Below are 129349 nucleotides of genomic sequence, written 5' to 3'. Positions count from 1 at the left end.
GTGCATCTGCACCCACGTGGGTGTGTGTAGCTACACTGCAGATAACAGGTGCTCCTAAATCGGAGGAAACCGGAGAAGATAGCCTTTTAGCAGGTACTTGAGTGGAATTGATGCAGACAGTTGGGGGTGGACTTTTCTACAAAGGCACAGAGTCCTGGGGTGTGTATGGTATGTAGGGAAGAGGTGAAGCTGCTTGATTCTGTTGGAGGAAAAAAAAAAATTCCAGAAATGGAGAATGGTAAGAAAGGAGTCAGGAGAAGTAGAACAGCTCATTAAGGGCCTTTTATGCCATATTTGATAGTAGACTCCAGGTTTCTCTGAGGTGTGATCCGTGGACCACCTGTATCAGCTATTTGGGAGCGGTCAGGACTTCTTAAAATGCATTCCAGGGACTAACCTTAGAAAAACAAGCACCTCTGGGGGTGAGCCTAGAAATCTGCATTTTATACCTCCCCCCCCCCACACACACACACACCTTTATTCTAAACGGAAATGTCACGAAGTTTCTTCTGTAGGTGCTGGAGGCCGTTAACAATTCTGAGCAGGAGAGAGACATGATTCACTCTTTCATGACTTCCCTCTCATCCCTCTGGCCATTCGTCTTTCCTTTGTCGGTTCCTTGCCATTTTCCCAACCCCTGGAGTTTCCCGCACTGATACATCTAAGCGCCATCTCAGCCTGCAAGCCAGTGTGGCTGAAGCAGAGTGAGCAAGGTGGGGAACTGGAGGAGATAAAACTCGTGTGGGGAAAGATTATGGGGAGCCTCCTGGTCCACTGTAAGGGCTTTGGCTCTCCGGGGAAGGTGGGCAGGTGGGAAGACTTGAGGCAGAGGCCTGAGGGGACCCCTGGGGAGCTTTGAGCAGGGGAGTGGCAAGATCAGGACTGTGTTTGAGGACAGTCATTGTATTGGGCACAAGGTAATGAGGGGCGCTGGTGGCAGCCCCGGAGAAGCTGCCGAGCTGCCCGTCACCCTTTACTCCATCCTCCGCTGTGCTTAAGCATTCATCAAGCTGCGCGCCTTCAGCTCCTGCTCTGCTCTTGAAAATGCCCAAAAGGCTCAGGTGACCTTCAGGCCGCATATCACCTTCCGACGTGCTCTGCCTCCTGGGATCCTGCAGTGGCCTCTCCTGCCCCGTCTGTGTACCTCCAGCCTCAGCACCTGCGGCCCCCTAGCGACAGTTTACACACCAGATGTGCTGGCCGTCCCGGGATGTGGTTTAGCTCCTCACTGCCCTCAGTGTACTGTGCTCACGAGGCCCGCGGCCTGGGCCTGGCTCTTGCTCACCTCTCCAACCTCGCTTCCCACTCTTCTTGCCTTTTAACTCCTTGCCCTGGAACATCTCTAAATGCTTGAAACCGGAAATTGCTGTGGGCCTTAAACGCACTGTGTCCCCTGCCTGTGGCCTGCCCCTTGTCCCCCACTCCCCTGCCCCTAGCCCCTGCCCTTGCTTACTTGTCTGCTGCCTCCTTTATCCTTGCTTCCCAGCACTTTGACTATAAGGTACTTGGATGTAATATTCTTTGTGTTCATCCTTCTTGAAGTTTGCTGGGCTTCTCAGATCTGTGGTTTGATGTTCTAAATCAAAATTTTGGAAGGTTTTTTTTAGCCATTAATTTTTCAAAAAAAGATTTTTTTTGTCATGTTTCTTTTTTCTGGGACTCCAAGATACATGTATGTTAGATTGCTTAGTACTGTCCACAGTTCATTGATGCTCTGCTTTTTTTTTTTCTCCCCATGCTCCAGAATAGATAATTCTTATCAACCTATCTTCAAGCTCACTGAGACTTTGTTTTCTAGGGTTCAATTTATTATGAAACTACTCATCCAATAAATTTTGATTCTAGATTCTTCAGTTCTAAAATGTCCATTTTTAGGAGTTTCTGTTTTTCTCCTAAAATTCCTTGCAACGGGCAGCCCCGGTGGCTCAGCGGTTTAGCACCACCTTCAGCTGGGGGTGTGATCCTGGAGACTCGGAATCGAGTCCCATGTCGGGCTTCCTGCATGGAGCCTGCTTCTCCCTCTGCCTGTGTCTCTGCCTCTCTCTCTCTCTCTCTCTCTCTCTCTGCCTCTCGTGAATAAATAAATAAAATCTTAAAAAAATTAAATTTCTTGCACCTATCTCCCATCTTTCCCTGTGTGTCTATGTACACACACACACACACACACACACACATATATATATATATATTTTTTTTTTTAAGAGAGAGAGAGAGAGAGGAGGGAGGGGTAGAGGGAGAGGGGGAGGAAATCTCAACCAGGTTTCATGCCCAGCACAGAGCCCCATGCCTGGCTTGATCTCACAATCCTAAGATCATGACCTGAGCTGAAATCAAAGAGTCAGATGCTTAACCAACTGAGGCGCCCCTCCCTGTATATTTTTAAAAACAAATTTATAATTGTTACTTTCAACTTTTTAAAAAGATTTTATTTATTTATTCATGAGACACACACACACACAGAGACAGAGACACAGGCAGAGGGAGAAGCAGGCTCCCTGTGGGAAGCCTGATGTGGGACTCGATCCTGGGACCCCAGGATCACGACCTGAGCCAAAGGCAGACGCTAACCCCTGAGCCACCCAGGCACCCCTGTTACTTTCAAATTCTTATCTAATGATTCCAGTATCTGGTTCACCTATATGTCTGCTTCTTTTAGGTTTGACTATGGGTTCTTTTTCCTCTGTTTTGGGATGTCACATATTTTTAATTTTTATTCTGGACCTTGTGAGAAAAAAAAAAAGGAACAGTGGAAATTAAGTGAAGAACTGAGCCTTCAGATACTTCACACATTGAGTTGAACTGGTGCTGGGCTCTAGTTTTAATCAGACTGCATTCCCTTGCAGTTAGCCCAACTCCTGACCTCCTGTGAAGAGTGGAACTCTTTGATCTTGTCAGTGTCTGAGTTGGAGGGGAATGGTCTATGGTGTCAGAACATTTTGGTTCACCTTTGTGTTCAACTTCAGCAAGGCCTAGGACTCTAAACCCATGAGAATGTGCAAGACTTTTAGTGTTCCCTTTACTTACCAGACGTATTTCCTTCTACTGCTGCTATCTTAACAATCTTAGGGAGTGGGATGGAGGCCCAAGTGAATTTTTTTTTTGGGGGGGGGTTGGGGTCCTTCCAGGCCCAAGTCTGTCCCACCAGCTTATACTGTTGGCAAAAAATCTCAGCTGGTTTCTTCTTGACTCTGCAGAGTCCCTCAGAGTGTCACAGGCTTGTTCCTCCCCTACCCATAGCTAGACCAGAGCTCCCTGAGCAGGGTAATGTGACAGCGCTCTACACACTTCCATCCCCCTAGACCCAGACTTCTCTGTAGAATTTAGTTCACTAAGGTCTTATTCCACCCACTGCTTTCTAACAACCCATGGAAAAATATGATTTTTATTTTATCTGGTCACTTTTTATTAGCACAGATGTGACAGGCTTTCTCCCATCTTTCCATCTCCTAAATGGTAGCAGAAACTTTATCATCCTCTCCCAGGAGAAGCGTTCCCTGATCCACCAATGCTGGACTCAGTGTACCTCTGAATATATGCTTGCACAGCGTCTTCTGTGTTATGTTATCGTGGCACATTCTAGACTCACTTGTTCATCTGAATGCCCTACTAGACCATTGATTCAGGGCAGGGGTTGTGACCTAAAGAAAATCTTTAAGTATCTGTCAAGTGATTCTTGGGCCTAATGCCCCTGTGCTTCCACCTTACTTGATCTTCCATGGATCTTTGATTTAGGCCAGCACCCTTATTCTGCGTAAACCCATTGAACCAGTTTACCTTGAGCAGAGGAGAACCAACCCCGACCGTGCCTTCCTGGTTACATGGGTTATATGTAAGCAGCAGGCAAGGACAGCTATAGTCTAGAATCACAGAGACATGAGCCTGCTCTCAGTTGCCCAATTGACAATTTTTTTTTTTTCCAGAGCAGTTTGCTTTCTTAAAACAAAACACCAAAGACTGGATGTGATTTCTGGTTAACAGAAAGAAGAGTGGCAGCTTTTCTCTGCCTCCCGGGATCCCTGGCGATTTCTGTTCATGAGTCACCCATGGCTCCTGACAGCAGTGCCGTTCACAGCTTAGTGACTGGATTGCCAGGGTGACCAGAAACAACCGGTGGCTACAAGTCCCAGCCAGCTAGTGGGAATCTTCTGCCGCGTACCCCTTCCTCTGGGTTTCCAGCGGAGATGGATTACATTCCATGTGCTATGGTGCATTTTGGAGGCAAAACAAGTAGATTGGAATGAATACTGGTTCCAAAGGGCAGAGACTAAATGTACCACCCACATGTATCTATTCAATAAAAAAACCTTGAGGATGTTTCGACAGTGAACTTTGTTATCATAGCAGATTGCTAGAAAATAATTTAATTTTATCGTAAGTTCTTAGGTAGGCAAAACCATGAGAACAGGGTGCCAGTTTTTCTTCTGCATCTCTTCTTGCTTGGTTCAGGATGAGCAGTTAGAGGGGTGCAGTGTTCCTTTGGATGAGCGGGAAAGTGAAGTCCAATGTCCCCTATTCCCCCCTCTGCTCCCATCACTTATGTATCTTACAGATTGTGAACTGGGACTTGGTTAAGCGAATTGGATTGTAGGCTTATATCCTCTACGTGGGACGCTGGATTGCCTCTGGAAAGCTACCTTAAGAGGGGTCCCCGTCCCCAGGAAGACAGCTTATAGCCTAGTGAGGATCCTGCTTCCTTTGATGAGTCTTGGAGGGGGGTGCTCTCACCGGTGGTTTGTACCCACCAGTTTTAATTTATGGGAGTAACTAAGTGATGACAGAGTGATGCTACATTTCCCCAGAGAAGGGCACAGCACGCCACGTGGCCATAGTGGAAAGAGCAGAGCTGGGGAAGGAGGCAGACAGAGAGGCGGGAGCTGGATGAAGGCAGAGGCGAGTCTTTACTGGTGTGTCAGTGGGAAAGGCAGGGCAGGGGAAGCAGTTTGAAGTCTTCCGCTGAGCTCCGAGACATCTGCGCTGTCCCTCGCTGTGTGTACCCGGCTCTGGGTAGGTACAGGACAGGAATACTGCTGGACATAACGAGTTAGATGAGGAGGTTGTTGGGACTAATGGGCTCCAGATTGCTTGGTTTGTGTATGAAACAATGTACTTCCAAGGCAGTTAGTTTACTCTTCTTAGGAATTAGGTAGTTACGGGAGATTGGTGTCTGCAAGGCCACAAATGCCAGAGCTGCAAGAATACAGGAAAAAAAAATGTATATTATACATTAATATAATTGGTCCTGTGATGAATGGCTGCTAAAAAGATAAATACAGAATCTAAGAAAACAGAACACTCACCTTTCAGTATGTGGATTTTAGGTAATAGTTTCAGCAAGGCACCTCACTTCTGAGTCTGGAGTCTCATTCAATTTCTGAAGAAGTGATCAGAGGGGAAGGAACCTTGCTGAAACTATTACCCCCTGGCTCTGCAAGCCAGGGGAGGGTATTTGGACAGGGATGTGTGTAATTACTACCCCTCCACACTCTCAAACCTCCTGCTCAGCAACCCCTGAAGCACTTCACCCCCCCCCCTTCAGAGGAACTGATGCTCCAAGAATTCCAAGTGTCTTAACTTTCCTACTTTTGAAGAGGAAGCCACTCCTCTTCCTTCAGTCCTTACAACACTCTTGCTTTCATTACTCATTAATTCCTAGCACATGCTACTGTTATCTTTTTCATGACCATGTGACATCGCCAACCACTGCAATTTCGTTGAGATCAGAGGCCAGTTTCCCTTTCCTTACACTGCCTTGTGTAATCTAAGAGCTATGCACGTTGGTTAACATTTGCTGTTTAAGAGTTTATTAAAAAAATGAAATATTTATCAGAAAACTTAAAGCAAACAGCCTAAGAGGGAAAAATGTTACCCAGTCTCTCTTTTTAGATGTAACTGTTAACAATTTCTATATTGTCAAGGTATCTTACTTTGAATTCACCGAGTCAGTTTTTCCCTCATCGGTGGGGTATAAATGAGTAGGCCTCAATCATGAATCTTTGCTTAGCTTTGTACACGTTTTATGGCACTCTGTTCTCTTCATAGAATAACCCTCTCCATTTATTTAAAAAAAAAAAAAAGAAAAGAAGCAGGGGATGATGCCACTATCAGCTGCTTCTAATTAACCTCCTCTGGCTCTTTTAGTAAATGACTCAGCACCTGGACTTCTTAAAGCGGTCAGGTTATTTTGAATCATAACCACATAAAATCACTTAACACTACTCTGGAAGTTCAACATCAACATTTCTTCCTGTAGCCTTGTTTCTAGAGTCCAAAATGACCATGTTAGAACCTTTGCTATTATTCCTTAAAAAATGACTGGGCCAGAAGGTATGAGCCAGTCAGTCTAGGAAAGTAAGTGATTCACAATATTTTCCAGTATAATAAGCCCTTTTTAATAGAAAAAAATTTTGAGGAACCCCAGATAATTGTGGCTGGATATTTGGTATTCACTGAGTGAATATATACGTATTGTTGAGGATTTAAAATAGGAATATTTGAATTGAACTATATTGGGAAATCCATCTTAAAATCTCATATATTCATTCAAAATAGTAGTTTGCTTCCCTTTATTTTCCAGGTTAGGTTCTGTTAGTTTTCCTATAATATGCCCTACCTTAGAAAGTCTTTTATATACCTCGTAGACTGGAATTGTTATTCTGGCTTTCATTTGAACTCCAGGGCCAAACCTGGAGGTCACATAATATCAAGATGATGGACACAACACCTTGATATATCTGAGACCTTCTTAACTCTCTCAAGATTTCTGAATGAGGGCAGCCCCGGTGGCTCAGTGGTTTAGTGCCACCTTCAGCCCAGGGTGTAATCCTAGAGACCCGGGATCGATTCCCATGTCAGGCTCCCTTCATGGAGCCTGCTTCTCCCTCTGCCTGTGTCTCTGCCTCTTTCTCTCTGTGTCTCTCATGAATAAATAAATAAAATTAAAAAAAAAAAGATTTCTGAATGAGGTCTTCAAAGACACTTGTTGAATTGGAGAGAAGCGTTCACTGGCAGGCTCATTCCTCCTACAGCCTGTGCACGGTATTTTGGGGGGAGGAAGAGACCATTGGCAAAACACATGAAATCAACATCTGCTAGAATTGTGTGGGAAAGTTTGATTTTTTGGGGCTGTTTATATCATCTCAAGACCCCAAGAGGTCATGGCTTCCAAGGTAAAAGAGGATTTTGGGTAGTGGTGATTATGAATACAATATTGAGAAACCCTTGCAATAATTCCATACTCTTCCATTTGCCATCAACACGTTGGGAAGCAACAACCCAGGGTTTTGAAAAGATCATATACACCTGTGAACATAGCTTAGTAATTGCGGCAGGTGGGTGGAATGATGGGAAAAAGACTAGGTCAAAAATACTGACAGAATCTAGAATTACTCCATGGGCTTTGGGGCCTAATGTATTTGTCGGGTAAGTCAAGGATGGGGCAAGAATTCTGAGCAATTATATATATATATATATATATATATATATATATATATATATATTATATATGACTGGGTCCTGTACTTGCTCAAAATAAGTGCCAAGGAAATCTTACTAGAGTCCTATACTTTTCAGGTGGGGGATACTCCCACAGATTTCTCCTTGGAACAGGCAATTGGGAGAGAAATGCCATATTAGCTGTTCACAACAGCTTGAGGCCCTAGTGTCCAACTCTCATGAGAATTAGCCCGACATATCATTTGGCAAAGTATTTTAAATTCCAAAGTCTAAACTTAATGAAAACAAAACAAAACAACAACAAAAAAACACATTTTTTTTTTTTGTGGTCTGAAAACCAAAGTGAGCTATTCTACAATAATTACTATAAAATATACCTGAGTTATTTTACCTGTAATAAACACCTAGATTTCATTAGTACTAGTGGAAGGAGGAACTAGCAACTGACCAAAGACACATTTACTAAGAAAAGATGGTAGAAAGTAGTTCTTTAAAAAATAACCTCTACTGGTCTGGCTTAGACTAATGTCAACTAACAAAGTCATTTCTTACAGTTTCATAGGTCTAAGTGATAATGAACCAAAATGAATTAATTTGTTTAGTCAGCCTCCAATTCTTTATCACTGTGGCATAATTTATAACTAGTTGCCTCTGGCATACTTAGAGGTTAGTTTTCTGGGGCTTATTTCCTTTATACACTGTCTCAAAAATAGAGATTTCCTAAAACAGCATTAGAAAGCTCTTGAGATGGTTGCAGAGATTAACTGTGATTTTGGCCAGAGTCTAATCTTGTCTGAATTTGGCTCAGTAATAGGACAACAGCTGTGTTTATAAGAAAGATCAAAGTTTTGTGTTTAACCACCATTAGGAGCAAAGATACCAGCAGCATTTATTGTCTTTTACTGTAAAGAAAGGAAACAGGGAGCCAACTCATTCTAGCATCGAAAGTGCAATTGGTAGAAATGCTTATTTTATACATCCTTGTATCTATGGGGTTACTCAAATTGTTTGCAAAGGCTGAGAAACCTGGTGGCCTCTCCTTCTACTTACCATTGTTCATATGGATTTTAGAAGCTTACATAAGTGTTACAAGTCCCAAGGTAAGAGTATTCTGTTAAAAATTAGTTGAGAAGGCAAATAGCAATATAACAAACACAGAAGTTAAACAGAAATAGGCCTATCCAAAGAAATTTCCAGGCAAATGTAACTTGATCCTAAATACAAGCAACAATTGTTTTTTTTTTTAAAGATTTTATTTATTTATTCATGAAAGACACACATACACACACACACACAGGCAGAGACACATGCAAGGAGCCTAATGGGGGACTCGATCCCAGGACTCCAGGATTACACCCTGGGCCGAAGGCAGGAGCTAACCCACTGAGCCACCCAGAGTCCCATAACAATTGTTTTTACTAAGGTAGTTCAAAGAACAGCTGAAAAGGTCAGAAAGGAAATTCAGTGCTTTTGATTTCCCATGAAGTCTGTGTCCATGCATGCGAAAGAAATTGGTTATGTCGAATCTGAGTAATGGATATGTCGTCAAATGTGTGTTTGTTTTTCCTTTTGTGAAATTAGATCTTCAAAGCCGATATCCTAATCATTTTGTTGTGTTACTGTACTTAGTTGACACATGGTTGCTATAAATTAAGGTCATGTTAATACCAACAACAAAAGAAAACTTCTACCTATGGTTTACAAGGCATATTTCTTTAAATTTATAATTAGAAACAAATGTTAGATGTTTTGAAATTCTTTCCCAATGCCTGTTAAAATAAATGTTTTTGAATCAGCAAGGTGTTAGATTAAAGAAACAGAGTGTTCTCTCCTGTCCCTGTTACTGAGCACACCGACAGCTTGATAAAGATCTATTGGAACAGAATGTTGCTTCTGAGGACTAGACTATGCTCTCATGAGGAATATGTGGAAATGGACCGTCATAATGGTGATTTTTACTTTGTACATTTTATTTGGGCTCAAAACTAAGGCTATTACGGGTTTCATATAAAGTTGGGTTGAGTTTAACTTTTAGAGCTACAGGAAAACATGGGGAATAATCTGGAGCAAATACTTGTTCTCTCCTCAGAAATCAGTCTTGGGCACAATACTGTCTCATATCTTCCCAATCAGCATTTCTGGGATAATGTCAGATTTTGGACAATTACAAAAAACCAGACACAAATGTGCAAACCAGATTTCAATTTCTTCTTCACTGACATGAGATTTAAAACAGCAACAGGAACATTTCTAGGTCAGTGTCAATATGTAGTCACAAATTACCAAAGAAACAAATTGGAGTGCATGGGTGTGTGATTTTGTGTTTTGGCATGGGAGAGACATTGAAATATTCATGGTGTACAAGCCAAATCATAAAAATAAAATAGGACTTATGATCCCATCATTTTGAAAGAGTGGGATTTAGTTCTGACATTTTGCAGATTTGTGATATCCCGACTTTTGCTTCAATAATCCTAAATAATATGAGTTTTACAACATAACTTTTTTCTTTCCACAATGTTTGTAAGTGAAGCAATCCTCAGGAAAACTTATTTTCAACAGAAGTCTTCTTAGATATACAGAAACATGGAAAAACTAAAAATGTGTATGGGATACATACACATACACATACACAAAATCAGAACTCATGTTATTTATCAAGAATTAGAAGTTATGCCCAATAAAAATTTTTCATTAAATACTGCCTCCTGTGTTAGTCTAATTTAAACATAGTTTACCAAGAACAAAGTTTTCTAAGGAAAAAGAATGCCATTACATCATTTAAAGTAACTGGACACGGTAAAATTTAACAAATGCTTATTCAGGATAACCTGAATACTGTTCTTCAAGCTAAGAGGTAAATATATCCCTCTCATTTCTTGAGACTTTAGTGTCACCAGTCATCATATTAATTTACAAATGAAACAACCATTTTCTCATTTTAAGGGTAACACTTCCCACCTCGTTAGCATAAATCCACAAATTTGGTCCTTATAGGACCCCTGTGGGCTATCTTTTCCCAGGACAGCTTCCCTTAAAACATAGTAGTCTTACTGGGTTACTTCTTCAGACAAATTATTTTTGGGTAAGCTTTCATTCCCATTTCTTAAACAACCAAAATACAAGGCCAACGTACCTTTTCAATCTCCATTATAATCACAACCCATTCAATTACTAAGTCAACTTTCCTGAGGTTAAAACAATTTTCAAATACACTGGCTCAATCTGTCATCTCAATATGTACCCCTTATTTTGGGGACACATCCTGAAATGACAAATTTTTACAAATTCTTTTGCCTATCCTAATGCTATTGAGGGTTCTCTGTTCCATCACAGAGACTGTTAAAAGGAAGTATATAAAAATTCCCTGCTCTTTGTCTTAAGTTCCAATCTGCTTATGATAGGGTAAACTATTCCTACTATTTGGTAATATTTTATTGTATCAAATAACTGACTTGGAAATTGTTATGCTATGCACTTTTCTCATCTGTACTTTAAGCAGTAACAGTTTATACCAAACATCTACATAATTACAAAATTTATTGCATTAAAATTATCTGCAACATTTGTCTCTTAAAGCTAATTTTCTTGATTCCATAAGATATGTATTATAAGACATCTTATGAATAATAAAACACTTGAGTAAAAAAAATTCATTGGCATTATTAATATAACACCTAAATTCCTCAAAAATAAGAACTGTACATCTCTGAAATAAATTAATAATACCTACAAATCCCTGAACCATGAGGTAGACCATCAGAGGTGTTTTTATTCATGTTAACTTAACCCTCACAATAACTCCACGAGACAGTGACTCCTAGTTCCATTTTACAAGAGGAAATGCAGCTGTAGAGGGTATTAACTCACACAGCCACAGAGTTTGTAGGAATCAATTTTTCTCTATACTTGACTGATAAACAGAACTATAATCTTATACTCTTCAGATTACAACATGATGTGTCACAGAAACATGATATGGCTGCCTTGCATAATGATAATTTCAAGGATTTTGAGACGGTGAAGAGTTCTACTGACACTACGTATCATCTCGAAATCATTTCGGTTTCTGGGGTAAAAATGGTGAAGATTCATAAAAGGCAGAGGCTGTCAAGATAGTAAATTATAATCCATTTTTCAAGGTAAGCTTTATTCTATACACCAGATAGAACTTCTAAGAATATTGAGATGTCTAGTCAAAAGATATCTGCATATAGTAAACAGGGTTGAGTAAATTGGTCACATTTTTAAAAAATGGAAATCATTCTTTATATTAAATTGAATAATAATCTTTTATAATTACTGAGGAAATTGTAAGAGCCTTACACATACAGACTGCTAACAAAAATGCATACACCCACACATATACATGGAACCATTTCCAGAGTAACACTGAAATGAAAGACCTTTACCTTTTCTAAATGTTTGTGTCTCTGAGAATTAGGAAAACAGTATACATTTCAAGTATAGAGGACAGGATATACTTTGGATAATCCTCTGAAAAATGACAAATACATATGCTTCCTTAGTCATCTCTTTTCCAGAGCTGCTGAGTCAATTATAGTCTTAAAAGATGATTTAAAAAAATGTACGCGTGTTATGTGTACATATGTTTATATGTGTGTGTATATATGTATATACATATATACACACACATGCACGCACAGAAACACATACAGAACAGAGAAGGAAAATGATTTTTCAAACCATTATTTTATTTAACAGAAGCAACAACTGGGGCATTTCTAGAGTGTACAGTATATTTGATATAAAAATAAGAAATTCTTCAAAATATGTATTAAAAATACAGAGTTTATGTATCTAAGGTACAGAGAAAATTTGTTCTACATTTCAGTTACCCAAAACAACAACTTGTGGTCTCCTCCAATTGCACACAGTGGGAGAGTTCTATGCCAGGAAAGACCAGATCCGACGGCTACAGAACCAATGAGGACAGGCTACAAAATACATGAAGAATTGAACTTAATAAATCACCAAAGTTGATAAGTAAAACTACCCTTCAAAAACAAGAAATGCATGGATAAATTGTTTTTGGTTAACATAGTGGAAATAGAATTAAAAATTTGCTTCCTCATAGGTGAAACACACACATTATTTGTTTGCAGCTGGCTAGAATGAAGGATACAAATAATCTATGAAAACTGTTGTAGCTTAGACTCAAACATTTTTGTAGCCTAAACCAAGCAAGCAAAATTATTATATTTCAATGAAAAAAGAAATAAAATGCTTCTTACATGAATAATGGCAACAAGTCTGTTACCACCAGCAATTTAAACATCAAAAAATGCTTTCTTTTTCCAATGTAAGCAGATAAGACATTCATAAATGTGTTTAGTTACACATTACAAATTTGGGGCTATGAGTAAAAAAGTAAAAAACACACATTTAAAAACACATGCCACAAAACAACTCCTAAATTACCTGAGGGTGTCCTAAATGATGAATTTGAAATTGGCTTGCAATTTTGCCAGGATAACCAGTGGTTGCAAACAAGTTCTCATTAATTGTGGACCACCTAAGGAAAGACAAAAATATGCATAGTATCTTAGAGATAACTACAAGCTTTTCTAAACAAGTTATTCCTTTTTGCACAAAACCGATAGTTTTATAAGTCTAAATTTGTTAATACAGCTTTACAATTGGACTGGAAATTTCAGGGAAGTTAGCTATAAATATTTTCTCATTCTGTGAATATTTATTAAACGCTTATTACCACGTGCCACTTTGTTAAGTTCCAAAGTTACACAAAGTTAGCAGTTCTTATAACCAAAGGGCTAGCAGTGTGGTAGGAGATATAAACAAGGCATCAGACAAATATAAAATATTTCACAGTGCAATACATTAAAAAAAATTTAACATTCTCATCGACATTCGTTATAAAATTAGTGATAAATTCATGCATTTAAACTCCTTGGGATGAATACAAACAACTAGAATATTTGGATATTTGAATATTTAAGTTTCAAAATTCCCAGACATTGAAACACAGTGAATTAATGAATCAAAAAGCATTAATATAGCTTCAGTGACATGCCTAGTACTGTAATAAGTGCAAAAGGGAAGATAATAAGAAAAAACAAAGGATTTTTTTGACTAAAAAAGAAAAAAAAACAAAAAAGAAGAAAAAGAGAAAAGGCTAAAGTCTAGTTAATATTTTTATATGGGCAGACATTAGTTGTTGTCCAATAGCCTTTCTGACATTTTCTCAAGCTAACTGAACCCCAACTACATTCTGACAGTGTGTTCAACCCCAAGGGATGACACGCAATGAGAACAATTCCTAATAAGAGAAGAGTGCTCCTTCCTCTCCTCGTACTTTGGACAAGCTTGTACAAGGCTATGATGCCTGGTACTCTGGTAGTCATCTCATGACAGTGAAGCAACAAGCCCGAAGCCAGGCCGTGGTGGATGGATGGAGAGGGAGGGGGCTGAACTCTTGGCAGTGATGACCTACTAAAGCCAATCCTCAAGACTGCCTCCTTCAGAAGCCTTTACATCTCTGTGATGTGCTCACATTTCTGAAATCAGAGTGCACCTTACAATCTATGGCATTCTTACATTTTCTTGAATATATTTTTTTATAAGGTATACAAAAAATGATGGTGTCCTCAAGTCCTATAATTTTATTGGAGTTGTAAGAAATGTACTACTGGTTTTAGTCTCCGTTAGTAGTTTTCATGTTATTTGAAGTTAAAAGCACCCTAATGACTACTTTATGCAATGGAATATTATGCAAAAATCAATGAGAAAGATTAAGATGTATATATTAAAGTAGAAAAAAAGTCACAGATACAAAATGTACTGTTTTCTCATTTAAAGCATAATAATGAAGTTTACATGATTTTAAGTGCATAAACACAGGCCCGTGCATAAACACGGGCCCACCTACACTTTACATCTTTATCAGAACAAACTATAAGGAAGTATATAACCCAAATTGTTGGAGTGGTATTAGTGGAATGGCCATGTGTTTTGTATTTTATAAAATTCTTCAAAGAAGGAAAAAAATTCTTCAAAGAAAATATTGGAAAACAAACCACTCCCTCACCCAGACCAAAAGACCAAAGCAAAGATGTAGTTAAGAAAGCAAAATAATCATCTATTAAAAAAAATCAGAAAAGGAACACAAAAACAAACACACCCCCAATACCTCAATGCAAAGGAGAAGATTGGGAAAGTATTTGAGATGGTGGCACAACATGTAACAAAATAAAAAAATCAAATATAACTCCAACAAACATGGTACATTACCTGAATAAACAGGCTTGATCCATGTGGACAGGTCTCTTATCTTGAGGATAACTAAAAGATAACATTTTTGTATTTTATGAATTTATGTGCTGGTCTCAAGTAGAGGAACTTAAATTAAGGTTTAAACGGTATTTTTTCTTTAAAGGACAATGCCCAATGTACTTAAACTGTGACAAAATTCCAAATAAGCATTGGATTAACACAAATGAAATATGGCAGAGACATAGATCTGATTTAGAACCGTGATAGAACACCATTGTTCAATAGTCAATGGTTTTCTTCTTCTTTTAACATAAACATTGCTCAAAGATTTCTTCCTTTGCATTGTTCTTCCTTGGTTACTCTCCATAAACCTGCAAAGCCTGGGCATATATCTCTGTTATGTAAGAACCAACAGCTCTGATCTTTCTGCAGGAGACTTGTTTCTGCTCTACAGTGAGGCTCAGGGAGACAAGAATGGCTCTGTGGACCATTTAGCAACAGCCACTGACTTTTTGTGTAAGCAACAGATAAATATACTAAGAAAGTACCTGGATCGAGTAATATCCCAAATTAACCAATCATTTCCTGCAACAGCTCCAACTTTGAAGGTATTTTTTAAACACCAGTGGGCTGACATTAATGGCATCTGTTCTGATTCAAGAGATAAAATAGCCTGTTGAGTCAAAAGATCATAAAACCGGATTGTTCCATTCTTCTCTGCAACCATCAGCTGTAAGACAGAAAAAAAAAAAAAAAAAAACTCAATTCACTAGCCAAATCTGAGGCAGAAATTCACAATTATATAGTAATATGCAAATATTTGCGTATATTACAAATGGGACATCAAATGTAAATGAAATAGGAGAGGCCTACATAAAAAAAATTTCTGTCAAATATTTAAAAACTTACAGAAAATTGGTGAAAGACTCAGGAAAATTTGGTACAATTTTAAATGATGATGTATGGTTACCAGGAAAAAAAATAAACCCAAAGAATTATTCTGGGAAAAGCTATAGCTTCAAGTTAAGTAGTCTAGAAAGGATAGAGGCTAAGTGTGTATTTCTCAACAGAGATATATTATGTTTACACATCCTTATGAGATGTGAATTTGTTCCCAGAATGGAAGGCAGCAGTGTGAGGAACATGGCTGCTTCCTCCACTTAAAAGCTAAGTGACTGGCCAAATTACAAATCTTTGATTGGCAGCTTTCTCCTTTCTAAAATGGGTATGTGAGGATAAGAATAGCTACAGCATTTTTGTGCTAATTAAATGAGCAATACATGGGAGCGCCTGGCTGGCTCAGTACATAGAGCATGTGACTCTTGATCTTGGGGTTGAGAGTTTGAGTTCCAGATGTTGGCTGTAGAGATCACTTAAAAAAAAAAATAAAAGTAATATATGTAAAGCACCCAGTACAATGCTTGACAAATGTTAGCCACTCACTCAGTAAATAGTAGTTACTCTTATTTCAGTTTCTCCTTTATTCTAAAATACTACTGATTTAAGATGTTGAACTTGCTTGCTTCCTTCCTTCCCCTCTCCCTCTCCTTCCCTCCCTTCGTATCTAAGAAATATTTTATCAATGCAAAAATGATTATAAGATAAATTTCAATCTTACAAAATATTAAGATGTTAAAAAATTTATTTCTCAGACTCAAAGAAGCAAGGCATTAGGATACTCACTTAAGGCAGTTAAGGTAAAGAGATCACTATGAATGGGTAAGTAAGTGTTGCCCAAATAAAATAACAAAATGCTATTCAAGTTTAATGGGTAAGTAAGTGTTGCCCAAATAAAATAACAAAATGCTTTGTTTTCTGTAAAGTTCTAACTTTACAGAATGGTCTTGTAATTCTGATTATATAAAGGTGAAAACATTCCTGAAGGTGTGAAGTACCAGTGGCAGCCTGGAAAGAATGAGACTGAATATCAATAATCATGGGTGCTACTAATCTGTTAAGTGACCCGGAGTTTGCTTTTTTCCTATCTGTGAAATGTTAGATAATTACATCAGACTCAAAATGTTTCCATCTGGCTATAAGTAATATTATATATCACAGTACTTTTCTAAACCCTTAAAAGTATTGTTACTACTTCTAATAAGATATCATGTCTGGCTCAGAACCACTGGCAATCATTCTATTATTCATCATCTAGGAGACCCTCACCAAGCATCTACCTCTACCTTCCCCCACTGTCTACACAGACTTGAGTCTTATTATTCAGGGTAGGTAGAGTCTATTAAGTTGCTGCAAACAAGGAATTAGTGAATATTGAACACTGATCCTAGAGGAAATAAAGGGTTGGGTTCTTGTGAGTCTCTGGGCATAGTATTTTTTTGTCAGCTGACTAATATATAATCTTGTCTTATGTATGTTTAAAAATACCATATTTCATATTTATCGATTAACAGAACTCACAGCTGGGGTGCCTGGGTGGTGCAGTCGATCAAGTGGCTGACCCTTGGTTTTGGCTCAGGTCTGATCTCAGATTCTTGAGATCAAGCCCCTCATTAGGCTCCACACTCAGCACAGACTCTGCTTGAGGTATTCTCTTCATCTTTCTCTGCCCTTCTCCTTCTCCTCACTACTCAAATAAAATAAATCTTAAAACAAAACAAAACAAAAAAAACCAACAAACTTCACAGCTATCAGCACTCTAGCTCAGGCTTGAAAAAGCTTATCTAACACAATGTATTTTCTCCATAAAGCACATCACAGCCTTCTGGCACTTGGGAATTCTAGACCGTATTTTAGCACTTATGCTTGGGGGGCCATTTTACACGGTGAAATCACCAACAAAAAGCACAAAAATGTAGTCCTAAATAGACCACAAATAGGACACTTTTTTTAGAGTATGAGGACTAAAACAAGAAGGTAAGAGCACTGGCCTCATTCAGCCTTAGCTGGAAATGTGCACATTGGCCAACTCAAATTTCTTGTTACTTTGAGCATGTCTGTGACTGTGAAATGCCATGAGTACTGATATTGGGGTTATAAATAAGTTCCAGTGAGTAGACAAACTTGCAGATATGGAATCTGTGAATAATGAAGATCAACTATATATATATATTATATATGTTTATGCAAATACAATGATAATTTCAACAGAAGTCAAAAGTAAGAGATGATCCTTGATATCAAGAAATTTCCCATTTCAGGGCACCTGGGTGGCTTAGTTGGTTAAGTATCTGCCTTTGGCTCAGGTCATGACCCCAGAGTCCTGGGATTGAGCCCCCACATGGGGCTCCTTGCTCAGTGGGGAGCCTGCTTCCCCCTCTGCTTGCTGTTCTGTCAAATAATAATAAAAAAGTTTTCCCATCTAGAGAAGAGAATTATGAAAAAAAAAAAAAAAAGGACCATAGACTATAAGTAGAATATTGGTAGTCTTTGCAATTACCGGATTCTTAATAGAAAAGAAAGAACTTAAAACTACTCTTATTAGGAAGGATGTTAAAATAATACTAATACTACTAACAATAACAACAGGTCAGTGACATATATGAGAAGATCAAATTCAACACTGAGCTTTTATATGCCCTGTCTTATTGAGCCTCCTAATCACTGTATGAAGAAATTATTATCATTAATCCCATTTTTCAGAGGAGGAGACTGAGGCAGAGCCTGCAACTGCATTCAGGTCCTGAACCAAGGTCTGACTACAGAGCACATGTATTTCTTATTGTAAGTTGGACTGTGAAGGTCGGTGAATGGTCTGGTGAGCTATATATAGCTGAGGGTGGGGAAGCAGTGGAAATGGGAAGAGACCAAGGGAGCCTTACCAGAATTTATTAAAATATTTGAGATTTCGAGCCTGACTCTAAAAATCTTAAGGATTTCAGGTATAAATTATGGATTGTGGACAGGCAAAGTTCATCTGGGCCAGGTCCTAAATTAGGAGAGGCAACCAAACAGGCGGTTTAGAAAAGACCTTGTTTGGGTGGGTCCTAGCTCTGCTGTATGATCTCAAGCAAATGACCTCACATCCTCATCAGTAAGAATGGAGCTAATAACAGTACCTATTTCATAGTGTGGTATGAGGATGGTATGATTTAATATATGTAAAGGACTCCGAACAGTCTTAGCACAGTACAGACACTCAAAAAACATTCACTATTATTATAGGTTGAAATCAGATTGAATACTCAGTTATTTATCCTTTTTTAAACTATGCTCAATTGTGATGATAGGTTATTTTTTAGGTTGAAAGCAGAGTAAAAAAGTTAAGTAAGTTTGGGAACTGCTGTAGCTAAGAAGTTTACAGAAGAATTTTTCCTTTAGGACTTTTCTCAGAACCATAAACAGAATACGCATTGAATTTTCAGAGGGGAAATATCTTTTATAGCACAGAACACTAGAACTTGAACTAGAGTGAGGTCAAATCTGTGACTGTGTGGCCTTGGGCTAATTACTTATTAGCCTTTTCATGCTTCAGTTTTATTTACCAAATGAATAGAAAAATGTTACCAACCTCAGTGTTTTGTGAAAATTACAAAAGAGAACACATGTAAAATACTCAGCACAGTTCCTGGCACTCAGAAAGCATTTAGCAAGTGTTGGTTGTTACACTTCATGTCATTTAGCAACAGTCTACTCTCTTAGAGTCAGAGATGAAGATGTCCTCAGTCCCAATTCTCTTGATTCCATGACATCCTAAACTTTTGGTTCTGTTACTACTACCTGGTAAAATCCTAGCTCCAATTGTGGTTAATTAGATTTAAGATATTAATTTCTTGAGATATTTTGATTTTTGTATCTTTTACTATTAAATGCTTGCACCTGCTTTCTGGTTTCCAGACTACATGCTCTTTTGTGTAGTTCACATCTCACATGATTTTCATAAAGAATTCTATGACACAGGTAATCATGGACCTACCTCTCTTCTCTGGCTGCCTCATTTCCATCCAGACTAAGCAAAACAGAACAAAAATTCTGGGCTTGATTGGATATATCAGACCAAAGAGAACCACTAGATCACTTTAGTAGTAGTAAGTGTCAATAATGCAAACAGCTAAAATCGATCTAGTGCTTATTATGTGACAGGTTCTCTTTTAAGGAATTTCTAAGAGTTCACTAATTTATGCTTCATGAGTTTCCATTTTACAAGAGGAAGAAGTAAAGGCAGTGACTGACAGCTTTTGTGACTTGCCTGAGATCACACAGCTAGTATGTGGTAGAACTGGGACTGGACTCCAGGCTTAATCACTTTTTTGTTGCTTTTCCATATTTTAGGTTTTTGAGTTTAGGGGTGACATGATGAAACTGGTATTTTAAGATTAGCTTAACTGAAGTGAGCAAGAAAGATCAAAGGGTGGAGAGCCAAAACTTTTGAAACAGCTAAGCCCTGGCGAGAGTTACTTGTGGGAACAGAAAGATGAAGGATGCACCTAATGACAGAGCAATGTATTCTACTAATGTGTTCCTAGGGAAGGAAAAATTAAAAACCTGGAAAAGGCTGCATATATGGAAGGAAGACATCAAAGGCGAGGTCAGGATTTTTTTTTTGAGTGTATGTGATCTACAGTAGGGACTTCCAAACATTCTGAAGGCATGGAAGCAATAAATGGAGGAGGTGGGGTTGGACGGAGTTTTAATGATATACAGAAGAAAAACAGAAATTAACTTAAAGCACATGGAGGAAAGGGGTCTGAATCACAAGCATTAAGATACAAGTTTTGGGATAGAAGTTGTAAAAAAAGTTCTCATTTGTCATCTAGGTCAAAAATTTTAAAAAGTATCCTACTTGGTGTGCTTGGGCAACTCAGTTGGGTTAGCATCCAACTCTTGATTTCGGCTCAGGTCATGATCTCATGATCTCAGGGTTAGTAGATTGAGCCCCATGTCAAGCTCTGTGCTGGATGTGGAGCCAGCTTAAGATTCTTTCCCTCTCTAACTGCCTTACCCCCTCGTGTACTCTCTCTAGAAAAAAAAAAAAGGTAGGCTACTGTATTCATACATGGTAATATTAATATTTAGGTAGACCCACTGCTATAGGGAAGAAATCTGGCAGGAAATAAAATATAGGGCCTGGTTTAAAAAATAATACTTATAGACAGAACAATCCCTATTTATGTAATATGAATAAATTGCAAAATTTTACTCATGCAAATATATAGGCTGTATATTAAACAAGCTTTCATGGCATCCCAAGGCTCAGAGAACATACTTATATAGTCTGGTATACAGTCTGGGACATCTCAGCTCAGGATTACCTCCTCAGTGAAGGCTAATGTGCAGATCTGATTAATGCTTTTTTATGTCATTGATCTATTCACTAAATCTTTTTATTCCAACACTTAAAATCTGTGTTGCTGTATTTACGTGTTTTTCTTCCTGATAAGCCATTCATTGTATAACTTAAGGGCAAGGGCTTTATTCATTCTTTTATCCCCTTTTACACATAGAATGCAGTATAGATGAGAACTACCCTTTCTAACAATTCACAAATACCTGGTGAAAGAAGAGTTGGCAGAGGAGAAAGAAAAAGGGAAGGTCCACCTATATGTGCTCAAGAGGACTAGAATAACGCAGCTTCAAAAAGCAAGTGAGCAAGGTTTCAAGACAGAAGTAACAGAAACGGTTTCCTTATCTGTTAAATGAGGATCGTCATAGTTGCTATCTCATAAGGTTGCCGTTAAAGATTAAGTGAGCTAACAAGAAATGCTGACAATGGGCCAAGTACATTTAGTACTATGTAAGGGTTTGCTATAATTAATCAAGCTCATCTTTTTGGGCAGTGTGAGGATGGAAGAGAGTCAATGGAGAAGCATGAAGACATTGGAGAGCTCTAAAAAAGATACTGAGGGAACTGGCATGAGATCTACACAGCTAAAGAAATAACTTTATCAAGATGGACTTAGTAACTTCTTAGATTCTAGGGAAAGACAAAACAGAGTGATGTCCAAGAGAAGATACTGGCCAACAAGAGAACTCTTTTGTTGAATGAATCCTGTCTTCTCAATGAAATAAGAAATTAAGTCAATTGATAATGTCATAGTATAGTTTTAGAATTTTAGAAAGCTGTACTCTGAATAGGAGCTGAATAGCACTGCAGCCAGCTCAAATTTGCCTTATGCCACTGATGCTTTCTTGTGAGTATAGATTTTAACTTTTTTTTTTGTTTTTAATGAATACTGCTACTAAATAGTCTGAGCATCTGTCTTTAGATTGCAATCTAACAAAGAGCAGGAAAAACGTACTCTGAAAAAATGTCATTTATGGATGATGGCAATAAAATAAAAAATTATAGAGCGTTTTTAAGTTACAGAATTCTGGACTAGTCCAAGTGCATTTATGGCAATTAGAGTTTCTGAGGTAGAAAAAGTAATTGATTTTTCTCCTCTATGTATGCATGTATTACACATGTATAGGTCTTTTCAGCTTGATAAAAGAAAGCTAAGTTATAAATAACAACCTTAAAAGTTTCCTCAGGATGCCAGCACACACTCATTCCAGGGGAATGAAGAACAAAATGAGCTGTCTGCATTCCTTCCAAGTTCCAAATCCTAATTAAAAAAAAAAATAGGCATACAATGTTAAATATATTTGCTATATCACTACTAAAAAAAGGAAACTTCCATGAATTTATTCAAAGCTATTAACTAGAGAGTATAAGGCAGACATTTATACCTAAAGTATATGTTAAAAAACACTTATAATTTTAGAAAATGTGAAAGTAGTATGAAGAATTTAACCTTTATCATAACCAATCATGGAAAAACAGTCACATACATTTCTGATCTAACACAGCAACACTGTAACACAGTAGCCAAATTAAATTATTCATATGTGCTTTTATTTTGTGGGCAGAATCTTCCAGTTTCCAGTTCACCAAACAGGCTACATTCCTACTCCAGTTGTCATTTCAGTAACAAGTAATTTCTGCCAGGGGTGCTTTTTTACACACGCGCGTGCACATGCACACACACACCCTTCTAATATTCCCATTTTTCAAAATACCATACAAAGAAGCTAGTTTGGGGTGATGTGATGTGAATTTGGGACGATAATTTCTGTACTTATCTATTTCTTCTGCTTTTGGTTTTTCATGCCAGAGGCTACTTCCTATCTTACACCCTTTCTGATCCCGCTCACTCCCCCAATTCTCCTTATCGAAGGTGGCCTTGATTGAAAGCTAACAGATTAAAGGTTGGCTGAAGGAACAGATACTCAGTTCCTCCTCTCTTCCTCTCCTCAGTACTTGGCGAATCCATAGTAACAAGGACCAAGTGGCTCACTGATGTGGCTTTCCTAACCTCATGGTGGAGGTCAAAACTTAGCCTGGGTGACTCAGGGGTTTAGCGCCGCCTTCGGCCCAGGGTGTGATTCTGGAGGCCCGGGATGGAGTCCCACGTCTGGCTCCCTGCATGGAGCCTGCTTCTCCCTCTGCCTGTCTCTGCCTCTCTCTCTCCTTTTGTCTCTCATGAATAAATAAATAAAATTAAAAAAAACACACAAAATTTAGAGATCTCAGTAATGGCACTCTGCTGGGAGAAGTGCGACTCCCTCACCAAGCCTGCGAGCTGCCCCACTCATCCTTCCTGCTCACCACTGTTACCCCTCACCGGCCCAGAGTGTGGCAGAGCCACATGGCAGGAAGCAGGAGGCAGGAGGCAGAAGTGTGAACGGTTGGCAAAGTATTCACACCACTCCGGTCTTTAAGAATTTTTTATTTATTTTTTTGTGTATTTTTTATTGGAGTTCGATTTGCCAACATATAGTATAACACCTGCAGTGCTCATCCCGTCAAGTGCCCCCCGTCAGTGGCCGTCACCCAGTCACCCTGTCCCACCGCCCACCTCTCCTTCCTCTACCCCTTATTCGTTTTCCAGAGTTAGGAGTCTCTCATGTTCTGTCACCTTCTCTGATATTTCCCACTCATTTTTAAGAACTAAGACAGCCCATTAGAATGGAGGTGGGCAGGGGAATGTGGTAACTGGGTTATGGGCAGAGGGGGGCACCTGACGGGATGAGCACTGGGTGTTATACTATGTGTTGGCAAATCGAACTCCAATAATAAAAATACATATTAAAAAAATAGAATGTCTTAGACCTTTTTTTTCCCCCTAGGGTTTATAGTTCATATCTCATTAGACACCATAAAATAATTTCAACAAACATTTAAAGTTTAGGGTAAGTTTTACTTCAAAAACAGTAGGCATATGGATTGGACAATACTGCTATTCTGTGCCAAACCACACAATTTCAAATATTTATTCTCCCTTGTAGAAATTATAGGGTCTCCAATTATGAAATGTTATAGTCATAAACTAATGTAAATGTTTTTCAAGATGATTACTTGATTAAATAATTTAGAAGTGCACTCTTTTCTCTTGCCAAATCAACACTTTTCATCTATATTTACTATATAAGAGAAACAATTACAATTTAATTGAAGAGGGGAATAACATTTACTAATGGTTTGTGCAATTGTTTCACCCCCCACAATGAATAAAATTATTAATTATGGCAACTGAATATTTCTTTCTTCTCTATTGCCTCTTGCATAATAAAGTGCTGGGCTAGCATATATTTTACCACTACTGAAATAGTAAGAATGTTTGGCAAACTCAGTTAAGTCTTATGAGAGAATCATTTGAAGGCTCCATTCTTTTGAACTTATTCTAATATGTATCTGATTTTTGTTTGCTATTTTATAAATTGAATACGTACCAGGATACTTTCATGATTTTTTCCTTTTAAATGAAGAAAACCAAAGAGGTAGAAATTATGAATAAAGATATTCAACAAAAACAGGTCAATTAATGAAATGTATTTTAATATGGTCCAAGGAACCAAATTTTAGTCTAATTTTTGAACAGTATTTTATCCTGACAGTAGAACGCTTAAAAACACCCAAAAACAAACTGACTTAAAAATGAGGAGGGTGATCCAGATTACTTTACCATACTAGGATACAGTGATTTATGGTTTATATTTACATGTTCATTAAGTAATTCTCAGTAGTTGCATAATCCAAGTACTAAGTATGCAAAATACAACAAATTGGGCTGAAATGAGTTATCAAAACTACATAGGATACAGATGGTACACTTTAAGTTGTTAAATCTTATTTCCCTTTTTGATAGATTCTGTAATTAAGCTCTTCTCCAATCCCTTTGTAGAGCTCAACTCATTTTTCTGTCCTTACATCATGGCTCATCTAGTTAATATTAGTTCCATCAGATAAAAATCACATTCTTTTATTTTTTGGATACAGTTTTTGCAGTTCGCTATACATAATAAAAAAACACAAATCTTAAGCATACCGCTCGGAAAGAACAGAACCCAAATTAAGAAACAGTATTTCCAGAACTCTGAAAGTTATCTCCTGCTTCCTTCTAGTCACCCTTCCTTGCTCTCTCACAAAAAAGCACCTACTATCCTGACTTCTAACAGTACCATGTACTTTAGCTTGGTTTGAACAGCATAAAAATGGAATCATAGAGTATGTATTTCCTTGGTCTGGCCTCTTTCACATATCATTAGATTTTGTGAGATTCATGAACATCGCTGCATGTTGTACATCGTTCACTCACACTGCTGTAGGTAGTACTCCAGTGAGTACACTGTGATGCATTTACCTATTGTACTGTTGACACTTAGGCTGTTTCCAGTTTTGGTCATTGTTAATAATGCGGCTATAAATTCTCTTGTATGTTTTTTAGTAAATACAGATACTCACACACCACTCCTCCACCCCACCCCCGAGTATATACCTGGGCATGGAATTGATGGATTATAGTTTACAAATAGTTTTCCAGACTGGTTGCACCTTTTCTTTTTTCCTCTCATATTTCTTTTAATTATCAATGGAAAAAATCTATACTTTGACAAATTTCCAACAAAAACAATCTTAAAACCATCATCTGTCTGACAGGCAAAATGTACAACTTTTCAGTTGGTCTTATTTGTAAGGCAGATTTTTGAAATCATCCCCCTTTTCTTATATTATTATTTTCACATAAGTATATATGGATTAACTTGCATCAATTTTAAAATATGGTGAATACAATGTATAGTCAAAGCTTTTAACTGACCTCCTTTGACAGACTCTTCCTTTTTCCCTATGTAGGATTGACAGGAACAAGAAAGCTGTTTTCTAGTAGGCCCACAACATGCAGTTTTTGTAGACTTAGAGGGAATATGAGTTTTTTGCTTATGAAGCCACCGTAAATGGTGGAAACCCATGGTTATTTATTAGTGTAATGACACAACTAATATAATACTATATGTAAGCTGACAGAATATCAATGTGAAAGAGCTGTTTCAATGAAACTAAGTTGGTGGAAACTAACTAAAGATAAATTTCTAACTTAAAAAAATACTCTTAAATTAGGAAGGTGTGTCAGTAACAAAATATTAAGCAATCAAAGTAAAAAATCTAGATATATCTAAATTAAGAATTAAGCAAATGTTTTCACTGTAGACACTGTTTTATGGGTGTGGTTCATGCAAAAAAAGATCCAGTGCTAATCAACAGACTCATAAATTACAGAAAAATAAAGGTCTTGGCCTAAAATTAAAAAATTGGCAATTAGCAAATTGGTAAATTTTCATAGATATGCTATATATTAAAAGAAGGTAGGTAGACAATTTCTTAAAATGATTTCCTAAGCTTACTCACACTTTTTAAGACTAGTTTAATTATCTAATTAAATTTCAATTCCAATGTAGTTAATATACAGTGTTATATTAGTTTCAGGTGTACAATATAGTAATTCAATAGTTCCAATATATTATTCAGTGCTCATCAAGATAAGTGTACTCTTGAATCCCTTTCACCTATTTCATCTATTCCCCCCACCCTCCCCTCTGGTAACCATCAGTTTGTTCTCTATAGTTAAGAAAGTCTGTTTCTTGGTTTATCTCTCATCCCTCCCCCTTTGTTTCTTAAATTCCATATATGAGTGAAATCATATGGTATTCATCTTTCTCTGACTTATTTCACTTGGCATTGTATTCTTTAGCTCCAAATATGGTGTGTATACACACACACACACACACACACACACACTCCACATCTTCTTTATCCAATTATCTATTGATGGACACTTGGCCTGCTTCCATAGTTTGGCTATCATAAATAATGCTTAATAAACATAGGGGTGCACATATCTTTTCAAATTAGTGTTTTTGTATTCTTTGGGTAAATACCCATTAGTATGATTCCATTATTGTAGGGTAGTTCTCTTTCTAATTTTTTGAGGAACCTCCATACTGTCTTCCACAGTGGCTGCACCAGTTTGAATTCCTACCCATAGTGCAAGGGGGTTCTGTTTCCCTCACATCCTTGCCAACACTTGTTGTTTCTTGAGGTTTTGATTTTAGCCATTCTTATAGGTGTGAGGTGCTATCTCATTGTGGTTTTGATTTGCAATTCCTTGATGAGTGTTGCTAACCATCTTTTTATGTGGCTATTGGCCACATGTATGTCTTCTTTGGAGAAATGTCTCTTCATTTTTTAATTGGATTATTTGTTTTTTTGGTGTTGAGTTGCATAAGTGCTTTATATATTTTGGTTACTAACTCTTCATCAGATATGTCATTTGCAAATATCTTCTCCCATTCAGTAGGTTGTCTTTTAGTTTACTAACTTTTTGATTATTTAACGAACTACAGGTTTAGACCATGTGAGATAAGAGAGTTTCTGTTGTAATAGGAAAAAAATTAATAAATTTGAAAATTCGTATTACTTTTTCCAAACTTACTGCTAATAAATTTGTTTATAATGAATAAAATTACTTAAAGTTAATTATAACCACAGAAGCATACCTTTCAGGGACATGGAACATCACAAAAAAAGAAAAGCTGTTAGAGTTCATAGCCTTCTTAATATGCATAATCAAACACATGGAAAGATAATAGACTATAAAGTATAAAAATATAATAGTATCAAGTTAAACTACCTTGACCAAAACTCAGGAGCTATATGAAATGCATTGTTTACCTATTTAAATGTTTGCAAGGGAAATTTCAAAGAAAAGCTTTTAAGGTAAAATTAATTTACTGACATATTAAGAAGTCATTACAGATTAAATCAAAGGACACTGGAGTACAGATAGCATCCCTCTTCAAGTAAAGGAAAATAAATGACAGTTTTGACCTAATTTGACTATCAAAAACCCCCTCCAACCCTGCCAACCCTGTGGTCCTTTCTAAGTTGAACTCTTAGATTTCAGCTGTAAAATGTACTGATGGAGAACTGTCCAGATCTATGATTATGAATTACACTTTACTTTTGGTAGTTTATTATTAAAATTATTGCCTCATTTCAGGCTGAGCATTTTTCAGTAGAATATTAAGTATCCCTACCATATGGTATTTAAATGTCATTGTCCCATTTAATTAATAAAAAGGTCCCGTAAGTTGAATGTTGGTGTATCGGAGATATCCTAGATATTCTCAAGGGTCTTTTAAATTGTCAATAGAGGGAGATGTTCCCTCCTAGAATATGAAAGGAAACTTCCTGGGTAATACTATGTTCTTTATTTGCTCTCCATTTTTGGCATCTCATTCTCTGTTAAGGAGTTCACTGTAGAAGGAAATTTCTGCTACTAAATATTTCTGACAACACAGACAAAAGAAGGAATGGATGACTTAAATGACACATCTGTAATTCATTTGACCCTCTCTAATCAGTAAAGCAAAAAATAACCATAATCTTTCTTTTTTTTTTTTTAAGATTTTATTTATTCATGAGAGACACAGAAAGAGAGAGAGAGATGCAGAGACACAGGCAGACACAATCACTAAGTTACTCATCACAGCATGGATAATTTAGAAAAAGGAAAAACAGTATATTTCCTTAGTAAGAGAACATAGAAATAGGAAGAAGTGAAACAAATTACAAAGTAATTTAGTGCTAAAATGTCTGGTTTTAGGTGCAAAATCTAGGGATTAGATGGGCAAATCTTGATAGTGGGAATGGTAAATTAGTGTGGTGACAGTAGGGGCAACAAAAATGGCATGGTAGTATAAAATAAGAATTTTGTATAGGGTATATACTTTTAGTATGTGTCAGTATTTCAAATATATTGAGGACTAAGATTAGACTAGTTTTGCTTTTTATTTTAAATGCTAGATACTACTAAGTAGTATTAATGTACCAGTAAATATTAATGATAAAAGAAACAGACTACCAGAAATTTTATTCACTTGAGTGTAAGAAAAATTATAAAAATGAAAATGGTAATTGCATTTGCTTATTATTTGATCCTTCAATAAAAAAGATAATGAGTCAAAATAGAGTCAATAATCAAAGGCTGTGTGTATTTTGAAGGAGAGACAAAGGTGGCCTGTTTCAAACACAATACTAATAAACCAAGTAGTATACATAAAATAATCTACTATTGTAAATCTTCACAAAGCCTTGGAAGAGTTAAAAAATCTTATAAGCTCACATGTTATTGCTTCATTTTGTTTTCTTGAAATTATAAACAAATTCGGCAGAAACTACAAGCTTATCATCACATAGGTGAGAAACCAGCTGGGCTGCCCCAGGGGAAAATTAACATCTTAATTTATGTAGAGAGATAGATTTTTGAAGGATAGGAATGAGAGAAATTTTGTCACATTTAAAAATAAACCTTAAAATTAAACTCTCAACCGCAAAGAAATACCATATGGTAGTTTTCAAACAGATCATATATAATGATTTCATCTTCAAGGAATTCAGAGTAAAAGGACTTTTCCTTTAACATAAACACCAGTAATACTATCCAGGAAATATTAGAATTTCATTATTTCCAAGAAAAATTTTGATATATGTTACAACCTAAAATTTGACTATTATGTTGTAAATGAGGAAAAGTAGTCCACATTAGTGACATAAATGGGCTTTCAAAATAAACCTGAAAAACATTTATGGATCTGATTCTCATTTATACAATTCACTTACTGCAACCACACGAGGGCCACATAAAACAAGCTTAAATTACTGCAGTCACTGATATGGTAATACACCTTATGAAATAGTGGTTTTGTATTTCATCTACAAGGCACATGAGAGAGAACAAAGAATTGAATATTAGAGAGGGGTATGACCAGTACACAATCATATAAAAGTTTAGTAAAGTCTTGCATCACTTTATAACTTTTACTCAGTTATAACCTTGCATTAACATACTATTTTACTGCATCGAATTAAAAAAGGTCTGCAAATATGATCAACAGATTTTAGTATATCTTTTGGATAGTTCTTATAACGACACAGAATCCTTACGTTCTATTCATTGGAGGAAAACTATTACCAAACCCAACACAAACTTTATTTATCCCATTTTTTTTTAAATTTTTATTTATTTATGATAGTCACACAGATAGAGAGAGAAGCAGAGACACAGGCAGAGGGAGAAGCAGGCTCCATGCACCGGGAGCCCGACGTGGGATTCGATCCTGGGACTCCAGGATCACGCCCTGGGCCAAAGGCAGGCGCCAAACCGCTGCGCCACCCAGGGATCCCTATTTATCCCATTCTTAAAGCTCTTGTTATAACTGTGCAATAATTATCTTCATTCAAAATGTTACAAAAAATTACATGGACTTTTAGAAGCAGAGAACTTTATTTCTGCAATTATTTAACCATATATTAATAATAAATAATATAAATTCTGCTGATTTCACTTTGTACCTGGAATTATTTGGCACAGTTTACTTGCTCCTGATTAAGGGATTAACCTTTCCAAGGAATGCTTTACTGAAGGCTCCTTGTCCCCTTCTTTCTGTTTTCCTGTGAGGACTATTTTTAACTAGATCACATATTTTAAAATCCCAGTTGGAGCAGGGGTGGGGTAGGAACACTCCATCTTACCTATGGATTTTGAAGACTCTCAAATGTACATAACAATGGTAATATGGAAAGAACTTGACTAGCCTGAGGTACATGGAAGACATTTGATAAACATTCTTTTTCTTCTTGTACAATGTTTCAAAAAACAATACAACTGGCTTAGTGAACATCTTAGGTAATTTAGTATTCCCCTATCCAATGGTATGGTTCTATTCCTAAAAAAAAAAAAAAAAAAAAAAAGCAATCTTATTTTTTATATGCTACCCCTCTCCCATTCTTTTTAAAAATGATAACAGCTAGAACATGACAGCTACTAATATCCCATGTTTTATAGACGAGATGAATAGCACATTACGTTTCTATTATTTTAGTCTTAAACAAGAATTCTTAGTTTCTATTTTTTTTTTTTAATTCTTAGTTTCTAGAAGCCAATTTTTCTTCACCATAAATTTTATCTAATATTTAAAAAGACTATTGGGGAGGTGGAGGAGGAAAGGGATTTACTTCTGACATCCTTTGTAGTAACAGTGAGTACTGGGTCTTCTATTTCTTTTGTATCCCCCAAAGTACTAAATGTTGGCTATACTAAATGCGTTTAATAAATAATTGTTGATCTGACTTGTTCTTACAGAACGGTACTGTTTTTAATATACAAGAACATCTGTTATTTGGCACTGACTTGGGAATAAGATGTTCTGTATTAGTGAGTTTTTAAAATAATAAACTTAACCCATTAAATACTTAAACACCATTTTCACCTTCTTTTGGAGGTGTAGGATAATTAATCTTTCTAAACGAATATGCACTTATTTACTTCTCAAATATTATAATTTTAACCTCCTTTTGATAATGCTGGATCATAACAATGGACACCGGTCCTGACAATTCCCTGTGCATATGTATACACATGCATACATGCACATATGTGTATATACATATACATGTATATTTAATTATATGTGTATGTTTATGCACATGTATTTGAATATGGTGGAGATGATGAGGAACCATAAAGGAAATGGTATCAAACATGAGGGCGAATGGTTAATGCCATAATTTACCTGAGAATTTCTCTTAAACACAAAACACATCTGTCAGATGTTTTGGTGATGGCAAGATGCTGTGGTACGGATTGGTATTCATTACTTCCCCCACTCACTCATTGAGTACCTGCCACAAGGGCACCCTTGTAAAAGCTGTGATGACTCCAAGGTAGTAAAGCAGGGCTGACCCTGAAAAATACCTTATTAGTGCAAAGGCCAGAGCAGTCTCCTCTAGAGTAATTTTCCTTACCCCTACATAGGTCTGTTTCTCTTTACTCTTTTCCTCACCTATGAACTGGGCTAATAAAATATAAAGAGGGAACATGACATCATCATTTCAAGTACGGTATAGAATGTTTTAGCAAAGGCATCTTTCAAAAATTATTAATTCCTCATAAGTAGAAGGTAACACTTCTGTAGACATGACTCTACCATTCTATCAATTTTATTAAGCCCTACATAATGCTTGATTTTGATCAGAACACACAGGTAATCTGAATATCTGCTTTTTCAATAATATAAAAAGACTAAAACTTAAGGAGTGTTAAAGTAGAAGCAGCATAATGCAGTAAAGCTAGATGGCCTAGGATTCTCCTCTATAAAAAGGAATAAGAAGAAAACCTACCACATAAGGATCAAGGATTAAATGAATGGATTCATTAAATGAGAATGAAATTTACAAAATACCTCTAGAGGTGGGGGTATTTCAAGGTAGAATATACACTTTTTGCAATTTTTGTTAGCATTCCATCCCATGGCATAACAGTGAAGTACTGATATTATCCACATAAAAACTGATTTGCAAGAATATTATCTTTCCTTAGTTTTTCAACTTGACATCCTATAATTTGTCTTGTGTTATTTCTACTTTGAAAACATTATTTTCCTCTTTCACTTTCTATTACTTCTGATTTTGAGTTTTATTCTAATAACCATAGCTCTACTCAGGGATATGACGGTGCAGAACTCCAGATGGCACTATTTTACATTGTACTTTATGCAAAACATATCCTTCGAACTGTGCATTGGCATCCTTGCCTCTGCCTTACATTTTCCTGTCATCTTATTTTTCTGATATTCCAATTTATTCATTGTAAACATGGACAAAGACTACCTCATTGTCTTCTTATGTAGTCCTGAGTAATACATACTACACTGTTAGTCTGTAACAATTTTCTTTTTATAGAATCCTATAATACTATTAAGATACTAAAATTATTTTTTATGATTATGTATTTTGAGGTTCTAGCAGGGGAGCGCAGCTACTCATATACCCTTGACCGAAGAACGGTCCTCCTCTATCGGGGATGGTCGTCCTCTACGACCCCGCGCAGCTTCGGGAGGGACGCACATGGAACGGTGAGGGAGGAAGGGGACACCCGCCTAGCCAGCCAGATCAGCCAAATCAACCCTGGCAATCAATGGGGTGACAGATGTCGCAGCCAGATCACCCTCACATCCTGATTATATATTTTGATAGCTTATATTTCTCTGAGTTTCATTTAAGACTGTATAGCTGGCATTTTAAAATATTTTTTATTTTTTAAAAAAGATTTTATTTATTCATAAGAGACAGAGGTAGGGAGAGAGAGAGAGAGAGAGGCAGAGACAGTCAGAGGGAAAAGCAGGCTCCATGCCTGGAGCCCGATGCGGGACTCAATCCCGGGTCTCCAGGATCACGACCTGGGCCGAAGGCAGGCGCTAAACTGTGGAGTCACCCAGGGATCCCCAAAATATTTTAAAAGGGGGATACTGGGGCTGATAAAGAACTGCTAATTTAAATGAGAACTCAATTTTCTTATAAACTTGCATAGATCACAGAATACTAAAACTAGATGGAAGCTTAGATAAAATTTAAGCTACCCTCTTCTATAATAACATTTCCGACTATGAGTAGCACGTTGGTTCACAATTGAATTAATGAAGTTAGATTACAGAATATAGAGAGGACAGATCTAAAAATATTTTCAGATATGAATACCATCTTCTCAGGGTAAACATGAAAATTGTTACTCGGGCAGGTGAATGAGTTAAGAGTGCAGGTACTGGGGCCAGACTGCCTGATATCCCTGTTCCTCTACTTAACAGTTATGTCCCTTTCCACAATTACTTAGCCTCTCTATATCTTAGTATCCCCATCGTGTAAAGTGAGTATAAAATAGTACTTATCTCAGAATTGTTGTAAAAATTAATTAAATTTACCTAGGTAAAGTACTTAAGAGTGGTGGTTAACATACAGTAAAGCACTCAATAAAATATTTACTAACATTTTTGCTTATTAATACTGCAATTAATTTACACAAAATAAAATACCTTTGTCAGTCTTGGAGAAGCCTGAATGGTTTTGAAATGATTAGTCACAAGTATAAAAGTAAGTCTGTTTCTCCCTCCCCTTCCTCTCCTCTTTCCCTTACTGTCCCAACGCTCCAAAGAAAGAAAGAAAAAAAATAGGTCAGTGATGACTGAGTCTAGCACAGTGCCTGGTGCATAGTAGATGTCTGATATTTGCTAACTGAATGAACTAGTCTATGAGTCTATAGATTAGTTTATTCTCAATACATTTATTCTATATAACTAGAGATAAATAAATGATAACTTCTTAAACCATATACTGACATACTAGTTTAGTATAAGTAAGAACTATGTTCATTCTGTCTGATTCAGAATTTGGCAATTTCAATACAATAGATAAACCTTATGAACTTGTTCAGGGGATAGACTGTTTTGAAATGATGTTCCTATGGCCATAAATCTAGCTAATTATAATTCTGTGTCTCTCTTGGAAATGACAAAGTCAAACACTAGAAACCATGCATAGGTCAAAATATTTATTTTAAAAATTATTTTAAGTTGGCACTGAGTCAGAGAGAAATATTTTTTCTGCCCTTTATAGTATAAAATGTTAAGAATTCATATTGTAGTCCCGCTCCTGTTATATGGTCTTTTTGGTCATGGATGTAATGTGATATTCCTTTGTATTGACTATAGTATTTTACATAACATATCTTAGTATTTAAAATATTTATTGACTTAGTCACTTACTTTATTTTATGCACCATTTTAAAGTGCATGATTCACGGCCACTTAGTACATTTATATTGTTGTGGAACCATCACAACTCTCTAGTCCCAGAACATTTTGATTATCTCAAAAGGGAACACTATTCCTACTGAGCAGTCACTTCTATTTCCTCCCTCTCCCACTGTTCCTGGCAATCACTTATCTGCTTTCTGTTTCTATACATTTGCTTATTCTGGAGATTTTATATAAATGGAATCTGAGAATATTTTATGTCTACCTTCTTTCACTAAGCATAATGTTTTTGAGTTTTAACCATGTTGTAGCATGTATCCGTACTTCATTCCTTTTTTAGAGCTGAATTGTCTCTCAACATATGGATGTGCCACTTTTTGTTTATCTAGCCATTTGTTTATTTCCACCTTTTGGCTATTGTGAAGGGTATTGCTAGAAATATTCCTTTGTTAAATTTTTGTTTGAATACCTGTTTCAATTCTTTTGGATGTATACCTAGGAGTAGAATTGCTGGGTCACATGTTTAGCTATTTGAGAAAACCGCCACAATGTTTCCACAATATCTGCACCATTTTACATTCCCATCAGCAGAGTTTGAGAGTTCCAATTTCTTCACTTTTCCCAACACTTGTTACTTTCTGTTTTTGTTTTTAATGTATCCTTGTGAGTGTGAAGCAATATTTCATTGTGCTTTTGATTTGCATTTCCCTAATGACATTTGGCATCTTTTCATGTGCTTGTGGTTATATCTTTTTTTTTTTTTAAAAAGATTTTATTTATTTATCCATGAGACACACAGAGAGAGAGGCAGAGACATAGGCAGAGGGAGAAGCAGGCTCCCTGCAGGGAGCTCGATGTGGGACTCGATCCCAGGGCCCTGGGATCACAACCTGAGCCAAAGGCAGACGCTCAACCACTGAGCCACCCAGGCATCTCTATTTCACATTTCTTTTGAGAATTCAAGTGTATTGAAGTCCTTTGTCCATTTTTTAAAATTGGGTTGTCTTTATTTTATTGAAGTATAACTAGTATATAGTATTATAATAATTTTAGGTGTACAGTATGATGACCCAACAGTTCTATCTGGGTTGTCTTTTGTCTTTTTAATGTTGAATTTTAAGAGTTCTTCATGTATTTTGCATACCAGACCTTTATCAGTTATGATTTGCAAATATCTTCTTCCATTCTGTGAGTTGTCTTTTTACTCTTTGACAGTATCCTCTGATGTCCAAAGTTTTAAATTTTGATTAAGTCCAATTTATATTTATTTTGTTGTTGTTTGGTGTCATATTTAAGAACCCACTGCCAGATCCAAAGTCACATATATCTGCCCCTATGTTATCCACTAAGAGTTTTCCAGTTTTACACAGATATTGTTGAGGATTTTTTTTTTTAAGATTTTATTTATTTATTCATGAGAGACACAGAGAGAGGCAGAGACATAGAGGGAGAAGCAGGCTCCCTGCAGGGAGCCCAATGTGGGACTCAATCCCAGGACCCTGGGATCATGACCTGAGCCAAAGGCAGACGCTCAACCACTGAGCCACCCAGGCGTCCCACTGTTGATGATTTTTGCATCAATATTTGTAAGGGATATTAGTTTACAGTTCTCTCGTGATGCCTTTGGTATCAAGATAATGCTGGCATCATAAAATGACTTAGAGAATGTTCCTTCCTCTTCAATTCTCTAGAAGTATTTGAGAGATTGGTGTTGATTCTTCTTTAAATGTTTGGTAGAATTCACAAGTGAAGCATCTTGTCCTAGGCTTGCTTTTTTGGGAAGTTTTTGATTACTGATTCAATCTCCTTATTTTCTATAGGTCTATTCAGATATTCTCTTTTTCTTGAGTTTTGGGAATTTTGTGTTTCTGGGACTTTACCATTTCATCTAGGTAAATTTGTTGGTTTGTAACTGTTCATAATACTCTCTTAAAAATCTTTTTTATTTCTGTAAGGTCAGTAGTAATATCCCACTTTTTCTGATTTTACTAATTGGAATCGTCTGTCTTGCTGAAGGTTTGCAAATTTTGTTTTATCTTCTCCAAGAACCAACTTTTGGTGTCATCTATTCTCTATTATTTTCTATTTCTATTTTATCTCTGCTGTCATCTTTACTTTCCTCCTTCTGCTCCCTTTGGGTTTCCTTTGTTCTTTTTCCAGCTCTTTAAAGGTGTAAACTGATGTTACTGATACCAGTTATTTCTTCTTTTTTAATATAGGTGGTTATAGCCATAAATTTCCCTCTGAGCATGGTTTTGCTGCATCTTGTAAATTTTGTTGTGTATTCATTCGTACTCACCTCAGAGAAGTTTCTAAATTCTTATTTCTTTTTTGACTGTTTATATGTTGATATTTGTAGATTTTTCAATTTTACCTCTGTTACTGACTCCTGGTTTATTCTGTGGTCAAACAAGATACTCTGCATGACTTTGATCTGTTAAAATTTATTTAGACTTGTTTTTAGGCTTGACATAATGTTTATTCTGGAGGATGTTTCATGTATACTTGAGAAGAATGTGTATTCTGGTGATGCTGAAAGTGTTTGGAGTGTTTCGTATACGTCTGTTAGGTCTAGTTGTTTATAATGTTGTTCAAATCCTCTAGTTCCTTGTTGACCTTCAGGCTATTCTATTGAGTATGTATTTTTAAGCATGGTATCACCTGCACATAAAATTACTTCCAAGATGAAAGAGGATTTGCCTATGATTGGACAAGGATTTCATTTGTCCAAGTGAACGAATGAAACATGCAGACCCAAACTATGGTAGGCATTTCTTTAGTATAGAGATAGGGACGATTCCTAAGATATAAATAGCTATTTCCATTGCCCAAACCACAGCTGCCATTTGGATGGTGTCTTTATTCGTAACTTGGCAATTAATTCTATGCTTTGAATTAATGAAGATAGTCGTACTGAAATATTTTCCTCTTGTAGTCCTCTCGGAATCCCTTCTTCCATTTGTTATTATGAATGTATGATACTTATTATTCTTCCTTAAACTTCTTGATTTATGCTGTTTCTTTTATTTTTTTTTAAAGATATGTTTATTTATTCATGAGACACACACACACACACAGAGAGAGAGAGAGAGAGAGAGAGAGAGAGAGACAGACAGACAGACAGACATAGGCAGAGGGAGAAGCAAGCTTTTTGCAGGAGCCCAATGCGGGACTTGATCCCAGATCCCGGGACCACTGCCTGAGCGGCCCAACCTCTGAACCACCCAGGCATCCCTATGCTGTTTCTTTTAAAAGTCTCATATATATTGTTTTTGGCCCAAGAGGTTTGACTTTCTTTAATAGCCAATCAGACTGTCCTTTACTTCTGATAGGAGAACTAACCTGATGAATTCTAAGTTTAGCTCCCCAGCTTTGCTAAAATGATGTTATCAACCTCCAAATCTCAATGGCTTATAAAAATAAGCATAAATTTCTTGCTCACAAGTCTGCAGGAAGCTCTATTTCATAATACCAGATGGGTCCATATTTGTTCCATATGTTTCTCATTCTGGGACCAGTAGCTATCCAGACATGTTCATCTTATAGGAGACAGAGGACAGGTCAACACAAACCAGGTAAATCATTTCAATGTCTGCTTGCATCACAACTGCTAACATTGTGATGGCCTAAACAAGCTAAACCCAATGGTGTGGGAAAATCTCCTTCCATGTGAAGGGGGAGGGAGAGTAAGTATTTGTTGAACAATAACATCATCAACCACAGTCTAGCAAAATAAAGCAATTAGGGGCATCAGAGTAAGTTTTTCAAAAAGCTAAATTTATTTAAAGGACTTACTTTGAAGTTAAGCCTTTCTCCTTTTTAGAGTAACAATGTTCTTACTTTCATAAAATGATGGTAATAATAGAAGGCAGCAGACTTTTTAAAATTCTTATTACTTGACAAAAAGTTGGCAACCCTTTGTCAGTCCCTAAAATTTTAGGACAATTTTACTAGTCTAAAAAACCCCAAAATTCTACTATAAGAAAAAAAAAGTAATCACAGACCACTGAATGTAATCCCAGGTCTCTAGCTATTGTTCACTATTCAGAGGTTATTCCTTGGCTTGCAAAGTCACTTATTTTCCCCCTTCTCAAGTTTCATTATTCCAAATGCTTGTGATTAGGAAAGTCCATGAGTTACAGAACTAAAATGTCATTATTTATATCTGTGATCTATTCTAAATTTTACCTTAAAAATTATCCCATTTACTCTTCAGGTCTCTATACAAACTTGAGGTTTGTAACATTTGAGGCCCTAACACCTTAATGGCATGTAAATTTTTCTGTCCTTGACATGAACATTTTCCCAGGCAGTATATAAAGAATAATGACCTATGACTCTGTAACTTTAAAAAGATGAGCTATTATGATTAAAATCGAAAGAGTAGCTAATGGCTTTACTGCCAGTGTGAAAGGACACATATTTAAAGGTTTTATGTGTATACGGTATTCACAAATACTAATGATTTTGTTATAGCCTTATCAAATATTAAAACTATGTGAAATAGCAGAGCTGTGTTTTTTTTTCTCACAGTACTGTTAAAGCAAATGAAACTGGCACTCCTTTAGAATTCCCTCATCTCACTCCTGACTCCTCAGCTTATTTCCACCTCCTACTCTCGCTCTTCATCTTGTTCTTTATTTGTGAAATTCTCCACTGTTAGGCACTATTAAAAAATGTTATAGCTCTCATCCATTCCAAAATGGAGAATGGGATGGAAGAAAAGGATATTGAATGCACTATATCTACAGAAAACCTTATATAGAGACTTCAGATTTGTCAAAACAGGAAATTTCTCATGTCTTTTTTTTAGCAAAGAAGATTTACAATTCATTAAACATCAAGTTATCAGACAGGATCTGCAAAATAAATTCACAATATGGCAACTGCCTTTTATTGTCCTACTGATCTTACCCAATAGTGGAGAATTTGACCCAATATATATTTAAATTTCATAAATGCATATATATATATAAACTAAGAGGCAGAGAGGGAAGTTTTCATTATCTGGGATGAGAACTCACTAGTTTTGAAACTTATGTCTGTGCCATGCTTATAATTTAAATAAAGTGTGCACCTTTTACAACATTTTTATGGAGTATATATGAAAATTATATTTTCTGTAATTTTACAATGTAATTCTCATTAAAATAAGATGAAAATTGAAAAATGTGCTTTTAACGTAAGTAACATACCTGCAGGTATGATCATCACTCACACTTGCAATTTCTTGGCCTTCTTTGGGATCAAACACCAAGCCATTAATGAAATCTGAATGGCCCTCTAAAACCTGACATAAGGGGAAAAGGTAGTAAGAATACAGGAAAATAATCTACAATATTTCTAACTAATATTTTTACTTCACTGCCTTAAAAACTTTCACTGCATGCTTCCCTTTTCTATAAATATTTCTTAAGCAATCTGCTATTTTTAAAGCATGATTTATACACCCACTTTACTGGAAGGTTTATCTTGGAAAGAAGCTGATCACTCAACACACTGCTATTAGCTTGATCTTTTTTTTTCTAGTATGCATTTCTTATAAAAACACACACACACTTTTTTACTGTACCTGTCCTCATCTCACCTCCTCTCTCACTTATTATATAAAGCTTTAATAAAAATTAAAGCTAGAAGAACTTTCTAGGGGCACCGAGATAGAGCCTCCTGAACTTTTTAACTCATATCTACTGCTCAGCAAACTTACTGCCTAATAAACACATAGTAAGGATTTCACCTTCTGAGGTCTTTATTCACTTCCTCAATGTGCCTGCCAGCACTGGAGACAAGTATTAGAAGCCAATAACCATGACAACCTAGAAATTAATTTTTGTTTTGTGGTGAGAACATTTAATACTTATTCTCTTAGCAACTTTTAAGTATAAAACCCATTCTATTAACTATACTAATTGTGCTGTACATTAGGTTCCTAGAACTTACTTATCTTATTACTGGAAGTTTGGTACCCTTTGACCAACATCTACTCATTTCCCCCAGACCCCAGCAACCACCACTCTATTCTGTTTCTATGAGTTTGGGTTTTTAAAATTCCATATATAAGTGAGATCATACAGTACTCATCTTTCTCTTATTTTATAGGGTTATTTATTATACTAATAGAAAACATATACATAGGGTTCACTTGTACAAAGCATTGTTTTGTTTTATATGAATTAGCGCAGTCAATGCTCATAATCTTATGAGACAGATACTATGATTATCTCCATGTTAGAGATAAGGAACTGAGCACAAAGAAATTGAGAACTTGACCAGTCACACTGCTACTAACGCGGGAGAACTGGCTTCAAACCCTGGCAGTCTGGCTCCTGGGTCTGCGCTCCTAAGTGCTTTGTAATTCTACCTTGCCCTATATGCTGCACTAATCATTGGTTGTCTCGAAGTTGGACTCTCAACTCTATGCGTGTTCATGTCTATAATACTCCTACTATACCCAAATGTGAATTTCTAATTCTCTCTCATTTGTTGTGCCTACCTAATATTTTAATAAATATCAAATTTATAATCTGTAGTTCTTACTATAGCCTAAAATAGAGTAAATAAAATCCTAAACTGTATACTTTAAAGGTGACCATTATACGTCATTTTAAATTGAGATAAATCCAATTAAAAAGGCAAAATGATGTTTTCAAATAAAGTTATGAATTACAGTTGTCAATATACCTTATATTCATTTTTATCTTGAAGATCTGAAGTAAATAATCTTATTTTCATATCAGCAGCTGAAGTACAAAATCTGGAATTAAGAAAACAAAAACCAACACAAATCAATAACCAGAGTTACAAGCAGAGACAAGGATGAATCTCACATACATAAAGTCAAATGAACAAAGCAGGACAAAAAAATGATATTATTATTCCATCTGTATTAAAGTTCATTAAGTAGGAAAAAATAATATAATAACTATATTGTTTTAGGGATGCATACATAGCTGATAAAACTATTTTAAAAAGATAAGAAAATGACTGCCATAATAATCATGAGTTTAGGGATCCCTGGGTGGCGCAGCGGTTTGGCGCCTGCCTTTGGCCCAGGGCACGATCCTGGAGACCCGGGATCGAATCCCACGTCGGGCTCCCGGTGTATGGAGCCTGCTTCTCCCTCTGCCTATGTCTCTGCCTCTCTCTCTCTCACTGTGTGCCTATCATAAATAAATAAAACAAAAAAAAATTAAAAAAAAAAAAATAATCATGAGTTTAATTATCTTTACCAGGAAGGAAGAGGGTTGATTAGGGAGGGGCACCAGGGGTCCTTGGATGCTGGGAATGTTCTACTTCTTGACCTGGTGACCATTACATGGGTGTTTGTTTTATAATAATCCTGTTAAATTGCCCATGTACTTTTTGGGGCACTTTTTGGCATGTATGCTATATTTCATAACATACCAATAAAAGGTAAGAAAACGTAAAAAACAAAGCTTATCTATCTAGTTTTTCTCCTTTGAATTTATCCTACTATTGTTTTGGGTATTCATATTTTTCCACTCAGAGGAAACTCTAGAACAGATTTTTCTAACAACATTACTAATGTGAGGGTTTCCTAACATACATCTCCTCATACTTACGTCATAAGAAATCATTTAAAAATCATCTCTAATAAAATAGAAAAAGGCTACTTTAGAAGGTTTTTAAAAGAAATATTCCAAGCAAAAAGTTTACAAATAAAGTATTAGTAAAAGAGTAATAAGGCCATGTTCAGTAAAAACATCGAAAACAAAGGACTTACAGGAGTCAAAGATTATTTACTTAAAAAAAAATTAATGAAAGGATCTTATTAAAGGAACACACAAACACTCACCAAACTTTATGGCAAACCTTGTGTTGTTCCACCTTTCTCCAAACGTTGCTACTTGAGTTTATATGCGTTAAGTGTATTTACACCATCCTTTAATTAAACCATAAAGCCTCAGAGAACAGAAGTAAGGTGAAGAGTTGCTCTCCAGCAAGTGTGAAGAAAAGTAAGTAGGGATGAACAGAGAAAGACAGTTGAATGGAAGGCAACTAAACGCTAAATATAAAACTCTAGGAATGTGTTCTTTTTAACTATAAGTTAAAAGTTAATGATGACAAGACAGCCACCAAGTTTTACTTCAGTCATCTTGACAGGCAACTCTTTAGTTGTGATAAAAATAGTATTTACTTTGGAATTTATATATAAAAGTAAAATAAGAAGTATAAAAACTTACAAATAGAGTTTAATCACAATTGTGTACAATTATTTATGAAAAAATAGGGCATTGGGTATAGAGATGATTTTTGAAAATGTTTTTGTATATCCCAAATTTGATATAGTAAATATTATTTTGTAACAAAAATATATAATTTACTTAAAAACAAAATTGTGCTGTCAGCTTGCTCTAAAAATATTATCTTTAAAAGTGATGGTTAATGTTCTGAATTTATTATATATATTTGCAGAATTTCAAAAAAGAATTTGAGGCCACTTATCAAAAAGCAAAAACAAAAAATCAAACAATATAGCATATCCATTAAAAGGAGGATAGGAAAACAGGCACTTAGCAAAGCCATGGAAGAAGATACTTTGTATAAAGGAAGAAGACACTTTGTATAGCTTTTAAAGTCCCCTAGAGAATTCAGAGACTGAGGGACTCCTGGTTTAGCTCCAGAGTCTGTGAACATTTTCTTTTAACATAAAAGGAAATGAACAGCAAACTGGCTGTTGACAATGATATACATATGTTAACAAGCACTATTATGTGGATTATTTAAAATTCAGTTAGCTAACACCTGTATAGCTTATAGAAGGAACAAAACATCTTCACAATCTTGTAGGCAAATATTCTTTAGATAGGAAATAGGATGCATATGAAAAAGTGCTCAAAATTGTGAGTCATCAGGGAAATGTCACTTCAGTCCCAATGATAATGGCTAAAATTGAAGACTGACAACAATAAATGTTGAAGAGTTGGCAGAGCAAGTTGAACATCTTTAGATTATTGGTGGGAGTATAAAACAGAAGAGCCACTATGGAAACTGGTACTTTCTTAAAATGTTAAAAACCATACGTCTACCCTCTGATTCAGCAGTTCTATTCCTGAGAAAAATGAAACCATATTATGTATTAAAAGGTATATACAGAGGTGCTTACAGCAACTTTAGTCATAATAGCTAAAAACTGGAAACTGCCCCAGTGTCTATTTAGAGGAGAATGGATAAACAAATAGTGGTACTTATACAGTGTAATGGAGTATTCATCAAAAATAAAAGAATCACCAGTACTTGTAACATGAATAAATCTCAAAACCAACAAACTAGATTTAAAAAAATACATTCTATATGATTCCATTTATATGAACTTCTGGAATAGGCAAAATTAATTTCTGAAAATTACATCAACAGTTGCTTTGGCAAAGGATGGGGTACAAAGATTAACTGGGAAGAAAGAACCTTTTGAAGTGACAGAAATGTATTACCAGCACGGATTATGCAAGTGTATGCACATTAACACTGATCAAATGGTACCCTCAAAAGTTGAAAATTTCACATGTGAATTATCCGTTAATTAAGAAAATTAGATTAGCTCAGTAAGAGCTAACTTATGGTTGCTATACTGTTACTAAAAGAAGTCATACATTTTAGATTTGATACCTGTGGAAACAAGGCTAGTGTTTTGTAACAAACATTAAAAAACCTGACACATACTGCCTTGTGAAGAAGGCCTCAGCAGGTAATGTCAAGATTTTTCTCAAAAAGCAATTTTCCTTTTCAAATGCTTTCATAAAAACTGAAGCCCAAGGATTAGAATTGCAGTTTTACATTATATGGTCTCATTCATTTGGGGAATATACAAAATAGTGAAAGGGAATAAAGGGGAAAGGAGAAAAAATGAGTGGGAAATATCAGAAAGGGAGACAGAACATGAGAGACTCCTAACTCTGGGAAATGAACAAGGGGTGGTGGAAAGGGAGGTGGGCGGGGGGTGGAGGTGACAGGGTGACGGGCACTGAGGGTGGCACTTAATGGGATAAGCACTGGGTGTTATGCTATATGTTGGCAAATTGAACTCCAATTAAAAAAATATTTTTTAAAAAAGAAAGAACTGCAGTTTTATGTACTGTTTAAACATGAAAATGTGACATTGACCTATGTGTGTAGCAGGAAGGTTCATTAACGACTCAACCAAATTTACTTATTTCAACAGAGTTGTACTTTGAGTAGGTGGTGAATTCAGGAAGAATCTGTGAAGACTTCAAATGATTCAGATAAAATTCAAGAGCTTTGGAGTCAGGTCCCAACATATACTCAAGGCATCACTACCATGTTGCATATTTAAATTACAAATTCAGATAATAAGCCTAAATTATGATATAATGGCTGATGTTAAAATACCTAACATCTAAAATTGGGGAAAATGGAAATAGAGGGAAAAAAGTCCTCATGATCAAAGGCTTCAGATCACATGAAACAAAGGATATTAATACTGCATTTAAAAGTTTTAAACTTACTTGATTACTGGAGGCAATGAATCAAGTCTTGTTTCTGGGCTCCAAGCTATGCCATCAACTCTGACTCCATGCTGAAACGTTCGTAATGTTTTATATTGAATTCCTTCAACGTCTGCTTCTTCCTCCTAAGCATATACAGTCAATGTTTTAAGAAGTTATGAGAACAAATACTATAAATACCATAAACAAATACTCTGATTTCACTATAATGAAGAATTTATCAGGAGGCCATATATTCCTTTGAGAAGTTCAAAAACAGATTAGATATTGAAAATTAACTGGTTCATTGAACGACAGAGTTGGCAGAGCAAGCTAATGTCCCTAGAAGGATGGCCTGAGATGGAAGGAACAGTGAGTAAAAAAAATCAAAAGCAAACAGGTAGGTTAATCTAAACAAATATTAGTCATATAAAACACAACTTGTGGGTTAAAAAGAAAAGAAAAACAACAGAGAACTAAGATATGACAGTAAGTCTGGAGGGGTGGTAGTAGCTCAAGAGTCAAAGATCCTTATTTTGTTCACAAAGAAGTTAAAGATATTAATTTGACTTTGTGTAATTAAGTATGCATGTTAAAGTGTCTTTGGTAACCATTAAAAGAAGAGAAACAGCATGCCCGACCTCCAAATTATCAGGGAGGAAAACAATGAAAGGAGGTTAATAAAACACAAACAGTAGACATAAGAATATGCACATTGGCAAGTTTTCAAGAATGAAAAACTAAAAATAACCCAAATAGCCAACAGAAAAATAAAATATTAATTATAGTATATTTATATAATATACAATGAAAAAAAAAAGAATTTTGACATGGAAGACTCCATCAAATACAATGTTAATAGCAACATACTGCAGAAGAACATAATGCAGAATCATTTCAATTGATACAAAGTTTAAAACATGAAAAACAATATATTCCTTTGCAACACCTACATATATGGTAATTCTATAGAGAAAAAAAGGAATCACCAACACAAAATACAGACCTGGTTACCACTTGGGGGTGAGGAGGAAAGACAGTAAGGGAAGAATGCCCTGGGGTCTTCAAAGGAATGGCTAATGTTCCATTTCTCAAGCTGGGTAGTGGGCATCTGGGAATCTACTTTATTATTCTTTAAACCTTATAGATAACAGTTATTTTAAAATACTTTTTATAAGCTTAAACTATTATGATTTAAAAACAAGATAATTGTTTTGTTATTTAAATCAATACCCTAGGTCTAGAGACTACAGCAAATTTTTTTCATGACAAATTTTCCCAAGGAATCCTCTGTATTAAGTGACTATAATTTTAAGTTCATAGAATTATAAAATATCATCAGGGAAAAAATTTGGAGCAGGTGAAACTTGTTATTTAATGGAATATACATGTCTACATAAATAGGACTATTACCTGAAGGCCTGTTCTAAGAATTCCAGTTATCCTGAATCTAAATGCAAAGTTTTATAATGTGTACCTTAATTGAATCCTATTGGATGTGTTGGTTTTTCCAACATGGCCTTTGGGATCCTAGCAAAGCCATTTCACAAAAATATTACACATGGCTTTCTCTACAGAATTCAGATGCCCCTTGGAAAATAACTTTAAATTTCAGATGAACTTAGAGTTAACAGCAAAAAGTTTTTCTCCATAAAAGAAAAAAGGAAGTAGATATGTACCTATCAAGAAAAACACTATCAAATTTCATTACTTTATAATCTGCGTGTATAATAACTGTATAGCTAACAGCCAGATATACCAAGGTAGCAACCTTTAAGCAATTTAAAAAAAATAAGGTTAAGAGAGCCTAATCATAGCTTACTTCATAGTTTGGGTTACATCTATTTTTCCACACTGGACAAGTCAATCTTTTAAAAATGAAGTTCTTACCATCAAAATACACATTACTTTGCTACTGTAACAATAGTGTTGACACTTAGGTCCTGTAATTCGTTACCCAAAGTATATATGGAGTTATTGGGTGGCCATGGAGATAAGTCCCAGGGACTGTATAGCTTGAGCTTTATGTATTACTAGTGAAAACTTTTTTCCTGGCAGCAATGTCTGCCACAAAGCCAACTAAAAGGCCAGGGTGTGTGTGTGTGTGGGGGGGGGGGTATAGGCAGAGACAAATGCTATTTTGGGTTTAGTTTGGGGTGTAGGCAGTATTGTACAGGCAGGAAATTAAGACACTTTGGACAACTTGCTACAATACAAATCATTTACACAAGGCTCCGGTGTATTTGAGGTTGGGGCAAAGCCAGGTTGATGAAAGGGCTCTTCTAAGGGTTTGAAATTGGCAGGCCCTCCCACCATACCTATTTAAGGCTATATACTGAATTTTAGTCAGATGAGACTGTAAAGTTTACCTAGTCCATTTCTTTGACCTCACATTTGAATTTATATAACATCTGGAGAGAGTTTGCACAACCTTTCTCTGAACACTCTTAAGGACAGCAAACTAGCTATTTCTTGGGGGAGCTTATTCAACTCGGGTAGTTCTAATGAGAAGAGCTCTCTTTTACATTAAACCCAAATCTGTTTTCGTGTAAATTCTACTCACTGCTCCAAATTTTCCTCTCTGGCACCAACCATATGGATTAAGCCACAGCTGATCTTAAGTGAACACACCCAAATAAGCAGATTCCGTGACAGTCTTAAAGCACTATAAGCCACAGCTCCACTCAGACAGAGTTGACCAATAACACAAAATACATTTACCATTCTGAGTCTAATCCCTCTTTCACAACAGTTTTAAGCATTTTAATATCATTCTGAAATGTCTTTAAAAAAAAAAAGAAAGGGCTTCAAATACATTGACTCCTTTGCACATAATATACACTGCTGAGAAATGAAGTAAAGATTAAACAATCTTGGGCAGCCCGGGTGGCTCAGCGGTTTAGCGCCACCTTCAGCCCAGGGCATAATCCTAGAGATCCGGGATGGAGTCCCACATGGGGCTCCCTGCATGAAGCCTGCTTCTCCCTCTGCCTCTCTCTCTCTCTCTCTCTCTCTCATGAATAAATAAAATCTTAAAAAAAAAAAGATTAAACAATCTAATCAATTTAGAGGCAGATATAGAGCTATGCTGTCCAACATGGTAGCCACTAGCCACATGGGGTAACTAAGCACTTATATACAGCTAGTTGAAACTGTATACCTTGTAAAGTGCAAAATCCACACCACATTTCAGACTTAGTATAAAAAGCATATAAAATATCTTACTAATTTTTTATGTTGGTTACACATGAAATATTTTGGATACACTGGGCAAAATAATACATTATTAAAATTAATTTCATCTGGTTTTTACTTCTCATAATGTGGTTACTTTAACACTTAAATTTATATTTGTGGTTCACATTGTATTTCTATTGGACAGCATTGAATTAACTCTTTTTGGTAGTTTAATTGTACTGATTCATGGTGAACCTCCAGGTGACTAAAAACCGTAAGTAACCATTGTCCCTTCTAGCTCCAGCAGTCTATCATTTTAAGACTTTATTAAATTTTAGGTTGTTCAACTTGGCCCATTAATCCAATCTATTAATATTTGAGTTCGAATCACAGTGTCTGGCATACAATAAGTGCTCAATAAATACTTGTTAAATGTAGTTTATTATTCAAAGCATTAGGTATCCTTCTCAGCTTCATGTTCTATATAAATTCAATGTGCTTGCTTAAATTAAATGTTCTCATTCAAGTACCCTATTCACTATTGGTGATCCTTTGAATAGACTTAGAAACTTTCATGTTCCCTCTACCCTTTGCACATAGGACTTCTTACATCAGTTTTCTCACTGCATTGTTTTACATTTAAATATCTTAAGGTCAAGGTTCTTGCTGTTTTTAACATATGTATTACCAGTTCTCAGCTCCTGATTTGCATTTAATATTTGACAAATATATGACACCAGTTAATAGTACTATTATTCAGCTCAAATTTCCATCATATTCAAAAGAACACCATAAGATTCTGAAAAATAGTTTGTTGAAATTTAAATCTACTGTATTGACAATGTTTTCCTAAGAGTCTTAGAATGAGGATTGCCTTTCCAAAAGGAATGTGGAAAACTTTCAATTCAATTTACCTTTTCTTAGTTTTCTTTTTTTTTTTTTTTTACAGTGAGGAAAAGATAATCTCTTAATATATGGCGTTAGAACTGGAGAGACACAAGCAACAGAATGAAATTAGACCACTACCTACCACTACCATTATATACTCAATGTAAAATTAACTCAAACTGGGCTAAAGACCTGAATGCTAAGACCTGAAACCATGAAACTCCTAGAAGAAAACAAACGCTATCAGTTATTTGACATCCATGTTGGTGATGAATTTTTGGATCTGATTCCAAAGTCAAAAATAAGGAAAGCAAAAATAAATAAGCTGGACTGCATCAAACTAAAAACTCTCTGCATTGCAAAATAAACCATAAACAAAATGAAAGGGCTATGTACTGAATGGAAGAAGATATTTGAAAATCACTGTATGATAAGGGGCTAATATCCAAAATAAAGGAAGAATTCATACAACTCAATAACAATAAAATAAACAATCCAATTAAAAAATGGGTAGAGGATCTGTAGATATATTTCCGAAGGCAATATACAGATGGCCAACAGGCACATGAAAATATGCTCATTATCACTAATCACCAAGCAATGGAAATCAAAAGGGAAGCATGAAATTGGATGCTATGGAACCTGAAGAATCTAACATGAGAGAATAGAAATAAATGAACAAGGGGTAGTGGAAGGGGAGGTCGGCAGGGGACAGGTGACTGGGTGACAGGCAGCACTGATGGGGGCACTTGAAGGGATGAGCACTGGGTGTTATATGTTGGCAAATCGAACTCCAATAAACTGATATACAAAAAAACCCTAATGTTTAATAGTGTTTAATTAGTTTAAAAAATAACTTTAAAGGAAACCAATAATTTATTCTGAATCTCCAAAGGCAAATTATTGGGACTCTAATCTCCTCCAGAACTGTTTGAACTATGGCTTCAACCTTTTTGAATAGCAGCATGGAAGGAAAAGAACAGGTGTTTAGAAATGGAGTCTAGGGGTCCCTGGGTGGCTCGGCAATTTAGCGCCTGCCTTCGGCTCAGGGCGTGATCCTGGAGTTCCAGGATTGGGGCCTGTGTCGGGCTCCCTGCATGGAGCCTGCCTCTCTCTCTGGTGTGTCTCTCATGAATAAATAATTAAAATCTTTTTTTTTTTTTTTTAAAAAAGGATCTTATTTTTCATTACTAGTCATACAAATCCCTGAACTTCTTTGAAGTACAATGGAAACTCTATGAGGATGGGGACAGTTGCTTAATTTTATTGCCAGTACTTGGCACAGAATATTTGTGTTAGCTACTTGCCAAGTTAATAAATCCAAATTTTTTCTTTAGGTTATTTGGCTAGAAGACCTAGCTTGCCAATCTGATAGGTCTGAGGATCAACAAGGACAATGTGCAAGACATGACAGAGCAATACAAATGTTTTTTTGCTAGTTCCTTCTTCTAATTGTCTTTTTCTCTCTCTGCCACTCATTACCTCTGCCTTTCATTTTTCTAGATTTTTTCCTCCCTTCTTGACTTTCTTAGCTGAACATAAACTAGAGATAAAACAAATTTTTTCAGTATTTTTTAACACAATTCTGTATTCACAGTTATTAATTTTAGAAGTGATTAAGTAAAAAGTTAGTTTCACCTGTAGGAAGCTGCTTTATTCTTTTGTGGGTTAGTAGCCTGTACCAGAAAAATGTTTTTTTCCCCTCAGTCTTTTCCAAAAGTGTGTTATATTATTTCTCTTAATCATGTGGGCTTTTTATGATCCTAACGAAGTAGTCCAGCTAAAGTCAGGCTGTGGGTCATGGCTAGCAATTCCTACCCTAACCCTAAGAGAGACAATGCGGCACAATGTAAGAGCTTTTATATTACATTCAAACACCAAAAACCTGAAAGCTTGAATTCATACTTTCTCCTTAGGATAAATATGCATGCAGTCTAATTTTGGATAATTTTACTTATTATACTATAAAATGCTAAATTGCATTTATGATGTCAAAACACTATATTGAAATAAAATACTGAACTGCCTCCTGAGTAAAAGAGGAAATAATAATTATGTTTATAATAGTACCATTCTAGTGGTAAAGTTACTTTAAATCTTTGAAAACTGATCACTGCCATATTACCTCACCGATTAACCTTAATTTGAGAAATATTGTTTTATGAATAATATTCTGGTAAACAAAGGATTAGCCAAGATTTCTGAGGGTTGAACTCTGATTGTTTAGACTCTTTCACATGTGGAACTAGCCTTCCTGTGAGAAAACATGGTGTGTGCTCACCGCAAAGCATCCTGCTTTGGTGATTAACCATGGGCCTGTGCTAGAGGGAAACAATGCCAAATTAATAACAGTTAAAACATTATATATATATATGTGTGTGTGTGTATATATATATGTATATAATATGTATATATGAATTAAACATGCAGATGCCTTCCAGGAACTTCACATGATGTACTAACTACATTCTCATAAAATCCTATTAAGTATTATTTTCCTCATTTTTATATAAGAGAGATTAAGTACCTGCTCGAGGTCATATTGCTATTAAGAGGTAAAGCCAGACAGGGGTAAAAACCTAGGCATTCTGGCTCCAGAGTTCAATCTTAATGAATATGCCTAATTGCCTGTTCAATTAATAGGGTCTCATACTTTGTATACTCTGGATTATGCTTTAGATGAATAAAAAGCATGAGAGCATACTAATAGAAAAGCTGAATATCACGACAGCTGTAAAATCTCCTAGAGGATCATTCTTCTAGGCTTGATTTCCATGTCAAAGTGGAATGTAAAAAAAACTGGATTACTTAGATCTTATTTAATTGGTGTTTTCCCTGTACATACTAAATGTTCAGTTAGTCACAACCTTCAATTACCAGAATATTCCATTTCTAATTATGAGGCAAAAAACAGGCCTCATTGTCTTTTTTTTTCACTATTTAATGTTTGCACAAATCTCAGGCATGTATTACTAGAAATAAATTTCTCTGTAGTTCTTCATATTTTTTCTATTACATTCAAACTCAATATGCTTTCCAACTTTAATCAGTTTACCAAAGTCTGTTTTTTTAACCAGTAAAATAGCTTCATTGTCAGTCACTGAGTTTTGTACACTAACCTGAAAAGTACACATGCCAATGACCACATAATTACCGCCACCATATGCAATTAGGTTTCCTGAATCCCCACTGTCAAAGGGATTAAATTCTACCACATGCACATAATCTTCACAATCCACAGTGTAGGCAGCACTTCTTGTGGCATCTTGCTTCATGTTGTATGTCAATACTTGAGCAGTTGTAATAAAAGAGCCTTCTACTGGACAAGGTCACGAAACTGTGGATTACAGCAGAGACACAACACAGATAGAAAACGTCAAAGTATCAGTCACTTTCAGCAACTGAATCAAAATAAGGACATGGTATTTCAGATGCCACAGGCAGCTAAAAAAAAAATTCAAGTACTTGTTTAAATACTTTATAATACTTGCAGAATAAATCGTCATAATAACCTGTTTAACCAGAAGATACAGTGAGTACTTGAAGATGTAATCACTTTAGTTGTAAATATATTCATAAAAAATTAATAAGTTAACATTTACAGAGCACTATTTGCAGGTGCCATGTTAAGGATTTTACTAACATCATGACACCTAACTCTTGCAAACCTAAGAGGAGGGAAATGTCTGCCACTTTACAGAAGAATCTAGACTTTAGTAGGTTAGTTGCCATGCCCGTAAGAGGAGATAGCACTTGTAATACTTTACTATGCGTTGGACACTAATCTTAGGGAAGAAAAACAGCCCCTCTGCCTTCAAGATCACAATATCCAGTAACAGTTATGACTCAGTGTGAAAAGCGCCATAACATAAGCAGATCGAAAATATAAGATCTGGAGAAAGGTGTGTCAAAATGTGTGATATAAAAATAATACTCATAAAACCAGGCACAAAAGTTCAACTAACCTGCTATGGCCTGGTGTGCACTCTGAAAGCATTCCCAGATGAGACTCAGGAATGTAAGGAGGGTTTTTTTTTTTTTTTTCTCTCTTAATTGGACGCAGTTGTCCTGAGAACAGTTGGGCTCAGTAACGAACACATCAAGAACCTGAGAAGTATTTACGGAGAATGAGAGGAATCCCAACTCATGTAGCCTATAACCTAGTAAGCAAACGAGTGGGAATCCGGGACCTGACATGTGTTAAGGGTGACCAGCAGGTGGATGCCCTTAGAGGCACGGCGGTGTGGGGAGTGGAAAAGACTCCAGGTCAGGAAACTCGGTCCCCTTATTGCTCCTTAAACTAGTGCCCACTCTCACTGCATTTCAAGGTTTCCCTGCACACTGCGGGGGGGAGGGGGATCTGTCCTCTAAAACTGGAAAAGCAGAGGAGGGAAGGGATTGCGCTGCAAAGAGCCCCAACGCCTCTCCTAGACAGGCAAGTCCCGCGAGACCCCGCGACCACCTCCCAAAGCCTGAGGTCCGGGAGAAGACAGGGTGCGGCCCGGGAGACAAGTAACTCGCAAGGACACCACGGGAGCGCTGGGCAGCCAGTAGTAAAGCAGCAGGGACCCCCAGGGCTCCCGCGCGATACGCACCGGGGGCGTCGGGAAGTAGCCGGAGGAAAGGCGGTCTCCGCTGGGGGGACTGCCGCGGCGCGCGCAGACTCTGCTTCCGGGTCAGAGGGCGGAAGCGCCGATTGGCTCCCGAGCCTTCCCGCGAGATTTAAAAATATAACTCGGGACGAACTCTCACCGCATGGGGACCGCAGCCTGGCGGGACTGCTGTTACGTGGGGTCTGCACCTGCCGGCTGTTCCCGAGGCAGGTGAGTGTCATCTCTTGCCCGCCCGCCTGTCACACATTAATCTGTGACTCAGGCTGGGGCTGGTGACAGCCAAGTGACCGTCCAGAATGTGATTTGTTTAGTGGCTTTGCTCTGTAGCCTGCTTGGGTCTGGGGGTGTAGAAGAGTTCCCGGTTATCTGGTGAGGAGTATGGCTGGAAGGTCCTGAGGGACGCCTGAGGGACGCCTGGAGGGACCTCCGTAGGTTCCTTAGGGTGGCTCGAGTCCCAAGACGCGAGCAGACTCCAGTTTCACTACTTTCTCTCTGTTACCGTCTTCCAAAGAATATTTAGGATCTGCACCCTGACGGTGATGCCCCTTTTTTTTTCTTTTCTTTTCTTTTCTTTTCTTTTCTTTTCTTTTCTTTTCTTTTCTTTTCTAAGATTTTATTTATTTATTCATGAGAGACAGAGAGAGAGGCAGAGGGACAGGCAGAGGGAGAAGCAGGCTCCATGCCGGGAGCCCAACGCGGGACTTGATCCTGGGACCCCAGGATCACCCCCCAGGCCGAAGGCAGGCGGTAAACCGCTGAGCCACGTCCCTCTTTCTTTTTAACGGAGCACCTATTAAGTGCGTGACCCTAGGTGGAGGTTTCCTTGTGTTCTAGTTTTATGAGGTAAGCGATGTCTTAACTCCTTTATGCTTGAGGAAATTTATGTTCATCAGAGATTTTAAATACCGAAGGACGTACATTTCATACATCGAGGAACCAGGATGTGGGCCCTGGAATATCCGACGTAGATATTCTTTTACCATCTCTCACTATCACCCCAGTGATAATTTCCCGTGACACAGTTTTTGCTCCAGTGCAGTTTGGAAGCTAGTTTTTTCAGGATAGTGTTCATGATCACTGCCACCTGCCACTGTTGCTGTATAGTGCCAGGCAGCCTGAAATTCCGAGTGCTTGTGTAGTCATCGTCTCGGTGACTCCTCATAATTGGCTGGAAGGTATTATTCCTGTTTTATTTTTTTCATATATATAAATGTATATTTATATAATATAAATTATGTAATATAAATGTATAAATATTATATATATATTATTCCCGTTTTCTGCGTGATGACACCTCACCTGGGCAGTCAGGGGTAAAGTAAAGCTTGTTGCCCACCAGCTGTGGAAAGCATGGGGACTGGACCAGAGTTGGTAAACTCTTGGTCTACTTGTTTCTGTGCAGCCATTTTCGGTGCTAAGAATAGATTTTCCATGTTTGAATAGTTGAAACAAACAAACAAACAAACAAAAAGAATGATATTTTGTGACATGTGAAAATCATGTAAACGTTCATTTCAGTTTCCATAAAGTCTTGCTGAAGCAGAGTTATGCGCCTAGCCTACGTTTATGTATTGTCTGTGGCTGTTTTCCCACAGGCAAGGTCAAGTTGAATGGTTGTGACACAGACGGAGCGCCTTGCACCCCTTAAATATTTCTGATTTAGCCCTTTCCCACAAGTGTGCGGACCCCTCGATGAGACTCTGGGCTTTTCTATGGATCAGACACGCTGCTAAAAGCTCAACTTGTACTTCTATCCTTGACTTTTCACAAACTCCTGTGACATAGGAACTATTATATTTTCATTTTCAGGACAAGGAAGCTGAGGCGGGGGAGATGATGTAACTTGCTGTAGATCTCATGGCTAGTACATGGTGTGGCCAGGATTCAAAACGTTCTAATTCTGTACTAGTTTTCATTCTTAGTAATCTGAACTCATATTACTTTTTTTTTTTTGAAAATTTTATTTATTTATTTATTTATTATTTATTTATTTATTTATTTATTTATTTATTTAGAAAGAGAGAGATCGTGCTCACACATGAGCGTGGAAGAAGGACAGAGGGAAAGAGAGATCGCAAGCCAGACTATGCTTGGGAGCAGGGTGGGGCTCAATCTCCTGACTCTGGGATCATGACCTAAGCTGAAATAGTGGGTCCCTTAACTGACTGAGCCACCCACGCACTCCAGAACTCTTATTACTTTTAAATAGTACCCTAAATAATTTAGTACTAAAGATTTATTTCAGGTGAACCGATCATATCACTGAAGCATTACTTCTTTCCTTTTTTTTTCTCCTTTAAGAAAAAGGGTGATATTTAAAGAGAAATAAAACTTTTAGCTATTTACTAGCATTTGTGCATATGTAGATATTTTAATTTATTGGTTTTCGCTTGTATCTTTAAGTTGCATTATTGATGCAACTTTGAATTCTTGCTTTGTAAATGTTATATGCCCATTTTCACCATCATATAAACCCAAAATACATAGTAAATATTTGGGATTCTATTTATATCACATTAAAAAAAGAAAAAGATAATAGAAAGAGTTAATAAATGGGTTGTGTACAATAAAATATATCCAAAATAAGATAATGGCATATGAACATGTTGGAGACTAGCATACAAAGTAGGAAAAAAACCTTTTAGCAGCCATATCTGTAAACCCGTTAAGAAAGGAATTGCTTTCTTAGATGGACTTGAGTATGTAAAGTAGTGAAACTACATCTAATTATTTTGAAAGAGTTTTGTCTATTAGGAGAAATTATGTAATATAGTGATGTAAGAGCACAGCTTATAGAGTTTGGAGTTAAGTTTGTTTTGCGATTTGCTAGCTGAGTGACATGGGGTATCACATTCTCCAGATGTAAAATGGGGATAATAGTGGACCCTCTAATAGACTCTTTCAAAGATTGAAGGAAGTAATAAATATTAAGCTTTTGAAAAGTTTCTGGCATGAACATAGCTCCTAAATATTAGATATTATATTGGTAATCTGTTGTGTAACAAACCACCCCAAAACTTAATGGATTTAAAAGAGCAGCCATTTTATTTACTTATGATTCTGTGGACAGCAGTTTTGGCTGGACTCAACTTGGTGGTTCTGCTGGTCTTGCCTGGGATCACTAATGTGGCTGCAGTTCATCTGGTAGGTTGATTGGGGCAGGAAAGTCTAACACAGCTTCCCATGTCTTTACGTTGGAATTGGTTGTCAGCTAGAGTGCCTTGGTTCTCTTCTATATGGCCTCTCCAGCAGGTGAACTTGGACTTTTTCTTATGGTAGTCTAGAGTGGCAAGACAGTAAGGACTAAAGCTGCAAGCCTTGTATCAAGAGGCCCTAAAACCCACCCCAGGTTGGATTTTGCTAAGAAGGCTCAGAGGACTCAGTATATAGTTGTGCCCACACCTATAATTTATTACAACAAAAAGATGCTAAAGAAAATCAGCAAAGAGAGAATCTACATGGGGAGAAAGTGCATGGGATGAATTTCTGGGGAAATCAGGCATAAGTTTCCAAAAGTCCTCTCTTAGTGGAGTCGCGCAGGACATGCTTAAGTCCTCCAATAACAAATTGTGACAACCCATATGAAATGTTGTCTCCCAGGGAAGCTCTTTAGAGACTCAGTGTCTAGGGTTACTGATGTAGGCATTCTTGGTTTATGTTCCTAAGTTCCAGACTCAGAAGGAAAGCATGTGTTCAGCATAAACTATATTATTTGTATAAACAGTTGAGGCACAGTGAGCTACTCTTACTGGATATCCTCCTGAATTCTAAGTTACCAGGTGCAGCCAAGGGCCTACCTTGTAAGAAATCTTTTTAAAAGATAGACATCAGGCCTACTGCATTAACTTTTCTGCATGGGCCTTTCGAGCACTAGCATGGAACCCCCATGATGTCATTCTTGCCATACTCAATTGGTCAGGTTACTAGACTGACTCATACTTAAAGGGGTAGAAAAATAGACCACTTCTTTTTTTTAAGATTTTATTTATTTATTCATGAGAGACACAGAGAGAGGCAGAGACACAAGCAGAGGGAGAAGCAGGCTCCCCCATGGGGAACCCGATGTAGGACTTGATCCCAGGACTCCGGGATCATGACCTGAGCTGAAGGCAGATGCTCAACCACTGAGCCACCGAGGTGTCCCAATAGACCTCTTCTTTTGAGACAATATGGGGATGGGAGGAAATTGGCCTCCCCCCCCCCCCCCAAATCTACCATACATATTACCATTTATCTCAAAACAAATATTTTGAAAATACAGCTTTAATTAGCTGTGTCTATAAGTTTACAGAATTTGTGTATCTGTTTTGTATCAGTTTTCAGTTTGAAGGTTGGATTTTGTTATTTCAAAAGATTTGGCTTAAGAAAACTAAAGGAGAGGAAAATATGATTGGACAGAAAGTGTGTTGTTCTGTTTCCCTGAATTTAATGAAAAGCAATCTTAGTAAATATGAAATGACCTCTTGTTCACTACTTATTTTTCTCTAACTCTGCTTCCTTACACATGTTAAATATTAGTTTCCAATTAAAGTAAATCTTTTTAACATTGCATTCTGTCCTACTTTCAGAGAGGATGGCTGCGCTTAATCAGAAGTCTATCTTGGATATGATTAAAGAGTTCAGAAGGAATTGGCACACTCTTTGTAACTCTGAGAGAACTACTGTATGTGGTGCAGACTCCATGCTCCTGGCATTGCAGCTTTCCATGGCAGAGAACAACAAACAGGTTAGTAGACTATATTTAGGTTTACTTTTTTTTTAAAAGTGAATTTTGGTAGCTGCTTATTTTAATTATATTCATTTCTTTGGAATATATGCCCTATGACAATATCAACACAATTATCAAAAATATCTCTACATATCTGTCAAAATATTGCAATTGGATTTGAAATGATTTGCTTCAAAATTAAGGCCTTCATATGTGTAATATAACATAGGACATGCACATTCAATGTTTAATTTGAAGTCTTAAAGTAAATGTGCAACTGCTCTTATTGTGGTTAAAAATATTTTTATTTATGATTTCTTTAAAAAGTTTTAGAAGGCATACATAAATAATGTTGATTTTAATATTTTATCAAATTATTTTATAACTAATTTCAGACTCTGTGGTATAGATTGATTATTCCTAAGCCAGGTTATGAATCAGAATCACTTGGGTGAGTTTTTAGACAATAGTGGCTTCTGTGCTTTGGTCTTGGAAATTTTGATTCTTCTAATCTGTACTCACTGAGACTCTGGAAATTGTCTTTTTAAAATCTTTTCTTAATCTGATCCTTGTGTAGTTGGCTTGGACCAAACTAGTTTTTGGAATGAGCTGTACGTAAAGAGCTTGAGGTGTTTGGGTGATAGAAAGATAGACTGGAGTGGTAAGAAAATGACTTAAAATTTTTGGATTTCAGGTAATATACTTAAAGGAGGGGAAATCTTTGGATGGGAGGATTTTTTTTTTTTTTTAAATTTATGATAGTCACACAGAGAGAGAGAGAGAGAGAGAGAGAGAGGCAGAGACACAGGCAGAGGGAGAAGCAGGCTCCATGCACTGGGAGCCCGACGTGGGATTCGATCCCGGGTCTCCAGGATCTGCCCTGGGCCAAAGGCAGGCGCCAAACCGCTGCGCCACCCAGGGATCCCTGGATGGGAGGATTTTAAAGAAGGGATGAAGGAAGGAAAAAAAAATCACTTAAGAAGCATCCAGGGGGATCAAAGTCTTGATGTTTCGAAGATAATAAGGAGATGGTTTTGACCGGAGAGGATTTTTGAAGGGTGGAATAGTTTTAGTGGGTCTATTGGGCTAGATAGTGAAATGACATTCTGGTGAATTATTTTAATCCTATATGTCAGTAGTTCCCAGATTTTTAGATTTCATATGTCAATAAAATTTCCAAAAAAAAATATTAGACATTGACAGATTTGAACATTTCTCAAGTTGGCAAATAAGGCCATTGAGAAAAAAATAGAACCATCATTTTGGAAAAATAAATATATTAATGCCTAAAAATTAGAAATTGTATAATCTTAAAATGAGAGATAGTCTTTACTATACATGGTAGTTGGCAGTTTTGTGTGTTTAAAACAATAAATATTAAGATGAATTTTGAACATAGTAAGATTTTGACAAAATTCTCTTATATAGTCATTCTTTTAACAAGTATTTGAATTTTCATTATGTGCTAGACATTATTCTAAACATTCTGAAGGAAATCTGCTCTAATGGCATTAATCTTGTAGTGGAGAGAGACAGATAATACTCTAATAAGATATTTAGTATTTTAGGTCATAAATACTACAGAAAAAAATAAAACAGATACAGTTAAGGATTGTATAGAGTTTGGGGTGGAAGAGTTCTTGGCAGTTTGAAATAGGATGGTCAAAGAAGGCCTCATCTACAAGTTGCCATTTGAGCAAAGATTTGAAACTAGTCATGGGATTTTTTGTGGGAAGGGATTACAAGGCAAAGGGAACAGCCGATGCAACGACCCTGAGGTGGGATTATGTCTGGCATGTTCAAGGAACAGCAAAGAGGCCAATATAGCTGTTAATATAAATGTTAAATGTTAATTTCTTCCCTTTGGGAGGTGTTTTTTTTTTTTTTTTTTTTAGATCCTGTGTGGCAAGCATTGGGGTTAAAATGATAAGCAAAACCAGACATGGCTCCTGCCTACCTTTTCCTGGTAGACATGTAGAGAAAAATACAAATAAATTCTAAACTATAGCTGTGAGAAGAGATATATGATGCTATGAGACCAAGGAGTTGACTTGCTTGGAGAGATCAAGTTGAACTGTAAAGGAGGAAGAAGAGTTAACTAGGCAAAGACTCGGGGGCAAGATGATGAGGATGAGGGAGCAGCATATGCAGAAGCTCTGGGCAGGAGACCGCAGAGAGATTTGAGAAAATGGAAAAGAACCAGTGTAGCTGAAGGGTGATGGTGAAGGTTACACGTCCCATTTGTTTTTATCCACAGTCATTGTTAAAAATCAATTTTATGTAGGTATATTGAAGAAAAGAAATGGAAGTCGTACTTTTTGGATTCTGTGTTTAAAAAAAAAGTTAGAGACACCTGGGTGGCTCAGTGGTTAAGCGTTGCCTTCAGCTCAGGTCATGATCCTGGGGTCCTGGGATCGAGTCCTGTATTGGCTCCCCACAGGGAGCCTGTTTCTCCCTCTGTCTATATTTCTGCCTCGCTCTGTGTCTCTCATGAATAAAAAAAATACAGTCTTAAAAAAAATAAAGAATAAAAAATAAAAAAATAAAAAAGTGAAACTTCCAGAAAAGTTACAAGGATAGTACACTGAATTCCTTTATCCCCTTCGCTTAGATTCACCAATTAATATTTTGCCACTTTTGTATCATTACTATTTTAATATTTTTGTATGTGTGCATAACAAAAATATGTAAATAAACACAAGTATGTATTGTACACATGCATACACATTTATTCATATCACTCTGTATGAACCATTTGATGATAAGTAGTGGACATCCTGAGTCTTTGTTCGTAGAATGTACAACTCTTGCTATTGTACATTATGTGGGTTTTGACAGTTATATAAGACATATATGCACCTTTATAGTATTTATAGAATTGTTTCACTGCCCTAAAAATCCTCTCTGCTCCACCTACTTATCCTTCCCTTTCCCCAACCCCTGGCAACCACTGATCTTTTAATTGTCAGCATAGTTTTGCCTTTCTTAGAATGTCATGTAGTTGGAATCATGTAGTATATAGTCTTTTCAGATTGGCTTTACTTTGTTTCAGATGCATTTATGGTTCCTCCACATCTTTTCATGGCTTGATAGCTCATTTCTTTTCAGCAGGGAATAATATTCCACTGTGTGAATGTATCAGTTTATCCATTTACCTTTTACTTTTCTTCCAAACGATATTCAATAAGATATTCAATACTTAATAGCTTTTTAGTTTAATAATTATTGGATTTTCTGTTATCCTCTTTTTTTTTCAGATTTTACTTTTTAAAGTACTATCTAAGCCAATGTGGGTATTGAATTTACAACCCTGAGATTAAGAGTCACATGATCTTTTGACTAAGCCAGCCAGGCACCCCTGTTATCATCTATATTCTTTATTTCCAAGAGCTCTTTTGTTTTCTCTTTTTGAAATACATACTCATCTTGCTTCAAGCATGTATTTTTTGTTTGAAACTATTAATATTTCTTGAGGCTTTCTTCTTCTTACGTAATCTGTTTCCTCCTAGTTTCTTATTTTATTAGTCTTATTTGGGAAGAATTTCTATTCTTCTATCAGAAACTTTCTTCCTGATGATCCTTGACCATGCACTTTCATTTAAGTGAACACTAAAATGCTTCCTGGAAACTCTGCATGGAGGATTAAGGGTTGTCAGCCTGATCTGACTGGATTCTTTGGTTGGGGAACATTTGATACCCATGTTTAAGATATCCCTTTTACAACAGTTTCTTTAAAAAGGAGTCTTTACACAAATGGTGTAAAGTTGAGCTGCCAATGTGTTGGGGGCTTGAAAGAAGTGTCAACATTTAGAATATAAATGGTCATGTATTTCCTGTCATTTTCATTTGGGTACTCTTGTTTTCACTTGCACTCTTCAGTCCAGAGACTGTTTTACCCTCTGTAGGGAATAAACCCTCAATCTTCTGCCAAAGTAGGTTAACTATTCTCCCCTTTTTCAGCAAAAGTTAATAATTAGGCAAAAGTGTAAATGAAAATACACTAACAATGAGACAGAAGAAAGGGACATTAAGGAGTCAATCTCATTTAAAATTGCACCCAGAACCATAAGATACCTAAGAATAAGCCTAACCAAAGTGGTAAAGGATTTGTACTCAGAAAACTCCAGGGATCCCTGGGTGGCGCAGCGGTTTGGCGCCTGCCTTTGGCCCAGGGCACGATCCTGGAGACCCGGGATCGAGTCCCACGTCGGGCTCCCGGTGCATGGAGCCTGCTTCTCCCTTTGCCTATGTCTCTGCCTCTCTCTCTCTCTCCGTGACTACCATAAATAAATAAAAAAAATTATAAAAAAAAAAGAAAACTATAGAACACTCATGAAAGAAATTGAGCAAGACACAAAGAAATGGAAAAATGTTCCATGCTTATGGATTGGAAGAACAAATTATTAAAATATCTATTTTACCTAGAGCAATCTGTGTATTCAATGCAATCCCTATCATAATGCCATCAACTTTTTTCACAGAGCTGGAACAAATAATCCTAAAATTTGTATGGAGCCAGAAAAGACCCCAAATAGCCAAATGATCATTGAAAAGAAAATCAAAGCTGGTGGCATCACAATCCCAGACTTCAAGGTCTATAATAAAGCTGTAAGCATCAAGACTGCATGATACTGGCACAAAAACTGACACATAGATCAATGGAACATAGTAGAGAACCCAGAAATGTATCCTCAACTCTGTGGTCAGCTAATCTTCAGCAAAGCAGGAAGGAATACCCATGGAAAAAAGTCTCTTCAACAAATGGTATTGGGAAAATTGGACAGCCACATGCAGAAGAATGACACTGGGCCATTTTCTTACACTAACCACAAAAATAGTCAAAAGTGGATGAAAGATCTAAATGTGAGACAGGAATCCTTCAAAATCCTAGAGGAGGACACAGGCAGCAACTTCTGTGACCTCAGCCATAGCAACTTCTTGCTAGACATATCTCCACAAAGGCAAGGGAAACAAAGGCAAAAATGAACTCTTGGGACTTCATCAAGATAAAAAGCTTTTGCACAGCAAAGGAAAACAGTTGACAAAACCAAAGGACAATTGACAGATGGGAGAAGATATTTGCAAATTTCTTATCAGGTAAAGGGCTGGTATCCAACATCTATAAAGAACATATCAAGCTCAACACCCAAAAACAAATAATCCAGTCAAGAAATGTGCAGAAAACATGAACAGACATTTCTCCAAAGAAGACATACACAGATAATGGCCAACAGACTTGAATAAATGCTCTACGTCACTTGGCATCAGGGAAATACAAATCGAAACCACAATGAGATACCACCTCACACCAGTCAGAATGACTAAAATTAACAAGACAGGAATCAACAAATGTTGGCGAGGATGTAAAGAAAGGGGAACCCTCTTACAGTGTTGGTGGGAATGCAAGTTGGTGCAGCCACTCTGGAAAACAGTATGGAGGTTCCTCAGAAAGTTAAACATAGAACTACCCTACGATCTAGCCATTGCACTACTAGATATTTACCCCAAAGATACAAATGTAGTGATCTGAAGGGGCACCTGCACCCCAAAGTTTATAGCAGGAATGTCCACAATAGCCAAACTGTGGAAAGAGCCCAGATGTCTATCAACAGATGAATGGATAAGGAAGATGTGATACACACACACACACACACACACACACACACACACACATACACACTAGAATATTACTCAGCCATCAGAAAGGATGAAATCTTGACATTTCCAACAATATGGATGGAACTAGAGGATATTATCCTAAATGAAATAAGTCTGTCAGGGAAAGACAATGATCATATGATCTCACTCATGTGGAATTTAAGAAACAAAACAGAGGATCATAGGAGAAAGGAAGGAAAAATAAAACAAGATGGAATCAGAGAGGGAGACAAACCGTAAGAGACTCTTATTCACAGGAAATAGGGTTGCTGGAGGGGAATTGGGAGGGGAGATGGGGTAACTGGGTGATGGGCATTAAGGAGGGCTCATGATATAATAAGCACTGGGTGTTATATAAGACTGATGAATCACAACTCTACCTCTGAAACTTGCTGCATACATTTAATGCTAATTAATTGAATTCAAATTAAACAAAAAAAGAAATGAAAAATGTCTAAAAGATTATCCACAGAGGTAAGCATGATACTGAGGCTACTCCAGAAATCTCTTCACTGGCAAGTATCTTCATCATTACCTTCTGCTGTGCAGGTTTTTTTCTAGCGGGCATAGTAAGAGTATTGACCTTTAGAGGCTTTGACTTCCTTTGGCAGGGTGAGCAGGGTGATCTAACTTCCCATCTTTTTTATGCTGAGTTTTGTCTCCTAAACTTTGTGCTCAGAGTTCATAAAAACCAGTTTCCTTATTGCCAGAGAATGGTAGTTACTAGGAAAGTACAGGCGCCACCATTTGCTTACCTCTTTATATTTGGCACTTGCTCATTGTTTTTGACCTTTAGTAATTTCCCTTTTCTTATGGTCAATTCAGTCATGCTTAAAAAAAGTTTTCCTATTTTCTCTTGTAGCTTTAGGTATTTTATACCAGGAGGGGTCTCTGCATATCCAGTCAGGCAGATTGCCCTGTTAATGTGTATGTTTTAAAATTATAACAGATGGTATACATTCTTTCTGCATCTTGTTTTTATTATCCAGCATTGTTTTCAAGAACTCTTTAGGTGCTGATAGACAGAAAAGTTGATCTAATTTATTCATTTTAACAATCATCCTTTGTATGACTGATATATTTTACTCATTGATGGAACTTTGGGTTGTTTGAAGTTTGATATTTTTGGTATTTTTGGTATTATAAACAATTCTTCATTGAAATGAGATGTCTGTGCACAGAATGAGAGTTTCTCTAGGCCCCATACACAGGAGGTCATATGATAGATACATCTTTAATTTAACTTGATGCTATCACATTGCTCTTCAACTTGGTTATTAGAATTTACATTTATATCAACAGTATAGGAGAGTACCATTTTCTTATTTTTTGCTATATTAGATATTTCATTGGAAAAGAGAAAAATAATATTTCGTTTTAATTTTTCTGTTAACTAGAGCATTTAAACATCTTTTAAAATGGTTATTTGACTGTTTAGGTATCTTCTTTTTATTGTCTACTCATACATATCCTTTGCATATTTTACCATTGAGTTATTTTTTATCTCTTTCTTACTCTTTAAAACAGTTCTGCATGTACTTTAGATACTCTCTTTGTAACACACTTTGCTGATAGCTTCTGATATGCTCTATTTTACCTACCTTCGCTGGATATGTTCCCCTTACATTGTTTACCAGTATTTATATGCCAGACTTCTCTACTGAGTCCTCCTTGCTGTGACCAGGTAGTTACTGGACATTTTGCCTTGATGCCCCAGTAAGGTCTCTGCATCAGTTTTTAAAAGTAGACCACATTGTTTCCTCTCTCAGCTTACCATCTTGTTCATATTCTTAGTTGCCGTCTTATATACCATTGTTCACTCAGTCACTAGACTACCCAAGGGTCATTGTGAAGTCTCTTTCCTTTGCTCTCCATTGCAATTCATGTTGAAGTCTTTCCAATTTTACTGCCTGAGCATTAAAAAAATACTCTCCCTCTTTAGTAACCTGAAGAAATGGTACTAAGGTAATTAATAGATTCTGAGGATATTATATAAATGGAATAGAGTAGCTAAAGGTTAAACTTTGGTGGCCATTCACTGGAAAATGAGGAGAGAAATTGAGGCAATTATTAAGAATCATTATTGTATAGTAATGGCAGGCTATCATTTTGAAATTAAGCAGACCATGTTCAAATTACCTTCTGTTTATTTATGAATATTTTGAAACAAATATATCAAAAAGGTAAGTGAAATGTACCCTGAAGAAAACTTAGTTTTCGCTGCAAAAATTTTGATCTGTTGACGCACTCAGTTCAAGTGATTTTTTTCTTCAGGGCTTGTCTGTGGAATACTCACTCAGGATCTCTTTCTACTTAATTTTCTACTTGCTAATTCACTTAATTCACTGTGGAGGTTCAGACTCAGGGTGGGAAAGAAGAGGAGAGGTGAATTGCAACTGAACTTTTCTCACTTTGTGTATGTGTGTGCCTGTATGCAATGGAGATGGTGGGCTGCAATTCTGATTGACTCTAACTCTCAGATGGAGTTAGCTCAGGCAGCCCCAACTGCCTGACTCAGACTTCTAAGTCACTCAGCAAGATAAAGCAGCATGCACATATCCCTGCAAATGCGTTCAAAAGTAGTAGATAGTCATAAAAGTTGGAGTTGGTTGTATATATGCTTCACCTATATTTTTCACTCTGTGATTGAGCTCTATTTAGGTTTTTAATTCTCAAAAGTTTGAGGATGTGAGTCTCTAAAGTATGATTCTTCCAGCTGAATTTGACTACAATAAAACTTGAGAATACCTAGTGGAGTTGTTAGCCTGTCTATTGGCACGCTTGTTTTCTTAGCTGCTTTAATGGAGATAAAAGGTATATGAAAATAATCTTTGAATTTTAGGTTTTCTGAGGGCAAGTTTTTTTTTTTTTTAGCTTAAATCAGATGACCTCTAGGGTTTTATACTGCTAGAGATTTAACTTATTATTAGATTCATTGAGGACCATATGGGAAATATATATGACTTTTATTATTAAGTTGCAAATAGTGTTTTAGTTTTTCCTTTCTTTAGAATTGACTTCATGGTCTGATTCTGTCTGGCAATTAAATTATAAATGCTTTTTTTTCATCTTAAATAGCTTTAAGAACATTACAAATATTCTATCAGGTGAAACAAAGATATTAGTTTTATAACTTCAGGGAAAGTCACAGCCTGTGGTTGACTGTCAGATTTGAAAATGACCTAACATTGACATTACAAAATAAGAAGAAATAGATTTTACAATTGTCTAACATTTATCTACCCCCCCCAACAAAAAAACCCAATTATTATAATTTGAATAAGAAAAGAGAAAGAAAACTGACATGTTTTGATCACGTACCATTTATCAGGCATTCTTTAATCTGTAAAATCTCACTTTATAACCAAGGAAAAGTATTCACATGATCTGAGTATTTTACCCAAGGTCACAGAGCCAATTAATGCTCTTAAGTGGATCTGCTATCTTTTCTGTTTTGATAACAACAAAAATTCCAGTTAGTTAAAAATATAAAATTTAAGTTTTTGAATAATTATAAAAATAACTTCAGCAAAATATACAGAGTACAAGTGCTCTGAAAAAGTGCTCCTTCTTTTTTTTCTCATTTTATTCTTATGAAATACAATCCTTTTTATGTCCATCAGATAATTAAAACATTGACCATCTTGAACTTCCTTCAGATATTAGCCAGCTGGCATGTTTTCCTAGCAAAACATTTTCTGATTTGACCACGAGCTCTCTGAATCAGTTGTTATTGGTTTGAATAATAGAATATGCTGTCATGGTGGGCACCTGATCATGAAAACTGATATCTGGAGTACATTTTTATTTGGATTTAAAATGTTTTTACAATCCCAGTATAAACACTGTTAATCCAGTCAAGACCTTTTCTCACAAGATCAAGAGTTTGTGTGGTTTAACTAGTTAGAGTCAACAAAATGAGAATGAATTGTACATTTACATTAGACAAAATTTTAATTTATTTTTAACATAAAGGATGTCATATCAAAATAGTTTTAGGAATTTTTGAGATAAAACAACTTAGTTTCCAAACTCTAAATAGCTGGATTTATTTAATTTAAATACCATTTGGAAATTTTATTGTGTAATTTTTGTGAGATTGCAAAGTAAAGTACATCATTTTTGATGCAATGCTGAGAAATTACAAATCTTTCTTACATCTGGGTTATGGATTCAAGGTTTGAGAGTTACTACTTCTTTGGGTTTTTCATTGAATTAGTTTCATGAAATATAATTTTTTAAAAGATTTTATTTATTTGACAGAGCACACATGTGTGTGCACACACAAGTGGGCAGGTTGGCAGGCAGAGGGAGAGGGAGAAGCAGTCTCCCTGCTTAGAGAGGGAGCCTGATGCGTGACTTGATCCCAGGGCCCTGGGATCATCACCTGAGCTGAAAACAGACACTTTAACTGACTGAGACACCAGGTGCCCCTATAATTAATTTTTATAATTTTGATGTAACAGGTCTCTCCAAGGGACAGTAAGGATAATTTTCTTAGTTGTCTCCATATCCGTGAGTAAAAAGTTAATTATTTAAAGGCAGTTTGGACATAATTGTCTTAAATTGAGATAGTTAACTAGAAAATGTGGCTGATTTTTATAAAAGAAATATAGATTTAAAAGGGTTGGATATGTAAAAAATAGTATATTATTTGGCTCTGTTTGATTCTTTTTATTATTCTTCATTGGCTGAAGATGATGTTACAATTTTGGTTCCAGTGAATTATAGTTTTATTAAAATATCCATCCATCTTTCAGTGCAAATGATGGAAAGATCTTGGTGTTATCAGAAACTACTAACATATTAAGGAAACGTAACTGTGGAAGAGAGCAACATAATACATTCCACTAAATCACATATGGGTACTTAAAAGTATTTGTTATTCATGCTGCATTGGAAGGGAGTAGCTAGAATTTTTTACTGAATTAGGGCTAGCATTTTTTGGAGGGCACCATTATTAATATTTGGGATATTAAGTGGGAGCAGAATGCAATCAATTAAAAAAAGCCTTCAATTCAGTATGTCTGCTGACTAATATATCATGTTGATATTGAAGAAGAGAAAAACAGAACAATTTCAACTCAGTAGGAACACCCAGCAACTTAGAGAAAGAAACCATGGCTTTTTAGTACTTGTTTATAGTTTAGTGTGTCCATGAGCAGAGAAGAATCTAAATTCTCTGACCCAAGGTCTTAGTACTGATATTTTGCTTTCCCTGGAACAGTAATGAAATAAAACATGGTTTTAAAAAATTTAATTTTTATGATCATGTTTTAAGGCTAACAGTTGGAAGTGTGTGGTATATGGTAATTCACTATGGCTTTGAAAATTTTAAATAAGAGATTAAATATACGTTGGCAGCAACCTCTTCAACCTCAGCACACACAGCAACTTTTTGCTAGACACATCTTCAAAGGTAAAGGAAACAAAGGCAAAAATGAACTCTTGGGACTTCATCAAGGTAAAAAAACTTCTGCACAGCAAAGGAAACAGTCAACAAAACTAAAAGGCAACCGACATGATAGGAGAAGATATTTGCAAATGTCTTATCCGACAAAGGGCTAGTATCCAACATCCAACATCTATAAAGAACGTATCAAGCTCAACACCCAAAAACAAATAATCCAGTCAAGAAATGTGCAGAAAACATGAACAGACATTTCTCCAAAGAAGACATACACAGATAATGGCCAACAGACATGAATAAATGCTCTACATCGCTTGGCATCAGGGAAATACAAATCGAAACCACAATGAGATACCACCTCACACCAGTCAGAATGACTAAAATTAACAAGACAGGAATCAACAAATGTTGGCGAGGATGTAAAGAAAGGGGAACCCTCTTACAGTGTTGGTGGGAATGCAAGCTGGTGCAGCCACTCTGGAAAACAGTATGGAGGTTCCTCAGAAAGTTAAACATAGAACTACCCTACGATCTAGCCATTGCACTACTAGATATTTACCCCAAAGATACAAATGTAGTGATCTGAAGGGGCACCTGCACCCCAAAGTTTATAGCAGGAATGTCCACAATAGCCAAACTGTGGAAAGAGCCCAGATGTCTATCAACAGATGAATGGATAAGGAGGATGTGATACACACACACACACACACACACACGCACACACACACACACACATACACACTAGAATATTACTCAGCCATCAGAAAGGATGCAATCTTGCCATTTGCAATGATGTGGATGGAACTGGAGAGTATTATGCTAATCAAAATAAGTCAGAAACACAATTATATGTTTTTTCTTGTATAGAAAACAATATATATCTTTCTATATAGAGTATAGAAAACATAGGATCATAAGGGAAGGGATGGAAAACTGAATGGGAAATCATCAGAGACGGAGACAAACCATTAAGAGACTCTTAATTATAGGAAACAAACTGAGGGTTGCTGGAGGGGACAGGGATGGGGCATGGGGTAACTGGGTGATGGGCATTAAGGGGGGCACGTGATGTGATGAGCACTGGGTGTTATGTGCAACTGGTAAATTGTTGAACACTGCATCTGAGACTAATGTACTATATGTTGGCTAATTGAATTTAAATGAAAATACATTAGAAGAGCTGAAAGGAACTAAATATTAACAGAATCAAATGTTTCACCAATCAGTGCTACTTAAGTACAGATCACTGTCCACACATTCCTCAACTGAGTAGAAGTTTAGTGAAGAATGACTATGTATTTGCTAATTTTGTCATGCACAAACTTGCCATAGTTATCTTTTATAAAACCATCAAAATCTTTTTCTTTTATATCTGGTTTTAAAATTATTCCATAACTCAACTTGGATGTTCTCTTCAATAAGAATTTAATGTAGCCTTTTCTATTGAATTTTTGAACAAAATTCAATGTGTACTCCCATCTCAATTATAAGTAATGAATATTCTGACATCCAACTTTATCTTTTTATTTTTGGCATTGTCTCTTTCAGCACAGTGGAGAATTTACCGTTTCTCTGAGCGATGTCTTATTGACCTGGAAATACTTCCTACATGAGAAATTGAACTTATCAGTTGAAAATATGGAAGTGATTGACCATTATGAGGACATTAAGAGGACTTATGATGATTTCTTAAAGAAGAGTAATATGCTAGATCTGATTGATGTTTATAACAAATGTATTTTGATTTCTAGTTGTGAAAATGCCAACATATCCCCTGTAAGTATTTTTTTTAAATTAGTAGTGATGATTTCTTAAAGAAGAGTAATATGCTAGATCTGATTGATGTTTATAAAAAATGTATTTTGATTTCTAGTTATGAAAATGCCAACCTATCCCCTGTAAGTATTTTTTTTAATTCTATCTTAAATGAAAATTTGGCTAGATTTATTTCTATTTTAAACTATGGTGTTAGCATTTATAGTACCTTGTTAATGCTTTTGCTTTTCAGATCATGTTAGAAATAGAAAATCTAACTGCCTGAAAGTTAGCTATTATGGTAAATTTTGCTGAAATTCTGTTATTATTTGGTTGAAACAGCTTCTTACTAGATCAAAAAATTTTAACAAAGAGATCAGTTCCAAATGTGTGATTTCTTTTTGAATTTGTGCCAAGGATTGCTTTTCTATTTTACTTTCTTGGTTTAATGTGCATCTGTTCTTTGGGCATATGTTGTATTCATTATTTCAATGACTCTTTGTATGGATTAAAAATACTATTTCACTGAGATGAGGTATCTTTTGTGATGATAGTATGATGCAATAAACATGAAGTTATATACTATTCCTTTTTTTTACATGTACACATATTCATTGTTTTATTTTTTTATTGAATATAAATTTTAAAACTAATGGGATGCCATCCTTTGCAGTTTGGTTTTATATACATTAGACTTGATATATTTGGATGTGTCTAGTTTGTTTTAAAGTATTGAAATGTATTTCTTTACCTTAACGTTTGCTGGGTACCATTAAAGTAGTAGTTAAATACTGGTAATATAAATAATTGTAGATATAATTAGAAGAAAATGTTGATTGTATTTTCTAAGATATTAAAATATTTGATAAATATTTCCATCTGATACTTGGAAATCATGTTTTGGCTCCTTGTAATAGAAACCTCCACAGTAACAGTGGTTTATGAAAATGGAACTTTATTTCATTCTTTTACAAAAGGAGTCTTAAGGTAAGCCTCTGGGGCTGATGTGATAGCTCTGTGGTTATCAGATACCGAGGATTTTTTTGTCATTCTGCTCTCCCATCTTAGTTTTTGACCTCTACCCTCAAGATCATTTGTGATCCAAGATACCTGTTGGAGCTTCAGATTCCTTATCAGCATTCCTAGTATCAGGAAGTAGCAAGGGAGCACAGCACTCTCCTTTCCTTTTAAAGAGACATAGCTCTTTTGCTTCCATGTCCTTGCCCAAACCTTAGTTACATGGCACACCAAGATGTTAGGGGAGATGGAAAATAAAGTTTTTTTTTTTTTTTCTGGGTAACATGCCAGAATAAAAACAAAATCTCTGTTACTGAGGAAGAAGGGGAGAGTGGATATTGGCAGGCAGTTTGCTGTCTTGGGCTCAATGGGCTATAATGGAACCCTTTGCCCTGTTATAACTTTCTTTCCTTTCTTTTCTCGTTCTTTCTTTCTTTTCTCTTTCTTTCTTTCTTTCTTTCTTTCTTTCTTTCTTTCTTTCTTTCTTCTTTCTTTCTCTCTCTCTCTCTCTCTCTCTCTCTTTCTTTCTTTCTTTCTTTCTTTCTGATTTTATTTATTTGAGAGAGCACGAGAGAGAGCATGGGGTGGGGAGGGGCAAGAGGGAGAAGGAGAAGCAGGCTCCCTGCTGAGTGAGTGAGGGGGTTCAATGCAGGACTCTACTCAGGGCTCCCTCCCAGAGCCCTGGGATCATGACCTGAGCCAAAGGCAGACGCTTACCCAACTGAGCCACCCAGGCCCCCCTTTTGTAACCTTCTAAGACACCCAAGCATACATACAATATGGTAATGATAAGTGTGAGGGAAAATATTTTTTTTCCATTTCTCCCTACCTTATTTTATTTGCTTGTAGAAATAATTTTTGACTACTTTTCACATAGTTATTTTAGAGAGGCTATTGTAGGAACAACAAAGACAATCTTCTGATAAAGCCAATGGGAGTAAAATCTGCCTGAGGTTTTTGGACACATTATTTTCATCTTATCCTTTGCTCCTAACACTTATCGTAAACCTCTTCATTTAAGTGAATCAACCATACTATGAGATATATAGATCTACATTGGAGGGAGTTCTGTGTCTCCAAATGTCAACATGTTCTGCAGAACATCAGGAGTGGAGTGGAAGCTGCTGAGATGATAGTATGTGAAGTTGACATTTTTCTGCACTCAAAATGGAAGATTTGATCTCTCATATTTGTTTGCTCCAGGGAAATTTCCAATGAAGAAAAAGTGAGCAGGAAGACAGATCCCTAGATTGATTTCCTCAAATATGCACTAAAATAACCCTAACTTATGCTAGAAGTGTCTTTAAAGAAAACAAACAAACAAACAAGGATTTATTTATTTATTTGAGACAGAGTGGGGAGGGGCAAAGAGAGAGAATCTTCAAGCAGATACCCTACTGAGCACCAAGTCTGATGCAGGGTTTGATCCCAAAACCCGTAAGACCTAGGTTGAAACCAAGAGTCAGATGCTTCACCAAATGAGCCACCCAGGTGCCCCTGAAAATGTCTTTAAAGGTACATATGCTTATGTATCTTCGTTTCTTATTTATTATAGCCTAAATAAGGCAGGAATTACGAGGAATTAAGATAAAGGTAAGACAAGGCTGTTCTGGTAGCATGATAACTTGAACAATGCCCCTTTCCCCTGTATTTCATACATATAATTCCTCTTTTGGGGAACAAGGATGCAGGGTCTGTGGACATCTGGGAGCTTATAAAACCTTGGATTCTAACTGGAGTCCAAGTAGAAGACAGTTGGTACAGTGTACAGTTTGCTTTCTCATGAATTGAACAACTATCTGAAATCCATTGGAGACTTGGGCTGAGGAGAAGAAATATTAGATCTTAAGAAGAGCTTAGCAGCCCTCAGAAATCTGGGAACTTCTGGGGAAGGTCAACAAATACCCTCTGTGAGTGTGCCAGGATTCTTTGACTCTCAGGAAGCCAAGAAGGAGCTGAATGGGTGAGCATACTATTGGTGATCCTTCAAAGACCACAAGAAGACCTAAGACTCTCCCTTGGCTTAAGTAGATGACTGGCATCCTGTTTATTTTTCCACTGATGCTTCATAAAGACTAGAGACAATTTCAATTTCTATTGCTTCTAAAATTGCTATCACTTCAGGTACCTCAACAGTCAAGGCTATAAGCCCCAAAGAGCCAATGAAGAAAAACAACAGCCACTTAAGGAATCCCAGCAGCTACAGAAAGATGAGTTACCTCAGAAACACATGTGCCCAACAGAATAGAGCTCTTAGTGGTGAATGACAACTTGAATCCATAAAAGTAAGAAATTCAAGGATACACCTAAACATAAGACTTTCTAGGTTTAAAAAAAAAGAAGAAAAAAGGAAAGTTTTCCCAACACAACAGATGAATTCAGATACAAATTCATATTCTGAAAGTCAAATAAATATTTAAAGCACAGAGAGAAAAGTATGAAGATGAAGAAATCATGAAGGAAAAGTTAAGAAACTTGGAGATTGGATTTAACATGACAAATGATAGGATTTCCAGAGGAGAAAAAGGAACAGATGCAGAAGAGGCCATGATTAAATAAAATATTTCTTGTAACCACATTTGTTATGATAAAATTTTCCTGAGTCTGTTAGTTTAGAGTCTTTACGAAGTTCCAGGGTATATTGAAGAGAAAAGACTCATACGTAGACATCCTGGTAAAATTCCCAAACTCTTAAGGATGAAGGTAAATATAAGTTTCCTGGTGGAAAGAACAAGCTATTTAAAAATAACAAAAATTAAATAGCATGTCCTGAAAGAAGAGGGCAGTGACCTAAGGATCTCATCTTCAACAAGATAATCACTTAGCTAAGTTGAAGGATTTGTGAGGATATGCAGAAATTTGAAGAATGTCATATTCATACTTCAAGTGAAGAATTTGTGTTTTCAAAGACCATAATAATTAAACAGATGACCTGGAGAGCAGATAACTAGGGGATGGTAGTGAGCAATGAAACTTGGAGTGTATGTGTGTCAAGTTAAAATGATACAGAAATATGTACGCTAAAATGGAAGGCTTATGCTAAGGGAGATTCTGATACTGGTTTAAAGCTCATTGGATTTAGCTCATGACCTGAGTAGTTTATTGGGGAGGTGGGAGCCAGGAAGTAGGAGGCATTATCACTTTTAAATAATGATAGAAATGGATCTGATGTGAGTATAGGAACGTGAGGTAACCATTAATGGAATGGAGAAATATAGTTAATATGAGGATAAAAAGGTATATCAGTAAAATTAATGTATCACAAAAAAAAAAACCATTGTGATTTTTGTGCTTACCTCAAAAAGCTTTATGCTTTATTATCTAGAATCCTTGTCAAATTTTTAGATTTAGGAACTCCTTTGCACTCTTAAAAATTACTTAGGACTACAAGGAGATTTTGTATGAGTCATGTCTGTTACTAAAGATTAAAATTGAGATACATTTAAAGTAACAGTTATTAAAATATTGATAACAAACCTATTACATGTTAATATGAATAGTATTTTATGAATAAGTTTCCAAGAATAAATTGTGAGGCTAGTAACCCTGTTTTACATTTTTAGAAATATCTTTAATGTCATGTATGATGGAAAATAGCAGGATTCTCATGTCTGCTTCTGTTTGGTATGTTGTTTTGACTGATATATCAAGAAAATTCAGATTCACATTGGTACGTAGTTGGAAAAGGGAGAACCTCCTGGGTCCCCTGAATGGGTCTTAGGAACCTCAGGAGTCCTTGAACCATATTCAGTGAACTGATCTAGAATATTGTACTTTACATGTCATTAAACATGAAAATAGTTTTAAACCAGAGGGTAATACTATCCCATTTAAAAAAAATAACATTGTGTTTATGGAAGAATAAATCTTTGCTTTTAACATCTGTTCTGAAAACAACCACAAGTGTGAGGACTACCTGTGTTCAAAATTTGTTAAATAGTAAATTCTTTTTGAAAAAGAGACATACCAAGAAGCAGACTCTTAACTATGGAGGACAAACTACGAGAGCGGCAGGGGATAGGGAGAAACAGGTGATGAGGATTAAGGAGTGTACATCTTGTGATGAGCATGGGGTGATGTATGGAAGTGTTGAATTGCTAGATTGTACACCTGACACTAATGTAATACTATATGTTAACTATACTGGGATTATAATAAACATTTTTTTAAAAAAACAGTGATTGTCAGACACACCTTCCCAAAGGATTTTTCTGTTGAAAGATAATGACTGTGAATTATTTCATAACATCAGTTTTTTAAATATTGAAAAGTTGCACTGTAACGTCATTGGTGGTCATTAAATGTTTCTGGCTAGTATTTAGAAAATAGGTATCTAAGTTGTCCTTTGTTTTTATTTTCTTTTTTAAAGATTTTATTTATTTATTTATTTATTTATTTATTTATTTATTTATTTTATTTGAGAGAGAGAGAGAGAGAGAGAGAGAGAGAGAGCATGAGCAGGGAGAGTGGTAGAGGGAGAGGGAGAAGCAGGCTTCACACTGAACAGGGAGCCTGACAGGGCTTGGTCCCAGGAGCCCAGGATCATGACCTAAGTTGAGGGCAGATGCTTAACCGACTGAGCCACCCAGGCGCCCCCTAAGTTGTCCTTTGTAACAAAGGAGTAGAAGTCAAAACTTATTTTAAAAGAAGTAAATTCTTTTTTTAGTGAACTTGAATTTTGAGATTCAACCTATGAACAACAAAATCCTAGTCTTTCTAGTTCTTTTCTTTTTATGATTAGCTCTGAGTTCCAGCTCATCATATTAGAAGAATAGTGGCAAATGCTATTGCCTTTTAAGAAGTATATATTGGTGAATTGTTTTCATTATAATTTTGCAATCGCTGAGAGGATAATGGGTTTGCAATGTCATTAGGCGTTGTTAATTCTGTTCGTAGGTTCCCTCCAGGTTTGCTCATTAGGAATGGGGTATGCGAATACCTATGTGACCTTAGAGCCCTTAGAATAAATAATGTGGAGATGTTCAGTGCTGTGCCAGGGTGAAGGCAAATATCTCTTTATAATTATTTTTTATGGAAATTCTTATTTTGCTTGAAATATGCTGTTAGGACACTAGGTTTATTTATATATAAGTCCAAGATGAAGCATTTATTATGTGCCTTAGGTAAGCCCTTTGTCTTTAATTTTCTTCTATAAAGATAAAAGGCTTAGATTAAATTTCCATGGTTATCTTTTAACTCTCAACTTGTAAACTCTTTGAGTATGGCCATTGGAAACGGCAGCATTTTGTTAGAAAGTTTAATTCCATGTACACTTACTGTCAACAAAGATCGGGTAATAAAACCGTACACGGGATGACACCATGTAGAGCTTGGTGTGAAATAGTACTTATAGTTGGCATAGCACTGTATTATTAGTAACCTTCTATGTTTTCTACAGAGTCAACTACGGGATTTTCTGTCTGGGAGACAGTATGAAGTAGCTGATGAAACTGATCTTTATGTACCAACATCACCAGTGAGTAAACACAACCAGGACAATGAAAAGGTACTGATAAATTATGAGTAAATTAAAGTAGGGTATGATCCTCTTCAAATCACTATAATTTGATTGTACATTACAGTTATTTTGTTAATTTTTAAAAGTTTTTGTTTAAATAAAACTGTATTTGCAAAGAATAATACATTAGAGACTGGTAAGAGCCTAATAGTTTGTTCCTGGTTTTGGGCCAAGGTAATAGGCACTGTGTAAAAATAGTTATCACTCTTCCTTTTTTTTTTTTTTTTTTAAAGATTTTATTTATTTGAGAGAGAATATGAGAGAGATCACAAGCAGCATGGAGGGGTAGAGGAAAAGAAAGGCAGACTCCCCGCTGAACAAGGGGGCCTGATCCAGGGCCCAATCCCAAGACCTGGGATCATGACCTGAGCCGAAGGCAGATGCTTAACCAACTGGGCCACCCAGGCGCCCAGGTATCACTCTTAAGTCTCTGAAAAGTAGTTGGAAGGTCTAGGTTGCCAGAGTTCTTTGAATCTTTGTATTTGGTAAAGTCACTTATGGTTTTAAATGAATGATTCTTGGGAGGATATGTACAATTGAAAAATCTGTTCTGTCCCCTTTATAGTAGATAACTTATTCATCACAAATTGTGATAATAGAGTTTGTTGTGCAAACGAACCATAGAAAACGAACCACAGGTTTGGTCTAATATACTTTACCTTCAGTTAAATACTATGCTAGATACCTAATTAAATATAGTAACCCCTCTCATAACCATGAGAGTTATGTTTATAGAAGTTTCTATGGTAAATAAAATCATTATTGATAAGATAAAAAATAAGGATGTTGAAAGAAGTAGTAAAATTACATTCAACATATCAAAATCCATCCTCTTCATTCAATTTGATGAATTATCTTCTTCATTGTTTTAGGAACTGTTGCTAAGGCAGATTCTCCCATAAGTCCTGTGCCAAACAGATAACACTTTAAAAAAAATTTGTTTGTCACTGGCCTCAAATAAATATCTGTGCATTTACTTCCTAGACTTACTAATGTGCTTGAACATCTGCATCTAATATTTTTTCTGCTGTATTTGAAAGTTAAGTTTCTGACATCATGACACTTAATGCCTAAAGTCCTTCAGCATATCATTTCCTGAGAATAAAAGCATAATCATAATATTAACATATATAAGAAAACTTAAGTATTCTCTAATATCATTTACTGTCTACCCTATTCAGATTTCTCCATTTGTCCCTCAAATGGTTTTATATTTCTTTAGACTCTTAATCTAGAAGTATTCCCCTCCATCTTTTTCTCTTATTTATCTGTTTAATTTCTCCTGGTATTATTTATCTTGTTCCTGTATTTCCGGTAAACTGGAATTTTTTTTTATTTTTTTTTATTTTTTATTTTTTTTAAACTGGAATTTTTATTCAAAAGCTTGCTTGGGGGCACCTGGGTGGCTTAGTGGTTGAGCGACTGTCTATCTTTGGCTCAGGGCATGATCCCAGGGTCCTGGGATCGAGTCCCACATCGGGCTGCCTGTGGGGAGCCTGCTTCTCCCTCTGCCTATGTCTCTGCCTCTCTCTCTGTGTCTCTCATGAATAAATAAATAAAATCTTTAAAAAACACACACACACACACAAAAGCTTGCTTAGATTGAGGTTTAATGTTCGTAACATTGTGGTGGAGACACAAACTCAAGTTGTCCCAAATTGGCAGATATCTAGGATATAGATGTCATTTTCCCTTTGCTATGAGTAGAGATCTGTGGGGTGACACTGTGTAAATATCCTGTCCCCCAGCAACCTTTCACCTACTGGTTTTACACATGTGTTCATGATCGTTTTCTGAATCAATTATTTCTTTACTGTTTGCAGAATGGTGAGTTTCTAACTTTGTCCTATCTTTATTTTAATTTGCTGCCATTTCTCAGTAAAGCAGAGCTTGATAAGATAAAGCTATTTAGGGAAAGAGTTCCCAAAAATGGCAGAGTCACAACCTAATTCTCTTTCATTATCAGTTTAGCAGTTGGTATAATATTTATAAGATGGAATGCAAATTAGATTTTTTCCTATTTATCTTCTTTATTATGTGTGTATTTATTACCACGGAATGATGAATTTTTATTTATTCAGTTTTAAAATTAATTATACTTATTAATCTTTGATGCTAAAATGGAGGGATTCCCTTCAAGCTGGCTTCTGTGTCTTTTTTACATCTCCTATTAGACTTCTGAGCACTTCCCTTTTTTCTGGTACAAGAGAATATTTCAAGCCCATTTTTTTTTTAGAGATTTTATTTATTTATTCATGAGAGAGAGAGAGAGGCAGAGACACAGGCAGAGGAAGAGGCAGGCTCCATGCAGGGAGCCCGAAGTGGGACTTGATCCCGGGTCTCCAGGATCACGCCCTGGTCAAGCCCATCTTTGAATGTTTTCTGCCCAGATATGATTCTTTTAGTGATTTTAACTATTTTCTCTTGCTTGAAATTAATTTTTCATTTACATTGTTTCCTTCCTCTTTTCCTTCTTTCCTCCTCCTACTGATAAAATGTTCACCAAATGCCTGGTCTTTCCTCATTGGTACTTGAGTACATTCATTTACCCCCAGAGTAGATCACTTGCAAATCTCCTCTATGATTTATCTTATAGGATCTACAAGGAGGAAATAATAATTGTTATTGTGCCTTTTAATTAAGAGAAATAAACTGATTTGTACATATATAAAGTACCTAAGCATTTATAACTTTGGCTTACAGGTATAAAATGTTGAAGGGACATCCATGAGAAAAGAGTATAGCATATAGAAACTAATGCATCTGCACTGCAGGCATATAGTTTTCTCATTTAAAAAAAAACAGTGATAGTTTCATTGTGTGAATCCTCCACTTTTCTCTTGCCTTCCTAGGTTGTTTTCTGAGTATTTTGTCTACTAGTTAGCTGATAGATTAGGTTTTATGCGGACTTTTACAGTAGCAGCTATCCTCTCAACTATTCTTCTGTTATTTGCAGACTTCTAATATTTTCTTTTTGCAAAGTATTTTTGGAAGGCAATATATTTCTATTAAAATTCCAAAGTGACTTTTTGGGCTGAAGTCTTATATAGATATATTTTGATCACAAAATGTACCTTACTAATGCCACACCAGAGTCATCAAGTAGATGAATGGCATGAATTTGAGAAATGATACTTTTGTTTCCTTATTTTATTTTTCCTAAGGTTCTAAACTGCTTTAGAAATTCTGAAGTAAAGAGGGGGAAAATGGAGTAAAGGCCCAAAAAGAAAATCATCAGTTACATAAAAAATTCTATCAATATATTAGTGCTAGTGCAACTTTTTTTTTGTCATTATATGTAAGAATTTGTGCGTTGACAAAGAAAGTAAAAAATACCTGTAGAAATTGTTAATCTCAATCTAGAAAAATGGACTTTGTTCAAATTGTGATTGAATATCTGCATTTCAGTAATAATTAAGGATAAGAAAAGAAACTTGGAATTGCCAGAAAGCTTAAATAAAATTGTTCAACTTCTAAACAAACATTGCAAATACTTTGTGGTATGGATTGAATCAGTTTATTAAATAAACAGAACATTATCTTTATTTTTGGTATCTTGGTGAAAGCTTCAATCTTGTGGATTTTTTCAATTTAGGCCCTTGCTTCTGGACATCATAACTGTATTTATGTGGAGTGCTTTTCCAGAGAGCCTCTTTAAAACACACTTGCAAATACAAGAGCAGGGAAACCATAACTGCCATGTTATATGACCATAATGATAGGGATAGATTTCCAATTGCAGCCATGAGTTAAAAGAAACACTTTTGTTTCTTGGAGTGAGGACTCCAAGATGTTTTTCCCTGATGTTTGTCTAGTGTCATAGATTAGAAGGGCAGAATTGGTTAGCCCTTAAAGAGCAAGTTGTAGATGTGGAGGTTTAAGCCCCAGTTTGTACCCAGTAAGGATCAGATACATACATTTTGGTAATTCTCATTTTTGGACATCAGAAGCACAGTGAAACAGGGATTGAATGAAATTAAAAGTAGAAAGAGTAAAAAAGTTTGATTGCAGTGTGAATATCACATTTTCTCTGCTTTGATTTTTCACAAAATACGTTACTCTTGAAATGTGAAGGGATAAGATAAAGAGATTCATATGTTTCAGACTGTTGCACTGTGAGGTTAAAATGGAAACTTTTGTATTAGAGATTCACATGAAATATTATAATTTACACTGAAAGTAAAGAATGCTTGAAATATAAGCAGAAAACTATGTTATGACTTAAGTTATAAAATTTTAGGATGGATCCTAAAGATTTTAATTTAGTTGTACCTTGGAGCAATTTTCTTTTTAAGGCAATGTAATATAAATATGTGAGTGCTTAACTTGATCCCAAGTAATTTTTTATAAATGGTTTTCATTTTGAAATATCTAAAATGGCCAAATACGTGTATTAAGTTTTTTTCATTTATCATTGAACACAAATTAATTGAGAACCTAATAACAAAATGAATTGATTACCTACTAAAGTGTCAGTCATTCTTTTAGGCTGTAACAATACACTAGTTGCTCTCCTGGAACTCATGAAGTAGTAGAAAGATTAAGAAAATACACAGCATTGGAAAGATCTATGCAGGGAATTACAATTGATATGCATCGAGATGATAAGATTATAAGAAAGGGAGTACATGAATTCTACACTGGGATATCATGGGGCCTCTCTGCAAAGATAACATTTGTCCTATATGTTTAATATTCAAGAAAAAAAATTTTTTCGTAGGGCTAAAAGTAAAGCTTTTTTTGAAAAAAATCAATTTTGCCTAAATTTTGAGTCCATATTTAAGGTAACCTTTTCCTGTCCAGTAAAGTTTTTTTAAATTGATCCTGATTGCCTCTCATGTTTCAAGACTTGTTTTTCATAAGAAATTTAAATAACTGAAAAGCATGTTACCTTTAAAAGTGCTTTTAATGCATGTGTGAACTTGAGACCTCCTTAATAATTGTTTCAGAGACTTCCTAATAATTTGTAATTTCTTTTGATTTGTAATTTTTTTGCTATCTTTTAAAGCTCTCTTTTATGCTTCCTAATTTAAAATTGATTAAACAGAGTATGAAAAAAATTTAGGAAAATATTTTCTTAGTTTACAGATGATAAATTATGGAGTCTTTAGCTAAGTTGTCAGTCACTGAAGGACTTAATGAATTTCATGTTTTGAGAAGGAATTGAGTATAGAATTTGTGGAGTCCATCTTTCTAAGGGAATAGGCAAGGAGAGGATTTCAGGTAAATATGTGGGAACGACATTTAAGAATTAGATACAAACAAGATTCCAGAACAAGAAGATGGAGTGGAAGGAGTTGAGAAGGTGAGGAGAATTCCATAAAAATAATTTAATTTTGATGAAATCCAATTTGTCAGTTTTTTCCTATTGTCAATTGTGCTTTTGGTGTCATGTGTAATAATTCTACCTAATTCCAAGTCATAAAGATTTTTTTCTTAGGTTTTCTTCTTAAGTTTTACAGTTTTATACTGTACATTTATACCTATGATCTGCTTTGAGTTAATGTTTATAAAAAGTGTGAGGTTGGGGTGCCTGGTTGGCTCAGTTAGTTAAGCATCTGACTTTGGCTCTGGTCATGATCCCAGGGTCCTGGGGTGGAGCCCTACATTGAGCTCCTTGCTTAGCGGAGAACCTGCTTCTCTCCCTCCCTCTGTTCCTCCCCCTGCTTTTGTGCTCTCTCTCTTTCTCTCTCTCTCTCAACCCCCCTCAAATAAATAAGTAAAATCTTAAAAAAAAAATGTGAGATTTAGGTGTGTTTCATTTGTTTTGCATATGGCTGACCAATTGCTCCCACACAACTATTGAGAAGTTGTCCTTCCTCTGTTGTTTCTTTTGCACCTATGTCAAAAATCAAATGGCCATATCTGCGTTAGATCTTTGTGAACTTTGTTTCATTGATTTGAATGTCCCTTCATAAATACTATATTATCGTGATTATTGTAATTTAAGATAATTTTTCAACATATTTAATATGTTGCTCCAATGTCTTCTGGCTTACTTTTTGATGGTCTGTTAACCTTGTCATTGTTCCCATTATGTAATGTGTCATTTTGTTCTGGTTCTGGTTCTTTTGTTGTCAAGATTTTTTCTCATCTTTGACTGTCAGAGTTTAATTATACCACAGGAATGTTATTCTTTGTATTTTTCCTACTTGAATAGCTTCTTAGATCTATAAATTAATGTTTTCTACCAAATTTGGGTTGCTTTTGGCCATAATTTAATGAAATATTTTTTTCTGCTTCTGCAGGGATTCTAAGTACATGCCCCACAGAGCTCTATGGCTTTATTTTATTTTTTTTTCTTCTTTTGTTTTTCTGCTTTGGTGATTTCTATTTATATATTTGTAAGGTCACTGATAGTTTTCTTCCACCTTCTCCAAGTTGTTGTTGAGCTCACCTAGCAAATTTTGTTTTGGTCATTGTACTTTTCATTTTTAGAATTTACTTTCTTTATAGTGTTCACTTTGCTGTTGTCATTTCCACTGTTAATTCATTGATAATATTTTCTTAATTCATTGAACGTATTTTGTTTGGGTTCTTTGAATATATTTGTACCAGCCACCTCAGTGTTTTGCTGCTAATTCTAACATCTAAGTCCATTTGATGTTAATTTTTATTGACTGCTTTTTATCCTAAGAAAGGGTCACACTTTCCTTTTATTAAATTGTCCAGTAATTTTTAGATGAAAACTAAACATTACAGATAATATTTTATAGTGATTCTGGGTTTTGTCATGTTCTTCTGAGGACAACTGAGTTTTTATTCTAGTAGGTAGTTTTCTTGCCTGGATTTCAACTTCATATTTTGTCGCCTCGGTATGTAGCTTTTTGGATATCTATTCTTACAGTTTCTCTTTGCTGTTTTTTGTTTTGTTTTTTGGGTTTTTTTTAGGTTAGCTTTTGTAAATCTTTCTTTTGCCTGCCAAATATGACAGTCAGCCAAGGATTTGGGAAAGTATGGAGCTCATTGTTTCCATGGATTCCTTTTTTCTAGGGATTTTCCTGAATTTTCCAGTTGTTCCGACAAGTTTTGGCTCTGTACACCTAAAACTTCAAGCCTGTCCAGCTTTAGCTTTCTGAAACTTCAGCTACACGCAGTTGTGGAATGTGCTCAGTTTAGCAAACTTTCCAACTCATAGTTCTGGTTCCTCATGGCTAAATCTTTCTTAAATATATTTCTTTTTGGTTTTTGCCTGTATTTTTGATGGGCCCTCAGGAGTCTCCTCCATGCTTGTGTAGTTTCACTGTTAGCTAGGGATTTGGGCTCTTTATACTCTCAATTATTTCCAAGATTTTTCCCTTTAAATTTCTAGCGGCTTTCCCAGCCCTGGATTCTGAGGGCACCTTTATAGTAACTTTTATCTGCGCAGCCATAGTCATGAAAATTGGGCCAGTAAACAACAAACTTCATTCATTACCATACCACCTTCCTTGCCTTTTTTTTTTTTTAAAGTAGGTTCCATGCTCAGTTTGGAGTCCAAAGTGAGGCTTGAACTCATGACCCTGAGATTAAGACCTGAACTGAGATCAAGAGTTGGATACTCAACTGACTGAGCCACCCATGTACCCTTGATTTATTCCCTTCTTATTGCAGTCCTGTTAAAGTTAGATATTCCTCCAGTTTCTGTTTACCTTCTAGATACTTTCCAGTACCTTTAAATAATATTTAAAATTTCTTACTTACTCTTTTATGTTTATTATCTGTGAGGTTTATGCGATCGCTCACTTCTCCACTATTACAGGAAGTTTAGGGCCTTTTTTATTTAATATTTTATTTATTCATGAGAGACACAGAGAGAGAGGCAGAGACATAGACAGAAGGTGAAGCAGGCTCCCTGCGGGGAGCCCAATATGGGACTCCATCCCCAGATCCCGGGATCACGACCTGAGCTGAGGGCAGACGCTCAACTGCTGAGCCTCCAAGGCGTCCCTTAGGGCCTTGAATAACCACAAATTTGTTATTCTTAATGCTTCTTGTTGCAGTTCTTTTAAAATTAAATTCTTCTCTAGCGTGGGTCTGCTTTTTGTGTGCTTTCCCGGGTCTTTATGTTTTTTGTTTTTAAAATTTTACCTAATAGTTTATAGTTACCTGTGGGAGTTAACAGGTACTTTCCCAGTACTAGAAGTTGCAAGGCCTAAAATAGGTGTAAGTAGATAATTTTTTTTTTTTTAGATTTTATTTATTCAGGAGAGACACAGAGAGAAAGAGAGGCAGAGACAGAAGCAGGCTCAGTGCAGGAGGCCTGATGTGGGACTTGATCCCAGGACCCCAGGATCACGCCCTGAGGAGAAGGCAGATGCTCAACTGCTGATCCTCCAAGGCGTCCCTGTAAGTAGATAATTTTAAGAACAAGATCATTGAATGCCCTAGTTTATAAACTGCTTGACTTGACTATAAAAGACAAGTACAGTATATTTGAAAGAACTGATGCCTAGGATGCCTGGGTGGCTCAGTGGTTGAGCATCTGCCTTTGGCTCAGGGTGTGATCCCAGGATCCTGGGATTGAGTCCCACATGGAGCTCCCTGCAGGGAGCCTGCTTCTCCCTCTGCCTGTGTCTCTGCCTCTCTCTGTGTGTCTCTCGTGAAAAAATAAATAAAATATTTTTTTTTAAAAAAAGAAGAAACAACGGATGCCCATATTAAATTCTCACAAATATTATTTATCTTGTGCTTGAAGAGTCTGTAACTCTGTTTTAGTAGTTAATGTCAACATCAACTACTTGTTATTATTTTCTTAACATTTGCTTGAATCTCTTCATTGTAATACGTACTTGGTTATTTGGTATTGTCAAAGTCAGTATCTAATAATTCTCCCCAAATTTAACTATTTAACTTCAGCCCTTATATCTAGCCCTTATATCTAGCCCTGTATAGGTACAGGACCAAATAATGCCAGTTGGCTCGTTCCCTAAGCTTTAGGGGGCTTCATTATTCCTTGTTATTTAGTGACAAATATGTGCAAGGCAATGAGATCCAGCCTCATCAGAAATGCAGACCTTGGACTTTATCCTTTATAACATTTTCTAAGAGGTGTTTTTCAACAATTATGATAATTATTTGCTCATTGATACTTACTAGCACACTGGTTTCATGAGCAAGGATATATTAATTGTCCAACTCAAACTTTTGTTGTATGGCAGTTTTCTTTTCCCAAAGAATTGAGTGAGATATTGTTATTGAATGGTCATACTATTTTTATTGCATAGAAAAAAGATTATTGACTTAAAATAACTTCAATAGAGAAAATAATATTTTGTTGTACAGGTGCAGTTATTAGCAAGAAAAATTATCTACTCATATTTAAATCTGCTGGTGAATTTGAAGAATGACCTGGCTCTGGCTCATATTCTCAATATTCCTGATAGAGGACTTGGAAGAGAAGCCTTCACTGATTTGAAACATGCTGCTCAAGAGAAAAAGATGTCTATCTTTTTGGTATGGACATGTTAAATTTTCAGGATGTTTTAAATTAAAGATTCTTATGACAGTAGATACAAGTACCTTCATATAGAATTCTTTTTTTTAAATAATAAATTTATTTTTTATTGCTGTTCAATTTACCAACATACAGAATAACACCCAGTGCTCATCCCGTCAAGTGCCCCCCTCAGTGCCCATCACCCAGTCACCCCCACCCCCTGCCCTCCTCCCCTTCCACCACCCCTAGTTCGTTTCCCAGAGTTAGGAGTCTTCCATGTTCTGTCTCCCTTTCTGATATTTCCTACCCATTTCTTCTCCCTTCCCTTCTATTCCCTTTCACTATTATTTATATTCCCCAAATGAATGAGACCATATAATGTTTGTCCTTCTCCGATTGACTTATTTTACTCAGTATAATACCCTCCAGTTCCATCCACGTCGAAGCAAATGGTGGGTATTTGTCGTTTCTAATGGCTGAGGAATATTCCATTGTATACATAAACCACATCTTCTTTATCCCTTCATCTTTCGATAGGCACCGAGGCTCCTTCCACAGTTTGGCTATTGTGGACATTGCTGCTAGAATCATCGGGGTGCAGGTGTCCCGACGTTTCATTGCATCTGTATCTTTGGGGTAAATCCCCAGCAGTGCAATTGCTGGGTCGTAGGGCAGGTCTATTTTTAACTCTTTGAGGAACCTCCACACAGTTTTCCAGAGTGGCTGCACCAGTTCACATTCCCACCAACAGTGTAAGAGGGTTCCCTTTTCTCCACATCCTCTCCAACATTTGTTTCCTGCCTTGTTAATTTTCCCCATTCTCACTGGTGTGAGGTGGTATCTCATTGTGGTTTTGATTTGTATTTCCCTGATGGCAAGTGATGCAGAGCATTTTCTCATATGCTTGTTGGCCATGTCTATGTCTTCCTCTGTGAGATTTCTGTTCATGTCTTTTGCCCATTGCATGATTGGATTGTTTGTTTCTTTGGTGTTGAGTTTAATAAGTTCTTTATAGATCTTAGAAACTAGCCCTTTATCTGATAGGTCATTTGCAAATATCTTCTCCCATTCTGTAGGTTGTCTTTTAGTTTTGTTGACTGTATCCTTTGCTGTGCAAAAGCTTCTTATCTTGATGAAGTCCCAATAGTTCATTTTTGCTTTTGTTTCTCTTGCCTTCAGGGATGTATCTTGCAAGAAGTTACTGTGGCCGAGTTCAAAAAGGGTGTTGCCTGTGTTCTCCTCTAGGATTTTGATGGAATCTTATCTCACATTTAGATCTTTCATCCATTTTGAGTTTATCTTTGTGTATGGTGCAAGAGAGTGGTCTAGAATTCTTTTAACTATGATAAAACAACTTTTAGATTGTGAATAGCTGTTTTTCCTTTGTATTTGAAAATCTATGGTATTTTTACTTATTACCATATTATTCAATTTGACAGGTGAGAATTTCTCTGAAGCAGTATTTTCCTACATGTGTTCTACAGAGTTGTATCTCTGTTAAATTCTCCTTTAATAAATATTTCCAAAGACAAAAGTCCCTGTTAAATGCTCCTTGAATAAATGTTTATTGGATATATGTAATGCATGTTTGTATATCAAAAGCTCTGGATCTGCTTAAATTAACCTTGTTACTTAATCTTTTGTTTCCTGAGTTATTTAACCATGGAACTTTCTTCTAAATTACTGAAATTTTATGGAATTTGTTTTAAGATACACTTTAGAACATATCATCTTTAATGGAGATGCTCTTAAGTGTAGCCACCATATATGTATTGTTATTTTTGTAAAGGCAGGGCCTTTTGAACTACACGTGATCAAATAATCCTAAAATGTGAAAGTTAGATAGGGTTTTGTGATTATTTAGTCTAAATATTTAGTTCATAAATAAAGAAGATAAAGCTTGGAAGAGTTGTATTAATTGCCCAACCTTGAATAAATCAACACAGTTGACACTGAAAAACCCCTTGGTTTCATATAAAAATTCCAAAAATTTCAATCTATAAAAGAATATATTCATACACTAATATTTTATAATTACTGACATACTCTTATGAATATATTCTTATGCTTTTAGCTTGTCACCTAACTTGGCTCCTCAGATTCTACTTGCATTACCATCACCCTTGCTGGCATGAATGTTGCATGGCCTCTGTTTCTTTATTATTTGCTTCCAAATCAAAGTGACATGAATCATAAAAAGTGCTTACTTTACCTGCATCTCTAGAAATAATATAAATGTACCTGGCTTCATAAAGTTTTATTTTTAACTTACTAAATCATTAAACATAACTAAATCATTTATTTTAATTCATAGGTGGCCACATCATTTATTAGAACACTACAGCTTGGAGGGAAGGGATATGCACCATCACCATCTGATCCTTTAAGGGCCCATGTAAAAGGACTGTTTAATTTCATTAACTTCATTGACAAATTAGATGAGATTCTTGGAGAAGTACCAAATCCAAGGTAATGACTTTTCATAAATTACAAATGTTTGGTATAAGTATGTCTTTAAAACTTTACTGAATCAGATGTAGATTTGAATATATGAGCTATTGAAATGACCAAGCATCAACAGTAGGGAAAAGATGAGTAAATTATAATCTCATGACCTTCCCCACTAAATTTCTGCCTCTCTTTGATTCTAAATTTTTGCCAAAGTCAAGTGGCATGTACTGTTTGTCTTTTTCTGGAAGAAAGATTTTTGAGGACTGGACATGACTGAATAGATAATTTCCTTAAAATTTCTATTTTAGCACTAAAGGAAGCCTATACCAAGAATGACTAAGGGAATTGACAAAGATGATGAAATCTTTATTCTATTTCTTGTTACTTTTCCCCCCTTTTCCTGGGTGTAAATCTTTGATTCATCTGGAATTTGTTTTTATATGATACTGAAAGTAAGAGATTCCTTATCAGATAGAGTCCCATTTATAATATATGCATATTGGATGATTAGTAATTTTGGTATTAATTTTTGAGGGGGGCAGAAGTGGGTTGTATATTTCAGCAATACGGTAGATCACTGTCACTTTGGTTGGTATGCTTTGGCAAGTACTAATAAAAACAGCTAGTACTTACTGAACACTTTTTAGGTGTCAGGCTCTTTATCGTGATTATCATTTGATCATTACAATAACCTAGAGAGAAAGAAACTGAAACACAGGGACTAAGTAATGTACCTCAGTCACATAATGTTATTAAGTAGCAAAGCTGGTATCTGAACTCAGTTCTGACCTTGGAACCCATTCTCTTAATCACTGCGTCTTATTTCATGAAACTTCTTTTCATTTTAAGATCCTAAGAATTTGTTTTCTGGATTTTCTTCTCAGTTGCATCCTTCTGTCTTTATGGATATCCATTATAACAAAGTAAATTTGGAAGAGAGTTTTGAATATGTTTTATAGGCAGTATCAGTGTCATCTTCTGAACTTTCAAGTAAGGTATTGGCTGGCTAATTCTTCTGAGATAGCCCATAACTTTAAAAATATATACTTTTAGAAAATATACTTTTAGCAAAGCAAATATAAGTATATTTTGTTAAAGTCAAATAATGAAAAAGTCCTTCACAGATTGACTAATTTTTTTTGTATTTGTTTTCATTTAGATGAAATTTTTATGCATCTATTTGTTGATTTTTTTTTTCCATTCGAGACCTTATTAACTTCTACCCTGGAAGATGGTAATTTGCCACTTACTCACACCTTCCTGGCACCCCCTTGTCTGCCTCCTGTTGCACACACACAACTTCTCTTCTTTCATCTTTCTAATACAGTTATACCACAATTTCAGATTAAAATATACATCAGAATTTATATTATTACGCATCTTGTAAATACTGCCTATACCTAAGCATTGTGATACGCTGTCACTATACTTCCTTTCTTGTACAAATTTTTGTCTTTCCTAGAGTTAATAATTATCTACTTTTTTCTTTTGCTTTAGTTCCTATATACTTATCATTGATTCTTTATTGAGTTTTTCAACAAAACTATTCATATTCTTATAGTTAGATTATGAATCAGTTCTGGCTTTTGCCCTTCAGGACATTCCTTCTGGAGAGTCCTCTATATTCCTCATTCAGGGTAGACTTTTGCTTGGTAAGCCTATTCCACAGTGGTAACCAGGAAGCTTCATTACTTTGTGAATTTCTTTGGCTCTGCCTTGTTTTTTGGATCTCAACTTTATTTTTAATTGGTAAATCTCTTATTTTTAAAAATAAAAAACAAAAGACAAAAAAAGAGAAAGCCATATGAGTAAAATATTTTATTTAAATTTGATTTGCCAACACAAACCATAATACCCAGTGCTAATCTCATCATCTCACATGGCTTTTTGAGAAAAAATAGGAAGCCAGTATCTTTATCTTTTTCTCACATTCGATTGTTTATGATCTTGTATCATTTCATGTCTAAGATTATTATATTTATTTTTTAAGATTATCTGCTTCCTTGGATGGTCTTTGTTTTATCTAAGTTGAATGTTTTCATTTGTTTTGCCCTCTTTCATGTTAGAGGTATTTCTAAAATGTGTGGTGATTCTGAACAGTCCTTTTATCATATTTAAGAATGAGACAATGGAAAGCTGATTAGTAGGTCTGTACAATGGATTTCATTATAGTATGGTAGCCATTTGGCTCTTTTGTTTGGGATTCTCCAAATGTTGGTAACTACAGATCTTTGCTTTGGGAATTACCCCAGAATGTCCAGAATGACATCCTTCAGTCTCTTTCGAAAAGCTGTTAGCCTAGCTAGTAGCATTCTGGAATTTGAGGTCAGATGGGGGTTGATGCTGAGTCTCTCTCAGTTCACTATGTAGACTTTTACTCAGTCATTCTGTCTTCAGTCCCTGTTGCCTTGAGGTCCAGAGCTGATCTGGCTTAGTTTCTCTAGAGTAATCTTGCTTTTTATGCTGAGGGGAGAGAATTGCACTGGCCTGACTGCTCAGCATAGGAGAGGAGATTTAGGTGTCTGAGTGTTTCTGATGTAGACTCTTAACCCTATCTTTATTGTAGCCATCAGTTTTGAAATCAGTTTCTGGGGTTGCTTCTTACTGGTGTCTCTTTTAGTAGTTACTTATATTTTAGCTTTCTCTGTTCTGAGTAGTCAGCTACCACATGTCCATCTGCTTTTCATTTTTCCATGCTTTCATTATATGTCTCTGCTGTCATCCGTGATTGTCGTCTCTAACATTCTCTTTCTTTGTGGATTTAAAACACTTGCCTCTTTCTCATTTTTAGTGCAATTTTAGGAGGGAGCAGATAAAAATGCTTATATTCAATCAAATATAGTTTGTTATAATTACATTCCCTTTGGAGGAATTTCTGGTAGGGATAAATTATCTACAGGATAGAAGTACATTTTAGAGGCATTTAGGATGAGAGAATAGACTTAAATTCTTTAATTTATCAGTGAATTATTTTGGATATCCTGTCTTGTCAGAGTAAGAAATTACTCTATGTTCTAGGGAAGACACTGAAGAAGTAGGTATCTAAATAGTGAATATGTTCATATGGGTGTCTAAAGAGTCCACTTGAGCAATCTTTCTTTTTCTTTTTTTTTTAATAAATTTATTTTTTATTGGTGTTCAATTTACCAAGATACAGAATAACACCCAGTGCTCATCCCATCAAGTGCCCCCCTCAGTGCCCGTCACCCAGTCACCCCCACCCCCCGCCCTCCTCCCCTTCCACCACCCCTAGTTCGTTTCCCAGAGTTAGGAGTCTTTATGTTCTGTCTCCCTTTCTGATCTTTCTTTTTTTCCCTTTATATCACCTTTATGGTGATTTTTGTATATTTTAAGTATATATTCATTTCATTTTTTAAAAGTTATTAAAAGCTAAAAACATATATCCTATTTATATAACAATAGAAGGATGTACAGAGGAAAGGACCATTGACCTAGTTCTTGGGAGCAGGAATAAAAGTGTCAGGAATGCTTACCTGGGTGGTTGTTAAAGTTCAGCTTCATCTTAAAGTATGAACTTGAAGGAGGAGTCAGGCAAACATGGAGAATGGGTGTGAAATGAAGCCCAGATGGGGGGTAGGGAGGATATTTCCTACAGTGGGGATAATATGGCTAACCTATTGGGACATTGTTTCATTGCTTATTCATTTTCTCTTATGATTTCAAAGTCTACTAGTACTTTTGCCATAGTCTATAAAAATTGTAAGAAAATAAAACAAACCAATTTCTCTGGTTTTGTCAATTCCTTCTTCCTTTTATAGCTGCGATTCTTGAAAAAAATGCTATTCTTTATTCCATTTCCCAATTTCTAATTATTTATTTTTTTAATAAATTTTTTATTAGTGTTCAATTTGCCAACATACAGAATAACACCCAGTGCTCATCCCATCAAGTGCCCCCCCTCAGTGCCTGTCACCCAGTCACCCCCATCCCCCACCCACCTCCCCTTCCACCACCCCTAGTTCGTTTCCCAGAGTTAGGAGTCTCTCATGTTCTGTCTCCCTCCCTGATATTTCCCACTCATTTTTTCTCCTTTCCCCTTTATTCCCTTTCACTATTTTTTATATTCCCCTAATGAATGAGACCATATAATGTTTGTCCTTCTCTGATTGACTTATTTCACTCAGCATAATACCCTCCAGTTCCATCCACGTCAAAGCAAATGGTGGGTATTTGTCGTTTCTAATGGCTGAGGAATATTCCATTGTATACATAAACCACATCTTCTTTATCCATTCATCTTTCGATGGACACCGAGGCTCCTTCCACAGTTTGGCTATTGTGGACATTGCTGCTAGAAACATCGGGGTGCAGGTGTCCCGACGTTTCATTGCATCTGTATCTTTGGGGTAAATCCCCAGCAGTGCAATTGCTGGGTCGTAGGGCAGATCTATTTTTAACTCTTTGAGGAACCTCCACACAGTTTTCCAGAGTGGCTGCACCAGTTCACATTCCCACCGACAGTGCAGGAGGGTTCCCCTTTCTCCGCATCCTCTCCAACATTTGTGGTTTCCTGCCTTGTTAATTTTCCCCATTCTCACTGGTGTGAGGTGGTATCTCATTGTGGTTTTGATTTGTATTTCCCTGATGGCAAGTGATGCAGAGCATTTTCTCATGTGCTTGTTGGCCATGTCTATGTCTTCCTCTGTGAGATTTCTGTTCATGTCTTTTGCCCATTGCATGATTGGATTGTTTGTTTCTTTGGTGTTGAGTTTAATAAGTTCTTTATAGATCTTAGAAACTAGCCCTTTATCTGATAGGTCATTTGCAAATATCTTCTCCCATTCTGTAGGTTGTCTTTTAGTTTTGTTGACTGTATCCTTTGCTGTGCAAAAGCTTCTTATCTTGATGAAGTCCCAATAGTTCATTTTTGCTTTTGTTTCTCTTGCCTTCAGGGATGTATCTTGCAAGAAGTTACTGTGGCCGAGTTCAAAAAGGGTGTTGCCTGTGTTCTCCTCTAGGATTTTGATGGAATCTTATCTCACATTTAGATCTTTCATCCATTTTGAGTTTATCTTTGTGTATGGTGCAAGAGAGTGGTCTAGTTTCATTCTTCTGCATGTGGATGACCAATTTTCCCAGCACCGTTTATTGAAGAGGCTGTCTTTCTTCCAGTGGATAGTCTTTCCTCCTTTGTTGAATATTAGTTAACCATAAAGTTGAGGGTCCACTTCTGGATTCTCTACTCTGTTCCATTGATCTATGTGTCTGTTTTTGTGCCAGTACCACACTGTCTTGATGACCACAGCTTTGTAGTACAACCTGAAATCTGGCATTGTGATGCCCCCAGATATGGTTTTCTTTTTTAAAATTCCCCTGGCTATCCGGGGTCTTTTCTGATTCCACACAAATCTTAAAATAATTTGTTCTAACTCTCTGAAGAAAGTCTAAGGTATTTTGATAGGGATTGCATTAAACGTGTAAATTGCCCTGGGTAATATTGACATTTTCACAATATTAATTCTTCCAATCCATGAGCATGGAATATTTTTCCATCTCTTTGTGTCTTCCTCAATTTCTTTCAGAAGTGTTCTGTAGTTTTTAGGGTATAGATCCTTTACCTCTTTGGTTAGGTTTATTCCTAGGTATTTTATGCTTTTGGGTGCAATTGTAAATGGGATTGACTCCTTAATTTCTTTCTTCAGTCTCATTAGTGTATAGAAATGCCACTGACTTCTGGGTATTGATTTCTAATTGTTTAATATGTATTTCTCCTCAGGCTATAAAGTCTATGAGGGTTTTATTGGTTTTCTGCACTAATATTCCCTAGTCCTAGCACAGTGTCTGGCAGAGTAGACACTCAGTATTTATTTACTTGTCTGTACTTAACTGACTCACAGTAATTCACTTTTCCACTCTATTGAAGCTGTTCTGCCAAAGATCACTTGTGATCTAGTTGGTGTAAACTTTTTTGGTCTCTTTTGAGTCTTCAAGTTTGATGGTTTTCTTTCTTAGAACTCTTTTCCCTGTACTTCTGAGATTTCATTCTCTTATTTTCCACCTACTGGGACTGCATATATACAAATTTTTACTCTATATTTCAGTGGGATTCAAACCTCTTTGCTGAATTTCAAAAATATATCTTTAACTATATGTTGTGACCTCAAGGGCAACTAAAACTTAACATGTTCCAAACTAAATCTTTGTCTTTTCCTGAAAACCACTTCTCCTCCTGAAGTGCCCAGTTTGACAAAGCTTGTCTTCCTGCAGCTGCCTAACCAGAAATCTGAAATATATCCTAAACTTCTTTTTCTCCTTTCTCTTTCCCTTCAGACACCAGGATCCATCAATTCTTCTTAACATTTTTGATATTCTTCTCATCTCTATTCCTATATTATTTGTTTTTTTTTTAATGGAAAATCTGTTTTCAAACTTTTAACCTTTCTTGCCTGAACTTCTTCACTTCTCTCTGAGTTGTTTTTTCTACCTCCAATTTTGAGTTACCCCATCCTGTTGTCCTTACTGCTGCCAGTGGTCGTTCTAAAACAGCAGGTGTTACTCTCGTAATTAAAATCCTTCAATGATTTCATGTTAGGTTCAGGATAAGACTTACAAAAATCTTAATATGATATAGAAATTCTATAGGCTCTAACTCCTGCCTGTGTGTTGTTCTAGCCTCTGTCTCAACCTTAAAACTTAAAGATAAAAATGTGTTTAATTCTTATAACTGAGTATAATAGGATAGAGGTCGTAGGGAATCACAATAATTGTTGAATCAAAAGGGGGATGGGGAATAGACAGGGAAGAAATGAAAGAAAAACTGAGTCTCACATTTCCCTCTCCACTGCCAACTTTTCATCAGGCCATATTAGCTGTAATTTGGTTGTATTTCTACATTTTGCCAGTAGGTGCCACCATAAAATGCATACTATACTTTCCTTAAAAATCTTAAATTAAGGGTTTCTTGTTACATAAAATAGTTCTCTGTTGTTCAAATATTTAAAATTATGTATTTCAAGTTTATAATAGCAACTTGAATTATATTTATTGGACTAAATATAATACATTTATAGAATGTTAAATCTAGTTGAAATTATCCAGTCCAAAATATTGTTACATTTTTTTTCTCATTTAAAAATATTCTAGAAGCATTTTTGATATATCTTATGGAGCACTTTTAATCATACTTAATTTTAATTTTTAAAAATTTATTTAAAGGTTTTATTTATTTACTTGAGAGAGATAGAGAACAAGTGGTGGGGAAGGGCAGGGAGAGAGAGAAGCAGATTCCCTGCTGAGCAGGGCTCCATCCTATGACCTAGAGATCATGACCTGAGCCAAAGGAAGATGTTTAACCCATTGAGCCATCCAGGCACCCACATACTTAATTTTTACAGATATGTTTTAGCAAGTAGTTATCTAATTCTTGAATATGGTAGGGGAAAGCCAACCCATATAGTAAAGATATTCAGTAATTACTGTGAAGTATTACCAATCTGTTTGTATTATTGCTTATTGTTCTGTCTCAGTCACTAGATATTAATACAGGCCTGTGGATTTAATTGTGTTTTCCTTTACTAGTTTTTTTTTTTTTCCCTTTTTCTGCCCTAGGGCCCTTTTTTTTTGTTTGTAAAGATCTGCAATTTACCTCTTTTTCACTTAAATTCTTCTATTAATATTTGTCCAGAGTACTCATAATATATCTTCTGGGATGCCTTCCTGAATAACTCCTTTTTCCCTTACCCACCCACTCACACTCCCTCAGTATCTCACTTTCTCACATGATCAGTTGTGACCTCTTAAAGAGAAAATATGTTGTTCATTGTATCCCAGTGCCTAACACAAATGTCCTGGTGTCATTTGAGTTAAAACTTCAGAGATGCCAGTCTCTAGAAGCAAGAGTCTGGATTATGCCACCGTGTTGCTGTGCAGATATTTGGCTCTTAGGAGACAATGTATAACAATGGACTGGGCGTAGCACTGGTGTTTGAGGTATTTTGCCGAGGTCAAAATGTTGAGCTTCATAATATCTGAAATACAAATCTTATAAATTTTTTCCTAATATAACTCAGGGTATTATATCATCTTTAATATTTTAGTGTATTTGTTCTTATAGAAAGAGTGAGAAAAGGAGGGAAAGGTGACTTTAACCTAATACCGTTGAAAGCATTTTTTTTTGTTCTTGTAATTGACATTAAAACACTCTTTCATATTTTATTATCCTTTTGAATCTTTTCCAAAACTCTTCCATTAGATTACTTCCCAGAGAAAGCACATAGTGTTGTGTTTTCATTTTGGCTTCATTTCATCCAATTACTTTCTGTGCTTTTGATTGAAAATCAAGGGAAAGCATTGAAAAAGAAAGTGCCTATATATATATATATAACAGTTCTTAGAGTTTACTCAGACTTCTGATTGCACATTTATGGCAGACTAGGTCCCCTGGTTGACCCTTCCACTGAAAATTGCTAGTAATGCTGGATAGCATATTTTTAAAATACTTCTTGAATGCATTGATGATTAGGCATACGTAATGAAAATATAAGCCGAAAACTAGGGGAGGGAAGAAAGCCAGAGAGGGGAGTCTAGAAGGGAAGTGAGCTTTTATTTTGAGAGTATTTAGCAATTGGGAAGATCTATTCTTACAGCCACTAGAGTCTGAGAGTGCAAAGACAAAGCCCAGGGACTGCCTAAGGTGAGGAGTCTATTGGAACATACCCACTCTACAGGGCTACCCACTCTGTGAAATGAACTGAGAGTAAGGGCTTTAGCCTGATAAAGGGTTTCTATAAAACCCTACTTAATGGTAAAATGTTTTAGCATCCTCTTTAGGATTTAGCACAAGATAAGAGTTCTTGCTCTTATCATTTCTTTTTTTAGTGTACTATCAGATATTCAATTCAGTATAGTAAGGCAAGGAAAAGAAAAAGGAGATTTAACAGTTAAAAGGAAGAAATTAAAAAAAAGGAAGAAATAAAGTTCTTTTTGATGATAATAGGATAGTAGATGTAGAAAACTCCAGGAATCTAGAGACAAATTATTAATATTAATAATAGTGTTTAACAGTGTTGCTGGACACAAGGTCAATAAACAAGCCATTGTATTCCTATGCTGTCACCAAATAGAAAACTTTAAAAAAGAAATAAGAGCTTCAAGAATATAAAATACATTTAAAAAATCTAATAAAGTCATACTAATCCTTCCCCTTCAACTAGTTCAGGTTGAAATTCTCTGATTGCCTTCTTCTACCCAGGGCTTTGTGTCCTGATCAAAGTGCTACCAGAGATTTTTGTCTTCAGGAAAACCCATTTATTCTGCTTGCCTCCCATTTAACAGCTCCCAATTTTCCACTCTAGCTCTTGTTTTTCCCTTTTTTGGGGAGAGATTAAGTGGTACTTAGAGATTTCCCCCGTTCCTGCCAAATTCAGTAAGATATTCCCCCAGAGTATTTATTTAGTCTGCCATAGTGTAAGTGGAAAGTCCATAAGTACTTTTGTATCAAAAATAACAATAATAGCAAAAAATATATATCTTATGTCTTACTATTAAACATTTTTGATTGTTGTGTGTGATAATGGTCATTTACTCAACAAACGTATCATTTCTTCTGTGTGCCAAATATAAACTGGTAGTATAAAGATTAGTAAATATTGTTCCTTCTCAGGGAGCTCTTTTCTTTTTTCTTTTCTTCCTTTATTTTTAAATGAAATGTTTCCCAAGCTTATGTAGTTGTCAGAATCACCTGTAGTACTTTTAAAACAATGCAGCTGTTTTGTATCCTTCTCAGCAGTTTGTGATTCAACAGGGTGTGAGCTGGAGTTGATATTTTAAACAAATGCTGAATATGATTCTGATAATCAGGCAAATGTGGGAGACACTAGTCTAATCGAACATTAAGTGTCTCTGCAGTTTTCTTCTCTATCTTGCCTTCTCTATTTGGAACAGCTATTTGAATGTAAACATATTTCCAGTGTTTGTTATGAAACCTGGCTTCTTCCCCAAAACATAAAACCTGGTAATTAGGCAGTCTGGATAAAAACTTTAATTCATAATTTCCTTTATGCTGCCATAAAAGTCACAGAAAAGTTAAATAACATACCCAAGGTAAAAGGCAGAGGTGGGAAGCAGGAGGTGGGAGATGGGATCTGTTATTCTGTGCTCAGGCAGCTGCCTTTATAGCCAGGACATACCACCTTCTTCTTCAGCACCATGCCGCCTTTCCAGGGATACCTTTAGGGAGAGATCTCCTGACTTAAAAAAAAAAAAAAAAAAAGGTCTCTCCTAGTGTCGGGCACCTCTAATTTCTTCCTTGCAATAGATCAAACTCCTTCTTCCTATATATTTCTTATATTTTTTTTAGGTCAGCCTTCTAGAGCAGGAACTGCAACCTAAATTCATTTCAGGTTCAGGCTTAGTATAAAGAAATAATTGATTTCAGGTTTTTAAAAACACTTGTCTATTGAACATAGTTGGTCCAGTCATTGGTTTGCTTTAGATCAATATTAACTAGCCTTAATTTCCCCCTTGCATACAATAACAATTCTCTTATCAGAATGCAATGTCCTGTTTCGGGTCAGTCCTCACCACCTCCTTCCTAGCCCAGAACACTCTTGTGTTCTTGGACAAGCTGTTTAACCTTTTTGAGACTCAATTTTCTCATCTGTGATTTGAGAATAATAATACTTACTGAATTGATTTTAAGATTAAAGTAATGTAGGATTCTAGGTATTCACTGAGAGATAGTGTTTCTGTTACCTTGTATCAAAACATACATATTTTAATTATATTATGTGTGTATGGCTGCACTGCACCTGAAACTGTTATTATATATAACTAAAATATTTCCCTTCAGCTTTCAAATCAGGGAAGAAGTAACTTTGTTGAAATGACTTGCTTTAAGAAAACCTTAATTTTCTCGCTCATGGTTCTCATTCTTTTCTTAAATGTGTTAGTTTGGTTTATAAGATCAAAGTCATATTTTTTGAAAAGTGTTGGTTAACTTTGAGAAGTTTATTTTCAAGCTCATATGCATAGTGTCATTTCTAATACTATTATAAAGGTGATCTTATTTCTATCTTCAGCATTGCAGGGGGTCGGATACTCTCAGTGATAAAGATGCAGCTGATTAAAGGCCAGAACAGCAGGGATCCTTTTTGTAAAGCAGTAGAGAAAGTTGCTCAGGATTTGGATTTGAGGATTAAAAATATTATCAATTCTCAACAAGGAGATGTAGCTGTTAGTACTACTGACATCAGTCCTGCCCGGGTAATGAACTTTTTATTTTTCATTATCCTTCTATACAAAACATTGTCACTTCTACTTATTATGGAAATGGTTTACTATTGCTACTTAAGCCAGAAGAATGTTTTTCCTGTGTTATGAGATATTGGAAATTTATGTTTCTCAATAGGGATTATCAACTTGAGTAAATCATAACATCTTTGGGCCAAAGTCTATTTGTTAAAGTGGGGTATTGGATAATCTTCAGTATCCCTTGTAGCACTAGAAGTTTATAATTCTTAGTGGATGTTAAAGTGTTTTACAGTAATTATTCTTATGGAACCATTATTTTGCCATCTATTCAAATATAAAATAAGAGCTGGGTTTCTCTGGGTCTGATCCCTGTATTAGGTACTGTGTAGAACAGTAATAGAAATGGTTTCTATTCAGTTTATTTTTCTTAAGTATAATTATTTCATCCTTATGATCTGTTGGTTTCTATCTCTATTACCAGCCTCCTGCAAACATGAGGAATTTTTCCTATGCTTAGTAATCTTTTAACTATATAGTCCCAGAATGTTTACCTCTTTCTTGTTTTTTTCGTTTTTTTAACATAGGTACTCCATCATTGTACAGTGTTAGTATTATAGGAGAAATTGGCTACCATCTTTCAGCTGTAGAAAAGAATTTGGGAGTATGTGTGATAATCCATTTGTTGCAGTTTAATTACTCAAGCAACAAAAGCCCCCTTCCATAGGTGTGATTGTGATAATCTGTGTATGAAGAAAGACTTTTGCTTATGTTTTATTATTCATCTATTTATTCACAGTCTTTGGGAACCATTTTTAATTGTTTTTCTGTAACAATGTATGTTTTCGGATGTATTTGAAGATGGGACATGGGGGAGATTCTGTGTTGTTGCCCCATGTGTTTTACGTTTGTTAACACTTACTGTGACTAGCACTTTGTAATGCAGTTGTTGGTTACTTACTTATTTTATCAAGGAGACTATGGGTTCCTTGAAGTGGTGGTGTTTACCTCTGTAGCCTAAACTTCAAACACTGTGTTTAGGATTTGGTATGTGTTTATCAGTGGATTACTGAATGAATGAATGAATGTCAACTCATTTTTTTTTTAATTTTTGCATTTGAATAGATCTTCACAGCCATCTATTTGGTTTGGTATTCAGATCAACAGAACCCCATCTCTCTTTGGCATAAGAAAGAGAAAATACACAGGGAGGCTAAATCCTGAGGCTAAGGTCACCAAGCTAGCTAGTTACTAAATTTTCTGACTTAAAGCCAGATGTTATTTTGACCAGAACCAATATCTTTCTGTGATGCTATTATGCTATTATTTTCTATATTTTCTATATTCTTTTATGCTTTGGGAAGGTGATAAGATTGATTTTAGTATGACTTGAGGGGGAAATATCACGTGCCTTAAAGCCATTTCCCATGGTTGATTTTTTTTTTTTATAACATAAACAATAGGAGATCAGTGGCACAAGAAATGAAAAAGAATGGCTGATCACCCAACTCTGGTGATTGTTAACTTTTTTTTTTTTGATTGTTAACTTCTACTTAATAGTATTTATTGTTCTAGCCAAAGTCTTATGCCATAAACCATGGGACTGCATACTGTGGCAGAGATACTGTGAAAACTTTACTAGTTCTTTTGGATGAAGAAGCAGCCAGTATGCCTACCAAAAACAAAGCAGAGCTTTTATATGATGATGAAAACACAGTTCATAATAATGGAATTTCTATTCTTACACTTTTTAGGTAAGTAATGTAGAAGTTATATGTATGTGAGTATTTAGTCTATAAAGGGAATTTTTGAAAAAACACCTCTTGGATTAAAAAGAAATATATTATGGTAAGAAACTTAGAAACTAGAGAAAAGTATGACGAGAGAAAACAAGTTAAAAGGAGATTGAACATTTAGATATGAGAAAGTTTTTATAAAAATATAGTATTTTATGAGAGTATGGCAAGTATTTTTGTTTTTATTTTTTGGCGCTTGTATTTTGCTTTGGAAATATTTATTTCCTTTGCTGTGTATGTCAAGAACTTTGGTAACTGCTTTCACTCATATTATCTCAGCCCTTGTACAACATCTTTCAGTGATATCCCCACTTCATAAGAAAAAAAAATTAGATACTTGAGAGACAGAGATTAAGTAATTTGCCTAAGACAGTACAGTTAGCAAGTAGCAAAAGTGTCTTACCCCAAAACCTAAGGTCTGTCCTCCAAAGATTGTACTGCTGTGCATGAGAACAGGAGATGGGGAATATAAAAAATAATGAAAGGGATTAAAGGGGAAAGGAGAGAAAATCAGTGGGAAATATCAGTGAGGGTCACAGAGCATGAGAGACTCCTAACTCTGGGAAATGAACAAGGGGTGGTGGAAGGGGAGGTGGGCGGGGGGTTGGGGTGACTGGGTGATGGGCACTGAGGGGGGGGCACTTGACAGGATAAGCACTGGGTGTTATACTATATGTTGGCAAATTGAACTCCAATTAAAAAAAAAGAGAGAGCATGTATACCAGACTACATGCGAGTTGACATCTGTCGGTTCGTCATCGTATGAAGAAAAATACTTAACTAAATTAATGTGTTGATATTCTGGACAAGACATTGATATGCTCCAGTTTTAACAACAACTAGGTCAAACACTGAGTAGGTTGGTAGTGTTTTCCATTAATGAACGTTCATTTGTAGAAAAATGTAAAGTTTTAGAATGATTTTAAATTGTATTTAGTACCTTGTGGAGAAACTTTACAAAATCATCCTACTTGTTTGCTCTCTTCTATTTTTCTTTTCTCTTTGAAGAGAAACTTTGCAATGACCTGTCATTGAGTGTTGTCCTCCAATTTGTTTAAAATCTTCTTCACCAGCTTTCAGTGATTATTATTTTATAATTCAGTGTGATATAATTTTCCCATGTTCTATCTTAAAAGTGTTCAAATATTTTCGTAACAATGAAAATTTATTCTTTCAATAATTTATGAAAAAAGTGGAAAGAAAATGAACCTTGTTTTTTTTTTCTTTTACTTTACTTCTGTTTAACAAAGTTTGCTTTTTAGATAAAAACATAAATGATTAAATTTTCTCTCAGATTCAATTCTACCCTTTTCTTAGAGAAAGTTATTTTGTGTTTATAGAATTTTATTAAACAAAATCAATCCCTACATCCACTTTATTTATTTATTTATTTATTTATTTATTTATTTATTTATTTATTTATTTATTTATTTATTTATTTATGATAGTCAGAGAGAGAGAGAGAGAGAGAGAGAGAGAGAGAGGCAGAGACATAGGCAGAGGGAGAAGGAGGCTCCATGCACCGGGAGCCCGATGTGGGACTCGATCCCGGGTCTCCAGGATCGCGCCCTGAGCCAAAGGCAGGCGCCAAACCGCTGCGCCACCCAGGGATCCCCCTCCTACATCCACTTTAAAGAAGTATTTTTCTCAACCATGTGGTCACACATATTTCAATTGCTTACAGTTACCTTAACATTTGCAATTGTCATTGTGCAGACAAGTGCCAATTCATGGTAAGGTGAATTTTTAGTGGTCTGCATTGGAATGATAAAATTAAGAACAATGTGGTGTATGAATATAAGTCAATGTAAGGTTATAAACTAGTGTTTCTTAGAATAGACTATTCTTTATCCTTATATAACAGTCTTTTGAGTTAAAGAGGTTATGACTCTGGCTCTATTAAGCCAGAAAGGAATTTATTGAGGAATCCAGGTTTGTCTGGCTCCAAAGCTCCAGTGTTTCTTTCTCCATTGTGCCTTCTTTGACTGTCCTATTTCTAAACTGTATTTTTCTCTTGAATTCCTCTGCTACAGCACTTGTCCTTTTTTATTTTAAATTTTAGTTGTGTGGATATCTTATTTCCTTAGGCTTCAGGAGTCTGAATTCAGGGCAATGAATGAATCTACTTTCTATCCTTTATAATATCTTGCACAGTACCATATGTATATTAGGAACCCAAATATGTAGTGACTGAATCAATTAATTGAGCAAATTATCAATACTTAGAATTCTCATTAGTAGTACTAACACTTTTATACAGTGCTATAAACAATTAGATTCAGTTGTCTTTTTATTTTATAACTGCTTTTGGGTAAGAGGGGGCAAAAACAAGTTAAAAAGCTACTTTTGTTTATATGTTTTTTGCTTTTTTTGGACATAGATCTCCCACACAAGTGAATAATTCATCAATGAAATCCCTAAGAGAACGTATCTGTAAGTCAACGCAAGAGAAAAAAATTAAGGTACGGTTTAATATACTGTCATAAAAATGATAAAAATGGTTTTATTTGTAGAAGAAAAATAGAAAGCTGAGCTGGATATTATAAATATACATTGTACTTGGAGCCATAAGACTTAAATGGAAAATGAATTATGGCATTGACATATAGAAACTTTACTCTTATACAATCATGGCTGATTAGTCTTTGGCTTATTCAATCTGCTGGACCTAAATGAAGGAAAGAATTAAGTACTTGCTATTTTAAGTGTTCAATACATATTGTTCAGTGAATGAAGGCAAAAGTAAAGAAGATATGATGTTCTCACTTACATTTCTCACATTTTAAACTGATTCTTGAAAGACTAAATAATTTCCATTTTGTTCCTGTCTGAGACATACAGCAGAATATCATTCATTGTAGATTAAGACAAGAACATTTCACATTGTTTATTGATTAGAGCTATTCTTTATAACTTTATATTATTTGAGCTAAGTTTTTCTGCCCTCATTCAAACATTTGTTCCTGTAAGTAGCCAATAATGTGTTTTTTTTTTTAAGTATTTAAAATTTTCTTGGTCTTATTTTCTTTTTTTCTTTTTCTTTTTTATTTTTGGTCTTATTTTCAAAAAGAAATTTGGTCTTAACTCATTCGGCATACATTTATTGAGCATCTGCTATGTGCTAGATATTCTTCTATGGTTAATAATTCATTCATTTGTTCAAAATTTTCATGTAAAATTTACAATTACCTTAAATTATCAAAGTTATTCATCTTCATACAGCTTTAAGAACTCTAATTTGTATGCTTTTTATATCGCATTTGGTAAGTTAGTCCCAATTCGCAGAACTTTTAGTTATCTGTTTCATACCCAAAACCCATTCAATTTATATTAATAAGTCTTATCTTTCTTTTGGCTATTATTTGTTGTCAGTACTTAATACCTGTGGAATATGTCAAGGAGTTTTATACAATTTTTCTATGAGTAAAATTTGTCAATCCTTTGTTATATTACATAAGCACTTACAGTCAAGGCATAAGATCTTTTTGAAAAAAATCCATTCTTTCAACTTTATTAGAACCAGAAATGTAATCTACAAATTCTTTAATTTTTTTTCCCTGCTATGGATACTGACAAACTTTAATATTTTCATTTAAAGATCATTGGTATAATACCCCTTAGTTCTACCCATGTCAACGCAAATGACAAGATTTCATTTTTTTGATGGCTGAGTAATACTCCATTGTATTTATACCACCTCTTCTTTATCCATTCATCGGTCAGTGGACATCTGGGCTCTTCCCATAGTTTGAACTAGAGAGTTTTATGCTAAGGGAAATAAGTCATTCAGAGAAAGACAATTATCAAATGATTTCACTCATCTGTAGAATTTAAGAAACAAAACAGGGTTGTAGAAGAAGGGAGGGAAAAATAAAGTGATGAAATCAGGGGAGACAAACCATAAGAGACTTAACCATAGGAAACAAACTGAGGGTTGTTGGAGGGAAGAGAGAGTTGGAAGGATGGGGTAACTGGGTGATGGGCATTCAGGAGGGCATGTGATATAATGAGCACGAACTGGATATGATAGATCACTGAACTCTACCTCTGAAACTTAACACTATATGTTAATTAATTGAAGTTAAATAAAGAATAAAGATCAATGGATATTTTGTTAGAATTAACTAAATCAAAATGAAAAAAATCTGTTTTAAGAATAAGAATAAGGTGGGGTTTTTTAATTTTTTTTTTTTTTTTAGAAACTGGTAAGAGTCAGCTAATTACTATAAAATGTATAGTCAAATTTAGAAAGTTTTGGGAAGTAGAGGAGAAATTTTTTAATGCTGTCTCATTTATGGATGTGGAGACCAAAATCTTGAGAAAACACCTTGTCCAAGATCTCATAACTACTATGAAATGTGGGCAAAGCCATGGTTAAATACTAATGAAATTATAATTACATTGCTACCTTTACTTAATAGTGGAGCTGGCTTAGTCTACATAGCTCTGACACAAAATGGCAATAGAGAGAGGAAGGAATTGGTGTTTATGATTATATCTTACTGTACAATGGTCTTTATAAAAGCAAAGTGTGAAAATAATTGGTTTAGCCAGGTATACAGCAGAACCATAGCCAGCTAAAGTATTTTGTTGGAATAACAAAAAAAATGTATTAATATTTACTACTAAGTTACTATGGAAAAGTAGTTTAACAGCTTCTTGTCTTATTGTCTGGTTAATTTTGCTCTTTTGGCATATAGTTCTTTTTTAATCATGGAAAGAATACATGATTTACATTTAAAATGGTGTCTTGCAAAGAGCACTTCAAAAAATAGAAAATATTAGGGTATTTAGAATTTTGATGTCATAGATGATAATTGATTGGAAGTATCCATGTCATTATATGGGGCAAATGAACTTTTCTTAGATTTTAGTTTATCATTTATAAATAAAAATAAACACCCCTCTGATCGTAAAATCTTATGAAACCATATTCATTTTATGGTTCCTCAAGTTTTATTTCCTACTATTGCTTATTAGGAAACTTGTCCATGGTGGTCAAATAAATTCTACTGTGATAGATAGGAACCTTTAGGGAATGGTTACATCCCAACACCCCCTCATCCCCCATTTCAAGCAGTTTATACAAGTATCTTCATATCTCTTTCTTAAAAGATTTTCCAGAAGATACTTATCTCCTTATATCTCTGTAAATTAATTGTATTCCTTTCATGGTTTAGCAGTATTTTGTGCATCAGGCACAACTGAAAAGTCCCATGTACAGGTGTTTTCCTTATTCTGAGTTTAATGTTTTTGCCCATATACATACAATAATACATAGGATAATCAGCAGTAACTGATTTAGTAATTTAAGTGAGCTGATCAGGAAAATGCTGGATCTTTAAAACATAGAGTAGCTAGGACAGTGAAAATTAGGGTTTAGGTGGTTTGAAAATAGACTGGCTATAATTCTGGTACCTATGTAAGTAGTCAGGCAGCCCAATGCTCATGGTGTTGGAAAATTCTTAAATAGATATCCAAGTTGAACTTTTAGAGTCTTAGAAAACTCTGGGTACATCCAAATTAAAATGTTAGATTGAGCTTAACTCATAGAATTTCTCTCTCCTTACAATGTCTATAAAATAGTAACTAGCAAAAGCATTCATCGAGAGCAAACAATAAAGAATAATACAACTAGATACAATAACTTCAAAAATGAGGCCAAGGAAAGAATCTGAAGATTTTGGGGGGAAGAGTCACAATATGACTTAATACAGCCTCAGTCCCCAGATACTATACTAGTGAGAATTATCACTAATATATCCCAAACTGAAGGGCCAACTAAGTGCGTGTGTTCCTTTTTTTTTTTCTTCCCCCCTTATTAGAGAAATAGTAGAAGTGGCAATGAGGGGATGCCTGGGTGGCTGGCTCAGCAGTTGAGCATCTGCCTTCGGCTCAGATCGTGATCCTGGGGTCCTGAGATCCAGTCCTGCATTGGGCTCCTCACAGGGAGCCTGCTTCTCCCTCTGCTTGTGTCTCTGCCTCTCTCTGTGTGTATCTCATTAATAATAATAGTAATAATAATAATAATAATAAGTGGCAACTAGATAGTAATGAGTAATGTGGTTAAAATGTGAAAAATGAACGCTGGAACTTATATACTTACACAGATGAAGCCTCCAATGCCACATGATGAACTGGGGAAATTATCCAAATGACCCCCTTCCATTTGAATGAGATATAGTGGCTAAGTAGACAGAGTAAACCTTCTTACAGTACATATAATGAATAATAAACTCCTACGAGTAAGTGTAGCACCCAGAACATTTTCAAACTGTCTCCTCTGCTGTGTCCACCATTCCTCAGGCTACTGAAAAATGAGGAATAACAAAGTATGCGGCCTTCAAAATGTAACTGAGGAGAAAATAAAATGCTCTCAAATAAGGAGGGAACAGAATCAAGAAATCACTCACGGACTTAGAGGCTTCTGTTTAGAGCTAAGATATGGTGGCAGAAAACCATTTCTGCTACAATAACAAAATGAAAAGCATATAAATGGGAGAGAATATATTTTAAAGACATAGGAAAGCTATGTAAGCAAAGTGATTTAAGTAAACTAAAAATCTGAGGAGGGTAAAGTCCTTCTGAGGTGAGCACCTTATTATCAGTTTCTTTCTTCCCCAGGATTATTTGCCAGTTTTAGATACATGCCAAGGATTTATATTTGGCCACATAAAGGAACTACTGATGGAAAGAGGGACCAACAAAGACTGTGGATATCTTGAGGGCTGGCAACAGTTTGGAACCTTTAGGAGCCCTGAATGCATGGTTATTTTTACCTAGCGCACATATTTTGGATTTTGAAGTGGAGTGGGAGGCCGAAGAGCTTGTTTGGTAAACTAATATCATCTGTGCTGTTGAGCGAGCTAGAAGACAAGGCTCTGCTTGAGGAGTGGGACCCACATTCAACATGTGGCTGTCCCCTTTCACATATTTGTCATATTTGGAAATGAAGTAAGATGAGAGGCCAAAGAGTACAATGTATAAACCTCTGAAAGGCAAACTGAACCCTCCCCCCACCCAGACTTTTAGGTCAGAGATGATAGAGATTCGCAACGTTCTTGACTTAAAGCCTGGGAAGGACATTCCTGAGGAAGAGATTAGAACCAGAAGTCAGATGTACGTTATGACACATGTAACTGAGCTCTTGGTCAGCCCAGTTCCTGACTGCATTGAGGTTATCAGCCCTTTGCTATGTCTACCTACTAGAGACAAGGGAAACCTTTCTAGTGGAAGAAGGTTCTCCATCGGGAGCCTCTACACTTTCTTTACACACAATATCCAGCATGAAATAAAATATACTGGACATGAAAAGAAATAGGAAGTCTTATCTTTTAATTAAGAGGGAAAACTAACAATAGTGGCAGATGCACAAATAATCCAGATATTTGAATCAGCTGACAAGGAATTGAACATTTTTTGATATGTAAAAGTTCGGAAAAGATGGGCAAAATGAATGAAAAATTGGGGAATTCCAGCAGAGAATTAAAATCTATGAAACTGTATAGAGACATTCCAGAACTGTAAAAACATTATCTGAAATTAAGAACTCATTACTTGATTTTAATAGTAGACTGGATGTAGCATTAGGTTGCAAAACTAGACTTGAAGATAGGTTGTTGGAAAAATTAGAAAAAGTCTAACATGTGCCCAATTAGAGTCCCAGAAGGAGAGGAGGAAATAGGAAAGAAATGGTATTTCCAGAAGATAAAATGATTGTAATTTTTTCCCAAAGCCTAATTGGTCCTTTTATATCAGTTGATACTTAGAAGACGTAGGGAACAGACGGGAGGTCTCTCTTACTAATATAAAGTTGCATATGGGTTCCAGTCTTAGAGACTCAGGAAACAGAAAATGTCTCAGAGTCCTTTGAGGATCCATTTGCGGCACATAAAATGGCACAGAATGGGGCACCTGGGTGGTTCAGTCGGTGAAGTGTCTGCCTTCGGCTCAGGTCATGATCCCAGGGTCCTGGGATATACTACATGTGGCTAGCAGAGTATAAAAACAGTTGCGGTTCTGGTGGATTAGATAACCACAAAAGAAATAACAAGAGACCAATAAGTAAAGGAAATGGTGCTCTGACCACGAGAGTTGAGAATAAGATTTTTTTTTAATTTTTTTTTTATTTATTCATGATAGTCACACACAGAGAGAGAGAGGCAGAGACACAGGCAGAGGGAGAAGCAGGCTCCATGCACCGGGAGCCCGACGTGGGATTCGATCCCGGGTCTCCAGGATCACGCCCTGGGCCAAAGGCAGGCGCCAAACCGCTGCGCCACCCAGGGATCCCGAGAATAAGATTTAAATAGAGAGAATGGAAGAGAGACTTCCAAGCTGAGCACATAACCTGATGAAAGTATTAGATTATCTCAGTGGTATAGACTGTATGTTGGGTAGTTGTAGAAAATAAGTGAATAAATAGTATGAGGCAAGGTTAAGGAAAATGTGGCTTTTGTGGTTTTAAGGAATAGTCTTTTTTTTTTTTTCCTTGTAGGGCTTATTATGTGCATGAAAACCTAAGAAAGGTGGACTATTTAAGACCTGTAAAGGGACAGTGGATATAATAGGGCCTACAGACTCAGATGCATAATTCTCAGTACCTAAATATGAGGTAGGTTTTCCCTGTGTGTATGCATCTCTCTTGTTCCTTTACCCAATGGCGTCACCACTCTGTTGAATAGAGGAGTTTACTTTGTCTAGACATGTTTTTCTATCTCAAAGCTTTTGTCCTCAGAGTGATTTAGCTGTTCTTTGCCCATCTACTTCTCTCATTTCTGTATCACATGGTTTCCTTTCGTTCTGTTAAAGAGTAGAATCCATTCTGTAAATCTCTTTTTTTCTTTCTCTAAGCCTTTGCTTATTCATGTCTCTGTTCCCTCATGCCTTCCTCTTGCATATATATATCTGTTATACTGTTAAAATTTTACTTATTAATTGATTCATTCACCAACATGTATTATTAAATGCCTCCTGGGTACCAGACAATGTTCTAGGCACCGGGAATAGGGTAGTGAACAAAACAGACTAAAACCTTGCCCTCATGGACAGGTCTTCCCCAAATATTTGTAGGGCTGGGATACAAGAATATAAACAAAAGTCACTGGCCCACTCCTGGATCCCCTTTCAACCCTTATTCTGTGCCACACTCAGGGACACTCCACCAAGAGGTGTGCACACTCTATTCTCCATCACCCTCGCCATAAACTGTAAGCCCTTGAGCCTAGAGCAGGAGGCTAGTCCAGTAAGGAGGGGAGGGCCGCAGGAGGGCCAGAGCAGATCACCAGTTGCCATACTAAGAGTTTCATTCATGGAGCTTCCATTTTAGTTGGGAGAGGCAAATAATGAACAAAACAAGTGAATCACGGGGAGCATTAGAAGGTTAGTAGTGCTGTGGAGTGAAATAAAGCTGCAGAAGGAAGTAAGGAGAGTGTGTTCCTTTGTGTGTGTTTTGGCTTTAAATAGGATGCTCAGGGACTCCTGGTGGCTCAGCAGTTGAGTGGCTGCCTCTGGCTCAGGGCATGATCCCGGTCCCGGAATCAGTTCCGCATTGGGTTTCCTGCATGGAGTCTGCTTCTCCCTCTGCCTGTGTCTTTGCCTCTCTCTCTGTCTCTCTCTCTCTCTCTCTCTCTCTCTTTCTCTCTCTGTGTGTGTGTGTGTTTATCATGAATAAATAAGTAAAATATTTAAAAATAAATAAATAAATAGGATGCTCAGTAGAGGTTTTTTTGAGAAGGTGACATTAAGCAAAGACTGTAAGAGAGTGAGCAGCGTTTTTCAGTAGAATGAAAATGGGATATTTGTATTAAATGAAACTAAAGTTGAATTCTTTGGGCTGAAATAAATTGGCATTTATTGAGTACCTACAAAGTGTCAAGTGTTATATTAGGTATTTTATATCCTTCATTCCAGTTAATCCTTGTTCACTTCTAGAAGGCATCATTTTCTAGTCTTATAGTTAGTAAGTAAAAGAGCAGGGTTTATATTCAAGTGTAAGACTTCAAAGACGTCATGCTATTTCCAAAGAATAAGTAAAGGCATAGTAATTATAGTGAAGAGTCATAAAAAAGTAATGCTACTACTTTTGCTACTATTGTGTGTAGTAATACTACTATTATCTTTCTTAACAAAATAAGTGAAATTTCACTGATGAAGAAATAAATGATTATTTGATGCATTTACAATCCATATACCATTAAGGGTAGCAAATTTGTTCTTTTGAAAAGATAATAATATATGAAAAGATATATTTCGAATTTATTTTCAGTTACATATTACCTATGTGTTTTGAGAATAATTTGCTTTTTCTTTTTTTTATAATTTTTTAAATTTAATTTCCTTTTTCAAACTTGCCGATATATTTATCAGCATAATGGGGCTTACCACTTTCATTATCTTATTAGTGCAGCTAACTCTGAGAATGACTGCCACTTTTTGGTGTTTTGACTCATTTGTTTTGATTTAACAGGAGTCAGGCTTTCCTATGTGAAGTACTATTTTCCTCAAAGTGGGAACCTACTAATAATTCCAATTTAAAAAGAGCTTGTGGCAAAAGGACTTTTCCAATTCTTGGCAAGTTTGAAGTTCATTGCAATTTTACTGTGGATAGAAATCTTTCCAAAGAGGGGAAATCACTCTACAAAGGAAAACATTCAATCCTTTTCTGTCATGTGACTTGAACATAAAATGATTTTAACAGCCATGTATGAATCTGGACATTATTCTTAGTTGTTTAGTACTTCAAAAGCACTTTCAAGAGGGAATTGTTTTGCTTGTTTGTGATTCCAAATCAAATACACAGAAAGATTTGGAAGATTTACAACAGGAAGTAATCTCAATTCTATGTAGCCACTAATCTTGTGCAGAAAAATTCAACTTTTATGAACAAAGGAAAAGCAATCTCTTTTAAGTTATGAATACAAGCCAGTGCATTTTGTATTGTTTCAATAACTAAAATGAAGATGCTGATTATAAGTTCAGTTTTTGAGTGGCATTCCTAGAATAATTTTAGAGCTGGCCTGGTCCTGAGGAATCCAATTTAACATATTTCTTACTCTGCAGAAAAATTATCCTCATATATGTTATTGCATTAATTAATTGCAGGGTATCTACAGGGATCTCTAGAACTTATATAGTCCTTTATTTTTTTACCTGTATTTAATTCTGACAGTTATGTGAAATAAGTATTATTCCTATTTGTGGATAAGTGAGAGGTTTAGAGGTTTACCTGAAATCATCTAGTTTATTTTTTTATTTTATTTTTTTTTAATTTTTATTTACTTAGGATAGTCACAGAGAGAGAGAGAGGCAGAGACACAGGCAGAGGGAGAAGCAGGCTCCATGCACCGGGAGCCCGATGTGGGATTCGATCCCAGGTCTCCAGGATCGCGCCCTGGGCCAAAGGCAGGCTCCAAACCGCTGCGCCACCCAGGGATCCCAATCATCTAGTTTATAAGTGATAGGGACAGTATTAGAAGAAGGCAGTTCTTTTAACTGCAAATCTGATTCCTTTCCCATCACATCATTGTCTTTTTGTGCATGATCAATGAAATTCTCTAGATCTTTTTCATTTGTTACTTTTAAGTCAGGTTTTCCTCATCATCATCTGTAATGGATATTTTGAACTTAAATATAGGAGTTTGGTTATCCTCATTCATCTTCATCTTATTATTTTCTACTTATGGTTCTAGCTTTCTGACATCTTTTCTGTCTTGAGTCTGTTATCCAATTTATTTATTATTTCTTCCAGCAGCAGGTCAACAGCAGGTTTTATAAGTAGAATGTCTTGATTATAAGAGTCATCCTAGTAATCTCTTTAATATTCTGGGTGCCTATCACATAGTTGGAACTAAGTCATAATTGATTTAAAAAAAAGAGATTTTCGTAAGGGCAGGGAAAAGAAAACCCATATATAATTTCTTACAAAAAGAAAAACAAATACCTTCAATGTAACTACTTAGTTACTTCTTTTGGACGTAAGTATTCCAAGATTACTATAGAACTGTTGTGGTTCTCATGTTTTGATATTTTTATAAGAGATATTTTTTGTAGTGTATAAAGTGGTTAACTATTTCCTTTCATATCTGAATTCATGCTCAGTATTTTAAAAACCCATTGCCTTATAATTCTGGTTTTCTGAAATTACCCTACTGTCACCTAGGCTCACTAATTTCTCTCTAGGAGGCCTGAAGATAGGAAATCTAGTATAAAGAGGGCTATGCACTTATTTTGTCACTGTATTTACATAGCAAGGAAAGGTTTTAACTTAGATATGTCAAAAATTACTAAAAATAACACAGCTTTCTAAAGAAATGTTTATTTTTGCGAACCATGAGATTGAGAAAACATCAATTTTCTTTTTTTATACGTATATTTTTTTATTGGAGTTCAATTTGCCAACATCTAGTATAACACTCAGTGCTCATCCTGTCAAGTGTGCCCCTCAGTACCCATCACCCAGTCACCCCATCCCCCCCGCCCACCTCCCCTTCCACTACCCCTTGTATGTTTCCCAGAGTTAGGAGTCTCTCGTGTTTTGTCAATTTTTTGTACTAAATATATAATTATTGTATTTATATTTAGAGTGTTTTGTGGGTAGTGCTGATATAGATTCTGTGGTGGGATGCTAGAATCCTCCAAGCTACTTACAGGTGCATTCACCGTCTGGGTACTATGAAAGTGATCCTAGTTAGTCACTAGCATTCATTTGCGTTCATGGACTTACCATACTCTTTATAACTAATTTTGGGCAATAAGTTTAAAATTTTCCCTAAGCAGTAACTCTGATCCAATGAAAGATATGTTGTGGGATGTCACAGATAATAATAATGATAATATTAAAGATATTTCAACAGTACTGGTTTTGCAGATAGAAATAAAAGGTTTTTGATAACATTATAGTAATAATGTGATGTAATATAAACTTTAAAAAGTTCATTTTATTAACAAAATCTATTTTAATAGGTTTATTATTTGATTTAATTATGTATTTTTGGAATTACTAAAGTCCAGAAAAGTCTAGTTAAAACCTTTAGTTATATTTTAGGGCATCTCATGATGGAAACTGTATAATGGTAGTTATATTCATATAGATTCAGGATCCGTCATCCATAATCAAGAGCCTACTCTCTTGTAATGTTTAAAATAGTTTTTGATTTTTTACATTTTTACATTTCTTTCAATTTTGTGAATTTTTGTGCTTAAAATGGATGCTATCAAACTCCAGTTGTCTAAATTTTGAAGCAAATTAAACATGACTTTTAGTGATCTGGGAACTGGAACTCTCATAGACATACCATTTGTCAGAAGGATATAAAACTTGTCATCCTGGGAACACTTGCTTTTTGCCTTTTTTTTTTTTTTAAAAAGATCTATCTATCTATCTATCTATCTATCTATCATCATCTATCTATTTATCTTTCTATCTATTTAGAGAGAATAGGTGCTAGCAAAAGCATGGGGGAAGGGGCAAAGAGAAAGGGAGAAGGAGAGAAGCAAACTCCTCGCTGAGCATGGAGCCTGGCCTGGGGCTCAATCTCAGGACGCTGAGATTGAAATAGAAAATTGGATGATTAACCGACTGAGCCACCCAGGTGCCCTTTGGAAACACTTGCTCTTATGAAGCGACTGGATTAATTGAATTTCTTTTAAACTGAAGCCTGTGAATTTCACTGCCATTATTTTTGCAAACATTTAAGTTGATTAATACAGTAATCTTTCTGAATGTATAATATAATATTAAACTAGTCAATATGAAATATATAAAGTGCTATTTCAGACTTTATGAACTGTATCAACCAATATTTTGTAAGTAATATTCAGCATAATGTAATTGTTTTGAAGTGTTAAATTTTTGAATTGTTGAGGTCTTCTTTATTCATTTATCTGAAATTTAAACATCTATTTCTGAAAATGTTTTGACATCTCAATTTGAAGTTATCTCCTCATGATAACTAGACTTCATTACACATCAGCTATGATTACTGAAATTTGCATTATCCATATACATTACTTTGTTCTGAAATTAATTTCTATCCCTAAAACAGCCACTGGTTTTATGTTTGCAGAATACATTACCAAAGCTACTTTTTTGACATCCTTTTTTGTGGTTAAGAATTAAATTTAGCTTTCTGATTTTCTCCTACTTATGATCTTTGAAGATAAATGCAAGAGTTTATTTTGAATATTTGACCATTCAATCACTTGGTCATATCTTCCTAGAATGGTATATTTGAATCATCTTTCTTATTTTCCTAAATATTCAAGTAGTCACATATTCTGGAATCTAAAATTGATTTTTCTAAACTCATACAAAAACTATAAAAAGTTTGCATAAAGCTGGTATTACTAAAAATAACAAAAATGCCAGTTGTAACAATGGATGCGATTGTAAACTATGAAACATCAAGGGTTAAAAGTTTCCATTGCATAATGGAATTTTTAAGGTAAATTTTTATATCTTGATTACTGTAGAATATATTTCTATCTGGATAAAAAAAATAAAATAAATCAAATAAAATAAATTGCGAAATCTTCTTTCTTCCTGTTACTAGATGAAGCAAACCTTAATTAGATCTCAGTTTACTTGTACTTACAAAGAAGACTGCACAATAAGCAAGGATAAATGGAATGATATTAAGTCAGCATCAAAGCCTTTGTCTATCCTTCATGTGGAAAATGACCTCTCTGGTAATTGAACTTATTTGAGTAATTAAATGACTATTTAATTCTAGTGTATTAATTGTTTTCTTTTTTAAGATTTTATTTATTTATTTGAGAGGGAGAGGGAGAAAAAGCATGAGCAGCGGTAGAAAGGAGAAGCAGTCTTGATCCCAAGATCCCAGGATCAGGACCTGAGCCAAAGGCAGATGCTTACCCAACTAAGACACCCAGGCGTCCCACATTGGTTTTAACTTAATTAAAACTTGATTTTGTTTTGCAAAGTATGAAATGTAAAATGTAAAGTTTTATATTTTTAAGACCTGGGTTTATTTAAAAAGTTAAATCTAAGTATGAATCTAGGAGGAATAGACAGTTTGATTTAAGTAAATGTATTTAAGAAATAACTTGTCATGCATTCAAACAAAACAAATATTTGTTGTTTGGAAGGATAATAAATGATATAGTAAATGGTAAAATGAAAAGTAATGGGATAGTAATGTAGCTGTATTTGCTCATCATGTAATTTATAGTGTTATGTGATTACAAATCAAATTTTTTAATATTCTTTAGTGATTTTTAAAGTTTATTGTAAAATTTTCACATGGAATAATACTAAATATTATAAAATTTCTTTCCTCTTTTCATCTTGCATAACAGAAGGTGTAAATTCATCTGTTGGAAGGCCAACAATTGGAACAAGTTCTGGAAATGTTCATCTGGACAGAAGTAAAAGTGAAAAAGTAGCAAGAAAACCAAGTAGTCAGACAGGAAGTAAAAGCTCAAAAAGGAAACAGGTGGACTTAGATGATAAAAATAATCTCTGTGATAATGAAAATGAACCAGCGCAACATAAAAATGTTAAGATACCCAAGACATCAAACAATTTCCAGAATAAATTGTGTGGCAAAATAGTCGGAGTAGCAAAAAGTAACAAGTGTACAGCCAAGAATAAATTGATTACTGGCCAGACAAAGTTAACTCAGTTTTTTAGACTATGAATTTGTTTTTTATGTGCTTTAGATTTCTGTGTATATTAAATCATTCACCAAGGGCATCTACTTAATTTTTAAGAGATCAAGATGTAAGTTGTGATCCTTTGTTATATTAGTCTGAAGTGTATATAAGATTAGTATGTTAAGCATTTAAAAAACACTAGTAAGTCATAATTATGCAGAATATTCACAAAGTTTAATGCACAGATAAAGCATATCATTTAGGCTACAGATACATCTTAGTAACTGCTTTCTTTTAAAGCAGACTTTTAACATAATACAAGTTATAGTAATGTTGAAGGCTTTTTCTCCAACGGACAGTTAAATGATTTTGTTTTCTTCAGAAATGATGATGTGGTCCAACAGGTTTCAGACTTGCCAACAAGGTCGATAGACTCTTCCCAGCATGCACCTGAGCACTGGAGGGAAAAAAAAGTTTAAGTTGTTTAAAGCACTATTATTATCACACAGAATTTATTAGAAATGAGAGAATGGGTCTAATACAGCTAATTCTGAATAAATCAAAATTACAATAACTCTTAAATGCTTTTTAGCCCCACATCTTTGGCAGGGGTCACTTAATGTCAAGTGTAATTGAACCATGGTCTTATTTGATTTTGTTAAAATTGGATCCAAATCCAGTTAAACTCAGAATTCTATTTTACGGTATTAGATATAAGAATTGAATTTTAAAAAGACTACTCACTGTCAAAATCTCTCCTTCCTATAGGAAATTTAGCTGAATTTTCTTCATCCCCAATTTCTCTCTTTTCTTGTGTCGATTCAGTATTCTGAACTCCATTCTCAGCTGGAAAAGCTATGGGTCCTTTTAGTGCAAGATAAGGTTTTATAGCCAGATTCAGTGGCAGACCATGATTTAAGAAATTATGTTTGGAGCCTGTGTTCTGTAAAGAAAAGATTGATTTGTGTTTTAGCTGCCTTACTGGTAATAGAACTATAATATATTTATAATATTCTCATTGATCAGTTCAGAGATATTTTGCACTGTTTTGACTCTTTAAAAATACGTTAGATACAAGTTTTTGGGAAAAAAACTTTTGGATAAGAGGTATTGTCCAGAGTGGAAGAACAACCTGGTATGTATGAAATTTTATTGTTGTCCTAAAGCATAATGTGACTGTTTATATTATATATACTTCTGTTTATAAAAATATCAACTTACTTTCAAAGATATCATAAAAATCATTCAGATTTCCATCAGAGAAAGGATAAGTCACATGCTACTCACCTTTGAATTTTTGTTTTCCTCATCATTCATGAAACTGCTGTCATCATTTTTGTATTGTTCCAGAGAAGGAGCAACAACTGATTTTTGTGGAGTATCTTCCTTCTGAAGGGCTTTCCCCAGCCTGAATGTATTAAATACCATGTCGTCTTCTAAATTTCTTATGGACTTGGATGCTGAAAGTAAAATGCCTTGAGAAAACAGAGAAAAAGTTAGTATTAATAGGTAGGAAGAAAGACTCATTTTTGCCATTCTTAGTTTGATGTTTGCATCGAGTCAAGTAAGGGTATGTAAAATGAAGAAAAATTTCTCAACCTACTCTGTCATTCCTACCTTATATATATTCCAGCTTGAATAGAAAACACTTCAAAGACCTAGACTTTCATCATTTTAGAAATGAGTCATCAGATAGAGGCGAACCCCTTGTATAGCTGCTAATACCTACATTGTTTTGGTTTTAGTAGCATATTGTCTATTTTGAGTGTGAATTTTCTCAGAATCCGATTAAGATCCTTGATAGAATGCTTTCTGTTGAGTAGATTACAGTCTCTTGAAAATGGATTGTTATTAAGGAAGACCATAGGACACCAGGCTCTCCATATTCTTATTGTTTTCTTCTGTATATTTTCCATTAAATATGATATTAAAACTAAAGTTATTTTATTTGAAGTTGATAAAGATAAAAGTGTTATTTACTTTTAATCCTGACTAAATTGAAATAATCTTTAAAAAGGATTTTCTTTCATAAATGCTCAGTTTAGTCTTTGGTGATTAAAGTATATATGCCTGTCAGTGTGGACAAAAAGTCATTCCTAATATATCAAAAGTTGACCTGTGAGGTGTGTTTTATCTCTGCATTTACAAAAGAATATTATATTTATTAATGAATTTAACAATTAATGAATAGGAAGTCCATGAAGAGAATATTTTTATGTTCCATAAATATCAATTTTGGATAAATATGTTGTAGTGATTCTTAAACATTTAACTATAATTTTTCATTTTGACCCCACCAAGTAAGATAATATATTCTTTTATTTATCTTCTGGTACATATGTGCAAAATTTTTTCTACAGTATATTCCTAGGTATGGAATTTCTGAGTCCTGGAATACACATATTCAACTCTACTGATGCCAAAATATTTACAGAATAGTAGTAGCCAATTTAAGCTCCCACAGCAAGGTTTGACAGTTCCCATTGTTCCAAGTCCTAACCACTACTTGGGTATCTTATTGTCCTTTTAATTTGCATTTCTTTGATGACCTAAAGAAGTTGAGTGTCTTTCCAGATGTTTATCATTCCTCTTATATAAAATGCCCTTTAAAAAAAATCTGTGTCCATTTTTCTTTTGGGTGGTTTGTCTTTCTCATATTGATTATGGGAGTTCTTTATATATCCTGGATATTATTGTTAGTTAAGTGTGTTTTAAATATTTTTTTTCTCACTTTGTGACTTGTCTTCTCAACCCCTTTGTGGTGTCTTTTGGTGAATCAAACTGCTAAATTTTATTGCTTAAATTTCTTTTTTTTTTCTCTTTATGGTTAGTACTTTCAACATGTTAGAATTTTTTTTCCAATTACGAGATCATTAACATATATCTATACATTCTAAAGTTTAAATGTTTTGATGTTTACATTTAAATTCTTAATTCATCTGAAATGTTGTATATGACGTAGAATAAAAATACAATTTTACTTTTTCTTGAGGTCCTTACACATTTCTTCATCTTGTCTCCACTAATCTGCACTGACATCTCTGTAGTATATCAACTTTCTGTGTACATGTGGGTTTCTTTCTGCACTCTTATTTCACTGCCAAATCTAGTCTTAATTGTTATAATTTTAAAATAATTTTTGATAACTCTTAGGTCAGGTTTCCCAGCCTCCTATTCATCTACCAGTTTTTTTTTTCTATAGCAGTTCCTGAGTACTTTTGTCCATTTTTTTTTCATATAAGTCTTAACATCAGCTTTTTCAGCTTTTCAGCTTTTCAAACTTTTCAAGGTCCATGAGAAACTTTGGTGGGATTTTGAAGGGAATAGTATTGATTCCATAGATTAATTTTAGGGGGTAATTGAGACTTTTAAGATAATTCATTTTCTTCCCTGTGAACATGGTACTTTTCCATACTTATTTAGATTGCTTTAATCTTTTAATAACATTTACTATTTTCTTCATAAAGTTCTTAGTTTTTGTTGAAAGAATTATAATCAGAGAAGGACAAACATATGGTCTCATTCATTTGGGGAATATAAAAAATAGTGAAAGGGAATAAAGGGGAAAGGAGAAAAAATGAGTGGGAAATATCAGGGAGGGAGACAGAACATGAGAGACTCCTAACTCTGGGAAACGAACTAGGGGTGGTGGAAGGGGAGGTGGGCGGGGGGTGGGGGTTACTGGGTGATGGGCACTGAGGGAGGGCACTTGATGGGATGAGCACTGGGTGTTATTCTATATGTTGGCAAATTGAACACCAATAAAAAATAAATTTATAAAAAAAGAAAGAGTTATAATTCTTTATAATTAAAATTAAACTATCTTAGTTATTGTAAATGATAGTTTTAAAAAATTTACCTTTTCTACTATTATTGCTGGTTATACATGTGCAATTGGCTTTTTTGTAGTGCTCTTCTAAATAAAATACTTTCTAAGTTCTTTTTTAATTCCAGATAGTTTATAAATGTGTTAATTCTATTGGATTTTCCATGAAGACAATTGATATAAATACTAAAATCATGGCATTTTATTTCCTCCTTCTAAGTCCTTCTATATTTGTGTGTGTGTGTGTGTGTGTCTGTGTCTGTGTGAGTGTACATACTGAGACTGACAGAACCTCCAGTAAATGTTGGAAATGGAGATAACAGACATCTTTGCAGTATTACTGATTTTATAGAGTGGTTTGCAATAGAGCATGATGTTTGCTCTTTTTTTTTTTATAGATGTTCCTCATAACTTGCAGGATGTTCTCTTCTGTTTCTGCTCTATTAATGGTTTTTATCATGAATTGTTATTGAATGTTATTGGGTAGTTTTTTCTGCATCTATTGAAGTGATCATATCATTTTTCTCCTCAGTCTTTCAAATTTTTCTCATGTTAGTTACATCAACCATGTGTTCATGAAATAAACCTTTAAAAATATAATTGGGATCAACGTGGTAATATTTGATTTAGTACATTTTATATTTATTAACATGACAGATTGATATGTACTTTGCCTTCCTTATTTTTCCTTTGTCTAGTTTGGCATTAAGGTTGTCTAGCTTCATAAAGTGAACTGAGGAGTAAGTTTATTACTTTTCTTTTTTCTTCTGTAAAACTATTTGAGTGTGGTTTTTTCTTGGTGGGATTTTTTTTATGATTAATTCACTTTCTTCAGTGACTGTAGAAACATTCAGCTTCTTTATTTTTTTTAGTTTGTTTTGGGAATTTAAATTATTATAGAATTTGCCACTTAAGTTTTCAAATTTGCTAGTATAAAGTTATTAATAATATTTTCTTCTACATTTTTTAAACCTTGCTCCATGTGTAGCTGTATTTCTTAATTATGTTTATTTGTAGTCTTGTGGTCTCTGCCTATCTCTCTTTCACCCCTCTTTTTTGATCAGACTTGTCAGAGGTTTATCAGTTTGGCTAGCCTTTTCAAAAACAAACTTGGTTCTGTTGCTCTTCTCTGAATTTTTCTATTTCATTATTTTCTACTTTTTATTATTTTAGGGGGTGTTATTTTTTAAAATTTATAACTTCTTAAATTAGAAGAATAAATCATTACTATTTATACTTAAAAATAAGCATAAGGCTGTATAATTCCCTTTATGTATCATTTTTGCTATTTCCTACAATTTGATAAATAGAATAATCAATGTTTAATTCCCAGTTTTTATTGTTTTCATTATTATTTCTTCTTTGACTCCTCAATAACTTAGATATTTTCAACATTTCAAATATAAGAGAATTGAAATTGTGGGGGAGAGAGTACCAAGTTCTAACAAAATTGTTGTCAGAAGTCTTGGTCTATAAATTATAGAGTATTTGAAATCTCTCTTAGATTGAACAGTATGTAATTATGATTTTCAGCTATTTTTGACATATATGTACCAATTTTGTATGGTTCACCATATAGAAACTTGCCTTATGGCCTGTATATCTTTATTTTACATAAAAGGTCTCTTTATTCTTGAAAAGAATATGTATGCCTTATTTTTTAGAGCAAGGTACTATGTGTGTCCATAAGATGAAACATGATAATATGTTGTTTAAATCTTGTATGCTCTATTCATTTTTTGTCCACATGGACTATCAATTATTGAACGAGATATTCACAAATCTTTCACTACAGTGAACTTATCTAATTCTTGTAGTTTGCAATGTTTGCCTCATTTTGGGCTGATGTTATTAGAACACTCAAATCAGAAATTGTTTTATATTCCTCATAAACCAAATCATGTATCATGACCCTCTCCAGCTTTAATAATGTGACTATTACTGTTATTTTTTCCTATATCTTTATGTTTTAGATGTATCTAATGTAAATACTATGTAGTTGAATTTGGAACTTTTAGTCTGACAATCTTTGCCTTTTCTTGGAGACTTTAGTCTATTTACAATTACTGTTTACTAAATTACTGAGATTCAGTACTACTATCTCATATTGTAATTTTTATTTGTTCTGATCTGTTTTTCCCACCCAACCTCCCTTCCTTGCCTTCTGGCTAAATTTAATCTATTTTTTTATGTTGTTCTTTTAGAGGGTACTCTAGACATTTTATTTATTTTTATTGATTTGGTTTTTATTTTTACTTTTAAAGATTTTATTTATTTATTTATTTATTTGAGAGAGAGAGAGAGAGAGAAAGAGCTAGAGAGAGCACAAGCAGGAGGAAGGGACAAGGGAAGAAGAGAGGGAGAAGCAGACTCTCTGCTGAACATTGATGAGCATGGAGCTCAACACAGGGCTGGAATTCAGGACCATGAGATCATGACCTGAGCTGGTCAGAAGCTTAACTAACTGAGCCACCCAGGTGCCCTACCCCAGACATTTTAACATCATCTTCAGTTATTTATGTTTAAGTTAATATTTTTTGCCCTTCTTCCAAATAATGTAAACACCTTAGAATCTTTAACTCCAGATATTCCTAATTTGTATGCTATTATTTTCTAAGATTCAATTTCTATTTTATTTTTTAATGAAGTGAATTAGACTATTCTTTGTTTTATACTGTTAACAATTTGTTTAGATTTACCTACAAAGTTACTATTTTTTCTCACCATTCCTTTTTACATCTGAGATCTTCCTTTGACAATCATCTTTCTGAAATACAAGTTTCTGTAATATACTGAATTAGATGCTAAGTTAGTGAGTGTTAGTTTTGAACTAAGTTTTGTTTTAATTAAATGTATTTTGTTTTTCTGTCTTGAAAAATAGAGTCAGTGACCATATAGTTATTTAGTTGACAATTATTTTCTCTTAGTACATTATTATTTTATTTTCTTCTGATTTTCATTGTTACTGGTGAGATATCAGTTGTCGGTTTGAATCATGATGTCTTTATAGGTAATCTCTATATTCAGTCTGGCTACTTTTAAATCTTCTCTTTGGCTTTGATGTTCTGCAGTTTCATATGATGTATCTGGGTTTGATTTCCTTTAATTAATCCTGGCTTAGATTCCTGAATCTGAGGTTTGAGTGTTTCTTATGAATTCTGGAAAATTATTAGTTATTATTCATTTGAATATTGCCTCTCTCTGTTCTATTTGTCCTTCTGAAATTCCCCATAGATATACATTAGGCCTGCCTGCTTACTTTGTCCTCCAGATCTTTCCTACTTTTTCTTTCTCTCTCTGCATTTTAAATAATTATTCAGAGTTATACTCCAGCTTACCAGTGCACTTCACTTGTATCTAATCTGCTGTTTAACCTGTTTATTGAGCTTTTAATTTCTTATATTTTTTATTTTTAAAAATTCAGTTGCTTTTTAGATCTGCCTAGTCAGTTGAGGTTTTCCATTTTTAAGCATATTTAAAATCTCTTCTTTTATTGCTTTAAATCTTTTAAACATTTTATTTTTAAACATTTATATTTATATCTAATTATTCTCATATCTGCTGTTTCTCCTGCTTGATTTTATAGTTTCTTATTTCTGCTGATCCCTAGCTCGTGGTATCTTCTTCATGTGTTCATTGAATTTTCATTTTTTGCATATATTCATTGAACTGTGTCTAGAGGAGTTCTTGAGATTCCTGTGTTTGCTTCTGCCTGCCCGTGGAGCGTAGCAATCCAGGGTCACTTTAAAATTTCTGCTTGAGGATTTTCGGGCCACAGAGTCAGTACAAATACCAAACTAAGTTAGTATGTCTTTGTCTTTAGGAATTCTCAGGACAGTATATATTTTTTCTTCCCACCTCCCCTCTCCCCCTTCTTCTCAGAGTCATTGCCAACATACTTTCCTCTACTAGCTGGATTTTTTGTAGTTTACTTCCTTATGGGGGTTCCCAGCTTTGTGTGGGATTTTCTGATCTGAGCTCTCATTTTACTTGGGTCCTAAGGTTTGTCTTCTGTCCCAACATATGTGGGTCATTAAAACCAGGTGCTAGGCCACCAGGAATTCACAGAATCTCTCAGGGTCAATGCTGTCTCTAACCCTTTTTAACTCCTGTGGAATATTGCATTTTTTCTTTTCTAGCTTCCTATGGTGTCCCTTATTTTACCAGTAGTGTAGCCATACTTTATAAAAGATGTTTTTGTTGAGCATTTTAAGATGTTTTTTTACTGAGAGACGGTCTCTACACGAATATCTGCCATATTGCTGGAATTGGATGTATTAATTCATACTTTAGTGTAAAATTCTCTCTGCAAAAAAAATCTCTCTGCAAGGGAATCTATTTGCACAAAATGTACATTTAGCATATTAAAGTATTTCCTTTTTAACTCTTGTGTTATAAGGGTATATTTCAAGTTCTTGGATAGTACTGTTTAATATTCTGATTTCTCTAAGTATATTTTATTAGAGATGGAAATAGTCAGCTGCTAAGTCTTTTAGGGACTATTTAAATCTTATTAGGCATATGTTTTCTGAGAGTGTATTTATAATAAAAGACTCTGAAATCTTCTGACCTTGCTCTTAGGGCTTCTTTATCTTATGTATGTATGTATGTATGTATGTATGTATGTAAGACAGAGAGAGAAAGAGAGAGGCAGAGACACAGGCAGAGGGAGAAGCAGGCTCCATGCAGGGAGCCTGATGTGGGACTTGATCCCGGGTCTCCAGGATCACGCCCTGGGCTGAAGGCAGTGCTAAACCGCTGAGCCACCTGGGCTGCCCTCTTTATCTTTTTTATATTGTTAGTTGTGCCTTGGTTTGTTTCCCAGGGTTTGAACCTGCTTTGAAGTGCTATTTAATCTATAGAGGTCCTGGTTAATGGTAACCTTTACTTTAGCTGCTGTTTTGGAAGTGTAATAAATATTTATAATTATGTGTTTTGTTTTAAATTTCCACTAGATGGGGAGCCTGGGTGGCTCAGTGGTTGAGCATCTGCCTTCGGCTCAGGGCATGATCCCAGGGTCCTGGGATCCAGTCCCACATCAGGGTCCCCGCAGGGAGCCTGCTTCTCCCTCTGCCTATGTCTCTAACTTCTCTCTCTGTCTCTCATGAATAAATAAATAAATCTTTAAAAAAATTTTCCGCTAGTTAAATTGGTTTGGCTGATTTTCATCCAAAATTAGGACCAAATTCAAACCATTTTAACAGTTTAGAAAAGTTAGTTAATATTTTCCTTTATTTTGCTTAAATTGTCCTAGCCTCTGAACAGTGTGAGGTTTTCCCATTACCATTTAATTAGCGAGATAGTTTCCAATTTTCTTAAATGATAACTTAAGAAAAAAAACAAACAAACATTGGTTACTTTGATGTGCAATGGAGCATAGTAGATTTCTTTTCCATTGATGCTGAAAATTAAGTGTCCCCAAGTGGTAGAAAGGAACTTTGAAGAAGAAAAGCTATTGCTAGGTGGGCTTGAGTGGTTCAGAAAACCTTGGAAAGGCAAAAGGTTTATATCAGATGTGATCTTCATATTCTGAAGAATTACTAACACCAAATATTTGAAAACTGCTTTACTGAAATTTTCATTCCTCCAATTAACAGATCTTTGCCCTGTGATACTAGTAACTGCAATACAAATCAAAGGGATTGGTAATTGTTTTACTGAGAACCCTGAATTTTTTTTTTGTAGGTTTTATTTATTTATTCATGAGAGACACACAGAGAGAGGCAGAGATACAGGCAGAGGGAGAAGCAGGCTCTCTGCAGGGAGCCCAATGTGGGGACCCCAAGATCATGCCCTGAGCCACAGGCAGACGCTCAACCACTGAGCCACCCAGGTGTCCCAAGAACCCTGAATTTCTTAGTGGCCAGTATTATGAGTCTAAAAGCCAAGATTTCTCACTTATATTACCAAAAGATATAAGAAATCTTAAATTCCTTCTTAAATTTATACAGGAAATGACTCATATACCTCTAACTAGATTCTTTTTTTTTGTTTTGTTTTGTTTTTGTTTTTTTTTCTTTTTTTTCTAACTAGATTCTACCATTAATATTTTACTATGTGTCTTTTATTATCTGTCTTTCCATCCTTCCTGTAATCATTGTATTCTTCTAATGCATTTCAGAATATGTTTATCAATATACTTTCCATTAAATACTTCAATATGCATATCATTAGCTAGAATGTAATATTTGCTTACAAATTTTTCTTTTAGGGGGAAATTTACAAAAAATGTAAAATTCATAAATGTGCATTTAGTGAGTTTGGACAAATCTATACACCTAGGTAACCCAAACTGCTTTCAAGATAAGATTGCCTTCACCCAGCATCACCCAACTTTTTTTCTTCTCTTTGCCTCTTCATAAGTAAATGCCTCCCCTCCTCACCCTAGTCCTCTGCTCTGAGGCAATGTTGGTGTTGATTTTTTGCACTGTGAATTGGTTTTGCCTGTTCTGGAGTCTTACAGTACTCAGTCTTTTGCATAAGGCTTCTTCCACTCAGCATATTTGACCTTCATCTGTGATGTGTGTGAATCAGTAGTCCCTTCCATTTTATTACCATTGTTTGAATAAATCACATTTGGTTTATCCATTCTCCTTTTGATGAACTTTTGAGTTGTATCTGTTTTTTGTTTGTTGTTTGCTGTTATAAATAAGGTTTCTATGAACATTTTTATATAAGTCTTTTTGTGGACCTGTTTTTATTTCTCTTAGGTTAATACCTAAGAATGGAATTGCTGGGTCATAGGGTAGATACAGATTTGATTTTTCTTTTTTAAGATTTTATTTATTTGACAGAGAACAAGAGAGCACAAGCAGGGAAAGCGCCCAAGGGAGAGAGAAACAGGCTCCACGCTGAGCAGGGAGCCTGACCTGGGGCTTGATTCCAGGACCCGGGGATCGTGACCTGAGTGGAAGGCAGAAGCTTAACTGACTGAGTCACCCAGGTGCCCCAGAAATTATCAGATTATTATTTTTTAAATTATTCTACCATTTTATACTTCAAGAATTTATTAGAGCTTTGGCTGCTCCACATCCTCACCAACATTTGGTGTCAGTCTTCTTAATTTTAGTCATTCTGGTAGATGAAGAGTGATATCTCGTTGTTTTAATTTACATTTCCATGTTAATTAATGATGTTGAACATGTTTCATGTACTTATTAGCTATTCACATACCTCCTTTTGTGACGACTCTGTTTAAATATTTTGCTTTTTTGGTGGGGAGAGGGATTTTTTAAAACTGTTGAGTTATAAGAAGTTTT

The 129349-nt window shown here is 35.5% G+C and overlaps 3 protein-coding genes across 8 annotated transcripts; 1 reads left to right on the top strand and 2 right to left on the bottom strand.

Moving 5' to 3' along the window:
• Window positions 1-12146: 12146 nt before the first annotated feature.
• Window positions 12147-53754, bottom strand: NUP37 (nucleoporin 37). 2 transcript variants are annotated; one of them, XM_055336468.1, is made up of 11 exons: window positions 53693-53747; window positions 53063-53204; window positions 52217-52434; window positions 45054-45178; window positions 41251-41323; window positions 39765-39859; window positions 22118-22208; window positions 15255-15436; window positions 14725-14775; window positions 12895-12988; window positions 12147-12410 (listed from the first exon to the last, which is right to left on the bottom strand). In XM_055336468.1, exons 3-11 carry the CDS (start codon window positions 52370-52372, stop codon window positions 12297-12299), a joined length of 981 nt encoding a protein of 326 aa, XP_055192443.1. In that variant the 5' UTR covers window positions 52373-52434; window positions 53063-53204; window positions 53693-53747; the 3' UTR covers window positions 12147-12296. The 2 variants fall into 2 exon arrangements, with proteins under 2 accessions (XP_055192443.1, XP_055192444.1); XM_055336469.1 differs by lacking the exon at window positions 53063-53204 and having other exon boundaries at window positions 53693-53754.
• A 90-nt stretch (window positions 53755-53844) lies between these two features.
• Window positions 53845-118308, top strand: PARPBP (PARP1 binding protein). Of its 5 annotated transcripts, XM_055336462.1 has the most exons (11): window positions 53845-53920; window positions 58279-58436; window positions 71035-71262; window positions 77657-77764; window positions 87041-87211; window positions 89509-89663; window positions 100685-100868; window positions 102429-102607; window positions 105030-105111; window positions 117202-117337; window positions 117968-118308. In XM_055336462.1, exons 2-11 carry the CDS (start codon window positions 58284-58286, stop codon window positions 118306-118308), a joined length of 1737 nt encoding a protein of 578 aa, XP_055192437.1. In that variant the 5' UTR covers window positions 53845-53920; window positions 58279-58283. The 5 variants fall into 5 exon arrangements, with proteins under 5 accessions (XP_055192437.1, XP_055192438.1, XP_055192439.1 ...); XM_055336463.1 differs by lacking the exon at window positions 87041-87211; XM_055336464.1 differs by lacking the exons at window positions 117202-117337; window positions 117968-118308 and adding an exon at window positions 111147-111235.
• A 692-nt stretch (window positions 118309-119000) lies between these two features.
• Window positions 119001-121178, bottom strand: PMCH (pro-melanin concentrating hormone). Its single transcript, XM_055336467.1, has 2 exons — window positions 119552-121178; window positions 119001-119207 (listed from the first exon to the last, which is right to left on the bottom strand). Exons 1-2 carry the CDS (start codon window positions 119798-119800, stop codon window positions 119001-119003), a joined length of 456 nt encoding a protein of 151 aa, XP_055192442.1. The 5' UTR covers window positions 119801-121178.
• Window positions 121179-129349: the final 8171 nt, after the last annotated feature.

This window comes from Nyctereutes procyonoides, unplaced genomic scaffold (genome assembly GCF_905146905.1).
Source record: "Nyctereutes procyonoides isolate TBG_1078 unplaced genomic scaffold, NYPRO_anot_genome, whole genome shotgun sequence".
Lineage (NCBI taxonomy): Eukaryota > Metazoa > Chordata > Mammalia > Carnivora > Canidae > Nyctereutes > Nyctereutes procyonoides.
This window is presented reverse-complemented; position numbering and strand designations above follow the sequence as displayed.

What these genes read in the sequence shown, in the direction of transcription:
- NUP37 (XM_055336469.1), bottom strand. Translation starts at nt 52,372, where the DNA reads ATGAAGCAAGATGCCACAAGAAGTGCTGCCTACACTGTGGATTGTGAA. An exon ending in ATCCTGAGGAAACTTTTAAG is followed by an intron (nt 15,437 to 22,117) that starts GTTGTTATTTAT and finishes TCTGTCTTACAG; the next exon opens with CTGATGGTTGCAGAGAAGAA. An exon ending in GATCAAGCCTGTTTATTCAG is followed by an intron (nt 12,989 to 14,724) that starts GTAATGTACCAT and finishes GTCTTTCCTTAG; the next exon opens with GTGGTCCACAATTAATGAGA.
- PARPBP (XM_055336462.1), top strand. Translation starts at nt 58,284, where the DNA reads ATGGCTGCGCTTAATCAGAAGTCTATCTTGGATATGATTAAAGAGTTC. An exon ending in ACAACCAGGACAATGAAAAG is followed by an intron (nt 77,765 to 87,040) that starts GTACTGATAAAT and finishes TTTGTTGTACAG; the next exon opens with GTGCAGTTATTAGCAAGAAA. An exon ending in AAAAGATGTCTATCTTTTTG is followed by an intron (nt 87,212 to 89,508) that starts GTATGGACATGT and finishes TTTAATTCATAG; the next exon opens with GTGGCCACATCATTTATTAG.
- PMCH (XM_055336467.1), bottom strand. Translation starts at nt 119,800, where the DNA reads ATGGCAAAAATGAGTCTTTCTTCCTACCTATTAATACTAACTTTTTCT. An exon ending in AGGAAAACAAAAATTCAAAG is followed by an intron (nt 119,208 to 119,551) that starts GTGAGTAGCATG and finishes TTTTCTTTACAG; the next exon opens with AACACAGGCTCCAAACATAA.